General features: G+C 33.6%; 1 long non-coding RNA gene across 2 annotated transcripts; it reads right to left on the minus strand.

Annotated features, from left to right (window-relative positions):
- Nucleotides 1-42020: 42020 nt before the first annotated feature.
- On the minus strand, nucleotides 42021-108915 carry LOC116668681. Of its 2 annotated transcripts, none has more exons than XR_004325915.1 (4): nucleotides 108370-108915; nucleotides 101385-101424; nucleotides 96539-96631; nucleotides 42021-43836 (listed from the first exon to the last, which is right to left on the minus strand). It is a non-coding gene; the product is annotated as an uncharacterized LOC116668681 (long non-coding RNA). The 2 variants fall into 2 exon arrangements; XR_004325914.1 differs by having other exon boundaries at nucleotides 108366-108915.
- Between the last annotated feature and the right edge of the window lie 35264 nt (nucleotides 108916-144179).

Here is a 144179-nt window from a genome sequence, read left to right on the forward strand (position 1 = left end):
GTAGAAATTAGCATGCATGTAAGTCATGTAGTCTTTTTGCCATTTTCCTTCTCTTATGCCTTCCTTTATGAGCTATAACCTAATTTGATGTTAAGAGGCAGTACAGGATGAAACTGAACACTTCTGTTGGGGTGTGTGTGTGTGTGTGTGTGTGTGTGTATCAAATTCATTTAATATTGTAATTCTTGTCTCTACCACTTTAGCTTTTGAACCTTGAGTAATTTAGTTATGTCTTAATTTTCTTGCCTCTAAAATTGTAGAAACAGGACTTACCTGTGACTTGAGAATATTAACTGATACATGTATAGTATGTAGAGTGCCTTTAATATTGACATTAAGTAAATGCTTAAAATTATTAATTCTAATGTATAGCAGTATTTATAATGGCAAGTGTTATACTGGCCTGTTTTCTTCAACTTTCACCAACTTTACGTCATATATTGACTTATACTTTATTATTAGTTCTACAAAATGATGTGGACTCAAACTGAAATGATGCTTCTTTATGTATAGGTTATTCATCACTCACATGTACATAACTCAGTTGACTTCCTGTCTTTTTACAACCCCTCTTTCAGGATACCAGTTTCTAGCTGTAAACCCATAGGGAGGTTTTTTTTTTTTTTAAGAAACAAAAAGGTAAATAGCATAGTCACTAGCAAAATGAAGTATGCAATCAATTTTTTCCGATTCCTTTAAAATTTGGTTTAAAGCATTACAAAGTGACACGTACAGTAAGCAAAATGCTGCCAGTATATGATTTTATTAGTAATATTAAATTTTCACAATTGCTCTACGTTCCCTAAACCCAAGGATTATACAATTTATTAAATTATGAATAAAGTTAGTAAAATTGAAACCGAAAATAAGAAATAGGACAAATCATTGTATAATTGTCAATGAAGTGTTTTGGGGAAAAAAAAACCAACAGTAGTTCATAACTAGGAGAGGTTACCCTAATAAAGACAACTGATTCTCAGAAAGTTGGGTAAGGTCATATTATAGGTCATCTTGAATGTTCTGTAACAATTTGAATTTTAACCTCAAGGTAATTTGACATCACTGAAGGAGTATGAATTTGGAAGTGACATTAATAAATTGCCTTTATGATGCACCACCATCAAATGTCAAGAGCACAATGTCTCTTATTCTCTAAGTTCCCCATTCTTGTTTTATTTTGGGGTGAAAAACTATTTCTGTTTCTCTGGAACTGATATACAACTTATTAATTCTTAAAGCATTTACTATCCTCTAGAGACAGCACACCTTGGTTTGAAACCTGATGAAACCATTAACTTGTTGTATAACTTTGGGTAAGTTGTCTAGCTTCTCATCTTTAAAAAGTGGATAGTACTTATTTGTATTGTATACATATGTACGTATGTATGTATTGTATATAATGTGCTGACAACATGACTTAACATATACTCATGTTATTTTGTATTATATAGTATAATATTTCTGCCATTTTATCTATGTTACTATATTTAGTGTAATTATCCTGTTACATTTCAAAAAATGATATAAGATACCTAAAAATGGAATAGTAGAAGGAATTCTATTATAGCAAGTAGGAAATTCTAGTAATAGCCATTAAAAATTAGATGCTTACAACAACTTACCTATAGTGTTAAGACTGCAATAATCTGGTACAACTACCATAAAAGTAATGAATTTAATTAATGTTCTTAATGGGAGACACAAATGAATACTATAAAAGCCATTTTCAAATCACTGTTTTTTAGCATTAGCAAGTACCAATATTATACTATTTGTGGTTAGATATCAACCTAAAATTCTTACACCAAAAGTAACATGTTTTTGGTCACATTGTGCAGTAAAGAGAATTTGAGCTAAAGAGTGTCTTAATATAAATATCTCACAATTCATGCATTAGTTACATTTAAAAAATACATGAAATAGTACATGTCATTTCTGATTTTATACAGGACATTTGACAATGATGAGAAGAAATATGTCCAGCATATTTTGGAAGCAGGGGAGTAGGGAGTCCAAATACAAGTGAAGTCAGGGAGGGCTTGTTAGAGATGACTGCCAATGTAACAGTAGAAACGGGATGGAGAGAAAAAGCATAGCAGGATTGGGAGTCAAAGCCTGACATAAAACAAACATGGTTTTGATAGTAACTGAAAAGAAGTTCAGGGTTTTAAGACTATTAATGTGACTGGGCTAAAACACCAGATTCATAATTTTCTCTTTGGTTCACTAGAAACATTAATTACCTTAGATGTGCTTGTTCAAAGTAGTCATATGCAATTGAAGACCTCCATATATGCTTTACATACAAAAAATGTATACAATAGGAAGAATGAAAAAAGACACTGGATGTTGGAGATGTGAAGGAATGAACAGATGAGCAATAAACTGTTCATTTATAAACAGGGCATTCTTAGGATAGATGAGCCAGTGGCCAAACTTTTAGAACCTTTGAGAAGAGGATTTGGGAAACATCATTATTTGCATACCCAACATTCGTTAATCCATAATTGTGAAATAAACTCAACCCCAACTTTGTTCAGGTGGCAATATATTCAGGAGAGGTAGGTTTCTCTAGTGCTCAAGGAAGTGAATCACAGTTAGTCAAAACCCATCAAAGTGCTAGTGTTTAAACTAACTACTTCTGGTAATTAGTTCAGAGTGGGTATATAACCCTGTCCTAGCCAATGAAACTTAAAGGTAATTCTGCTGTGAGGGTAGAGGGTGGGGCTTCCATGAAAGGTTTTCCCCAGGTAAGGAGATACAAAGATAAACCGTATCTTCTTCCTTTGGATGGTGTCATGAAAGGACAGGATGGTAGTGATTCTATAGGCTTTGTATGACCAAGGGCTAAAGAGATCTGACTGTGACTGTGGGTGAAATGCAGCCCCAGGATTCAACAATGCTGGGCTATCCCACTTTCACCGAAGTGGAAAGTTCCTGGCAGGCATACTGAAAGAATCAAACTCATAAAAGACCTTTCATGCCGTATTAAAAGTTTTAACTTTCTAGTGTAATCAAATGGGGATTGTCAATTACTTGAAGTATGTGAAGTAATATGGTCAGGGAACAAGAGGTAACTAGAGGGACTTGAGGGAGACAAGATTTGTGGCAGGGAAAACAGAAAAGTTATTGTGGCCAAGTATCAGGATGTGGTAAGAGATGGGGGGGGGGAATGTTTTATAGAATGTTTTAATGGTCGCATTCAAAAACTATTTGTGTTTCTCTCTTACAACTAGAGATCTTAATTTCAGAGGTAAGAATAACACTTCTCCACTCATATTTAAATACTTTGAAATATTTTCTGGAGGTACTTAGGAAATTGCCATTTCTTAACAAAATAAATCACAAAATTTTACCTGATATACATAAAATTATACACATTGCAAAAATTCAAAAATCATGATTTTAAGATGTATTTTTACCAAGAAATCAAAGAATGCTATATTGAATTCAGAGAGACACAGACCAAATTAAAAGTTTGTGGAATAGATTTTTTATTTTGTTCTTATACCTAGATTGAAGGGAAAGTTGTGTTCTTAAAATTACCTGTATTGGAACAGGATTTTTAAATATTGACTTTCAATTAGTTAAAGCATCTGGATTTATTCTAATATTTAGACTTCATCCCAATGGGATCCCATTAAAATATTTAGTGATAATACTGAGATAATTGTGTTTACTTCAAAGTGTTCTCATTTTTAATATGTGAAAATCATTTTATTTCATACTTTTTATACTTTAGTATGCAGTAAACAGTTCCACTTAGATGATGAGAAGAAAATCACATTTTCAATGCTAAATGAAAAAGTTGGAACTATCTTAGATGTCTAATCCAGTAAAAATTTTAAGATATTAATGTTTAAAGTTAAGTAAATGGAGCTCTTAAGAAAAGCTGTTTTAGATTTAAAATATAGCCTATAGAAGTTTAGTAGGACATACCTGAGTGCAGGTTAACACAGGGGAATTTACAGGAGGTGGAGAGAATAAACCTAATACCGTGAATGAAGAACCAATCTTCAAGCTACAAGACATTGATCACAGTTTGAAAATTCAGAGCAACCTTTATTAAGCTGATTTTCTCATATACTAAAATGTCTCATTGATTCCTAATACCCAGTTAAGGTTTGTCCCCATTTATCTCCTGGTTGAGTGGTTGTTTCACTGGTGAATTCTATCAAACTTCTAAAGAATACCAATTCTTCTCAAACTCTTCCAAGAAAAGAGCAGAAGAAAGAATGTATTTCAACTCATTTGAGGTGGCCACCATTACTGATATCAAAACGAGAATGCCACAAGAAAATTACAGGCCAACATCTGAATAACAAATGCAAAAACCCTCAACAAAATATTAGCAAACAAATTCAGTAATACATTGAAAGGATCATACACCATGATCATTGGGCTGTAGTCCAGTGATCCAAGCATAATTCAACATCCACAAATCAGTGTGATACATGGTATTAACAAAATGAAGGATGAAAAAAATCAAATGCAGAAAAAGTATCTTATAAAATTCACCATCTATTTATGATAAAAACTCTCAAGAAAGTGGGTAGAGAAGGAATGTACCTCAATACAATAAAGACCATACATGACAAGCCCACAGCTAACATACTCAACCATGAGAAGCCGAAAGCTTTTCCTATAAGATTAGGAACAAGAGAAGGATGCCCATTCTCACCACTTTGATCCATCATAGTATTGGAAGTCTTAGACAGAGCAATTAGGTACGAAGAAATACAAGGCATCCAAATTGAAAATGAAGTAAAATTTTCACTATTTTCTGAGGACACTATATGTAGAAAACCCTACAGACTTCACTAAAAAGACTATTGGAATTAATCAACAAATTCAGCGAAGTTGCAGGATACAAAGTCAATATACAAAAATCTTTTGCATTTCCATATACTAATAACAGACTACCGAAATGAGAAAGTTGAAAACACAATTTTATTGACATTTGCATCCAAAATAATAAAAAATACCTAGGAATAAATTTAACCAACGAGATGAAAGACCCGTACACTGAAAATTGTAAGACATTGATTGAAAAAAATTGAAGACATGAAGAAATGGAAAAGTATTCCATGCTTATGGGTTTGAAGGATACTGTTAAAATGTGCATACTACCCAAAGCCCTCTACAAATTCAATGCAATCCTCACCAAATTCTAATAACATATTTCAAAAAATAAAAGAATCCTAAAATTTGTATGGAGCTGTAAAAGACCCCAAACAACCAAAGCAAACTTGAGCAGAACAAAGCTGGAGAAACACATCATGCTTCCTGATTTCAAATTTATAATGAAGTGATAAGTGGTCAAAATAGTCTATCACATCAAAAAAGACACAGATCAATGGAACAGAAAGAGCCTAGAAATAAATCCACACATGTAAGGTCAATTAATTTCAAACAAAGGAGCCAAGAATGTACAATGGGGGAAGAACAATATCTTTAATAAGTGGTTTGGGGACAACCAGACAGCTGCAGGCGGAAGACTGAAAGTGGAGCACTACCAAACACAAAAATTAACTCAAAATGGATTAAAGACTTGAATGTAAGACCTGAATCCATAAAATTCCTAGAAGAAAACAGTAGGCAGTAAGATACCTGACGTTGGGCTTGGTGATGAATTTTTGGATTTGACACCAAAAGCAAAGGCAAAAAAAAAAAAAAAAAAAAAAAAAGGGAAAAAACCAAAAAGCTTTTGCACAGCTAAGGAAACCAACAAAATGAAAAGGCAGCTCTCTGAATGGGAGCAAATATTTGCAAATCACATTTGATGAGGGTTTAATATCTAAAGTATATAGAGAATTAATACAACCCAATAGCAGAAAAACATTTAATGAGGTAAAGGACGTGTGAATAGACATTTTTCCAAAGACAACATGCAGATGGCCAACAAGTACATAAAAAGGTGCTCAACCTCACTAATCAGGAAAATCAAATCAAAACCAGAATAAACTGCCCCTCACACATGTCAGAACGGCTATCATTAAAAAGGCAACAAATAAGTATTGGTGAAAATATGGAGAAAAGGAAACTCTTGTGCTAGTGAGAGTATAAATTGGTATGGCCACTATGGAAAACTGTACAGAGGTTCCTCAAAAAACTGAAAATAGAACTACCATAAAATCCAGTTATTCATTTCTGGGTATTTTTCTGAAGGAAACAAAAGCCCTAACTGGAAAAGATATCTGTGTTCTCCTATTCATTGCATCTTTGTTTACATTAGCCAAGACATGAAAGCAACGTAAGTGTCCATCAATGGCTGAATGAATAAATATGGTGTGTATGTGTATGTACATATGGAATATCACTCAGCTATAAAAAAGAAAATTCTGCCATTTCAACAATATGGATAGACCTTCAGGGCATTGTGCTAACTGAAATAAAAATAGAGAAATAAATACTGTAAGATCTCACTCATGTATGGAATTAAGAAAAAAGCATGTAGATAAAGGGAACAGATGGGTGGTGGCTAGAGTTGGGGGACAGGAGTTAATACGGGGTTAAAACTGGTAAAAGTAAAATCTTACAGTATGTTATAAAAGTCCTGGAAATGTAAAGTAGAGCATGGTACTATAGTTAATAACACTATATTGTGTAATTGAAAGTTGCTAAGTAAATATTAAAATTCTCATCATAAGAAAAGAGTTTAATTATGAGTGGTGATGAATGCTAACTAGACTTACTGTGGTGTTCACTTAGCAATATATACAAATACGGAGTCATGCTGTACACCTGAAACTAATACAATGCTATTATAGGTCAATAACGTATCAACAAAAAAGAATTGCAATGCCCTCCTGTGTGCTAAACCATGCCATAGCCAGGAAAACAAAGCAAAAAACCACCACACAGCTATGTTTAGGTAGTGGTTAGATTATATCAAAAGGACCAGATAGTCTATATTTTGTGGTTTACATTCTGGCCCAGACACTTTGAGTATAGTACATAAAATATAAAACTAATTCAAAACCTAGTACAGAAAGCCTCTTATCAAGAACATGGGACTTCTATACTATTATTGTTGAGATGGCTTTAAAATAAAAAAAAATTGTGATTCTGATGATTGTTTTCAGCCAAAGTGAGCATAAAAGACTAAAGTCCAAACTAGGTAGGGAACTTTTATTTTGTTAATTCAGTATTATTGACAATAGCTATAGATTTTTTTCTCCCCCCAAATCAGACTAGACATTTCTGTGTGGATATTACACTTGTTTACCATTGTCATGTGGTTTTATACTTTACATACTACACTCAAGCTGTACAGGTTGGTAGACTACCTGCCCTACTAACTGTACTACAGGTTGTGTGAATTTCTCCTTGAACATTCACATGCTACTTATATTCTAAAATACTGTGGAGTTTTCTTGGCCATCCAAAAAGGTAATTTTCATTGTTGGCTTACAGCATTATAGACAGAAACAGAACAGAACACTCCCCCTTCTTGAGTCAAAAGAACATTGGACAGAAGCCAAATCACAAAGACCCAAAAGGGTCTTGTCTGGTTCCAAGGGTAGATATTTGACACAAATTTTAGCAGCATTTTCATTACTTACTGCCATTAGTGTACACTCCCCCCAAAGTATTCCGTATAATGACTTAGTAATTTTATAACTTCCTCTTATTTGGCAAGCAGATAATTAGGGTGAATTTGCTTTCACATAAAGGTAAGATCACTGTCCCTCTCAATATTTGGAGGACTCAGTCACTCAAGAACTATTCCCTTTGAGGTTTTTAGCTGTTATTCATACTAGCTGAATTTATTTTAGCTCCTTGGACATTATTCAGACTTACAATATCTGTGCTAACATATATAATGCCTTTCTGAGAATTAGGAAAGATCTCTCTCTATCCCTGGATATTGAACTTGATGAAAGTATTAAAAAGACACATTTATCAACTAATTAGATACATGTATCAATTAATTATCATTGTTAGACAAATCATCCAAAACCTTATGGCTTAAAACCTCACTAATGTATTTTTTACCCTGATTCTTTGGGTTGGCTGGGAAATTCCTCAGCTGGTTTAGGCCTTCCTCCTGAGAAGGCATCTCCTGGCACATCAGCTGGGGTGGAGTCCGAGATGATCGCTCTCTCCCTTGTCTAATAATTAGTGCCGGATGTGGCCTAGGACACCCTGCTTCGTCCTTCACGCAGTCTCTCATTCTCCAACAGCCTCAACTGATTCCTTTACATGGTGTCTTAGAGTAGTGACTCGAGAGGGCAAAGCAAAAGCTGGAAAGCCTCTTGAGGACCAATTTAGTAACTCACAGTATGGCACTTCTGCTACATCCTAAACTAGTCAAAGCAATACACAAGTCCAGCTAAGATTCATGGTTAGCAAGACAGATTTTACCTTTCATTAAGACAACTGCAAAATTACGCTGCCCCATTAAAAAATGTATAACAATGTTCCTCTGGGTTGACACAGCATTGTGGACTATTCATGTCAAAAAAGATGTGCCTTTCTCCAAAGGCACCCAACTGTATAGCAGAACACAAGAATGAAAAGTAGAGTGGGGATGAGCATGAATCCTGACTGTCCTTTTGGTTGTTTCAGTGTACAACTTCAGCAACTCTGATGGCTCAGCGTGTTCCCTTACATTAATTCCAGAAATTCAATGGATAATATTAAGACATTTTTATGAGCAGGATACCTAGAGAACCAGGTAACACTAGGACAAAGCTTCTGGGTGGAAGAGATGGTAAATTAGCTTTGTTTTGTGCTAATCAAATAATATTTGGAATATTGTGTATAAATAAGATGTCAAATATGTCTTTACGTATTCAAAGTAGAGCAATGAAAAGGGTATTCAAACTACTATACGTGATTAACAATGGAAACAACTGAAGGTGTTTAAGTATAAAAACTCAAGTGGCTATGTAACATGTGGCTTCACCTACATGAAATTTGATGATTAGGAAAAGTCGTTAGACAGATTGTTAGGAAATTCAAGATGAATATAGACATAGTACTCACAGTACTTGATGCATAATAGGTGCTAAATTAGTACCTCTGAACTGAATAAATGCAAGAATTAATGAGGCATTCCTTAGGGACACTGATTTTGAATCAGTATTACATGGTTACATTACATTCAGCTTTATGATGACTGATCATCTGACAGTGATTTGGTGAAGATAGCAGTTTCCCAGCACTGTTACATGAATTTTTCAAACAATAAAGTCATTTGTAATAATGGAGAAAAAAGATAACTTGTAGTAATTTTTTAAAACAAGCAATACATTTTTCTAGAAGAATAAACAGGAATCTGTTGTTAAATTTACAGAGGAAACTGGGTGTCTGGGGGACAAGGAAGAAAGGGTTAAATAGTTTTCATGCATATCCTTTAGAAATTTTTGAATTTTATACCATAAGCATGTATTATGTAATACATAAACTTACTGAAGTGGTGCTAAGATTCTATGGCGGGGGGAAAAATTGCCCTGTATTTTGCGAAGTACTTCAGCTCTTACATTTCCTAATTTTTACCTATTCAGCTCACAAGCAGACCACATGACCCCTTCAAATGTTTCTTTTATTAAAAAAAAGATAAAATTAACCAATATGCAAGAGGACATGAACTTGAAATGTCCCATTTCAGCTAACGGTAGAAGGTTTCTGCTGAGTCACTGCATCCTCCAGTTCCATCTTATGAATTTTGGCCTAGGTAGAAACCCAGAGGGAAGTCATGGGAAAATATATTTAAATGTATAAGGCTAATTGGCATGTATGTGGCTCTACTCTGTGACCCTGGCCTCATTAGAATCAATCTCTAATCACCTTAGAGGGTTGGTTACTGCTTATCAAGTAGAGTTCTGCCTTTTAATGCAGAGGGGTAAGGTGAAAGAAAATAAATTCTTGACTTTGATGGGGAAAGTAGCCATAAGAATGGCTTTTCCCAATTTAAAAATATTCCCCTAATTAGCCCAATCAGATATTGAAAGAAGAAAAGTCAAATCTCTAAAACACTACCCAGGATAAAGATAAGAGGAACTTTGTATCCTCTAGTTAGTACTCGCCCCAGGGACAAATTAGGGTCCAGTTGGTGAAGTTTGAACTTCAGCTTGCTTTTCTGAATACCTCATTAATCCAGATTTTTGTTTTTAATCAGCTAGGTGAATATCTGCTTACTGGTTAAATAGATGTTATAAATAAACTACTGACAACAATAGGGATAAAACGTCAAGCTAACAAATTACACACCTCACTGTGAATGTTGATAACCACGTATCACCAGTGTTTCTAAATATACAAAGTATTTCTGTAAAGGCTGAACCAGCTCATACACACATACCACAAGTTATACACAATAAATATCAGTTGCCATGTTTATCATAGCCAATATAGAGAGCTTTGTGAAGATGAGAATTGAGAGAAAAACTGCCTTTTCCATATTTGTACAGAGTTCAAACTCACTATGAAAGAATTGAGAGCTATAATGTAGAACATTTAAAATTGCAGTGATAGTACTTGGAAATATTTTATCTAGTCTTTTTTCCTGGCTCTGTGTGTGTATACATACACACACACACACACACACACATATATAATGGCAGTAGAAGTGAGTGGTAGTGATGGTGGTGATGGGAGTGGCAGCAGCAGTTCCAGTGGTGTATTATTTTGTCAAGACTCATAATTCTACTCAATTGTATTATGTACCTTATTTTTGCTATTCAGAGCTAAGCACATGAGGAAGTAACATGCAGTGGGTAATTTAGCTACAGCATTTGCCCACTGTGGAGCTTACGATGCAGTCACTTATTGTAACAGGACATTCTTAGAAGAGACAGATGGCTATGTTGATCACATTAAACCCTATTTCCAAAGGCAATGAAATAAAGAAGTCAGGACAGGCATCACCCTGGAGCCTCACAGCATAGTGTCAATTCCAATACAGTCCTGGGTTTGAGTCCTATTCCTGCCATTTACCAACTATGGATCTTGAAGCCCTTTCTTTTCTAAACCTTGGTTGTATAATAAAATAATGGTATCCTTCAAAGGATTGTTTGGCTGATTAAATGAGATAAAACATGTAAAATGCTTACATTAGTATCTGGCTCAATAAATATTAGCCTTTCCTATCTTAGCGTATAGTCATGATAAAGCTCATTCTAAAGTTAGAATGGGTGTATCAATGATACTTTATTATAGAATCCTTATCCTCTAAAAGTATGAGGATTGCCCATATCTTTGATAAGATGCTAGATAACTTCCTAAATGCTGCAAAACAAATATATGAAGTTGGTTTTAATTTCCATTTCTCCAGTTACTTATGAAGTTGAGCATCAGTTCATATTTTTCTTAGCCATTTAGGATTTGATTATTGTGAATCAACTTTTTGTACTTACTAGGTTTTTTAATGTTTTTTTCTACCTTTGTCCCATTGATTACAGGGTATCTTGATTTTTAAATATTAAATCCTTACTACTTTTCAGATATCAAATGCTTTCTCAGTCTCATTTTACGTATCATAGCACACTGGGATTGAGAACAAAAATCTCCGTGTAATCAAATCCATTATTTGCCTTGATTATATGTGCTTTTTCATGAATTGTGTTAGAAGATACCTCTCATCTCTTTTGTATATTGTCCTTGGTTCTTCTACTTGTGGTTTCAACTTTCATTTTTAGCTTGAGTCATCTTAGAGCTCTTCATTTGTGTTAGATTTTTCCCTCACAGATGGAGACAATTTTCTCATCACTATCCACTCGTGTACTCAGGGCCCACACTGATTACTGACACTCCTGTCATACAACAGTCCCCACGCATACACTTCCATTCTAGGCTTATTTTTCAGCCCCATTGCCTGTCAATTCCCACCTGGATTTATATAACACCATTTTTATTCCACACCTATGCACATAGCACGTCATATCTGGCAGGACAAGTCCCTCCTATTTGTTCTTTCCTGGTTGTGAATTGGTTAATAATTTAGATGAATTTTGACAAGATTTCTAGAAAAATACTTGCTGAAATTTTGAACAGGACTTGATAGAATTTATGGTTTAAAGTAGACAAAATTAACATCTTAAAATGCCGTGTAATAGCAACATTTCTTTATTCTTTAAGGTCTAAGAGTTTTAAGTGTTAATTAAAGGCCTTGTATGTTTCTTTGGTTAATTCATACTTCATTTAAATTTCTATTTTGAGTGGTATTTTGTTATATTTTCTAATATTAGTGGTATACAAAGACTATCAATTATACTTTATCATAGAATCCTTATCCAATATTAGGATCACTGTCATAGTAATCACATAAAATTAGAATGGCTTAGTTTGGGTTCTCCAAAAAGCAAAGCTTGAGAAAGTGAGTTTAGGTAGGACATTTGGGAAGTGATCTAAGTAGAGGGAGAGATAGGGAAAAAGGAAAGGCCAGAAAAAGATTTGTTTCAAAGCGACTACTCTGGGAATTGGGGAACAATTCTGCTCTAGGCCCCCTGAGAGATGTACAGAGTGTCTTCCAGAAATATATGTAGGGTGGTCAGGTGGAGTGTCTATCTGCTGGATTCCTTCTGATGGATCAAGGTTTGACTTCAGGAGCATTAAGTCCCATATTTCCAGGCTGCATTTGTGTTTGGATCCAGCAGACATTTAAGGCCTTGGTGAAATTCCCAGGCTAGGAAGCATGAAAATGGTCATCAGAGAAAGTGGCAAGTGGGTCTGAGCTTGAATGAAACTGTACAGTATCTGCTACTGACATGAAAGGTGGGCTGAAGGGATGCGACATGGGGTACCAAAGACCTTAGCTACCCTCTACTCCTTTTCTACTCAGATCCACATGTGTTCACTTGAGTCTAAGTTTGAAGTCAGCCTTAATACGTAAATATAACTGAATCACTTTGCTGTACAACTGAAAACACAATATTGTAGGTCAACTTCAATTAAAAAAACAAAAGTCATTCTTACTCTTGAGGCCAATTCCTAAATACCAAACGTTGCTCCTAGGGGAAGGACTTGTCAACAACTTAGATTGTTCTCAGAACTTTGATTATGGGTCGAGAGTACATTAAATGTACTCAAAGGAACCATGTAACCAAAGTTTAATGTTTATTTTCCACCACAAATTATGTTGTCACGTTGTCTAATATAAATCAAGTGTTTTGCAAGAGATAGGCATTTTATTGTAAGTTCTTGATGTCAAAGTATAGAGAGACCTCCAAAAATCAGAACCATTAACAGAAATGTCCTAAATATATGCTTCTTTCATTGTTATACTCCTAGGAAGAAAGTGCAAACATTAGGTGTCCCTGAAATATGTTCCTAACATCGTGGTACCCTCTCACCTTCTATTAACCTGGTGTATTAAGAGCCCAAAGAAATGAAAGTCCTCGTCTTATTCTTTATCAATCCTCTTTTCTGTCAATCTCAGGTAGATCTATTCTTGGCATTTAGGGTAGATTCCAGGGTTTTTTGTTTTTAATATATATAGATGTTTTCTAGACAGGACTATCTCCTTTAATATCAGAAGCTAAACTAACACCAGGTAGCTTTTTTCGGGGGGCAGTCGAAATGGTCAACAGGCCTCATATTCACCTAATTAAAAGAAGTCGATACCAAGTTCCTAAAGGTGCTATCTCAGGCTAATTTATGTTTCCATAACACTGAGCACACCACCCCAAAGACACAAAAACATTAAGTGGGAAGAGAGAGCTATCTTGTTTTGAAACTCACTAGGATGCCAGCCAGCCTATGCCTGTAGAATTAATTCAAATAGGCGATTCTTAGCAAGGAGGTACTCTGGAATCACTCAATACCATATCTTGGGGGTGAAGAGGTCAGGGTATGGTAATAGTACATCCACACCAAACAATACACCCACACCAACGATCTCCTTTCACTAAATGGCATTTTAAATTGGTCTTCAATGTTTGCAAGTTGGCAGAGGGCTTCCTTAGCCCCGAGGACTTAGCTGAGGGACCTCTTTCTCCACCTAATATAGCTAAAACATCTTATTTATTTTTTATTTATTATTAAGGTTTTGTTTCTGGTGCTCAGGAGATCATTTGTCTAGAAAAACAGTCTTCACAATATCTTAAGATCAGACATTACTAGTTCTATGCAGTAGAGGCTACTGTCACTTCTTGCTATGGAAAGTCCAGGCCAGGGATTCTCCACCTGAATTAAGGCCACTGGGAAGTCACTTAGGCACTTAAAACAAAAAACTAACTCCAGACATTCTTTTAGTTGGATTGGTTTAGTGCCAGGGCAGTTCCCCAGGTGGTTCTAATATGCAGACAAGTTTGAAAACCACAGGTTGAGCCTTTTTAAACCTGCCCCCTAATGGTGATCAACACTTCAAACACCTGGAAAAAATCAACCAGAAAAATTTATTTCAACTGGAAAAAAACACTCTGCATGGATTCCTGAGATGACACTGCTGCTTCTGAAATCTTTCTTAGACCAGTGAGAATCAATACTTCAGATCCCCAAGGCATGCTTCTCCATTTTAAATTCCATACATTTCCAGGCATGTTTGCTCAAGAAACAGGAAATGCCTTTTACACCCACTTAATAAAACCATCATATCGAAACTCACAAAGTTAGTCACCATTTTTCACTCTCAGACCCAATTTCCAGCCATGTGACTCCAGGGTTTATTGCAGACCTCTTTGTTCTCTGGCTCTAGGTCTGAAGTTGAGAGGTAGCTGATCTCATGCTTCTCTTTAGGTCTCAAAACAATGGTTTACAGCTACAGCTCCCTAGTGCTGAGGCCATCTTGGCTGTCTAGCAACAAGTGCAAATCTTTTTTGCTTATCTTTCCTAAAAGGCCTATGGACTGCCATCTTTCTCCTCTAAGTCAGTTTTCAGTTTAGTATGAATATTAGCATTATCTGAAGTACTTTTAAGTTTCTCTTTGTCACACCTCAACTGTTTAAGTCAGAATCTCTGTAAGGCAGAATACTTTTTCGTTTTTTTTTTTTTTTTTTTTTAAAAGATATCCACCCTCTACCGCCCACCCACCCCCCATTCTTGACTCAGCTTTGTTTACTTACCAGCCTCCAAGATGCTCTCATAGCCTCAGGCTGAAGCCCTCCTGCAGCCTGCCGTTTGCTTAGGAGACCGCAAGTAGCCAGTACAGCATGTTATAAAAACAGCCCTGTGGCCAGAAGCAAAACCCCACAAACTTCTGCACACGGCAGGCCTAAAGTCTGTGCACTCGTTCCCAACCATTGCTAGAATGAGTTACCCCCAAATTAGCAGTTTATAACAAAGGAACCTCATTTGCTTACAGTTCTGGAGGTCAAAAGCCCAAAATGGGTCTCACTGGGCTAACATCAAGGTGTTGGCAGAGCTGTATTCCCTCTAGAAGCTTTGTGAGAGAATCTCTTCTCTTACCTTCTCCAGCTTCTGGAAGGCAACTGCATTTCTCGGCTTGTGAGGACCTAGTCAGCTTTAAAACCAGCAAGCACATCGCTCCAACCTCTCTTTCCAGCTTCCACCTTCTTCACTGACTGGTCTCCCTCCCTCTTCAATTTATAGGGACGCTGGTGATTACTTACATTGGGCCCACCTGGCTAATCCAGGCTACTCCCTGCACTGAGATACCACCTCATTGTACCTTTTAGAATAGCTATTATTAAAAAGACAGGAAATAATGAGGGTTGGCAAAGATGTAGGAAAAAGGAAACTCTGGTGCACTGATGGTGGGAATGTAAATTGGTACAGACATTAAGGAAAACAGTATGGAAGTTCCTCAAAAAAATAAAATAGAACTACCAGAGGATCCCGCAATTCCACCTCTGGTATTCATCTGAAGCCAAAGAAACCACTAATTGAAAAAGATATATGTACCCCTATGTTCATAGCACTATTCAAAATAGTCAGGATATGGAAGCCACTCAAGTATCCATTGACAGATGACAGAAAAATGGATAAAAATATATGCTATATATACAATGGACTATTACTCAGCATAAAAAAGAATGAAATCTCACCATTTGCAACAACGTGGATGGACCTGAAGGAATGGGTGAGGGGACGGGTGAAATGGGTGAAGAGGACTAGCAGGTGCAAACTTCCAGCTATAAAATAAATAAGTCACAGGGATGTAATACGTACATAGGGAATATAGCCAATAACGCTGTAACAACTTTGTATGGTGACATGGTAACTAGTCTTATTGCATATCATAATGTATAAAAATCTCTAATCACTATGTTGTATAACTGAAACTAATATCATATTGTATGTTAATTATAATAATGTTAAAAAGTGAGCAAAGTAAATTAATAAATAAGAGTAAGTTGATCAGCCACTTAAATTTCATTTGGCACCCTATTTATTCTTGCCTTAAAACACACAGGTTCTGAGGATCAGGGTGTGAAATCTTTGAGGGTGAGGAATGCTATTTTTTTCTACCATAGTCAGGCTTCAGAATTACAAACAGCTGTGCACCTCTAAAAGGCCTCTAGATAATATCAAGTTCACAAGACCATGCCTGTCAAGCTTCCTAAGAGCCTTAATAACTGGATATATTTTGCTTTCTTAAAGTTTACTCTGTTTCTCTTAGCACTTGGTATTTCTCTGTTCATGCACCAAATATTGATAATATCCACCAACTCTAAGTTCTGCCCTCCTCCTCCAAAAGTCTTAACCTTTCACAGTGGATCTGGGTACACAGTGAAATCCCCTTTCTGTTTATTGCTTTTAAATGAAATGTTTTAAATGGTATGCATGTGTATTTCAGTTTGTGTGTGTGTGTGTAGTGTATATATAAATAATACACATCACAACCCCTTCCTGAATGTATACCTAAAGTTATTTAATAGGATTTATTCATATGTAGATAAAAGGTATACTTTATAAAGCAAAGTATCACTGGTATAGGAAATCCACATAAGATGCAATATCACGTATTGTAAATTTAGCAACAAACTGAGAAAATACAGACAAAATTACCTAATAAATAAATGTAATTGAATAAAAATTAACTTTACTATATCAGCTGATTGAAAAAACCTGCATTTATATCCAATTGACAGACAATAGACTCAATTTCACCATATTAGCCAGAAGCAATTTTAAAAATTGCACTCTCATTGACAGTTTTATTTACAAATGAGATAATTTTTAATAATAAAATCTTTGGTTTAAAATTACTCATGAGTTTTTCTAGACTGCATTAAATATAAAGTTAATACATTTTAAAATATGCAAAAGACAATTACCTACTCAGATTTTGGAGGATTAAATTAATCATTACATATAAATGTTCTAGGGAAAAAAATGCAGGTTTGTAGCAAGTACTCAAATCTTGGTATTATAATTGTTGATATTGTAGCAGTTTTCACAGAGTGATAGCAGGAGAAAACAAGTTGCAGATTGTTAATAGAAGTTCGTAGAAAGAGAAATTCTTGGAACACGTGTAAGTCACCCACTGTCGACAGTCTTAAGGGAGTAGGTCATGGGACCCAGGTCAAAGTTCACAATAACTTGCATGTGTAGGAGGTAAGAAGTAAATATACGCACGCGCTAGTAGCGTGAGTCAGTATTATGAACAATACGCATGTGTGGGCATTATAAAAGGACAAGTGCATACACCGGAGCGTGCCACCCGCTTGTACTGCAATAAAGTGCTGTTTCGCTCCATATTGGCTACCTCCAGTTGGGCAGCTCACCTCCGTGAATCTTTCTTCAGCCTCCCTCGGCTGACACCCACCTTGCCAGGAATTAAACAATGTTACTGAATCTTGCATCGTTATGATACTCCCTGGTACCAACTTATTTCAGGTTTTGATATAAGTAAAGGTATGGTCAACCTCCTTACAAACCCATATTTGGAAAAGAGGATGAGAAATGTCCAAAAGAAGAAGGAACTGAATAGCAACAAAATTAATGTCATTTCTTTAACTTTTAAGGAACATTGAGACCCTGTTTCTCCATTATGTGGTTCTCTCAAATATCTGCAATCACTGCTTTTTAAAAGAAGAAGTAATACATTATGATGACCAAAATCTGGCTGATAAAATTTGAGTGGATAAAATTCAATTATGTTATATTTAATTCAGTTTATGTTAAGTTAGAGACTTTATTGAACTACTACTGTTTACTAGTCATATAGTTACAAGAAAATGCATATTGTCTGCTCTTGAATCCTGCTGTAGAGGAAAGAGATGTATTTATTCATAAATTAGGACTCTATATTTTCATACATGTCACAATAGTGTTATAAAAGGGAATTCTGCCAGGAAATAACAATAGGATAAGTTACCTTTGAGTTAGTCCTTCAAGAGCAAATACATCTGAACAATAGAGAAGAGAAGAAAGTATCTCCAAGGGAGAAAAAACACAAAGACAGATACTAAGGTCAAGTAAGAGTGTAATTAAGTAACAAGACTTCTCTTTATGTCGACTTAGAGCACTAACTTCGGCTCAGTCTAAGAGTGAAACAGTTCATCTCCAGATGTAGTTTATCTCCCAGAACATGTTTATTATTTAATTCCATAAAATAAATGATTATGACCTGACTTGTTGGGGTGACTTTTCTTTCGTCTGTGCATTTATCAATCTTTAAAGTTCAATTCAGGGGATGCTTTTATAGCACTAATCCATCAAATTCTGTTGCTCAAGTGCCTTTGGCCTCCTTCAACCATAATGTTATCTGTTCAATTGATCAGGTTGATTACAAAAAATTTAGCTGTTTTTGTGTCCGAATATAGAGCAGAACCTGCCTACCTCAGGGACTTGTTTAAATCTGATAAATTACTGAAGAGAACTCAAGGTGGGTTCATTTTCAGCTATGCATTTTCATATTTATTTTACACTCATCTGTTGGGTAGCATTTATGTTGTTTTCAGTTACTGTCTATGGTAACACCAAATACCATTGCCATTTTATGCATGCCTTCTTTCTATTTTTTCTTCCTTAAAAAGTTTCCTTAGGAAAGAAGCAGAATTGAGCCTAATTGTGTGGATATTTTTAATATCCATGGTATACAGTGCCAACTTGCTTTCCAAAAAAGCTGTGCTAATTTCCATTCCCAGTACAGAACTAATTATGCCTCTTTCAGTGTTCCCTTGTCTCAATCAGAAGTGCTTTACGTGGTCAATTAACCCTGATCCAGACTCTGAGTTTCACACTATAGTGTCAGAAAACTTTTACGTAAAGCAGTATTTTTAATCTTAATTTATAGATGACTTGAACTACAAAGGACAGATATAACTGTATTATCCAGAGAAAGTAAGAATGAAGTTAGATATAGAGAATCTTTCTCTTTCTCTCTCTCGCTCTCTCTCTCTCTCTCTCTCTGTGTGTGTGTGTGAGATTTTAGCAGCAGCATAGCAGGATGAGTTAATACAAGCCACCTTGCCTATTCCAAACAGCCAGGAATGCTAGATAAAAATGTAACAACAAAAGCAAAATTAAATTAGCCTTGAGCTTGAAAGAGCGATCCCATTTTGCAAAGGCTACTGATCTGCTAACACAGCAGCTTTGGATGGCAAGAAGGAGTAGAAAACTTTTTCTTGGAAATAGGCCTGTGTCCTGGGATCCCTAGAAACAGAGCTGGAATCAGGAATTCAGGTGCAGATATTTATTCAAGAATGCTCTTCAGGAAAAGCCTGTGAAGAGCAATTGAAACAGGTCAGAAAGCCTTGGCATGACCCACGGGGAAGACCCTAGCAAGTAAGACGTAACAGAGAATAATCCATCCCTTGAAACAAGAAGATCGTCATACTAAGTGAGATTAGTTAGAAAGAGAAAGAAAAATACCATGTGATATCTCCTATATTTGGAATCTAAAAAAAAAAAAAAAAAAAAAAAAAAAGCCACAAATGAACTTATTTGCAAAACAGAGACAACATCAGAGACACAGAAAACAAACTTAACGGTTATCAGCAGGGAAAAGGGGTCGGGAGGGATAAATTGGAAGAATAGGAGTTCGGGATTTGTGGATACTAACTACTATATATAGAACAGATAAACAACAAGGTCCTACTGTACAGCACAGGGAACTATATCCAATACATTGTAATGGCCAATATTGAAAAAGAATATGAATATATATATATAAAACTGAATCACTATGCTGTAGATCAGAAATTAACACACATTGTATATTGATTCTTTCAAAAAAAAGGTTTATGCATTTATAGTTTGACTTCAGTGGGGCATTGGCTATGGCCTGGGAGTGGCAGGTAGATACATTTTCAGATTGAATGGCTTCTTCTTAAACAAAGGCAATTTGTTTGGGAAAGAGGCAGGTCACAATCGCCAGCATTCTATACTTACAGCAGCTGGGGGATTGATATCCTGGAGTGGTAAAGAAGATCTGGGCAGGGCACCTGAGTGTCTCCTACAAAAACATAAAGTTGGAGCTGTCATTTTGAGAAGTATTTGGTCTCACAAAATATTCTACTTATTGAATCAAAGAAAATAATGAAGCTTGTCTCTTTCTTTGACTCTGGTTGGAAAATAGAAAAGTCTTCCATGAGAAACACAAATTTCAAGCCTTCTCCATGCATGGATGTGAATTGCAGATTTTAACTTCTCACATGCTAATGTCAAATCCAGAAATTAATATAAAAACTGATCCTGCTTTAGTGGACTAATTCACTTGGGTGTTGATGTATTTTCATTTTTATATATTGTTGGATTGAGTTTGTTAATAATTTGATGAGTTGTGTGTATTTATGAGGGATAGTGTGGTTTTCTTATGTTTTATCTACTCTTGGTATCAGTGTAATGCTGGCCTTATACGGTGAATTGGGAAGCATTCATTATTTTTCTATATTCTTGAACAGTTTGTATAGTATTGGTATTATTTCAGAAATTTTTGGTATAACTTAACCAGTAAAGCCTTCTGTATCTGGAGTTTTCTTTGATTGAATGTTTTTAACTAGGAATGGAATTTCATTAATAGGTATAAGATTGTTCAGGTTATCTCTATTTGAGTAAGACTTAATGGTTTTTAATTCTCAAATATTTGTCCAGTATACCTAAGTTGTCACACTTATGGGTATATAATAGTTTGCATTATTCCACAATCATCTTTTAAATGTAAGTCTGTACTGATAACATCACTTTCATTTCAGATACTTATTATCTGCATCTTCTCACTTTTTTCCTCCATCATACTAGTTGGAAGATATTATATTGAGCTATGTTTTCACCAAGTTCGAAGTGAAATAAAGTCTCTATTTATTCACATCCTTTAACAATAAACTCAGATTGGCAGGTGGTTTTGGAAGCCTTAGGTGGTTGTCTTAGTCGTTAATTATAAATCTGAAGCTTAAAAGTGTTAATGTGCTACAGTGGATAATTACCCCTTAAAAGGGCACTGTTTTTCCATTTCAATGCCTGATGATTTCAGTTTATGAAAGTGTGGAGTAATACTTGAAAATACTAATGGCAGTAGAGAACCTTCATTAATTCCAATGAGATAGTTTATATTCTCCAATCATTTCTGATGAGCCAAGAGGAAATGTGAAATATCTACATTTATTACAAACAATTTAGCTTACTGATTATTGTGATTTGCATTCTATTTACATATTTGCTTTTCAGAGCTAAATTGATACCAACATAAACTGTACAAGAATTTCTGGTAATTAAGTTAAAATAATTAGTCCATCTCCTATTATTCAATGTGTTAGTATGTATTCTCCCCTTCAGGCTGGCAAGACAGCATATTTTCAGCTTACAATACTGTATCATCATCAGGATTCTCATGAAGCTGACATGGTGAGAAAAAAAGTAACTGTGTCCTTGGTTCTCAGCAGAGAGCAAATACATCTGGTTAGAAAATGGCTTCGTATACAATGACAGTTTCTCTCTATTGTACTTTGTATTTTATAGTCAAACTTACTTTGTTTATTTCATTTAAGTTAAAATTCAATAACACATTAGACCTGTCTTTGAAGGTTTAGTAGCATATCACAGCCACAATCCTAGAAAGAGAGGACTCTTCAGGAAACCAGGTCCAGCCCAGTCCACTTACTCATCCAAGCAAAACTTCCATCCTCAGGTTTGGTGTTGGTCACATCCCCAGACACTGTCACACATCCTGTGCTTATTAAATGGTTTTTTGAATCTAATGGAAAGGATTAGCTACCTCTGAAGACTCCTTCTAATAAGATTACTGTCACATGTATTTGATTTTGAACTTTCATATCATAAAACGCATCATTCTTTACACTGAACTGAAATTCGTCTCCTCATGCCCTTGACCCTTCTGTGCTACTTCTGCCTCCTTAAGGTGAGCAAAGTCATTCTAATCCCTTTCCAAATCACACACACACAATCTACCCGAAGACAGTTACCAAATGACTTTTCTTTTTAATTCCCTGATTCCTCAGATTTTTCTCCAGATACAGTGATTTTTAAGAGGCCTCATTATTTGACTTTTCTTTTTCAGGTATACTAGGATTTTTCATTATTATTCTTTAATTGTATATAGTATACATATAAATACAGTAGCCCTTCCCAAAATATAAGGGTCAGTTCCTGAAAACTACTCTGAAAGCATATTATGAGCATATACAACTATGTTACAAAATGAAAAGGATAGATAGGACTTAAATAATAAAAAATGACCTTTTATCCAAACCAGAACTCTGTTCAAGTATTGTATTTTGTAACCTATCATCCAGAATCATTTATCTCTAAAGACTACAAAGAATGTTTCCCTTAAACTGCTTTTCCAGAAATGGAGTCTGTTATGGTTATGGATCGAATCCCGTCCCTTGAAAAATAGACGTGCTGAAGTCTGAACCCAGGTATCTGTAAAGCTGACCTTTTCTGGAAACAGGGTCTTTGCAGATGTAATTGAATTAATATGAAGTCATTGTGGGGAGTAGTGAGGCTAATTCAGTGTGACTGAAATTGTTATAAGTAGAAAGAAATCTGGACACAGACACACAAGGAGAACATCATGTGAAGACAGAGGCAGAACCAATACATGCCTGAGGCTACCACAAACTGGAAGAAGTGAGGTAAAAATCTACTCAGAGTCCCTACAGAAATTGTTCTTTAGAGTTCTAGAAAGAAAATAAAAACACTGTGTTTTTAATGAAATAAGACTTTGTTGTAATAATATTCTCATATGAAACCATCCAAACTTTAATCAATACATGAAGAATAATAGCAAAGTTAAATTGTAATTCTTTTCTGGACTTCCTGTATATGGTATCAAAATTTTATATTCATTTTCATTAATTAGGCATAACCTATAAAGCTATCTAAGAAAAATGATTAATCAGAAACTGAAGTTGTGTGTTAATTATAATCCATTGAAACATTTTATATCACAGCATAAGCTTTATATTATCTTCAGCTTGCAAAGCTAATGTTAATTACTGTATGGATTAATAGCTGTCAAGTGTGTCCTACTTTCAGTATAAATGAATATAAATTAGCTTCATATTTTGGCAATAAATAGAGTACATCACATTTGGAATTCTTTTAACTCTTGTATGCACATAACCTCATAAAATTTAGACTAGTAGTTATACATTTCTCTGAAGATAAATTTGTTCTCCTTTCTGAAACCAAGAGAAATAACCTTGGTTCTGTTTCTCCCTCTAATTGAGACTGCTGAATGAGCAGACATCAGGGTATCGGGCCACCTATGAGTACACACTGTGGAGCATGAAGCAGACCTAAGGCAATGACCCTGAGCTGCCACCGTCAAAAACCTTTATGTAATTTTCCCCTAACACACCGTTTTGCTCATTAAAAACAAGTAGGCATTAACTTTTTTTTTCATTTTTCCCATTAGTTATTCAAGGTCTAAAAAATAAGTTCATTTCATTTAAGACAAAATCAAATAAACCTGAAAATTTTAAAACAGTATACAAACATAAAGCATCTCTTTTTTTAATACATCAGAAATAGTTCATGGATTCTCTAGTATTAAGTTCTATAGAAATTAAGTAGCCTACAGCTTCTTTTTTATAGTTTATGGTTCTCACTTTACACTATTAGAGTCTTGCAGTGACAATCCTAGAGTCCATTTCCTTGATTTCAGAATCTCTTCACTCTCATCTCTCCCATGGTTCATTGTCAAAGCAGTATTTCCATATTAACAACAACAACAATAAATCATTGTTTCATGCAATGTCCTTCTTTTCCCTACCTTGTCAGCATTACTAGTAAACAAACAAATACAACCTAGAAAACCTGAAAGAGTCAGTTAACCCCAAATAATGGAAGGTCACCATCAACCGTGGTCATTTCCTAGTACATCAGTCCGAAGAGATGGAGGACTAGAAAGACACTGCCTCTTAGGTATCAGCTCTGTCTTCTATCATCCAGCTTTCTTCTCTGAAGGCTTGTTTTGACCTCAGTAATTGACACAGCTATTTTTGGCCAATTTTAGGAAATATGAAAGCCCCTAGTTGGAATATATCCCTAGTCAATAACCTCAAGAAGATGCTAGAATAAAAATATAGCATCATAAATCTAATTTTCAAGATAGGAGACCAACTTACTGTAGCTACTGAGTTGTTTGGCTATTTCCTTTGACCCTATATTAGTTTCCCAGGGTTGCCATTATAAACCAGGTGGCTTGAAACAGAAATTTGTTCTCTCACAGTTCTGGAGACTAGATGTTCAAGATCAAGGTGTCATCAGGCCTTGCTTCCTCCTAAGACTCCAGGTTGATTTTTACCTTACTTCTTCCAGTTTGTGGTAGCCTCAGGCATGTATTGGTTTATAGGTGCTTCCCTCCACTTTCTGCCTCTCTCTTCACATGATGTTCTCCTTGTGTGTCTGTGTCCAGATTTCCTTCTGCTTAATTGGTTCTTTTCTAAATAAGATATATTTGGTAATTTACCATTATTAAAATTGCTACTATTATTCTTGTACCCAAAATGCTCCTTTATAAAGCCAAATGTGACCTAATTATTTTTATTTGCAGTATTATTAATGCCAACCAAATTTCTTTTGAATGTTAACATGCTGTCTTAAAATGATTGAAATAGTGATGATATTGTCTATGAAGTTGGCTCCAGTCTCTTTATTTTTGGCTCCACAGATGATAATAAGCCAAGGTCTGGATTCTTTTCCTACCTGGGACAGATAATATTGTCCTATTTCATGAAGACAGATTACATTCCTGATCTATTTAATCACATAAACAAATACCACTCTTTCAAAGAAGAATAGATAGATAGATAGATAGATAGATAGATAGATAGATAGATAGATAAAGTCATAAATTATTACTGCAAAATAACTCAAAACCCCACAAAACCCAACTGATTAGTAATGAATTTTAGATTTTCCTCTTTTTATTCAAATTAATTTTCAAAGTTCTCAGTTGTCTATTCATAGTTCTCTGTCATCCAGCCTGGATACTCAATTGTACCTGGCATTAATAAATTCCTTAAGGACTCACAAGAACTTCTGAGGTCAAGAGGTCATTAAATGCATTTTAGTTTGGAGTCAAGGACTCCACTGAAAAAACATAGTGCCTTCTTTGGATTTAATTTATATCTGGATTTTAAACAACCATAAATGTCTATTTCTCTCAAAAATACTCTTGCTTGAGTAAAAAAATCATCTGTATATCAACTTATTGGTAAAATGTTTCTGATGTCGTTATTCATACTATTTCAACGAGTGCCAGGACTTACTGACCATTTCAGCATGAAACGGAAATCATAAACATACAAAGGACTACAGCATTCCTTCACTATCAGGGAGGATTATATTCCTGAAAAGCACAAGAGAACCTATCATAGAAACATTAGAATAACTCACTCCAGTGAACTATACAAATATGGAGCCTTTCTGTCCAGAATTTGGAGACATCAAACCAAGACATGTCCTCAGGCAGCAGTGTGTCCCCTCAAGAAAAATTCCTTTCTTGCATTACAACCTCAGGGCACTTTATTTGGTTTTCTGATTTAAAAGAACTTCTCTGCCTAACTTGAAATCTCTGCCTCTTTTCCATTTCTTCCATGTCTTAGATCTCCATAATCTTCGGTTACATAGTGGGAGATAAGCTAAATCTGTTCCTCCTCCCATAGTGGGAGATAAGCTAAATCTGTTCCTTGTTACTGAAGGTGGCTTTAACCTTCACCCACTTTGCCCACTCCCACCCCTTGTCTCTGGCAGCCACCCCTTGGTTTGTTTTTTGTAAGATTACACATATAAGTGCCATCATACGGTATTTGTCTCCCTCTATCTGACTTATTTCAGTCTTGACCACAAAAGAACAGGGGAGATTTTTCTCTCTGTTCTCTCTTCCCCTCCCTCCCTTTCCATTTGTGAATAGGATTCAGCGTAAAGAATGCATATAGAGCCTACACCTTTCTATATTTACTGTTTCTTCTTACAATTCAATGCAAGTTGATTAGCCATTTATTAGTCTGGATTCTTTAAAATTATACTAACAAAATTAAAATGTACAGTAGAGAGTTATTTCCTGGGGTTCTACTCTATTATGAAAATGTAGGCTTTGTGTGGGGTTTGTTTAAATTTATAAATTTAATTTATGATGTTGGATTCTGTTCTTAGGCATTTTCATAGTGCTTTAGAAGAAAATTTTAACGTTAAAATAAAGGCATAAAGGCAGTAATTATTTGTCCTAAAAGCATATTTGTACCTGTACCTTTGTACTTTATTAGAAGAGACTAGCTTGCCAAGGAGACAATTTGTATGATTATTACATTTTGAATATGCCATCCTAACCTGGGTTACTATATGCAAACTATATGCAAAGGAGGTGTTTGTAATGAAGCAATAGATAGTACCCTTCATATGTATAATTATTGCTTATTATGCAAATTTTGAGCTAATTTAAGAGCCATATTAGGATAATTCATCATAATAGAACCACTTAATAAGTACATCTTAATTGCCCATTGGCCTGGTTTATAATTAAGATTTAAACTTTAAATTCTGTATGATGGTTTTTACCTTGATGTTCTTCTGTTTGATGTACAGGTAGAAATTTAATGTTTTAATTTTTGTCATAATTTTAAAACATATTTACGTTTTCATTTAGAAGTCAAAATAATTAAAAGTAAGAGTAGTTAAAAATTTTGCAAATAATTATTCTTAACCTATTAGAACAGTCATTTGGAAGCTATTTTATTTTGTGTTTTCATATTATCAGTTGATTTTATTCAGTGGAAAAAGCAAACAAAAAATCAAATGGGTAGTATAGAATACTTTAGATTTCCTCTGCTCCAAAGGTAGAAAAAACACATACATGAACTCAATCTTTTCATTGTTACACTACACAGTGGTTTTCCTCTTATTCTCAGAGGTTCTTGCAAATACTAATGGTATAATTATTAATAATAATGTTTGCCGACTGTATGATTAAGCACTTTATAGACATTTTTGTCTTTTAATCCAGACGACACTCCATGAGTATGATTCTCTCATACCAAGTTTCAGTAAATTGTTCAGCATTACACCACATGTAAAAGGCATGTCCAAGACATAAACAAATGTCTGAATGCTCTGGAGAGTACCTTCTCAGTTTCCATTATAATGAACAATTTGAGTTTCCAAAGTCAGATTTTCAGGTCATTTATTCATAAATCCAACAATCTGAAAATGGACTCTTTGTAATCTCCTGACATAGTTCAACAAAAACTAATAGAATTTAGATATTCAGGGTTGCAAAACAGACAACCCTCTATCTCTTGCTGTATTATATTCTATAGAGTACTTTAAAAATTACAGATGGGTTAAATATATAGAAAATTCCTTAATAAAACTGGTAATTGTTCTCTTACCACTCACTTTTTGTTTGGCAAACAGCCTTAAACTTTCTTTCCTTTCAGACCAGAGAGAGTTTTCACTAAAGAAGCACTTTTATAGCTACTCTACAGTTTATGTACAGAAATGGATTCAACTCAAGTCAATCTAATTTAATTTAACTAATATAATATAATAGGACTACCAGACAATATTTTTTCTTATAATCACAATATGATAAAAAAATGTAATCACTATGAGGAAATATCATCCAGAGGTTTCATGTTGCCTTTTTTTCCTTCAGATGCACTGATGAACAGAACTCAAATATAACCTGTATTGCGTTCTGCCCAATGGCCACTAGGCGAAGTCCCTGTGGCACTGAACTAGGATTGTTACTTAATGACTGAGGGCAGTTGACAAATTGTTACTGTAGTCTACTGAGGTTAACGTGCCAGGAAGTGTAAGAGTGTTAATTCTACTTAATTACATTTTGTAGGGCAGAATCTGGGCCTAGGTTGAAATCCAATTACAAGTTTCTTTCTATTTTTGGAAAACAAAAGACATATTTTTCTCCTTTTTGGTAGTAGAATGCAAATGAACAAGTTTCTTAAACAAAAGGAGGCTTATCCAGGGGATTAACAGACTTTATTAACTTGCCTTTGACACAGGGTAACAGAGAGTGATCTAAAGATACTGGCCAAATCCACTTAATAAAAATAATCTTAAGTGATCTTTTCAAAAGGAAAACATAATAATTAATTTGAGGATTGAGTTCATTTTCTCATCATGCCAAGCTACCAACTCACAATCTATTGAAGATTTGGGGAAGTTTCATTTTTTATTTTATTTTATTATTCATTCATTTGTTCAGTTATTGTTATTCAATTTCATTGTTATTATTATTATTCTTTTGTGTGCTTATTATGAATAGGAGATCATATAGAATCTTAAGTACTATTGGTAATTACCTAGTGAAGATGGAGAGAGAAAAACTGAGATGATGATTCAAGAGATAAGACAGGAGAAAGAAAAATAGTATAAAATCCTTGAGAAGGACAGAGTGGGTGGAACCTAGCAGTGAAAAAAATGACTGGACTATTGGTAGACCTAGGAGGTGAAGAAGATTTAAGGGTTGGGATGATATTTGAACTTGGTCTTGTAAAATCATATCATTCATCAGATCATATTCTAAATCAATAATACAATATTATAGTTAAAAAATGGTTAATTGTTCAACGAAAGTACCTGCTTTTTAAAATATAAGTTTGGAAGGTTTTCTGGTTAGGATTCTTCATAATATTGAAAAATAGTAACAGAAAAGATATTCATCATCACTGTTAATACAAAGGAATATATGTTTTACTAGATGAATTTTCATTTACATTAAAGGCTAAATTACTCAAATTTACAATCTATATTATAGGTTTTCATACATTATTTTAAAATATTAAGTTGTTAGTTTTAATTAAAATGCATATTATTTTACATATTTGAATGTTATTAGTATATTCAGAGACCACAAATCTGAAACTCTACATATCCCTCAAATATATTAACCTGATCATCAGTATTTCTCTTTTTTGCCTTTTTTAATATATATTTAAATTTATTTCTTCTATTTTGCTAAAAGGTTTGATATCTTTTAATAGTGCTACTAACCCCTGCATTTCTCTTTGTGGCTTTTTGGGTTTTTTTTATGAACACTCCTGACAGTAGTTATCCCACAGGTAGTAACATTCAAGCCATACCCAAAATTTGCCATCAATACACCCAGCCATTTTACATATACTGGCAGAGTTGTTATGGCCCTGAGCATTAAAGTTTCCAGTCATTCTCATCAGTTCTATTTACGTTGTCTCATTGTCCCATTGCAAAGACTAATTATACTTACTTGACTGCTAATTTAAATGATTAGCTGTTTTTTATAGCTGCTAAAAGGAGGACATTAAACTAGTTATAATACAAAACTTTCCATCAGACTGATTTTGTAAAAATTCTTAGAGAAGAATAAATAAATGAATGAATGAATGAATAGAACCAAGATGCCTTCATTCATAAGATTTGCTAAATGTCTGAGGGCTTTTATTCTCATAACTTTTTGTTCCAGTTAGTACTAGAACATCTGTGATTCAGCCCACTTCCCCCAGTACGAAAACCTGAACAGAGCTTTGCTAAGTTGTAATAGTCTTCATAGCCATAAACAATGTAATTTAAATGCTGAACTGTCTTCCTCAGTTTGCTCAGCACTGGGGAGCTTCATGGGACCATAACTGCCAGTGCTAAAGCTGGATAGTCTTGGGCCAACTGAGATGGATGGTTAACAAATGCAATAATTACAATAATCTGTGTTTTAAAGGTGTCTTAGTGATAATAATCTCAACAATTACTGTATTTGAACTTTATTGGTATATTAAAGTGTATTTACAATATGGAAAAGCTATCCCTCCCTCTGTACTGCAGGAGGCAATATCTGATAAGGTTTGGGGTTTGGTTAATCCATAAAAAAAAACGCCATCCAACTGAAGAGAACTAGCCCCTACTACATGGAGCAGTCAAAATCCTACCGGCCTCTTTTCCTTGCACTGTGTCTCTCTTTCCAGTGAAACTCTGCTTTCTTAACCAAAATTTCTGATTAACTTTTAGAGTTATTTTCTTGCTTTTCTTCATAATCTATTACCTATGATTGTATCCCTTACAATTTAGTTTGTTTGTTTTTGAACACTGAAGAAATGGAATATAGTTATTATTTTTATGTTTTTGGACATCTTGCATATTTTGTATTTCTGTCTTCACTAAATTAATGTATCCATTTATTCACCATATATAGACATTTGCTTTGTTTCTGGTTTGGGGCTATTATGAATGTTGTGGATGTTCCTGTACATGTATTCTAGCACTATATGCACATGGTTTTCACCCAGACTATACACCTAGGAATGAAAATATTGAGTCATCATGCTTATACACGCTTAAATTTACTAAGTAATGTCTGTTTTCCAAAATCTCTTTACCATTCACACTCTGATCATCAGTTAATGTAAAATCTCTTTGTTCTACATCTCTGCAAGCACTTTGTTTTCTCAGGCTTTACAATTTTTGCCAGCCAGTAGTATCTCATTGTGGTTTAAATTTTTCCTTTCTCTGATTGTGAATGAAGTTAAGCACAAGGAAACTTGCCATATCAACTCATTGTTTACCCTTCATTACCTCTAAATCAGTGACCAAAGTCAGGTCTCAGAGTAGCCCTAACAGAAAAACAAAATGAATAAACTTTGCTTAGGGAGGAAATACTTAATTCACCAAATGAATTGTAGGATCTGGCTAACATGTATTGGATGGATACAGGGAACGCATGAAGGGATGAATTTTGAGGGCACTGTACTGGAAGCGTGAGGATTAAAAAAAGTAACAATGACATGGGAGCGATCTTCAATGACTTGGGACTTAAGTCCTGGCAACAAATCTGAGATGGTCTTGATACTCTCCTGAGATACCTCCTCCTTGAACGAAGTCCAGATGTTAAACCTACTTGGCAGGGAGTCAGAAGCTGAGAGACGGTAGAAATGCAATGAAACCGTAAGATACAAGATACATTAGCTGAATATATTCCACACCAGGTTCCAGAGAAAACTCTCTTATCTATGCCTTACCTAATAGGCAAAACAGTGATGGGGCACTTTGTTTTTCTTCTCTGTTTACACTGTATCTTTAGGTGGTTTCAGTATGAAGCTATAAGGCCCTAGATCCTATACATGTGCTGATGAGCTCGTGCTTTTAACCTGGATTTATATACTGAGCTCTAGATTCCTATATCCCACTGCCTGTTTGGAATGTCTACAAGGAGGTCCAGCCATCAATCTCCATTAAATACGACTAAAACAAAGCAGTTGAGTTATCTCCTACAGTCTGTCCCTATCTCATTAAGTGAAACCACTATGTACCAATCAATCCAGTCCAAACATAGGAGATACACTGGATTCTCTCCCTCCAACTCTACATCCAGTTCTTCAGTAGCACAATTTCCAAAACAATATATAAAAAAATCAATATTTCATGACAATCCACTTCTTATAGCCTTGATGCAAGGTCACACATTTTTCTTGCCTAGATTACAAAAATGGCCACCTAAATAATCTCTTCGCTTCAACTTTTTCTATTTCCTCCTATAGCTCTATGTAATATTTCTAAAAAATTTATTGGGTCACATCACAACTCTGCTTTAAAATACAAAGAACTTGTCTTTAATCTTAGAATAAAAAGCACATTCTGACTGTCATCTACGACTTATTTATTTATTCATCCTGCCTATCTCTTATTTATTCATCCTGCCTATCTCTTTATTTATTTATTCATCCTGCCTATCTCTTCGACTTATTTCCCTTCCTGAAGCTCTTGTCTTCAGTACACTCAAAGCATCTCATCCTCCTGGTCTCCAAGCACAAGGAGCTGGTTTGCAACTTAGGCCTCTGACTCTTGCTGTTCCTTCAACTGGGGGCAACATTTTGCAGATCTTTGCATGGTTGCCTCCTTCTCAGGCAGATGCAAAGTCTGATATCAATTTCCTAAAGCTCTTTCCTGAGAATTCTAGCATGCGCATATCGTATGCTTCTTTAGTACCAGCAGCTTTTCATCATACTACATTATTTTTACTTTCTACATATTTATTTTCAATGCCTAAAGTTGCTTTAATCATGCATTTCTTGAAGTGATTATTGCCGGCATGCTGCAATGAGAAGGTAAGGTTCTGATGGAAGGAACTCTGCCTTACACACTGCTGTACTAGGCTCAGTAGCAGTGCTTGTTACAGATCGGGTAGCTCGGTGGTGACTGAACTCTCTAACAAGAGCTGCCCAGCGGAGTGTACAATGGAATTAGTGTTCCTCTAGTTGTGCGGACTGTACTTTTCCATGTACACTATTACTGCCTTGTGCGAACGTGAGAGCACATGTGTTCTGAAAAAGATTTTATGATGCTCGGCAGGTCTGTCATTCCTCAGCCTCTTTTAATGAAATTTCCACATGAATGACTCCTTTCCAGAGAGATGCATTTGGTAATTCTTTAAACTTGTGTGGAATCCAATCTTGGCCTCAGGTGATGTGGCTAAGGTGGACGACTTCTCCAGTGGAAGATAATCTATAGTCTGATGTGTGCCATATGATGTGACCCGGCTTGAAAATTCAAAAGTATGTGGACATTCATTCTAGGCAATGCCTGGGAGTAATGACCCTGTCCTTTCTCTTTGGAGCTTAAAGGCGAGAAATATCAAGGAAATGACCAGTTACTAAGGGGACCAATAGAAAGTAAATAAAAACTTTCAGAGTTAAACCTACAAAATTGTGTGAACTTTCTTGCCTCAGACAGACATAAAACAGGAAGATTATAAAATGCTAAACTTTTAATATAAAATAGGAAATAGTACTTTTATGTAGAAAAAATTGTTGGACAAATTGTAAAAGTTGATTTTCCAGAAGGAATTTGCATTACATTGTGAATTTGTGTATATGATCATTTTAGAAAAAAAGTCAACTATCATAGAAACATGAATGAAGCATTAACATATCAAACCAATGCATTATCAAATCTAGTTAGTGTCTTTTTCTTGCTTATGGTAGGTAGATCTCACCCGTAAAATAATTTGCAAGGAAAAGGGTTTCATTAAACTCTATGAGTCATCAAACTACACTTTACAGGATGAGATTTGATTATCTATTACTGGCCGTATATTTTCTCACCTTTATACCGATATGTTTTGATATTTTCCAGAGGAATGGTTAATTGATTTAATCGCTGAAGTAAATTAACCTTACCTGCCAAAAGCTACATCCCCAAATACACTTCAGAGCTTCAAAATATACATTCTGGGAGGACACATTCAGTCCCTAACAATTTCTCTCCTGGATGCCACCACAAGCAGCCTGTCCAAATCTACAAGGATCCCTCCTCTCTATTCCTGATGTGCCAGCAGAGTACGTGTTACACCACAAAAATAATATGCCACTTCTTAATATAAAATTTAGTTGGAATTCTATTATTTTATGTTAAAATGAGACTTTAACATAGTCAACAAATTTCTGTGACAGAAATTAGAAGCAAAGACTTAGAATTAGTTTTAGGATACCTTTATAAAACCCTTTATCATATGCCAAAATTCATCACAGAAAAGGAGGACGAGAGTTCTCACACTTTGGAGGCTGGAATCACATGCCAGTTCCTTTCCACAACAGAAGTTCATCTTTATCTCCTTCTGACACTCAGGGTAATCTAAAAAGAGTACTGATGAAATACATTTGGAAAGGCTCACAATATTTGACCAGATGGAAACTTCTTCTAACTATTAACACGTTTTACCATCTTACAAGGGAGAAATTGATTTATTCCTCATTTTCTTCCCTTTGTAGTTATAACCTCACAAGTTTACATATTATTATATTAAAGTGCTTTCCAGAAATATTTGTCACTGTGGCAACCACTCATAAGACACGAAAAAGAATGCCCTATGTTACAGGGGAGTAAGCATAGTGTTTTCCAGGTTTCTACTAGTCCTGAGTTTAGTTGGTGCACACATTCCCACAGTCCCTGGAGATCTCTTCTTGGTCTTCAGTGTGCTGTACATTATATAGGGTAATCACTTTCCTCTCTGGGCTAAATCTTCCACAAGATGATAACTTTTACCTGAAGTTTGCAAGTCTGATCTTCCTATTCATTTCATACAAAATTTGTAAGTTTACCTACATGTATCTTTCAAATTAAAGTTATAATACTATCATTCTAAAAAGCCAAAATCTTTTATGTATCACAAGCATATGAACTAGCAAATATGCAAAATTTTCTTCTTAACACAAAAATACTAATACTATGAGTTTGATTCTCATAAGCATTTCTCTGCTTAGCCTTAAATCTCTTAAGGTTTAAAAAATGCTTACCCATTAAGGAAGACATTTATTACCATCCCAATTAATTGAAGGTACTTACTAAGAGATTTAGGCTAGATGTAGTAACTGTATTGGTCACTTTAAACCATAGTTCTAGTGGTTATATGAATGATTTCATTACTTTAGGAGGTAGACAATCACTTAGCATATGTTGTTGGATTTAAGTTACATCCATTATTTAATCATTTGTCTATAGAAATTTGCAGCTCCCATTCTGCTTGAAAAATTAAGTTATATAAATGCCTTTCCCTTAATTCTGAACACTTACGAACTTAATAGAATCCTCAGCTACATAGATTTAATTTAAAGACTTTTAGCTTTGATGAGTTCCTAATGAAAGTGGCATATTTACGTATTTGCTTTGTGTGAGAAGGAAATAGAAGACAACAGTTCAATATTAATGTGAGTAATGACACCACTGAGTTAAGCTCAATATCCAAACTGCATTTCCTTTGCTTCTTTGATGCATCTGACTGTATGCATAGCCAATTTATTCTTTTTAAGATGTTTCACTGTCATTTTGTGTGACTCTGTAATTACTTATCTAGCGGACCATTTAGTCAATCACTTTTGTTTTCTTTCCATTTGATAGCATTGTTATTACAATATTTGACAGTTCTAAGATCTAACTTGGAGGAGGATCTAAGACAAATGGTTTTTCTTGGTGATCACGTACAGCAACTGGAGGAGAAACAAGGGCTCAGCTTCTAAGTCTACTCTGAGACAGTGAAAAAATTCCAACATACTAATTCCCAAAGTTCTATACAAGAATTTCATTTTGCAGCCATCTGGTTTATCTACATTATGGTTTTGTTACCGAGATATAAATAATTATATATAAGTTCTAATTAGATGAAGTTATGTTTATGTTCTAATTAGGCAAAGTATTTCTGTGCATTACTATTTAATATTTAGTAATGTCTGACATTTGTGTTTTGACATTTTCAAATAAATGTTAGTTTGATCAAATTCTATTCTCAATTGAAGCTTTTTTTTTAACATTTTTTATTGATTTATAATCATTTTACAATGTGTCAAATTCCAGTGTAGAGCACAATGTTTCAATTATACATGAACATATATATATTCATGGTCACATTCCTTTCTCTGTGAGCTACCATAAGATCTTGTATATATTTCCCTGTGCTATACAGTATAATCTTGTTTATCTATTCTACAATTTTGAAATCCCAGTCTATCTCTTCCCACCCCCCACCCCCTTGGCAACCACAAGTCTGTATTCTATGTCCATGAGTCTATTTCTGTTCTGTATTTATGCTTTTTTTTTTTTTTTTTTAGATTCCACATATGAGTGATCTCATATGGTATTTTTCTTTCTCTTTCTGGCTTACTTCACTTAGAATGACATTCTCCAGGAACATCCATGTTGCTGCAAATAGCGTAATGTTATCGGTTTTTGTGGCTGAGTAGTATTTCATTGTATAAATATACCACCTCTTCTTTATCCAGTCATCTGTTTATGGACATTTAGGCTGTTTCCATGTCTTGGCTATTGTAAATAATGCTGCTATGAACATTGGGGTGCAGGTGTCATTTTGAAGTAGGGTTCCTTCTGTTTATATGCCCAGGAGCAGGATTCCTGGGTCATATGGTAAGTCTGTTCCTAGTATTTTGAGGAATCTCCATACTGTTTTCCACAGTGGCTGTCCTAAACTGCATTTCCCACTAGGAGTGTAGGAGGGTTGCCTTTTCTCCACAGCCTCTCCAGCATTTGTCATTTGTGGATTTTTGAATGATGGCCATTCTGACTGGTGTAAGGTGATACCTCATTGTAGTTTTGATTTGCATTTCTCTGATAATTAGTGATATTGAGCATTTTTTCATGTGTCTATTGATCATTTATATGTCTTTCTTGGTGAATTGCTTGTTTAGGTCTCATGCCCATTTTTGGATTGGGTTGTTTATTTTCTTCTTATTGAGTCGTATGAGCTGCTTATATATTCTGGAGATCAAGCATTTGTTGGCTTCATTTGCAAAAATTTTTTCCCATTCCGTAGGTTGTCTTTTTGTTTTACTTATGGTTTCCTTTGCTGTGCAGAAGCTTGTAAGTTTCATTAGGTCCCATTTGTTTATTCTTGCTTTTATTTCTTCTAGGAGAAAATTTTTGAGATGTATGTCAGATAATGTTTTGCCTATGTTTTCCTCTAGGAGGTTTATTGTATCTTGTCTTATGTTTAAGTCTTTGATCCATTTTGAGTTGATTTTTGTGTATGGTGTAAGGGAGTGTTCTAGCTTCATTGTTTTACATGCTGCTGTCCAGTTTTCCCAACACCATTTGCTGAAGAGACTGTCTTTATTCCATTGTATATTCTTGCCTCCTTTGTCAAAGATGAGTTGACCAAAAGTTTGTGGGTTCATTTCTGGGCTCTCTATTCTGTTCCATTGGTCTATATATCTGTTTTTGTACCAATACCATGTTGTCTTGATGACTGTGGCTGTATAGTATTGTCTGAAGTCGGGGAGAGTTATTCCTCCAGCCTCTTTCTTTCTCTTCAGTAATGCTTTGGCACTTCTAGGTCTTTGATGGTTCCATATAAATTTTATTATGATCTGTTCTAGTTCTGTGAAATATGTCCTGGGTAATTTGATAGGGATTGCATTAAATCTGTAGATTGCCTTGGGCAGTGTGACCATTTTAACAATACTGATTCTTCCAATCCAAGAGCATGGAATATCTTTCCATTTTTTAAAGTCTCCTTTAATTTCCTTCATCAATGATTTATAGTTTTCTGTGTATAATTCTTTCACCTCCTTGGTTAGATTTATTCCCAGATATTTTATTACTTTGGGTGCTATTTTAAAGGGGATTGTTTCTTTACTTTCTTTTTCTGTTGATTCATCGTTAGTGTAAAGAAATGCAACCGATTTTTGAACATTAATCTTGTAACCTGCTACCTTGCTGAATTCTTCAATCAGCTGTAGTAGTTTTTGTGTGGATCTTTTAGGGTTTTCTATATATAGTAACATGTCGTCGGCATATAGTGACACTTTTACCTCTTCTTTTCCAATTTGGATCCCTTTTATTTCTCTCTCTTGCCTGATTGCTGTGGCTAGGACTTCCAGGACTATGTTGAATAGGAGTGGTGACAGTGGGCATCCTTGTCTTGTCCCAGATTTTAGTGGGAAGCTTTTGAGTTTTTCACCGTTGAGTACTATGCTGGCTGTATCAATTAAAGCTTTTTAATATGTCTTGATCCTTTTTCTGATCTTCCAGTTTTTCTTCCTTTTTATAATATACTATATCCCTTATCAGTGTAATATATTATGCAGTGTTGTTATAATAACAAAATTTGTTTTACATTAGTACAATTGATTCTTCTAATCATATTTAGCTTATTCCAGTATCAATTTAAGTCTTAATTTTACAGTGTAAATAAGATCAAGTAGTTTTCTAGTATTTTGCTATCCTATATTGTTATCTGAGAAAAGCATGTAAATACAGGTTTTAGTATTAAATCCTTTTTTGACTTATTGGTAAAAATTATACTTTATTTTATACGATTGTTTGTAGTATTTTCATTTTGTACATACAGACAATCTTAGTGTAGGACTCTCAATTTCTAAGAAGTGTTTGAATAATACAAATCCATTCCTTCATTCCTATAGTATTTAAAACTTCCAAAATCCAACTGAGGATAGGATGTTTAAAATAATCAGAGTGTATGAAAAGAAACTACTATTTTAATTGTCAATAACTTTTAGAAAAATCAGTAATTCCAAGTTTATTTTATCTAGAAAGTTTAAGTCAAAACTTTTTGTTTTTATTAATATGTTTTTCTGGTTTTCGAGGTGTTCACAAAAGCAAATTTATATATAACAGTTTTACCAATGTTAGCATATTTCATTTTAAGACTTTTGTTTGAAATCCAATGGTTTACCATACATTCTCATTAAGTTGTAACTATTTAGTTTTGGTGTAGAATTTCAAAGTCTTTTACGGACTTAAATATATGGTTGCTCAAGTAATAACCTCACATAGCTCCATGTAAAACTTCAGCATCATTATATAATTTAAAATTAAAGTAAAACATTAAATTTCCAAATTTTATTCTATGATCATATTTTTATTGACCTTTTAAGATATAATGGGTACCTGTTAAGAAATTCCCCATTTTACAGTAAATACTTCAGAAGAACAGCAAAATTCATGTATGAGTCTTCTAGCAAGAAGACTGGAAATCATTTGTGCAAATCCAACCACCTAGAACCAGTACTTTAAGACCCTAATCTTAAGGATACATGGTTTTTCTATCCCACGGCCAGCAGCTTGTTTTTATCTGTGCATATTTACGTTTCCCTCTATATAGTTAATTCACAAAGTATTTTTCAGCTTTGTAAACCCTGTCCTTCCACTAAAAAAACCTCCAATGTAGTCAAACTATTTTTGAATAAAACATTCTAACTAAATTTTTCATGTTTTGCTCAAATGTTATGCTTTGTTAATATCTTTTGCTGACAGTGGGGGAGGATACTAGTGGCCTTTGGGTTGTTTTAGATCTCTCCCAGAGTATTTTCTTAGAGAAACTTAGATTTTACAACACCTCCCATATTTCTTTGAAAAAGGCAATTATGAGTTTGGTCTTTCTTTTATAAACTTCATCTTCCCACAGATATCTTGATTCCATCTGGAATTCTGTTTCTAACAGATATTCTAGGATGTCATGGTCTGAGGATTCATCAACGAAAATCATCAGTTTTGGGTTTGTCCATGGTATGAAAGATGTTCTATTTCATTTGAAAGTAGAGAAAAGTAAACTAAGACCATGATGAGACATTGATTTACAATTGAGAAATCAGACTATAACAAGGATCTGAGAAGTGGTTCAAAGGAAACTCTGCTTACATACAGCTATTAGGATTTTAAAAATGGATGCCTCTGCTGTGGGAAATATGTTTGTATTTTCTTATAAATTAGATCATTTTCATACCTCATTGCATAGCAGTTCAACCCCGAGATGCATAGCTACATGAAAAATGACCAGATATACGTGTGGCTGGAAGTTAGTGAGGGAGGAAAGTTTGAACTCTGCCAGCCACACAGAAAATTCCTTTCATTAACACCAACAAATAAGGCTGCTTTAGAAGCAGCAGCGTGTTTTGAGTTGACACTAAACATGAATCAAATGTTATGTACCTGCAAGTTTCCTAGTAAGTATAATTAATGAACTGGAGCAGAGTATAAGTATGAGGCAATGAGAACTGGAGGGCCAGCAAGGAAGGCAAAGACCCAGAGAGTTAATCACCCTTAGGTTTGGAAATGATGATTCGAAGGGTCAGAAATTCATTCAAAATGAATTTTGAACTGGGAGGAAAGATGACATTCATTTTTCTTGAAACTTTTGAAGATGTAAAATTAGATCTTCATAAATGCATAGGATGTAAGAAACACGAATGGAGAAGGAATACCAAGAGACACTCTATTCATGTATGGAGGGAAAGGAACATGAGCGAGCACCAAGGCTGCTTTTGACATTCCTGATGTATAATGGAAAGCTGCTTTGACCGAGCACTGTCAGTTTCCTTTGTTACTTATATAAAGAGGCAAACCACTGCTTGCAATGTATTTAAAAATTGTTTATTTACAGAGGGCAAAATTAAGTTGTAATCTAGAAGTCAGACAAGGTTGAGGATGAAGAGCTTTACTAGGCAATCTGTTTGACTATTAAACTGTAGTAATCTGCAACCTAGAGATTGATGCCATATAATCACCGATGAATGACTGAACATTAAACTCCCTGGTATCATAAATCAGTTTTTAGGCCACAGGTCTCATTCAGATGGGGTTTTAATCTGAATTTAGAGACTGAGCTTAATAGTGTGTGAAGAAAAGTGAAGACAAACCCTTTTTCACAGGAGCATATTATATTTCCTCGGTACAATATGAAAATGATGCTTCTCCTTTATACCTAAAGAATGTGGTTTCTCTCAAAGAAAATTAAAGGTAATATTAACAAGCAAATGTATTATCTTCATTCAAATAACAACCAGAGGAATAATATGTGTGGGAATTTTAGGAAAAGAGAACAGCTTAAACTCCTTAATTTACCACTTAACATTTCTTTGTATTCTGAGAATTGAATTAGCAGTTTCAACCCTCATTCAAGACTTTAAAAAAATCACCAAAATAATAAGCTTTCAAGACTTTTAGCAGTAATACTAGATGCCAGAGTTAATGGAACAATATCAAAGTTTTGCGGGAATATAAATTAGAAGCCTAGCATTCTATTCATACTTAGTCAAACAAGTGGAATCAAAATTTCATAAATTTTTTAGCAAAGCAAAAATCCTTAAGTTTTCCAAAATACATATATATATGACATATATTATTTATATTATATATACATATATATGCATACAAAAACTTTTCTAATATACTTAAGAAAGGCTTGAGAAAGAACAACCAACCAGAAGAGAGAGAGAAATTAGAAAACAGACGAAATAAAATGGGAACACTGAATATGAAACAGAAAAACTGAAACAAACTAGATAAAAGTAGGAGTCACCATGTAAAAGTAAAAAAAAACCACACACAGAAGTCCAGTTGTTTATAAGCACGGCTACTCATTAGCATTGAACATGGAGCTTTGGAGGAAAAAAGTAATACCTGGGCAATTGTATTTTTCAAAAACTTCCAAGATAATGCTCATGTTTCAAAAACCTTGAGGAGCTGGATTAATGTGAATGTTACAACAGATAAGGTAGAACCTTAAGTCAAGTAAAATGAGGTGGGTTTTTCTGGGGGTTAGTCATGTTACTGGCATATATTTCATATTCTCTGTCATCTTTTCACCTCTTCTGCTTATTTAACATGGAAGACAATCAACATTAGTAGACGTTTTGAGAAAAAAAAATGCAACTTTGTTTTATCCTTTTATCTTCTCATGTCAGCCTTCGTTTCTCAAACTGAGTTGGTTTCCACTTTTGTGGAAACGTTTTCACAAAGTTCTTTTGCCTTTTTTCCAAGAAGAGAATCCTGTTTAGACTTCTTTAGAGACTCTCTTTATGCACAAGCCTCACACCCTGGTATCACCTCTATAATACAAATCCATTTCTAGTGACAGTTCTATGACTAAGCTGCCAGCCTGCCTTACTGCATCTATTTACAAGGATAATACACAACTTAAGATCTGTTCATTAACAGACAAACTTCGCATTTTCTCTAAGATAGAGTCATTTTCTAAGTTTAACAAGTTACTAGCTTGTGGGAAAAAAAAAAAAGAGCTTCAATTTTTTCATGTTTTAAATAGCCAATTAAAATTTTTTCTGTACTTTTGACCATACAGATAATAATCGTACATAGAGCAGTGACTTTTTTTAACATGTAATGGACACACACATCATCTGCAGACATTGCTAAACTGAAGATTTTGATTCTGTAGGTCTGGGTGGGCATTATATTCTACATTTCTACCAAGCTCCCAAGTGATATCAGTGGAGCTGGCTTGCAGATGGTACTTTAAGTAGCAAGGGGCTAGACAGTAGCAGAAAAATGAGATAAGTAACCTGGGTCCCAAAAGAGTGAAATTATTTCACTCTCATGGACCACTCATCTAAAAATTGTTAAGTGAAACAGAAATTAATTTATATATATTTAAACCACCACTTCTATTTTTCATTCTCCTTGCCATAGCTATTAGAATCCACCTTAACTAACACACGTGGCTTCAATCCCCAAGTTTCTTCATGATCCAAGATCGCAGCTGAAATGCTAGTCATCATATCTATATTCTATATTGGCAGCAGGAGACAATGAAGCCAAAGCGGGTGCCTTTTTTGTTTCCAAGGTGACTTCCTAGAAGTCACACACAATACTCTGTATATTATTGTCCAGAGCATTTACTTATTTGAAAGAGAGGCTGAGAAATTTAGTTTTGATTCTGATCAACTATGGTTTTATTGTAAATAGAGTAAAAACAAAGTTTATTCTAGAACCAGCATATATTGATAGTGAAACTATGAAGAATTATCCTGGGACAACAGATTTAATGCAACTCTGCTTAGGCAGACTGGAATACATGCACATTCTTCTTACAAAGTAGAAAAGAAAGAATGTTAGAACAGAAAACTAGTAATTACTATCATATAGTATTCCCCAAGAATCACTTGGAAAGAAAATGTGAAAAGAATGTAACATGACATACAAACCACACACCTTAATGTAGCTTTCTTTAAAATGCTGGCTTAACTCCTAGAGGGATTCGTTATACATTTTACTTAAGTTCCTTTTTGAGTGCAAAGCCTCTTTTGAATGATCAAAGATTAAGTATATAGTAGGGCAGACCCTTAGAGGAACCATACTTTTTATAACTGAGAAATGATGTTACGGAAAACTGGGGCTAATTCCAGGAAGCGCTACTTATTCGTGGTTAGGGAGCATTCCTGAGATGCTGCCAGAATGGCAAGCACTGGAGTCTGAAATGTGACAGAGGCTGGTGATGTGCTAAAAGCCTAGCCTGTGAGATTGTCTGAGTCCTTTAAAAGCATAGCCCTATAATGATTGAGTCAAAATGTCCAAATATTCATGGGCAGGGAGGATCCAGGAGGCTATAAAGCAGTAAAGCATGGATATCTACCAAAATCCCTGAAAACTTATGTCTAACTATATCATGTTGCTGGAGACTGAAGAGCAGGCGTCTCTGACCAAAGAGCTTTGGACACACAAATAGGCTGGGCTTATATTTAAGTGAAGTCTTCACTCTGAACTTAAGCTGACACAATATGACTATTCTCCAATTTTTTTCCTAGTTATTTAAGCTACTTGGGCACATGGAAGAGACAGACTAGCTCTCACATTTTAGAGGAGACTACATGTAAATTGGAAGAAGGCACACAGGTAGTTATGATACCGACACTGACAAGCAGTAAAGGAGAGGAGAAAGTTTAAGAGCTAGCGCTTTAAAGGCATGCCAGCTGGGTTTGGGGAACTTGAGTTACGGATGCTTTCCTATGCTGGCTGAAAAAGTAAGAGAAACTGAGTAAACCAAAAAGCGAGCACCACATTAACCTCTTAACATTATGATTTCCCTAAAGCAAAGTCAGGAAAATACAAGGAATCGTCTCTGGTATCTTAGACGGCTGAAGGCATTGAAAATAGGTTGCAAACTGCAAATGTTCTGAAAATGGGGGGGAATTTTCCTCTGTCTTCCTGGAATAGTTTCACTTCAGATCACTCCTCTGATGGTTTTTCATTCTCTTCAGAACAGGCAGGGTCCTGGGTGGAGGTGGAGATAGGGGCAAATAAAGAAGGATTTTGAAGAACAGTCAATCCAGATAGTGCATTATACATTCCAATAATTCTAGACAAACACATAGACTATATCATATTGTAAAAGGGCTGTTCTTTGTGGCTTGTTTGTCTAAAACTACTCATAAATGGTTTATGTGAATCATTGGACAAGCATTTCTGAAAGGGGAAGGAGCGAGAACTGGGTTCAGCTGAAAGTAAGTACCACATCTGTATTCTGACCACATTCAAGAGACCCGCAGGGAGGCACAGCACAGAACAGGTTCTAACTTCTTCAGTCAGCATGCCTACACCAGACACTTTACATGCTTTTCCTTTTCATGTTATATACGCAGTCTTTAGATTAAGACAAAGACCAAGCAGAAGCTGAAGGTATTTGTCCCTGGTTCTACCCTGAGGTTGTATGCACTAGATCCTGCCTTTAACACTTCCTAAATGAAAACCTGAGAGCTTTCATTTTTGCAAAGAAAAAATGAGAAGAAAGTCTAAGCCAAGAATACTATTTATTTCCTCCATGAAAGGGATGTGGCCTGAGTTTAGAATATATACAATAAGATTTACAATTGAATGATGCCCTGCATTTTTTGATAAGTCAAATATGACTGCGTGGTCTGAAACCGTGAACTTATAAGAACATATTGAATATTTGATAATTAATGGTGTAATCTCTGTATCCCACTCCTATCCCTATGGTAGTTATTAATAAATCACACAAAATGAAAAGAGGTAATTGAGTGGCTATATGAAATAGATTTGGATTGTTACACTGATTTTAGATTGTCCTATGCAATTTACCAGGGAATCAGTGATTTATGTACATCTGTGATGAAGGAATGTTATGAAAGACTTGTCACTGCTCTAGCACATTCTGAATTGCTTTCTTTTGGATCCCAAGTTATTTCCTGGTGCTTGCTACATTTTAGGATTTCTTACACAAACCTACCTGGAGATATAATTTATCAAGATCTATTTGTTTATTTTAAATACATAAATATCTGTAAATAAACTATACTTTAATAAAATATAAAATTAAAAATTTAATAAAATACATAAATTTGCTAGGAAAGACTCTGGAAGAACATGGGGAAAGAACATGGTAAAATAATACCAGGTCAAGCAGGCCTGACATTACTATTTGATGTTGGGACTACACAAAATACTCTGGCCACTTAACATCTTCAGACAAGGTAAGAACTGAAAAAGAAAATCAGCTATAATTAATTAATTAATTGATATCCTCATGGCAAGAACAGAAAATTACAAAACTTCTTGGGGTTAGACGTTTCCACAGGATATTTGCACAGGATTATCCTCTGGTGGATAAACTACTAAAACACCTTCCTCGAAGGCAGTACGTTTGTTACCCTTAAAATGTAACAGGATTACAGGAACAGCCCAGTCCTCACAATCTTTTGAGAAGTACTAGAAAGGAGACCTAGAAGAATGAGTAGTACCCCTGACTTATTTGTCTTATTTGTCTCTAATGAACTCTTTTGTATCCATATACTCGTAATGGCCTAGGGTTGTAGTAACCATATCATGACAAGGAGGCTACTAGCTCTGTTGAACAGTGAGTTTAAAAAATAACTTGAATCTCAAATTAGAATTCCCAGGATCTGTTGATAGGATGTGGGGAAAGATGTTTAGAGGTTGTTCGAAGTAAAGCCTAAGAATAATCCAATGACAAAGGTGTTATAAATCAATTTAGTTACTCTCCACTGCTGGGCAAGTGTTGTTTCAGGTTTATTATAGCGCAGCTCTCAGCAATGAGGATATTAATTCTCTTTTATAAATGGACCCATTTGCATGCCATGCAAATGATTCCATATTAGGGGGAAAGAATAATTTGGTACTGGAAAGGTGAGGAGTAAAATATGATGCCAAGAGAGTTTTGCTTAATCACTGACTCTTTGTCCTCACTCCAGGCTAGCAGTAAAGTCAGTTACCTCAGTTGGATGGAAAAAGAAAAAGTAGATAGACGCATAATGTAGAAATTTTGAGGTGGGGGGTGAAATTAAAAGAAAAAAATAAAACAAAAGAATATTTGGGCCAAAGAGTTAGAACATTCTCCAAAGACAATTAAATTTTGCCAAATTACAAAGCAAATAGAGCTCACTAATGGGGTGATATGCTAATTAGTCACCTACAGTTCATCTCACTAATGGAGTGCTATATTAATTTGTAACTGCAAAAACAGAGGAAATAATTGAAGTTTCCCAGTGAATACCAATGCCTGGTTTTGAGAGCATCACATAATCAATTCAATCTTATTAGAGAAGAAATGGTTCTAAAACTGATATGGATCCAATTTATCTGATCCCAGACGGCATAAGGAGTCATACTTAAATGTGAGACTCTTTTCTGCAGTAATGGCTCCGCTAGATGCTATTTACAAGTTCCTGGAATTAGAATATATGGAAAACTTGTCCTTAGCACACCATAGTTAGAATGTAGGAAATATTGTGTTGATATTCAATCATTTCCCCTTGTACTCAGGCTTAACTAATCAGGAGCAAAATGCCGTTGCAGGTGCCTACTTGAGAAACAGAGAATGCACATCACATTTTTACACAATCTCTAATGTCACCAGAAATGAAGTCACTGATGTTTTAACTTGTTCCTTGTATTTTGAAAAGGAAAGAGAAGAGAAACTTAATCTTATCTGCCCATTGATCTCCTCTTGCAGACAGATGTGTACAGGAAGTGAGCTGAAACAATGAGGAAATTTTAGGGAAAAATTCTAGGAATTCAATAAGTGAAAGTTGCTGAATTAAACAAGTTCTAGAACACTTAGCTAGGAGAATGCTTAGTGATGCCTCATTGCTTAGAACTTTGAGATTTTACTAAATGTTTTAAAGTAATTCTAGAGAACAGATTATCCAACAAAAAGCATTATCTATAAATTCTGTTTTTGTTGTTGTTACTTAATATTTTCATCATTTTTATTCAAAATTTATCAGGAATTCTTCACGTGCAGATATTGATGCATTATTTTTTTCAATATTTAATTCATTTCCCTATGTAAAAGAATCTGCAGAGAAAGAAAATTATATATGTGTTTGTACATGTATGAATAGTTATATAAATATATATGCATATATATATATATACACACTAAATTCTAATATCTAGTTCTGAAAAACATAATATTTTAACTCTTTTAAAAGGGTATACTTGTGGATCCTCCAAAATATAAATTTTATTTCAAGGGCATGTTATTTTTTGCATGATTTACTATTTTAATGTTGCAATAAAACAAAATTTGTTACTCCAAATCGTGTCTCTTTACCATGATGATTAATTTAGGCTAATCATTTTTAAGGCCCAAAAAACTCTGATCTTCTCCCTAAATGCCTAGAAGAATGTACATAGAGGAGCTATTCCAGGTAGGGAACTATCACTAGGGATAACGAGTTCATATATAGTAGGAACTAGGTGTGGTAGACAGGGACGAACCTAGCAAAGACTGTCTTTTTTAAAATGCCTCTCTGTGTCTCTTGTCTTTGCACGGCCCAGCAAATACTTGTTCACTAAACACTTGCCTTTCCAGCTCCATGTGAATTGTCTTCCTCCTCTTTAGAGTCCCCATAACACTACCTCCAATATCCTCTTTTGTTTTTAGCTGAAGATGATATTTAAGGTGAGGGCTTCAGCTATTTTGGGAAGTTACTCATTCTTCTTGGGTCTCTCCCATATACATGTTATTAAACTTTGGTTAGATATTCTCTCCTGTTAATCTGTCTCATGTCAATTTAATTCTTAGATCAGCCAGAAGAATAGAAGGGTAGAGGCAAATTTCTTTCTCCCTGACAAAAGCAAGTAAAATCTGACAAGTTCAAAGTCTCTGAACTAGATTACTAATAATTAGATTCTAAAATAAAAGAAGGAACAGGGACAATAATAAATTAAGAATAATCCAGGTGCATACTGTCTTTAAATAGAGTGTGAACCAACATCTTCAGGAAATACCGTTCAGGCAGAATGGAATGTACGTTAGTACATGGCTGCCAAAAAAACGTGCCTACCTGCTCAAAATTGTCTAAAAATCTGGTTTCAATCATTTCTTATTTATCTTCTAGAAACCAATGTGGAAAGGTGTTTTTGAGCAGTTTTCTACAGCTGCTAAGTTTCTGCATTAAAAACTAAACAACCAGCTTTCTTGTCAGAAAGAGAACAAAACTGTGACCTCTATATGACACAGCTTATTATAGAGATCTCTGGAATAAACTTGCAGAGATTTTTGGCTTCCATGGGTGAAAAACCTGTTGATTTGCTCTACTTCATTTCCATCCAAAAATGATTAAAAATTAAAGTACAAAGGTGAAGCGCCATACTAGAGGTAGGCAGAGTGAGTAAGGTGGAGTGGCAGGTAACTCTGTACGTGATCACCGTGGAAGTCTTGCAGAGGTGACACAAAATATTTTAATAGAATTTCCTTCCAATTTGAATTATTTCACACATGTATAAATGGTAACTTTAGGAAAATGATGAGTCAATGAAAACTCAATGCATGGCAAACAACAACAACAAAAACAAAAGATACATGTAATTATTAGGTAACTACATAACTAACATTTTGTCATGCCTGTAGCCAGTGAAATAGAATAAAAAACAATATAGATATTGAAAGAAACCCCTTGGAGCGTCTGCTAAAGGATGAAGTATAGTTGTCTATAGTCTCCTAAACCTCTGGCTAAAAATATAGTGTGTAGACGTTTCATCAGCCTAATTCCTAACATGTAGAAATGTAGTAGCATGCTGATCTTAAATAAAATAATTTTGTTGGCATTTTTTTGCACAGGTTTGGGAGGAAGAAATTTTCCTCTATTCTTCTATGTTCTTCTGGATGGTCTAAGAATTAAATTCACCTGGGACAGATTAACAGGAGAAAATCACCAAAGTTTAATAACATGTGTACATGGGAGAGACTCAGGAAAACTAACTCCACAAAATGGTTGAAGCCTTCACCTTAAATACCATCTCCAGCTACAGACAAAAAAGAATGTTGGAAGTAGTGGTTTGAGACTTCCAAGGGGAGGAAGGCAATTTACAAGGAGCAAGTTTGGTAAACATTTGCTGGGCCATGCAGAGACAACAGGACACAGAGAAGACCTTGATCCCTAGGCCCTGCATGTGTTACCTACCCCCATACCTAGCCCTTGTTTTTTTGCGGATATCTCCTGTGACAACTGTCTTTTTGGAACAGGTCCTATATCTACATTCTTTTAGACAGTTAGGGGGTAAGGTCAAAGGTTCTTCCTGAGTCTTTTGAGCCTTGACTGTTTTTAGCTAGAAATAATCCTCATGCCAAAGAGATATTTTTGGGGTGGCAATTTTGCTCTTCTATAAATATATCAATAGGTTATTTTTATTTATTATTATTAGAACTGTTAAAGTTGTCATTTCAGTCACATAGATCAGCACCAGTTGTAATGTGCATGTAGGGAGGGCTTAAAATAATAAAAATGCTCAATTAGTGCATCTGCTAGTAAGCAATTTAATAATTTGCAGTTTTAGGATGATGAAAACACACAGCCCCATTACTTGTGAACATAAAAGTGTTTTGACTTTCTCAGGTCATTTGAAATTAGATTATGAAAAGGAAATACCAATCTTGATTTTCTGAATCTAGCAATACATGTCCAACAAAGCTGGCTGTACCAGCCACCACATTATGTAAACAAACCCCACAATTTCACTCTATTTTTCTCTCTTGTACATTGTGGTGATTTTTTGAAATTTTTGATTACCAATTCATGGTTAATTTTCTCCAGAAAAAAGGGATAGTTATCAATATATAAAGCTGTGTTACATAACAGTGACAAAATAATCATGTAGGAGCCACAGCAACTGCCTATTCTATAACTAAGTTACAAGTTTCTTAATGAAAATAAGAAAAAAAGAAAAGCCATTTAATTTCTTAAGTCATTTTAGAAAGACAAATTGATTTAAGGAGATTATGTGCTGGCTTCCTTAAACTACTAAAGTACACCAGGGTCATGGAACTAAAGACCATATTATTGGTAATATTATAAGTAATATTTAATGATAAACACATTCTTTGCTGTATCTGCTTATATCCTATTAAGTAGGATCTCTCTGTTTTGTTTAATTTTCTTTAATATTTTCCAATTATGTCTTACAATTTTCTCCATAAAATTTATGCAAGTCTTTTGTTATATTTTAGCCCAGAGGCTTTTTAAGTACTATTTTAAAAATAATCATTTAATATTTATATGCTATTGGCAGATGTTATACAGATACAGGATTAAGTTTTATATACCATTTTCAAAAAAGTGAAACAATCTTGCTAAACAACCTTATTAATTAGATCCTTTGGGATTTTCCATGTTGACAAGAATCACCTGTATATGAAATTTTTGTGTCTTTCTTTCTAATTTATGTCTTTGATTTCCTTATTTTGCTTTACTCAGGTGCCTTTCCTGGAAAAAGTGTAGGAGTCTTTGTCTTGTGCTTGACTTTGAGGGGATACTTTCAAATTCTAATCATTAATAATATTTGCAGCATTTTTCATAGGTATAACTTAAAAGAAATCTTACCTTCTATTTCTATTATGCTGGCAGAGTCTTAGAAATTCTAAATTAGTATGTCATTTTATCAACTGCTTTTTCTATAGTAATTAAAATTACTGAATGCCATTTTTCTTTTTTTTTTAACTGAGTAAAGTCAGTTTAAGATGTGTCAATTTCTGGTGTACAGTATAATGTTTCAGTCATTTAAATGTCATTTTTCTAATTACTCTCTTAATATGTTCAATTATATTAATTGAACTTCTTATATGAAATCAAATTTTTATTTTTTGAATAAATATGATTTTCTCAACACAAAACAGTACCATTCACAATAGCCCCCAAAACATGAAATACTACTGAGGTATGAATTTAACAAAATATGTGCAGGATTTATATGCTCCAAACACTGTCAGTAGAAATCAGAAGGTTCATGAATTGAAAGACTCAGTAAAGTTGAGATGTTAATTCTCCCTCAATTGATCTGCAGATTGAACACAAATCCAATTAAAGTACAAGCAGTAAACTGTATATACAGACAAGCTGATTTTAAAATTTACATGGAAAGGTAAGAGAATTAAAGTACCAAAGAATCTTGAAAAAGAAAAAGTTGAAAGAATCAGACTAACAAATTTTGAGATTTGCTAGAAAGATACATTAATCAAGACAATATGGTATTAGAGAGTCCAGAAATAGACCCACACAGATACGGTCAATTCATTTCTAAAAGTTGCAAATACAATGCAATGGAGACAGTCATTTGTCCAAACAGTGCTGGAACAATTAAATATCCATATGCAAAAAAAAAAAAAAAAAACAAAGAGAAAAAAAAAGAAAAGAAAAGAAAGAAAAAGGAAAGATTCCAAAGCTATATATCTCACAAAGTTATATCAAAATTAACTCAAAATGAATCAAATAAATAAATATAAAATGTAAACAATAAAATTCCGAAGACAAGAGAGAATCTTCATGACCTTGGGTCAGATGAAAGAGTTTTTGATGTGATACCAAATACATAATTCATAAAAGAAAAAAAATGTATAGATAGGATTTCATCTTAATTAAACACTGTTACTATGTGAAAAACACTGTTAAGAGAATGAAGACAAGACACAAACTCGATGAAGACAGTTTCTGTTTAAACATCCAGAAAAGATCTTGTTTCTAGTGTCGACTGAAATAAGTGCACAGCCTAAAGTTGAGAGTTGTTTCATTTGGCAGACATCTCTGGGGACTCGAACCCTTTCAAGCCTGAGATGACAGCCTCAGATCGCTCTGAAGGACTGCTCCGAAGAGGTAGGGGAGGAGACAGAATACATAGGAGTTTTACAACAAAGACCAGGTACTCAGAACATTAAAGATTAATGTTAAAGAAACCAGACACCTTAAGTTAAAGAATTTAGTGCTTTTCTACATATGAGAAGGAGCAAACATCTGGGCTCATTGAAATCATTCCTTTGACAAGCACCTAGCTATCCAGGGCCAGTACCCTGTTCTTTCACATTCCGAGTCCCCTCAGAGGGCACCACTGTGGGTGGCTGCAGAGGCTGGGCTGTCTGCTTGTCTGCACCCTAAGCTCACTGTGGAGGGTAGCAGCGTGGCTGATGACTTAATGGCTTCAACATTTTTTGTTTACTGATATGGCTTGCAGTGTTTTTTGTTCATACTAGATATATAAAGAACTATCTAAACTTGATAAGAAAACAACACATTTTAAAATGGGCAAAATACTTGAAAATAAATTTCACAAAATAAAATACTCACATGAAAAGATGTGGAACAATCAATAATACTAATAAATTAATAAACTCTCTTTCTTCCTTCCTGTCATTCCCTTTTCTCTCTCTCATTTGTTCATCCTTTCTGTGTAATTTTCATGCCTGCCTTGATCACTTTTGACAGAAAAGTGATTTAATATATTTGAATTAACTGAAATCCTCTTGATAGAAATATCTATACAAGGAGTGAATTTGTAACAGTGATACAAATAAAAGAACTACAACTCTTTCAAAACAAAGTCCACATTTTTCTAAAAACTGACAAGAGACTTAATATGTTACAGATTTTCTTTCTCCTTTGACATTTGCTCTAAATATTCCTTGTCTCTCATTTCATCTCATGCTATGAAAAGTCATCTCATCTAATTTATCTCTGCTTATCTTCCATTTCTCCTCAACCAGATCCTTTTCTTTAGGTCCTCTTCTCCCAAAGGTCCTAAAATTTTTAGTTCCTTATGCAAAAATCAAAAACAAAACAAAACAAATTCCATTCTGATCCTTCTTACACTATAGTATTCTCACTCCTTGCCACGAATTTTCTCACTAACGTTTTCAAAGAAATTTTAATTATTTTAATTACTTCTTGATCACTCATGCAAGCCTCAATTCTTTTGCTTTCAACCTTCTCCCTCCCCTACTCCCACACCTATACTAGAGGCAGTTTTACAATCACACAGACTTGGTTTTTCTTACAGGCTCCTCCTTTTCTGGCTGTCTGGTCTTCAGATAATTACTTTAATGTCTGAAGTCTTGATTTTCTCTTCTATAAATTATCATAATAACACTTTCTCAAAATGGAGTTCACTGAGCTCTAAAGCATAAACATATTTAGTTACAGGGTACAAGTTTGCCAAAGGTTAAGTGCTCAATCCAAGTTATTATTTTAACAATGATAAATATTAATGCTATTATTTTAACAATGATTATTATTAATGTTAAGTAACATTCAATTAGACAAAATTCTAAGTGATTCTGAAAGTTTCTTTGTCCCTGTTTCTCTTAATTCTCCAAGGCTTCTCTTGATGCTACCATGAAACAAAAATATCTTTTGCTCTGAAGTTCATTTCAATTGATTATACCCACTGGATTTGTTAATGTGACCTATTAATGTTTAGATCATTTCTCTTTGTTTTTTAAGGTGTTTTCTATGAGAATTTATCTGTGTTCCCCAAACTCGTTCTGGAGTTCCTAACATCTGCAAATGCACAAGGCTACTAACCCATCCTCAGCCATAATTTCCTCTTTAAACGGTGTGGCAACTGATCTTTCCCAGTCAACCTCAGCCACTTATCAGCAAGGCCTTACATCAAATTAGATCTTCCCATTCTATAATGGCATGTCCCAGTGGCCAACTCTCTCATCCTTCTCTGCGTGGAATAACCCCTTTGCCTCCTGACTCTAACCATTTTTCTAGCAGCACACTTAATTTACTCTTTTTTTCCCCCCATTTCTTTTGTCTATATGTATCTTTTTCATTGCCCATGAATTTTATTATATTAAGACATTTTTCAGTTAAAAAAATCATCATGTATGAATTTCTTTAAATGAGCGTTTCTTAAATGTTTCTCAAACATTTTGACAATCCTCAAATATTTTTCAAGCCAACTTCACAATGGATTTTTGGTCTTGCTTGGCATGTTTGTTTGCTTTTAAACAACACTATTAGTCTTTTCAGTTTGAGTTTCTGACACTGTCTGAAAATCTATCTCCGGTCAGCTTCATTTTTTTAAAAATTCCTTACAGGAGTCAATTAAGCTTTGCACTACACTTCTCCCCATTTCAAACATTCTTTGACCAGAAACCCCTAACTTCTATGGAGAAGTAACTGAGGTTATCTGTCATGAATTCTCTTAACTACCTACTTCTTCCACTGACACATTTCATCTATCTTCTTTCCCTTCAGTTTAAGTAGAATTGATGTTTCTCTTCTAATCTACACTTAATTAATTGTTTTACCTCTGTTCATCCTTTCCTATGATTACTGACCAAGCTTACCTTCATCAGATTTCTATAGTGGCATCAACTTTCTTTTTTCCCCACTGAATCTTCATAAATACATAGTAATATTTAAGTCTCTTTCAAATCAAAAACTAAACAAATGAAAAAACAATCAAACTCTTCATTGAAAGTTAAATTCTAGACAATATACCTCTTTTCTAATTTTACAAGTAAAGTTTCTAGAAATAATGTTTTATGCTCATCAACTTTACTTTCTCACTCTTTGTATCATCCATCTGGCTTTAACATTTATTTCACTATGAAACTGCTCTTATATAGGCCAACAGGCCAGATGGTCCTAAAAAAACATATACTGTGTGCTGGTAATTCTGAGAAAAAATGTAACTGAGAAATTTTACATTTTTAAGTGAGGCGTGAAGACTATTAAAATCAGAAATGCTATATAAGATCACTTTCTATTTCACAGACAAGACTGGCAAAAATCACATTCTCCAATGTGTGTCAATATCATATATCCAATGGTCATTCCATACTGTTTTTTTTGTTTGTTTGTTTATTTTTTGTACATCTGGTTACATGGTTGAAAACTCCCTTACTTTATTTTACTTCAATGAAAGACAGGAAGAGACAGAACTAACATACAGCATCAGTTAATATACTCATCAAAGTTATAAATGGCCATAATTTCCTCATCTAAAGCCTGAAGAGTTTTTTGACAAATGATCTTACAACACAAGGAGATATGGTGATTCTAGGGAAGCCATACTGATATGACTCCAAAAAGTACTTAGGTGCAGGTCTGATTTCAATGGTGGGATATAAATGTATGTTTCTAGGTACTTCTTCTCACATGTAAATTTGGAAAGTGTTTTAAAGCTAATTGTAAAATATATAGAAATAGTACATTTATAAATTTCTAAAGGGAAAATAGTACATTTATTTAAAGGAACTTTGTCAATAAGTATCAACCTTTTTTACAATTTAGCTTTGGTTTTAATAGAATAATGCTATTTTTGGAAGGTACTTAATTGTTTATAATGGTGAAAATTGAAAACAATCTAAAAATCCATCAGTAGTGTGTAAGTAAATGTATATACAAAAAATGGCATAATTGGCTGCCATTACAGATTCTACAGTACCAAAATTTACATTACTTAGAAAATATGTCACTGAGAGAAGATTTAAATGACATGTTGGTCAAAAAACAGTATACATCAAGGATTCCAATTTTGTATATTGAATATAGCATCTGAATCTATATAATTAGAGTCTGGAGAATTTGCAATTATTGATCTTGTTTAATTTTTGGTGGCGAGATTATGAATAATTTTTGCTTCTTGTGTAAGCTATATATTTCAATTCTAAAATAAAATACAATATACTAAGGCAATTATATGAGCAAACACTAGAATTGTTACTTCTGCTCAATCTCCTACACATTCCTAAGCAAATGATTAAAGACATTGGCTTAATAAAGGATGGATTTTACATGTGACCATATCCTGCAAGAAAAATTTATCAAATTATATATCACATTTCACAGATGGTAACACATAAATTGTGCTATAGGCTGTAAGAAAATTTAAGTCCAGATACAACTAAAACATTATGATTAGCCCTTGGCTTTAAAGTTATTGGGTCAAGAATTTCAGGTATTAGACCTAGGGTCTGTGTCTATCCCACCCAGAGTTACTCAAGGAATGGAGATAAAAGGTCAAAGGGGGCATTTCCAAGATCTTAAAACTCCTCTGTATATACTCTTTGTATATATAAAGACCCAAGAGCTCAACCTTTAGCCTTAAACAAAAGGAATGCTATTGGATCCTGTGTCATGAATCTCAATTTTATCCACTCATATTTTAATCAAATTAAAACTCAATCATTGGCTATTTTCCAACTTCATCTCATGTAGTGAAGTTTAAAACCACAGTGTATGCATAAGATTTCAAATATATGGTTAATAAATGTCTTAACTGTACCTTAATCCTGATGAAACCCAACATTTTAGTTTTTCAACTCACTAGTGAATGTGACAGAAGAATTTTTAGTAGAGAAATCCTTACTGAATTTTTAATTCAAGTTTCTTATTTTTAAACCTTAATTCATAATGAATTACATTTTAGGACTGTTAAAAATAAGATAGATAGGCCCAAGATGGAGTTGCTTATGTGACTCCCCAAGTCACCAAACCACAACTTAATTACACTTTTGGCTCTCCTAAACATGGGATCTTAAAGCAGTCAATCACAAATCACCTACCCAACACTAGTTAAGTAATCTGCCCTGACAGACCCCTATCATCTCCTAAAGGAAAGTAACTTTGCCATAACCAACCTGATTTCCTCCCTAGTATCATGTCCTTGTTCCTGCTCTCCTTTGTCTTTAAAAGTCTTTCATTTTGTACTGCTCCTTGGAGCACAGTTCTAAAAACTGCCCTCAAGAGAATGGGATTAACACTCTTGCTCATAATAATCTGTATCTTTGTAGGCATCAAGATAATTGTAGCTTGCTCTGCCAGTGTATGCAAGAGAACAACTAAAATTGTCAGCAAAGAGATGCTATAGACCCACGTCAACATCTTCCACTCTAAAAATATGGTACCCTATGTCAGCATGAAGAAGTTACAGAAGATGGACCTCACCCATAATCCCATAGAAATGAAATGATGTCTGACAGTGGGGATTTGTGAGCAGCTCTTTGCAGAAAACAGCTCTCTGCAAGGGGGACTTTTGTCTTGTCACTTTAGCAAGCTATATTTTAACTAACCTCAGCCCAAGCACACCTTTCAAATCTTTTGATTACAAAATGCCTGGCTTACCTATTGATTCTTTTCTTAGGTTACAGAAGTTGTACCTCTTGTCCCCAGCTTCCCCTTCAGTAACACGTGAGTAAACTGTGTGAATGAGATAGCACCTAAATGAAAGATCATGAGGAGTTGACAAGTGTGCATGCAGTAGGAGATGGTGAAGAACCTGACCCCCTACCTCTATGATTAGCTGAGATTACTTCCACTTTTTTCCATTAAAAACTTTTTATGGCCAAGCAGAATCTTCAGAATTGTTTTTGGGACACACGTCTGCCCTTTAACCCAGGTTGCTGGCCTCCCGAATAAAGCAACTTTTCCATTTGTACTAGCACTAGTCTGTCAAGTTTCAGCTTTTGAGTAGTGAGCAGCCTCACCTGAGTTTGAAAAGAGAATTAATTTTTGCTCAAACTCTTAAAATTTTTAATATGCTTTAGTTTACCTTTTAACAGTACATAATTCCATTAAAATAATTTAGGTATTTGAACTGTTTATTCTCATAATCTGGGTATATTTTGTACTCCTATGTAAGGATCTGAAGTATTCATTACTGCTGCTGACATATTATATAAATTTTCATAACTTTTATCATCTTGATATACTTTAAGCAATATATAATTGTCATATTAAAATATCATCTCTGTTTCCAGGGTTCATGTAAGATTAGCAAACTCCATTTTATCAAAATTAAATGACCCTCCTTGGAAATTAATGTTAGTTTTAGGAAAAATAAAAGGACACTATTGTGTGAGGATTCATTACTCAAAAAACATTATATATTTTTCAAGATATCCATGATTTGTTTAGGAAAAAAATTGTGGTAGGAATACATTGTATTCTGTTTACTTATAGACAGTTTTTACAATTTCCCATAAACTTTCCACTATTACATGGTAGAACCAGAATACCATTTTAAACAGGACAGATACAAAAATGCACTTCTTTTAGTTCTTCCACTACAATTTATTTTTAGCTTTTTTTCAGAAATTTCCATCTATTTTGTCTTTATATAATGCCTACAGAAGTCGCTTCTCTTTACATAGTTGCTTTCTTTTCCATTAACATCCTGTAATATTTATTGTTTTAATTTTGTCAGGATGAAAACAAAGAAAGCCTAATTTTAAGTGTGCAATTCGCCTAAAATAACCAGTCCCTTAAAATCTATTAATCCGTGACCTGTATAGACACAATTTCTTGCATATTTATCTCTAATGCCCCACATAAAGTAACTCAGTGAAGCTACTGCTGGTATCTGTTGTTACAATATAAATATCTCCCTAGTGTAGAATTAGGAAGATAAGCTTTAGATAGATTTAGAGTAAGGGAAATTCATTAGGGACACATCCAATTTAGTAAATTTCATAAAGACAGAATTATTCTAGCATTTGGAAAATGTATATATCCAACTGCTTTGCACTTAACCATTTCAACTTATTAGTTGTGTTGATACTTAACTTGATGTGACAGTCAACTGTGAATGCTCAGGTCAGCATTCAGAATCATCCTCAAATTTGAACTAATATTTTGATGCTGATATTTATAATCTCAGTAGAATAACGAAGTGCCAGGAATAAAAGTGTACATAATTCTGATGTTTCTAAAACTTTTTTGTAGCTATGGTTCTGGTAGATACATTGCATCTATTTTGTTTATTCTTTGTTGTATAATTCCTTGGAATAGCACCCATAAAAATACCAGGTTATCACAAATTTTAGCAATCAAATTTTGTTCCAAGAATTCAGTTTTGCAGATTATAATTGAAAGAATAATGGGGTTCGAATGAAAGTCAGAGAAGGTTGGATAATATGTCTTGTTTTAAGTCATGTTTTCTTTGGGATGTGTCTCATGAGGAGAGACATTTGGTTCCACAGAAATTATATACTTTTAAGTGTGAAAGAAATATTAACCTATTCAAGTTAAATAGATTTTTTTTCTAATTTAAACTGCATACAATTGAATGGTACAATCAATATTATCAATTTTATTTTGCCATTTTAATAAGTTCTTTGCTATACCATTAACAATGTATCTAAAATAATGGCAGAAATCCTAATCCTGGGTATATGAAGAAATAATCAATCTTTAAGCAAAAAATACACAGGGAAGAGTTAAGAGAAACCAATCATTTTTATCTAAAATACTTAGCCTACTCAAGAGTCTAATGATCAAATACTAAAATAAAGTGAGCAATGCAATGCTATCAAGCTGCCAAATAATTTAAGAGCCTCATTATTTTACATTTGACCCTCTAGTTTAAACTCCAGGATGACACTCAATTTTGAATGATCAGAGAGCAGATAGGCTCATGACATAGAGAAAGTCCATTTAAATACTCCGCTAATTTAGAATTAAAAGAAAATTAATTGAAATGATTCAACACTTTACAATAAAGTGCAGTATCTTCAATGGGAAGACTTGCAAACTGTTCTGTGTTAACAACTTGTCTTGTTTCTAAAATTAATTGCTTTCAGCTGTATTAACAATAGAGCATGATCAAGTAACATGAAAGCTTTGCACAGATCAATAATAAAGGCATCCTAATTTATCGTTTGTTCACCACCATCACCACAAGATTAATAAATTTCAAAAGGGCCAGCTGAATGAAATCTTTAGCCTAAAATTGCTACCAAAACATCATCCAACTACAGAGCACAAAACAGCTCCTCAGAGTTGCTAAACCAGTCAGGCAAAACTAACATAGAAATACCAGTAAATACTGATATAAATAAATTTGGATATACTGATATATTTCTATATACCTGCTAAAAAATGCTACAATCCATAAGAGGCAGAGCTATCTTTTGCATATGCAAGACACAAGGGAGAAAAAAACAGGGAAATGAATGACTTGATGACCAAAAGGTTTCGTTGCACAAAGAGCTGTACTGGTTTACCTTCGTTTTTGTAACCTTTCTTATGTAGTCTTTTGTAGCCTGTGCTAATAAGGGTCAGAGCTATATAAAAGATTTGATTATGCAAATGCTACATTAGGGAAACAATTCAATTAAGTATGTTTTGGGCCTACTCTCCCAAGCTCTCAACATACATGTGCAGACAAATATATGTAAGTTTATGAAAAGCTGTGTAAATAAAACACTTCTGATAAACTGTGGCTTAGGTATGTCTGCTTTAAAAAAAAAAATCACTGCACTTAGGGGTTAGGAGAGCTTTTTTCTAGTCCTATCTTCTCCTAAAATATGTAAAGAATTTGTGCAATATATTTTTTACGGTTATTTACAAGTCTTTAGTTATGATTCTACATATAATCTGGTCATAGAACAGAAAGGAAAGAATGTCAGTAACAGGTGGATCATTGTTTTGGCATATTCAAAAAGGGCCCAAGATCAGAACAACTGTTTATTTCTCTCTGCAAATATTTCGGTAGTTTAAAGACTATATATATTATGTATGCTTATATATAATATATATGTGCATGTATGTATACATATATATATACACACACAGAGATGCATTTACTTTTTATTTTAATATGAACATAGTTTATTCTATATAACGTACATCTTTCAAATTATTCTATATTTTCAGACTAAAAGAAACCACATATATGATAAGGAAGGACATTGTTTCTGAACATTTTAGAATATACTATTAAACTTAGCTTTGCTTTGTTATTGGAATATTTTCAATACCATTTAAATATAGTCATTCATATTTTAAATCACTCTAAAAACCGAATTTCCTTATATATAAAATGACCCTTTTTAATTTAATATTCTGAATACTAAATTGGGTTTAGAATGCAAAGATTCTAAAGGTGATATATGCTCAAGAAGTAATTATATATAAAAAAGTAGAATTTGAAACCCTTTGTTTCAAAAAAATAACTGGCACTTATCATTTATTTATAATATTGCTTAGCTCCCTTACATTTATTATGATTATTTTTATATAATTTAGCAGGTTAAATCCCAAGTTTATGTAAGTGGCTGAATTAACTCTAAATAGAATTTCCCTATACAATTACTAATATATTATTAAGCAAGTGAACTTGAATGAAATTAATAAAGAAAATTGAATTTATAATTCTGAGTCAAATTATTCACTAGAGACATTGAAAGAAAGATAAATATATTTATATATTGTTTCCAACTTAAAGAGCTCCAACTTGAAAAAAGAACTTTCACAAAGGTTTAGAGAAAACTGGTAATTAGTAGTATCAAGATGTTTTAAAAGGTATTACTATAAGCATCATCTTAAGAGCATCACCTAGAAACAAATTCATATTAAAATATGTAGAGGTTCTTCTATAATCCAACTGATCATGTAGTAGACTAGCCACTCTCTTGTGGATACTTTAAAACTGCCATCATTATTCTTTTAAATGACTTTTCATAAACATCAATGCTGGGCAAAATGATCAAATGAGGAAAGATTGACTTTGACACCCTTGTACTTCTCACAACATCACATAATGCTAGATAAATGGGAACAGACATACAGAGGAGGTCGCTGGTAAGCAAAGCAATGTCTGTCTTTGTGACTGAATTGACAATTCTGTCAACCAAAAATTCAGTTGAGTCATTTGAAGCAATTCACTCCTTTCCCTTCCATATGGTCATACATTATAACGACTTTCATCACCTACAGTCCAAACAGGGGTCGTTTCTTCCTTCCTATGTACTACTCTCCGCCCCCCATTGCTTTCTTTCTGTTCCTTGAAACATTTACCAGGAATACCATCCCCCTGATAGGCTGTGCTGATGCTGAGATTTTTAGTCCCAAGAAAGCAACAGCACACACATCACTTCTTCAAATCATTTTTTGAAAGGCTTTCTACCTATATATAGGCCCTATATTTCATTATTTCACAATGTGAAATGTAGTCTCCAAACAGAAAATATAAAACCAACTCAGTCTCAGTTACTCAATAAGTTCCACTTATAAAAACAGTATCAATTTCCTACTTTTATAGAAAATAATTCTTTTGAGCTACTAAATGTAAGTGATGTAAACAGAGTAATATTGCTACAAAAACAGTTTGAAATTCAATGCTGGTAAGTATTATTTAAAAAATCACTATAAAATAGAGCATCATTGTATATATTTGTTTTATATATATATACACACATTCACAACTTTGATCTTAACTAGCTATACTGTAAAGTAATGATGGATAGACTATGATGTAAGGAATGAATTCAATGAACTCATCATATATTTCAGAGTGTCTAATAAAATTATTTTACCATAAAAACTTGAATTATTTTAAAAATTACACATGAAGATTAATTTCATAAATCATTTATTATACAGTTCTCAATGTAAGGCTAATGCCCAGTAGAGAAGTCTCAATCTATAGTGTCCCTTACGTTAACAGTATCTAAATATCTACTGGTGCTAAAACAAGGTGACACTGCAGATTATTTAAAGTCTAATTTAACTAATTTGGGCAGGTCGGGAAAGTCTTCATCAAGAGGAGGATTGAATGTGGTACAGCATCAAGCACGCAGGCATTTGTTATAACCAGCTCTTCTTGAAAAGATAACAGCAGCTTTTCCTCATGAAAAATATCTTCTGTAAAAGTAATTTAACTACATGGCTAAGTAGAAATGATTATGATGAAAATGAGATGAAACACCAGGGAGAAAAAGGAAAATGAAATGAAAGAAATTCCTTCTCCTTCAGTCTGTTGGCCAGTTTGACCACCTTGATTAGTCCCTACATTAAGACACTGGTCCTTGCCTCATCTGGGGGCATTTTGAGCATTTCAGTTTCTCCTCCTGGATGTCAGGCTGTCCCTTAACCTGTCTCCCTCTCTGTAGCCATTATTTAAAGAGTCATAGTATATCCTTTCAGCTTCAAATCACATTTCTATATAAATATAGCTTTTATGTTTGTGACTATATTGTGTATTGCTTCTCTACAACACTCTTGTCTTTTTCATTTATTTTAAATTTAAGATCTGGGCAATTCAATGCTTTTAACCTGGTTCCCTGCCCCCAATAAAAATGGCCCATAAGTGTTGTTAGCCAGCAAAGTCTTTTTAAAAGAAATTTTGATTTTGCAAAGAGATTTAAATATCAAATATTTTTTCATAAAAAGTCTATACAATCAGTTTCTCTTTAAATTTCCACAGGCTAGTAACTCAGGGTCAGTTTTCATGCAGCATCTGCTGCTTCTTTGTTAGAACATGAGCTTGCTTGTTGCCTCAGTCTTCATCACTCCCTATTATTTACATCCTTGGCTGCTCTATTCATTCTCTTTATTAGCTGCTGCCTGGAGGCATTTGATATTGTATTCTTGCTATATGCACTAAAGCACTGTTTAAATAAACTGTAAATAGACTAATAAGTTCTTTCACTGTCACTCTTGGGTTACAGTGATAAAAATCGGCCAACTGTTCACCAATATCTGTGATTCCTCTTTTTTGACACATTTCTAGCCTATGTTTCCAAGCCCCTTTGCAATTAGTTAGAGCCATGCTCCTGAGTCCTTATGAGCGCTGTACAACAGGAAATGACTGAGCCCTTCCTAGGCTTGGCCTCTAATGCCTTCCTGAGCTCTTTCAAACTCTCTGTCTGAATGCAAACAATTAAGTGGAGGATTCTGAGACCCTAAACATGGCAGCATGGCAAAGCTTTGAGACAGAAGAGGCTTGGATCTTCGATTGACAGCATGGAACTGCTTACCTGCATTGTAACATGACATGAGAGGCACAAGTATTTACTGTATTAAGTCATGGACATTTATAAGATATTTGTAAGAGAAGTTACATTATCCTGATTAGCACAACCATACTACATGGAAATTCTTATTTATAACAATTACTATTATATTACATAACCGATTTTTGTCTTATAATTACGTTTATCACAAATAAATGGCATGAGTATTTTTATGAGGTTTTTTTTAGGGCCTCTTGGAAACCTTATTCTCCTTGATTTCTCTTGTTTATGTATCTTCAAATCAAAGAATGGTATTTTGATTTGTTGATATGACATTTGTTAAACTAAAGTTAAAGAGATCTATGTATATTATTAAGTCGATATGGTACTTTATTGTCCAAACAAGGACGCTTTTGAAAGTAAAAAGTTTTGCTAAAAGTAACTGAAATTATATAATCTTTGAAATATTTTGACTAAAAACTTGTTTTACTAAATTGATATTTTAAAAACCTCTCAAAATAAATTATTACAGCCCAAATGCACAGCTACTGTCTTCTGCCTATGAATTTCAGAGTGCCTTTCTTTGATAAGTATTTATATACTTATAGAAAAAGCTATCCTATTAGCCCTTTATTTTAAAATTTGCTTTAAAAGCTGCAGTACTATACTAAAAGAGTAAAAGAATTAATTTTTAATTCTCCATTCACTGAATATTTTGAATAAAGTTTCTCATTTCAAATAAATTCAATAAAATACAAAGTATTATTTTAAAAATACCCAATAACACATTGTATTCTTTAGGGTTAAAATACTTTTTCTAAGGGTCAGGCATTTCTAAAATACAACTCATTACGGGCATTTGAAGAAAAGACATAACGTCATGCAGAAATTATTTTTGTTTTGTTCAAAAGCTACGTAACTAAAATTTTTTAATCCAGTTACTCTGTTGAGTGTGTGTGTGTGTATACACATGTACATATGTGTGTGTTTGTATGTATATGTAAATTTTGATAGTTACAGCTTTCATTTCAATTTCTGGAATATGACAATTTATTCAAATGTAATTGTAAATTATGTCCATGCCTTGAAATCACTTTCAAGTATACTTATTTTCATATATTTTAAATTTTACTGAAGCCCGTTTTTATGATACTGTGGCTCCACCAAAATTTATCTTCCATATTGTTTTTACAGCAGCATTCAGAGGAACATTTGATGTTTGATCTTTAACAGAACAGTTTCAGTGTGATTTCATAAACCTAATAAAAAAGTCTAACCTGTAAAGGTAATTAATGAACTTCTTATTTGAAGTATCTGATGGTATTGACATAAAGCTGGAATAATTTAAATATCTATGGAGGTATAAAATAGCATATTGATCATTGCTTCATTTTTCATAGTGCATAGGAAAATTGGAGTTAAAATAGAACAAAAATAAAGTGATCATTGATTGAGTAAACATTTGTTTTTCACAGTGAGGTATAAACATACTTTCTGCAGCTTCAATTGCTAAATTGTTATGTTTTTATATACACTTCATCACACATCAACTAGCTAAAATTAATTTTTCTTCCACAGACTTGAGACTTGATCTCTTAGACTTCTTGTATTCAATCTTGTCACCATGGAGGATAGTAAATGTAGACCAAAATTCTACGTAATTACATTATCAACATCAACTTTCTTAAGTAATAGAAATTCAGAACTTAATTTTCTACATATATATATTCAGTTGATTGCAAATAAATTTTTTTGCAATCCAAAGCAACCACAACAAAGGCATGAACTAAGAATGAACATAGAGCTGAAGCTTTGAACCAAAAGGACAAAAATAATCCCTATGACAAAAGCATTCATCCAATGTGCTCTACTGCAAGGCTACTCGGTCTCTATATAATACATATAAATAATCTATGATTTCCAGCATTTCCCATTAGCTCTGTAGTTTTTGGTATCTTCTAAACTTCAGCAAGGGCCAAGGCACATCTAGCTATTTATCTAGTGGTCAGCAAGGAAAACCATGTAGAAGAAAGTACTTTACTTTTTCAGTTAGAATGCTATCCTCAAAGATGTCAGTTCCCTTGGTTCTGGGAAAGATCAGGAAACAAGAATTGGGTACTAATAAAACAGTATGGTACTAAGACAAAAACAGAAACATAGATCAATGGAACAAGACAGAGAGCCCAGAAATAAATCCAGTCACTTATGGTCTATTAATCTATGACAAAGGAGGCAAGAATATATAATGGAGAAAAGACCGTCTCTTCAGTAAATGATGCTGGGAAAACTGGAAAGCTACATGTAAAAGAATAAAATTAGAACATCTCTAATACCGTATACAAAAATAAACTCAAAATGGATTAAAAACCTAAAAGTAAGACTGGATACTACAAAACTCCTAGAGGAAAGCATAGGCAGAACACTCTGACATAAACTGCAGCAATATTTTTTTGTCTCCAAAAGTAAAGAAAATAAGTGCAAAAATAAACAAATGGAACCCAATTAAACTTAAAAGCTTTTGCACAGCAAAGGAAACTATTGGCAAAACCAAAAGACAACCTCCTGAATGGGAGAAGATATTTGCAAATGATATGACCAATGAGAGATTAATATCCAACATATATAAACAACTCATATAACCCAACATCAAAAAATCAAATGACCTGATTAAAAAGTGGGCAGAAGAACCGAACAGACATTTTTCCAAAGAGGAAATACAAATGACCAACAGGCACATGAAAAGATGCTTAACATCACTAATCATCAGGGAAATGCAAATCAGAATCACACTGAGATATCACCTCACACCTGTGAGAATGGCTATCATCAAATAGAACACAAATAACAAATGTTGGCAAGGATATGGAGAAAAGGAAACCCCTATACACTATTGGTGGGAATGTAAATTGGTGCAGCCACTATGGAAAACAGTATGGAGGGTTCTCAAAAAACTAAAAATAGAACTACCATATGACCCAACAACTTCACTCCTGGGTATGCATCTGAAAAAAAACAAAAACACAAATTTAAAAAGATACATGCACCCCAATGCTCACAGCAGCATTATTTACAATTGCCAAGATATGGAAGCAACTTAAGTGTCCATCAACAGATGAATGAATAGAGAACGTGTGTGTGGGTATGTGTGTATATATACATATATGCATGTGTATGTATATGTATATATATATAAAATGTATGTATATGTGTGTGTGGGTATGTGTATATATATATATATATGCATGTGTATGTATATGTATATATATAAAATGGAATACTACTAAGCCATAAAAAGAAGGAAGTTTACCATTTGCAGCAACATGGATAAACTTGGAGGGCATTATGCTAAGTAAAGTAAGTTAGATAGAGAAAGACAAATACTGTATGATACCATTTACATGTGGAGTCTAAAAAAAAATATATATATATATATACACATATATATAAAACAAACTAGTGAAAATAACAAAAAGAAGTAGACTCACAGACATAGAGAACAAACTAGGGTTTACCAGTGGGGAGGGATATGGAGTGGACAATATAGAGTTGGGGGAGTGCAAGGTACAAACTACTGGGTGTAACACAGGCTATAAAGATGTATTGTACAACACAGGGAATATAACTGATATTTTGTAATAACTGTACATGGAGTGTAACCTTCAAAAATTTGTATGAAAAAAAGATGATATGAAGATTAAAATTCTAGGAAGGAGAAAAGTTCAGTACCTAATAGCTACAAACATTGAGTGTAAGTTTCTGGATGCATTGCCAACCAGAATAAAAATTTAAATAATCTCATTTTTAATCCAGTTACATTTATGCACACTGAGTCTGTTTAATAATCTGAAATTACAGTCACACAATGAAAAGGTTAAAAAAAGTTTAATGTATTTTAAAGAAAGAAAACACATTGGGTTAAAGAATACTTGAGTATTCAATTGCTTGCTTAGTGAGGGAGGTGTGCAAATGGAAACTATAAATAGAAACAGAAAGGTCTCTTTGCCATTAACATCTGTTTCAGCTACGGTTATTAATATTAAAACCATTTCTCACAGCAGGAATGGCTTCAACTTCCATTTTAAAGTACAACAAATAATTTGGGAAATGATTAATGAGATTTTTAATTATAGATTGAGTTTATCTTAAAACAATCTGTGCCACCACAGCTGGAAAGGATCAGACTTTAATTACATCCAGGAAAAATTCCACAGTGAAGCAAAGCAAGTCCATTTTGGGTTCTTCTCCATTCCTGGTTCACCTTCACACTTGGTTGCTTAGCTCCATTTTTTAGCACATGGTGCTAATGAGGCCACGGTCATGTTTTCACTCCCCATATGTGCCAGCTAGCTTCACTCTGCTCCAGTGCTACAGATTGTTTTCTGAAACTTGGGCTGCCAACTCAAAGGTTTCTCCACTCATTCACCAGGGAGATCTGGCAAAAAAAATTGTGGCCAACTCAACATAAAATTAAAACTACTGCTGATAGCTTGGGGATGGGGTAAGAAGGTTTACTTGGAAAAATCACTCATTATATTCTTCACAATGGCAACTTAATTCAGAAGCTTCCTCTGGCTTGATTACTTTCAGTTTTACTTAAAAAAAATTAATTGCAAGTGTGGTTCATTTCCTACAATTCTCAGTGTCCCATTAGATTCCCAGTCTCCAAAGCATTACATCCTGGGTTTGTTCACCAGGGTTACTGACCTGTGGAAAGCACTAAATAGCATATGCCAACAGAGCAAGGTTGGGATGACGACAGAACAGTCAGTAGTGGAGAAACTGTTTGCATATTACCTTAATATTGCAGGCACTGCTCGTGCCACCACCTTGAACCTTACCTAGGACTTCATATTTCAGAACACAGTACTTCTTTCAACAAATTTTACTGAGTATTAACTAGCTGCGTGGGACACAAAGAAATATGAGGCAAGCATTCAAGGAATTTACAATGAGTTCATTTTTAAAATAAAGTCTCATAATTTGACCACATGGGATAATTTCCACTTGCATTACAAATAAAAGGAACCAAGAGACAGTAGGCAACCTAGCCATCCATAGCTCTGTCCTGGTTAAAAATTTTTGAATGAATTCAGTAAAGTTATAAAGGACATGCTTATTGAGTGGACCTCGCAAGGGGCTGGGAGGAATAATAAATACAGGACGTTGAAGGAAGTAATGGAGAACTAAAAAGATTTTGACAATTTGGAAGGTTGGACAGACTCTATCAGGAATCAAAAAAGACTGCTTGAGAGAGGCAGCATATTAAAAAAAGCTACTAGACTAGGATTCTGATGCCTAGATTTTATTCTAATCACTTTACTGAAGTAGCTGTAAGACCTTGAACTGTTACTTAATTAACCTGTGCTCTTTATCCTTATTGTGAAAGTCCTGAGTATTGCCTCAGGTAATTGCCCAGCAGGCGAGCTCTAGGATTTATAATTCTATGACTAAAGATGTCAGGCACTGAAAGTATTACTGGGTGTGAGCCCGGAAGCTGGGAAGGGGAACCTGATGCATCTTAAAAACTCAAACCATGTCTCGGGCAGATGGTTGTTAGTTGCTAGTTGTCAGGATCTCTTGTTGAGCAAGAATGTACTCCCATTGATTTACAGGTGCTTCTTTTTGTAGCACTGGTTTTACAGTTTTGCTGCTTGTAGGAATCATACAACATCAGCCATCAGACCAGAGGGAGAAATACATAATATTGGTCTTGATGAATTTGCTCATTAACTATCTTTCTTCCGTTTATCTCAGAAGACTTCTGCCTTGGGGTTGGAATGAATACATTCTTCCCCGCAGAGTCCTGGGAATTGTTTTTCACCATAAGCACAGCGCCCTTTTCAGCTATACGTAACTGTCAGAAGACAAGTGTCATGACGAGAAATGTCCCACCTTAAAATGGTTTATTTATTTCTACCCAAAGATACCTTGTTGAAGGAAGAGGCTGACATGAAGTATTTACGCTTCATATAAAAATAACAACCACAAAAAACAAGAAATGTTCTTGCTTACTGATCTAAAGAAGAATAAAACTGTATTTTACGTGTGTCTATCGTAAGGATTTAGGGTTTGTTTTAACAAATAAGAATTATAACTAAAGCACCTCTTGTTGAGGAACATATATTATTATACCTAATAAGAAACAGTGCCCATTTTTACTTGATGCATAGTAACTATGATGGGAGATAGATTGGGAATATTTTTATTTATGGGTGACTGAGTTTTCAATGGCTTGGTGTTTGTGGGACATGACTTTTAGTGTGTTAACAGTGTATGTACATAATACAAATCCGTTTGCTTTCATTCACACACACAGGCACAGCATGGGGCATTAATGGTCATTTACTCCAACCTTTTATTTCATTCCATTTATTCTTACTTCTGGTATACATAAGGGAGTGAGCAACAAGAGGCTTCACGCCAGGTTTCTGTTTCTAAAAGCTCTGTAATTCTTTGTATTTCAACTTGGTTTTCTTTGTGGAAGGGAAATAATTATAGTCTGTTGCCAGAACTTTTACAAAGGTCCAGCATATTTGTTTTGTATAAATTTTTGGAGAATGTGGTAAAGTAATTAAAGGAGAAAAAATTATCCTTGATGAGCAAATGTTCATGCCTAATGGAGGAAACGTACGACAAGACCACCCCAGTATACTTCCTGCCATTGAAATTAACTATATATGATGTTGAGCTAGGAAATCAATTTCATATTTATAGGAAACAGAAAACTGCATTAATTATTACCAATTGAGGATAATTCTTTTTTACATTTGTATGTTGATATGGTGACTAGAGGTTATTAAATATCTACTTAGATTCTTTGCACAGAATTTAACTGAGTAGGAGAAAAAGAGCTGAAACTTTTTGCAGTAGTAGCTAGTAAATGTAAATTAGAAATACTACTATGCCTAGATTTTGGAACAAAATAGGTTTTGGAGACTGTAAATTCTAAGTTACCAGGACAATACCTTAAAAGGAATGTTAAGTTTTCCCCACCTGCCACCACAACTTCACCTCAGTTCCTACTTCATAGTGTTCCAAACTTTTGAGAATAATTATGAGAAATACCTCAAGTCAGAATTAAAAATTTCCTATTAAAACACTGAAAGCACTCTAGGTAGGACTAGGAGGCAGACAAGAATGCTTAAAATCACCTTATTATTGCCATTGTTCTGGTACTAAGGAAAAATGCTATTGGAGCCAAGGTATAAGCAAGAGATGTAAATATGAAAAAATGCAGAGGTGAATTTATTAGTTTCAGCTGATGTGATTATGAACACAGAAAATCTAAAAGAATCAAAACATTGTAGTCAATAAACAAATAGGTTATAAATTAATAATCAAGACATTCTAATATAGAAACTATCATAAAATAAATAATATTTTAGAAGAAAATATCCTATTTTGATAGCAAATAAAGATAACTATAAATGTAGCAATTCTTACTTACTCTATCTGTTCAAAAGAGTAAGTCAATGGAAGTATTCTTTTAGAAAGTGGCAAAACATGCTAACTTTTCTGTGAAGAATGAATTAATCTGCCATGAAAATCTGAAAAATAAGAATGATAAAGGAACTAGAATCTCAGGTAACTATAATACATAATTTTATATATTTTTGAAGCAATAATATATAAAATAAATTTTAAGTAATTTATAGACTTTTATTTTTGTGTTTCTTTTAAAAATAACAGTCTGGTTGATAATAAAACATGTTTAGATCAAAAGATATTTTATGTTTTGGGTATTAAACATCTGAATATTGAATAAGAAAATTGTTATTTTAACTCTTTATGTTACCAGGATAGTAAAACCATTGCATGTACAGCATAAAGTTGCTTGTGATCATGGTTAGAGACTGTTTGCATGCCTTTTCTTTGGCCTCTAACCAGTCATGTCATGAAATTAAGAACTAGATTTAAGTAATTACAAAATACTAGTCTAAAGTTGTATCATTATGCTATACCTTGGAAGTTGAACACATATTTCTCCGCACAGTTAGTGGAAATTTATTTGCCACATTTCTGAAAGCAGATGCTTGCTAATTGCTTTACATTTTGTTTTCTTTTTCTGTTAAATAGTAATTGTGCAGAAGAATTGAGAAAACATATTTGAAAATCTGTGCTGACATGAGTCACTCCTCTCCTGTTACCTAGGCCTCCTTAGTCACTGTAAGGCAGGTGGCACCAATAGCAGAAGATAAATAAATAAGGGGGAATTCACCATCCTAATACCCAACAGTTCACCTTGTCCTTGATATTTGGAGTAATAAGTCAAAATTGATCCTAAATATCAGTGTAAACGATCATATGCACTCCCCCAAAAGTGTGCTAGATGTAATGCACTTTAAAATTAATTCAGTTAACAAGCAATTTGATGGGTTTAAAACCAAAATTAGAGAAATGGAAGAAAGAGTAAAACTATTGGAAAAACACAGTAGGGAATGTAAATAGAGTGTGAAAGCCGCTGTGGAACAGATTGCTGTTATAATTAGAGACAGCATTTCACTCTCCTTTTAAATACGAGTCCCTAGAAATTGCTCTGAGTGGAAGAGGGGAAGGCACAGCTGCTTCAGTGTACAGCTGGTGGGAATCACAAAGACTACAGTCAGTTAGACATAAGCTAGCTAACTAAATAAACTAGTTAACTAAGTAACAGAAACACCTGGCTTGAACCTTAGATGCAAATATATACTGCAACCAACAAAATAAAATATAGTAAGCCCACCTGACAGTTTTGATGGAGAATAAAAAAATGCCCACTGGTACAAGATACAGTGAGTGCATGCATGTCATGATTTCTCCAAGTCTTTAGTACATAAAGAAGTGAAAAGCCTAAATCTAAAAAGAATGAGGTATTTGAAGATTATAAGATTAATATGGTTAATTGTAGCTTTCAGTGTCACATTAAATTGTGTCCTTTGTTTTATATAAATCTAGAAGAGAATTAACAGAATACTTGATAAGTGATTAAGATTCCCTGTACAGCAAAAAGAACACAGTGGATGTCCAGGAAGGACACTTCACACACCCAAAATGCCAGCTCACCAAGCCATTGTGTGTTTTCTGGAGAATTGCATAGCCTCAACCAGTCTCTTATTTCATCTTGCTAAATAAAAAAATTTAAAAAATTAAAAAGCTCTAAACAGATAAAAAATAAAGAATACAAACTCTTTTGACTTAGAGTTGACCCAAAGCTCAGATAGAGCAGGACTGAACATTTTGTTCTGTCATCTTTTAATGTGATCAAATATTGACATATATATTAGGTATCAGATATTGACACACACATATATATATATACTTATATATATATAAAATTTTTTTTTCACAGCATACAGAGAACAGGTCTTACTAGCACATTAGATGCATGACTGTACAAACAGACCTATCCTTTAGATTTTCTTAAAGAGGTTGTTATCATGTTTGTTAAAAATGGATTATCCTACGAGTGAGAGGATTGCTGGAGAGGACATAAGTGAGTCTGTGAACTGGACTACAAGAATTCACAGGCTGTATGTGTCTGACCTCCCGATCACATTCAGTGCAACCCAGGAAGCCTGGTGGTACTTGCCTTTATAATACAGACAAATTCACTTTTCCATCCTTTGCTTCCTTCCTCCAGGGAAGAAAAGGATGTAAAGAGAGGCAAATTCTCTGATGGGCATTCAAATACTTCACCAGCATCTCTTTTGTGTGTACTTTCTCCTCTCTGATTGCTGTTCCATGGAATCTTTGTACTTTAGCATCATGAGGAAAGGAACAAAACCTGTTCTTGTATTTTAGGAAAACTTTTAGTCATGTTTTATATTATGTTTCACTGAATTTGGTTTAATTTACAGTTGTGGATAAATTTATTGTAGAGAAGTAAGACATAGTAATCCTAATCTCAACTCCCTTTCACTTTCATATAAAGCAAATATTTACCACATCTAAATTTCATATTTTAATAATATTTGTATGTCTTAGTCTCTTCAGCAAATGGTGTTGGGAAAACTGGACAGCAGCATGTAAAACATAGAAGCTAGAACACTCCCTCACACCATACACAAAAATCAACTCAAAACAAAGACTTAAACATAAGACAAGATACAATAAACCTCTTAGAGGAAAATATAGGCAAAACATTATCTGACATACATCTCAAAAATTTTCTCCTAGAAGAAATAAAAGCAAGAATAAACAAATGGGACCTAATGAAACTTACAAGCTTCTGCACAGCAAAGGAAACCATAAGTAAAACAAAAAGACAACCTACGGAATGGGAAAAAAATTTTTGCAAATGAAACCAACAAAGGCTTGATCTCCAGAATATATAAGCAGCTCATACGACTCAATAAGAAGAAAATAAACAACCCAATCCAAAAATGGGCATGAGACCTAAACAAGCAATTCACCAAGAAAGACATATAAATGATCAATAGACACATGAAAAAATGCTCAGTATCACTAATTATCAGAGAAATGCAAATCAAAACTACAATGAGGTATCACCTCACACCAGTCAGAATGGCCATCATTCAAAAATCCACAAATGACAAATGCTGGAGAGGCTGTGGGGAAAAGGGAACCCTCCTACACTGCCAGTGGGAATGCAGTTTAGGACAGCCACTATGGAAAACAGTATGGAGATTCCTCAAAAGACTAGGAATAGACTTACCATATGACCCAGGAATCCTGCTCCTGGGCATATAAACAGAAGGAACCCTACTTCAGGATGACACCTGCACCCCAATGTTCATAGCAGCATTATTTACAATAGCCAAGACATGGAAACAGCCTAAATGTCCATCAACAGATGACTGGATAAAGAAGAGGTGGTATATTTATACAATGGAATACTACTCAGCCATAAAAACTGACAACATAATGCCATTTGCAGCAACATGGAAGTTCCTGGAGAATGTCATTCCAAGTGAAGTAAGCCAGAAACAGAAAGAAAAATACCATATGAGATATCGCTCATATGTAGAATCTAAAAAAAAAGAACATAAATACAAAACAGAAACAGACTCACAGATGTAGAATACAAACTTGTGGTTGCCAAGGGGGCGTAGGGTGGGAAGAGTTAGACTGGGATTTCAAAATTGTAGAACAAATTGTAGATAAACAAGATTATACTGTATAGCCCAGGGAAATATACATGAGATCTTATGGTAGCTCACAGAGAAAAAAATGTGACAGTGAATATATATATGTTCATGTATGACCCAAAAATTGTGCTCTACACTGGAATTTGACACAACATTGTAAAATGATTATAAATCAATAAAAATTTAAAAAAAATATTTGTGTGTCTTGACTACCTCTCCCAACCCATAAACTGATTTCACTTCTGTGTTGAAGAACATGAGGCGCAAAACATGAGGCCAAGTTCCTGATAAAAAAAAGATGTGGAATATGGTGTGAAAACTATATATTAGGTCAACAAGGTGACTCAAACAATTTTTAAAAACAAAAACCTCTGCTTAAACTTCTTAAGAACTCTTACTCACTCATCAGAATATAACTTTAGCTCTTAATTCCTTGGTTGAACTTCTCTGATATCCCAGATGATGTAATATTATACTCTTTAATAATCCCCTGTAATACTTCATATTAATTGATCACGTTAGATTAATAATAATTAATCTAACAGGTATATATCCCATTGGAAGGATTCCTGCATGAAGGCAGAGAAAATATCTACCTCCAGTATCTACCTCTGAATAGGACTTGGCATGTACTAAATACTAATTAAGTATTTAGTGATTTATTAATTATTCATTCATTTAATCATTAACTCCAAAAATATTTATTAAGCATCTGCCCTTGTGGAACTTAACATTCTGCAAGAAGAGATCAGACATTAAAGAATGTAAATAGTCATCCATTGTGTCAGAAAGAAAAACATCGCAAGAAAAAGGGGGAAATAGAACAGGTTAAGAAGGACTCAGGGTGCTAACGTAGAGAGGAGGGTGAAATGGGCCTCATGAAGAGAATGTGATTAGAACAAATCTGAAGGCGGTTTTAGGCTTCTACTGGAATTTTGAATGGAAAACTGCTCCAGGCAGAGAAAAAAGCAGGAAAACACCCAGCATGTTCAAGAAAAGAAATTATCTTTGTTCAAATATTATCAAGAATCCACATGTGTTTTTACGTTATCTCCCCTTCCTAAGAGTCTCAGTATTTTTTCAGGATGGCTCTACAGATTATCCATGATTTTCACAGTTATGATGATCAGAATCCAAATACTGTCTTTTGACACCACAGATCTGTTTTCTTACAGAGACACTCATTCCTTCCACCTCAAACAACCATGGAGAAAATAGAGTTGAGGTGTAATAGAGCTTAAAATCAACTTTATTAAATTGAATTTCTCTGAAATTGAGAAGACATCTCATTTTTTCTATAGCCTTCAGGTAAACACTTCCAAAGAGGTATTTTAATAACCATTTAAGTACACAAGGACAGCTGTTCAGGTGGTCTCAGAAAGGATGAAAAATTGCATATGTCATCTGCCAGAGCAGATGCTAAATTACCTGGGCCTACAGAAAGTTTTTATTTGCCTAGAAGGTATTTATTTTCCCACTTGAGGTGCTGGAAGAACAATGGCCTAAACTTCCTATGATGGAAAATATATCAATGAAAACTCAGCATCACTTTAATCTTTTAATACATACTTTGTTACTAGTGGCCTAAACTTCTCTGACAGAACATTGGTGGAAACTCAGCATCACTTTCGTCTTTTACTGTATTCTCTGTTACCATAGGTCTGTGCTTATTACAAATAATTGCATCTGAGAAGGATTTGATCATCTTCCTAATATGCACTTCTTTAATGTTTCACACACTATGTTAAATCAAAAGAACACATAAATTCAAATCATTTTCTTTCTGAGGTTTGTTTAATTTGTTCATTGCATACTACCTTTCTAAGTATTCTTTCTGGGGACATTTCAGTATAATCAATCTATGGATCTTTGTTACGTACTTAAAAATTATCAAATAAACAACAAGGTCCTCCTGTATAGCTCAGGGAACTATGTTCAATAACTTGTAATAACCTATAATGAAAAAGAATATGAAAATTAATACATATGTATAACTAAATCACTACGCTACTCACCAGAAATTAACACATTATACTTCAATAAAATAAACCGATTATACTTCAATAAAAAATTAATCAAAGTATTAGTTCACTACTGCATCTGACATTGAATATCTATATGTATTTAACTTGAGAAATTTGTGATAATTTATATAACATGGGAAAAAGAATGAATACACCAATATAATTATTTTGTTAGTTATTAAAATCCTTTTCAGGGCTAATTTTTATGTGTTGTTCTCTATATAAGTCAAATTTTCATTTTAAATAAAAGTGTTAACTCATATAGTGACTTTTGAATTAAGAATGAGGACAAAACATCTCATACCCATTTGGATGGCAACTATCAAAATAAGAAGTTTTGGTAAGGCTGTGGAGAAATCAGAGCACTTGTGCACAGTTGATGGGAATGTAAAGAGGTATAGCCACTGTGGAAAATAGTATGACAGTTTCTTTAAAAATTAAAAAGAGAATTACCATAATATCCAACAATTTCATGTCTAGGTATATTACTAAAATAATTGAAAACAGGGTCTCAAAGAGATATTTATAAACCTATGTTCATAACAGCATTATTCACAATAGCTAAAACGTAGAAGCAACCCAAATGTTCATCAATAGATGAATGGATAAGCAAAATGTATATATACAAAATACATGTGTGTGTGTACACATTCAATGGATTATTATTGAAATATAAAAAGGAAGGAAATTCTGACAAATGCTACAACGTGGATGAAACTTAAAGATACTACGTTAAGTGAATTAAGCCAGTCATAAAAAGAAAAATTTGGCACGGTACCACTTAAATGAGGTACATAGAGTAGTCAAAATCAGAGAGAGAGAAACTAGAATGCTGGTTGCCAGGACCAAGGAGAAAGGGAGAATGGAGAGGTATTGCCTAATTTTAATGTAGTTTCAGTTTTACAGGATGAAAAGATTTCTGGAGATGGATGTTGGTAATGGTAGCACAACATTACGAATGCATTCAATACTACTAAAGTGTGCACTGAAATATGGCTAAGATGGTAAATTTAATGTTATGTGTATTTTACCACAATAAAAACAACTACAAAGAATGAATCAGGACAAAAGATTTAACATACTTCTAAGATATAAATTTGATTGAATTGTAAATACATTGAACAAAATTTACCATCTCAATGTTGGGAAATAACAAGAAAAAGGTATTATCTTTGTCCTCAAATATCTTACCATTATGTTGACAAGTAAGGATCCAGATGAGAATATTTATAGTGTGAATCCGTGTATGTGTGTGTGTGAGTTTAACTTTGACCAAATTTCATTGTGGAATCATAAATTGTTATTAAATTTGATAAGCAATCTGATAAAAAGAAAAAATACTGTAGTCATAAACACCTGGACATTTTCAAATATTATGCTGTTTTAGTGGCTAAAAAAGAGGTGTTGTATAAAATGTATGTTCCTAAATTATCTCAGATAAACCAAAATCCTCTGGAGAGGAAAAAGCAGATATGGCCAAGGTATCACTTAGGATTTATATGTGTCCAGGGTTATGGAATTTTTTCCTGTGATGACTTCTACATGGTGATTATGTCAAAATCTCTGCACATGTAATTTTTAACTGGAAGAACTTTAACAGTCCAATTGATTAAGCTGTTTTAAAATAGGTTATCATGTTTGTACACTTATAAAACCCAAGACTGAACAAATTGTATAATTTAACCATACAAATCCTATTTGATATCTTTCTTCAGCAGAAAGTATGTGACTATTTTATGTTTCTCTCTACCTATAGCCTTTCAAGAATTAGAGAGGCCTTGAGCTGATTTGATCCAAACATCACACATAGATTCTTTTCTTCCACAATACTCACACTTAAATTTTAAAATTTCCAGAATAATCAAGTAATATTTATAGAACTAATGCTGTCCAAAAGTCTATATAAATATTTGTGATATAAAATGTTTAATTCCTTTTTCTCCCCAAAAAGGATGAATAAACAAACTGAATCGAGACCAATAATCAGTCTTGATAATCGAGGTGAGCTGCTTAACACTGAATATAGCCTAAATGAACATGGCAAAGTAATCTTCCATATTCTAGATTCATTACAGAAGTTACTTAATTTCATCTTGGAAAATATGTTTATATGTTCATATATTTTAATTAATGTAATTAATATAATATTTAATTAATATAATTGAAAAGTTAATCATTTTATAATATGCTTATAATGTTTTATTAAATAAAATACTACTTTTCTAATATATCTAACATTGAATATCTATAGGGTCTTATTAAATTTACTACAAAAAAGGAAATTTATGGTGAAAATTCATTGCAACACAGGAAAAAGTAGAATAAGTATAGAGTTATACCTCATTTCACATATCTCTTTCTTCATCTCAATTTCTAACTTCTGTCATAAGTCAATAAATATAGGCTGTGGCCATATCAATCAGAATTACATTAGGCTGCATGAACCAGTAATTTGATTTCATCAAATAGAGGTTTATTTCTTTTACATAAATAGCACAAAGGAGGGCTGTCCAGACAAGGTACAGCAGCTCCATCATGTCCTCAGTAATTCTCTTTTTAGCCTTCCATTATACCTTCCTAGCATCCTTGCAAAACAGTTTTTGCATCTCTTGCCATCATACCTGTGTCCCAAAGTGGAAGATGGAGGAAAATGAAAGGCAATAGTCAAAAGGTGCAAATGTATTTTATAGGTTTGTCAACTCTAACAAGATAAAAGAAAGAGACAAAACAGATTTTATTATGTGAAAAAAAATATAATAAATATTTTAAACGTATTGTCATTAGGCATAAGAGACTGGAATTAGGAGTCAGATGTGTAATGGACAGCAATTGGAAAAGCTAAAAAGAAAAACATTTTAAGTATGAACAGAGCTAAAACACAAAAGAGAAAAATGTGGGCAAGGCACTTCTTATTATCCAGGATCAGAAATGAGGCAAAGAATTAGAAGCAAAGATTAAACCAAGAGAAATTGAGGTCAGAGGTTAAAATACAAAGGAATGTAGACTTTGGGAAATCAAATGCATCAAGACTCTGCTGGTTAGAGTGACTGCAACTAAAGAAAACATGAAATAAGAAGACATTCTTTACACTCCATCTGCATTTTAATTTCCTTTTCAGATTCGAAACTGGAGGCTAAATATGAGTAATTCACAACAGTTAAGAAGTCAGAGCAATTTGTTGCCAATGAGAGGATTACTGTAAAACTTTATTTTCATCTTGGCTGAAGTAAGTGTGGGCGTTTTAGAATTACAATATCTACACCAGATACTACACAGCATTCGAGAACACTTTTTATGCACAGGCTTGCTGACAGGGTCCTGTGATGAAGATATTTCACCTGTGTAAATTTGGTAGGGGGATAGGATATTGGTCCCACAAGTCTATTGAGCTTTCTGCAGTTTCAACCCAATTGTAGGACAGCTTTTATGGATTAGTATAGACCACAGGTTTGGCTGAATGAAAATTAACTGGCAAAACCAAAACATCCAAAGAAGTTCTAAACATGAATCTGAACTTTGAAATACATATATACACATACATACATACATACATACAAACACACACACACACAATATTTAAAAGGAATTAAACTCTTGTTGAAGAGCTTACAGGAAGTGCTAGCAAAGCATCTGTTCCATTGTAAGCTCTTGATAATAAGTAGCTCACATAAAAAAAAAAAAGGATAACATTCCTGAGACAACAAAATGCATTTATACAAAAAATTGTTTTTTAAAAGCTTAGTTAAAAAGTGCCATTTCATCCACCACTGATTTTTCAAATCTGAAGCCTCAAAACCGGTTTATAAAAACAGTTTTATGAAGACCTCCCACGTTAAAAATGTGAAAAGAACTGCTCTAATTAAAACAGAAGTCTCAGGAACTTTGCTCCCTCTGCCTCCCAATCCAACGTTTTTTGAGATTCCTGAGACAGCTACAAGTCGTCCTAGGCTAGCAGTCTTCAAACATACTCAGTTCAGTAGATGACTGTATTTCTAGTTTACAATAATGTTTCAAATTTGGAATGTTCTCATCTATGTGTAGTGTTGATTTTCCAAAGATAAAAAATTATGGACAACAGCTACTTCTTATTCTTAAAAAAAAAGAGAAGTTTTATTGAAGTCTCTTCTTGTAATATGCTCAGAAACTTGTGAGAACCAAGCTATTGAATTAGCCAACTGGGTCTATATTCCTCTATGTTCTCATCTATTATGCCATTCCCAGTACATCCTTTCTTTTGAACAGTTTTCTCTGTTCTCCTCATATACAAATCTGGGGATTGAAATGTCATTCTTCAATTATTTTATTCTTTATTATTATTTCATTTTCAACATTTTAAATCCAGAGCAAGTGACACACATATAAAACTGGATTATTTGGGATTTACGGCCATGGCAATGTCAGGTACTGCAGTGCCAAAGTAGTAGTAGTGGCCTTTTTAAGAGTATAATTCCTCTGGGATTTGACCTTAGTGTTTATAAATTTTCCAACCTTGGCTTAGTGTTCTTCCTATTGATTTTATATGCTAAATAATAACTTTCATATATTCCATTTTTTTTGAATAATATCAAGAGTTAGACCTAGTTTCTAAAAACTTGATTTGTTCCTTAACTTTTACGTGTATATACGTATATACACATAAACACATACACACACACTTATATAATCACACAACCATTTAAGTATTCCCTTTTTATAGGGATTACTTACTATGATACTATTCTCTTCTTTAACTATTTTATTTCACTGATTTTATCATATGCTCAATACCTGATTTTAGTTATTAATATTAACTTTAATAGAAAGGTAGATTACATAAATTTCTAGTTTTGGTAATTGATAATCCTGTTAAATACTGATGCTTCTAATATATACATTTAGTTTCTACCTCATACTATTAAATGTATAAATGCTCCAAAATTTTAGCCTAAGCAGCATATATTTTCAAATAGTTTTGAAAGTAATGCTTCTGAAGTGTATTCTCATAAAACTTAAAATCTGAAACATGTGTTCTTTGTAAAATTGAGTGGAAAAGACAGAAAGTTTCAATATATCACCTGTCTAAACACACTCACCAGGGAAGTACATTTGTTACAAGTGATATACCAGTATTGATACATCTTTACTACCCGAAGTCCATTGTTTACATTAGGATTTACTCTTCGTGTTGCATGTTCCATAGTTTTTGACAAATGTATTTGACACGTATCCACTGTTAATAGTGTCACATAGGATAGTTTCACTGCCTTAAAAATACACTATTGCTCTACCTATTCATTCCTCCCTCCACACAAACCCGTGGTAACCACTAATATTTTCCCCGTCTCCACAGTTTTATCTTTTCCAGAATGTCAGAAAGTTGGAATCATAAAGTATGCAGGCTTTTGTCATTGCATTCTTTTATTTAATCATATTCACTTAAATCTCCTCCATATCTTTTCATGGCTTGATAGCTCATTTCTTTTTACCACTGAATAACAGTACATTGTACAAATGTAGCATAGTTGACATATTCATTCACCTACTGAAGGACATCTAGTTTCTTCCAAGTTCTAGCAACTATGAATTAAACTGCTATATAAATACATGTTCAGGTTTTTATATAGACAAGTTTTCAACTCATTTGGATAATACCAAAAAGCATAATTTCTGGATTGTATGGTAAGACTATGAGAGATGTTGCTGCTCCACATCTTCACCAGCATTTGCTGTTATTACTGTTTTGGATTTTAGCCATTCTAACATTGTTGTCTATTTTAAATTATGTTCCTTTTCACATGTCTTGCTATTGTGTTCCTGTTATTTTGGTTTGTTCTTCATAAAAATATGGAGGGATAACTTGGGAGTTTGGAATCTGCAGATATTAACTATTATATATAAAATAGATAAACAACAAGGTCCTACTGTCTAGGACAGGGAACTATATTCAATACCTTGTAATAACCTACGATAAAAAAATATAACTGAATCACTATGCTGTACACCAAAAATTAACAGAACAGTGGAAACCAATGATACTTCAATTAAAAAGACAATTATTAAATAAAAAAGAATATCTAATCATAAAAACATATGACAAAAGGCCCATTTTTATAAACATATCAAAATATTATAGTGATCTTCCCAAGAAATTTACCACTGATTATTTTGTTTGGATGGTCTTAATATCCTTATTGCTTTTTTCTCTGAAGAGAGCAATAATTGTGGTTTCCTTCCTTTACACTGTGTTCAATTAGATGACCATTTTTATTGAAAATACTCTTCTAATTCTTCTTTGGGGGCTCAGATTTTATTTTCTTGTAGTTAATAATTTCATTTTTAGCATACATCTATTTCTTTACTGTGGCAGACACTGTTGGTTACTTTTCTGTCATCCCCTCTTCACCAACTGATTTCTGATTTTATTAACGGCCAAAGTGACAGCCCCAGGGCAGGATTTCAGCAAGTGACAGCAATCTGTTTCCATTCTGTCTCTGATTGGAGCATTGAATCTTATGCTACTCATTTCTACTTAACCAGAGAGGTAAATTCAATCCGAGATGTCTTATGAAAAGTATTTTGTTTCTTGATAAAAACTGATAGGTGGATAGAAATCCCTTTGGCTGTCTTCTTAATGGGTCTGTGAAGGTATAATCACTGGAGTTATGGCAGCTACCTTTTGACTATGAAGAAAGAAGTAACATGTTGAAAATGCAGATGGAAAGATGGTTTCTTTATATTTTTGACTGTGGAATCACTCACAGTACTATCTATTTCCAGACTCTTTGTTTAGTGAGATAATTATCTCAGTATTGAAGACAGAATGATGTGGTATTCTGTTACTTGCAGCCAAATGGATCCTACCTGAAACTGTTATGTAAATGGAAGACTTAATGTAAATGGCTATGCCCACATCCTTGAAACATTACCAACATTATTTACATCATCAAAATGTCAGCTGGCTTTATTTCAGTCCAACTTAATTGTACAAGGTATTGTTTAATTACACATTTTGTTTCCTCAAAAAACTTTGAACAGAAAAAAAGCAAGATATTCATTGTATTACATGTCATCTGTTAAACTGTATCCCCCAAGTCTAGAAAATACAAACACAAAAGTTCATAAGAGTTTTGAGTAGAATTTCAATTACCTGTTAGTTTTTTGTTTTTCTTCTTCATCTTACAATAGTTATTTTACTTTGGTCTTAGGGTAGAACCAAATGGGTTACACAGTCCCTTCTTGATGATAAGAGAAATCTCTCCCCTCAAAATACCTCTCACACCAAACAAGCATTTTATTAATAAAATTTTTTGAGATTTGTGATCAGAGAAGATGGATTCATCTTGACAAACACTCATTTTCTTCCATTTGCATTTAGGAAAAAATCCAAAGTTATTGTCAGTGGGGACAATGCTGCTAACTATCTCTCTAGCTATATCTTTATAAAGCTTCCCATGGAGACAGTTGCTGAAATTTTCCAAAATGTTTTGAAACACAGATCCCCCAGGACTTTGCAAACACAGGACCTAGAACTGTCTTCTCCTAGAGGGAGTCACTTCTCACCATTTACTTTCACTGTAAATATTAACAACTCAGAAAGGCTGTTCCTGTTCACCCTGTTGAAGGTTCTGCTTTCCTTATTCTCAAAACAACATGACTTTAGTTGATTATTTCATATCACTTTTCTCAACCTGAGTATATATTGTAATCTATATTTCTACTTAATTATTGCCAACTCTTTTCTCCCTCCACCAACACAAAATATGACACGAGAGTATCTTTTAAATTTCACTCTTGTTCATCATAATGTCTGACAACTTATTTTGAAAATACTTTTATAAATAAACAGATTAATAATGATTCATAATCATAGTAAATAAATGAAAATGATTTTTAGACACTCTTTCCTTTTTCATTCACTTTCAGTTACTTAAGCTTCAACCCATTCAATAAGCTGGTTCAACTTGCACTTCTCTCTCAGAACTACACCTTCTCTAAATTCCTTTGTATTTCTTCTTGTTATTCTGCTAAGGCATTTAATTATGACTCGAGTATTTTCTTCCATCTGTGGTCTTGACATTGTAACTTTTATCCTCCAAAAGGCTTATTTCCTGATTTTCATAAAGAAAAACAATCTCTTCCTTAGAAGCTTTCTGGTATCAGTTGTTAAATTAATATTTTTCTGCCATATCAGATTAGATAGATAACCAATGTCCTTCTGGTAATGTTTATCCAGAAATAAAGAGCTTATTTTTCATTAATTTTATTGAATTATCATTGAATTATTGTGTAATGTTCTAAATTTTTTAAAGTTCAGTATCCTAAACTTTAGCATTATCATATTCCTAATATTTCTAATAAATATTGTATAATACTGATTAACTTTTCCTGGAAAAATCTGTTCATTCATCTTTAATAGCTATTAAATTAAGAAACAAAATCAGTTTATCAGTTTCTACTTCTCTGATAGTTCATAAAAATTATTGAGCATAATTAAATTAAAGAAATATGACAAATACAAAAAAAATTATAAAAACTTCAGATTATCTTTATCACCTAGAAAAAAAGTATGGTGAACTTTTTTTCATAGTCATATATCTTCTTGTCTGTATAAATCTACCATGTATATGGATACACACAATCACAACATGATACATACATTTAACCTAATTTTATATTACTCCTTTTCCCTAATATTATGTTCCAAGTATTCAGACTAATTTGGGAACTTATTTGAAATGCCTGTATGATTAATTGCCTGATATTGCTATTAAACCAATTTACATTCAGCTATCATTTCCATTGAAATATTTAAATATGATTTTTTAAAAAGTTATACATTTCTTAGAGCTACAAATTTCTCATTTGTGAAACAGATAAAATGTCTAAATTCAGGAACACTATAGAGATAAAATGAGATACATATAATATATGTATGTTATATATTACATATATAATATATAGATACTGTATCAGTATATGTTAGCTATAACTTTCAAATTTTCCTATTGTTGGTCACACAGTAGCTAGCCAACATATTTCAGAATAAATTTTATTCCATTACTGGTATGAATTTTAAACTTATTAAATCACTTATATATCTTGAGATATTTACCTTTTTCTGATTATAACATATATAGAAAGTTTAGAAACTATTTCTATTAATACACAGTAAAATAGATCCATATATACATGCAGAATGGGACAGAAGTCTTTTTCTTATTCTCCAATACAGTATCAGTCTTATTTATAATAAAGCACATTTACATAATGCTCTCCTTTTAGTGAAAGGAGAATATCCAAAGAAAATACGTTTAGAATTCATGTACTTGAAAGCTTTTCTTGGAGCCACTTGCAATTTCTTGAGAAATAAGATAAATACTACATATTGAACAAAAGATTAATATTGTAGAGCTATGCTTCTTTCAGATAAGTGTTTATCAATGCAGCAAGCTATCTTGCCTCCTGCCCTCTCCCTTCCCATCATATTCTGCACAGGTTTGGAAATATGCAAGGATTTCTTGAAAGTCCCAGTTATTGAGGTTGGAGTGGGCATTTCGCTTTAAGCAGGCAGAATTGGTAAACATTCTGAAGCACACATGACATTCTACATAAGAGGAGTTATCCTTTCTAAACTGTCAAAACTAACCCCATGTGAAACACCAGTAGGCTGATACACAATATGCAAGTGGAATTAAAATTAAGATTTCTGAATTTGAAATATCAAATGACACCAAACCCTGAAAAAACAACTGTATCAGAATCCTCTCCCTTTAGTTAAAACAAAATTTCTCTAAAAATACATTAAATTTGTTGTCTTGGATTTTCTTTTTATGTCGTTTTGTCTAATGTTACCACATAGCATTCTCAAGACATGAAAAATTTATTTAATCCTTTCCAGTATTTTTTACTTCTTTTTTATGTTTCACATGTTTTTGTTTTAGCCAGAAACTCCAAATAAAAATGCTAAATAAAACAGGTTATAGTGGTCATCATTTTTTGTTACTTCTGATAATAGTTGGGAAAACTGGAAACTATAAACAAAATTTTTACATTTTTTGCCATTCTAATTGTTTGAGACTTTATCTTTCAGTCTTTTAAAATTGTTAGCAGTCATTCTGACATCTTGTTTCATAGTTTTTAAATTGTTTTGTCTGTAATCATTAAAATAGTATATCACCGATGTTAAATCCCTGTTTTGTAAAAATTCAAATGATAGGTATGACTATAGAGATACTACGTTACAGGCGTTTAAGAATGAATCATGTGTCTCTTTAAGATTTAACAGGGCATATAAGCTTATTCCTTCAATTATGACCAAGTACCATGATAAATATTACTATTTTATTTCTTTTATTTTTCATTTTAAAAATCTTTATTCAGTAGAATTTTGGCTGGCAGATTTGTTAGTCATCTAATCCCTTAATTAAAAAAAAATCACTGCTGTTCTTCATAGATCTTTTCCCTCTTTTGTTGTGTTACAGCTGCTTTTTTATGTTCTCTGGTGATTTGTTGGTCTGTGTACTCAAATCCATATAGCCTTTCTCAAACTATTTCAAGTTTGTCATCCAATTCCATCTGGTCAATCTAATCAAGTTGACCATTTGCCATCTGCTTGATCTGCCCATGCTTTGTTTAACACAACTGAAAAAAGACAAGGACTCCCACCAGGGATCCCTCTGACCTCAGCTACCATACAAGCTGTACTAGGCAGTCCAAATGGGCACATTCGAGGAGCACTTTCTTTCACTGGCCTCAAGACTGCTTTCAACTTCAGGGTAATGATATTTCTCCATAAACCTCAATTTTTCATCCTTGTATTTATCATTGTTGTTTAAACTTGGATGGTTTAAACAACCCATACAGCTTTATTACCTAACCTCTCTAAACATCAGGCCAAAGGGGGAAAAAACTACAGATGCTTCCTAATGTAATTTGGGGGAATATTAAATAAAGTGCTGTGCCTGGTAAGTCAAGAGTGCTCAGTAAATGTTAGCAATTATTATTATGTAATTATCATAACCACCAAACCTTCCTGAAATGATTTTACTCTTATTAAATGACTATTAGTATTGGAAAATCCTTCACTATCAAAATATTATTAAAACATTAATATTAGAAATTATAAGTAAATGTATTATAGACTACATTCTAGTCACTTAAAGTTAAACTTGTAAATTAAATATTCCATTTATTACACATGAAAATCAAAACCAAAGAAGTTAAGTGATGAAAAGGATTTAAGATTTTCTTCCTTTTAACACCCTCGTTTATCGATGAAGCTAGAAAGAGTGTGATTTGTCCAAGGACCTTCCATTAAAGCCTCATTGAAACAGTTAATATTAAAGGAAAATAAACCTAGTATGTTAAAATAAATTTCTATGTTTAATCATTTATTATGAGAGTATCAAAAACTATAGAATATCAAATAGTTCCTTATTTCAATTATCATTTCTAATATTATTTTAGTGTACATTTAAAAATTGTGATTTCAACTCAGGTTTCAACATTATTGGCTTATTACTTTTATCTATATCTTTAAAAGAGTGCCTAATATGAGCTATGATTATGCTAAGTATTTTATAAGTAACATAAACTTAAGCCTCGTATAACCCTAGCAAATAGGGATGACTGTTACTCCCATTTTATAGGAGGGAATTGACAAGATTAATTCGCTCTTTCAAACATGAATCCCACTTTCTTGTATGTTGAATTTGCTCATATCTTACAATTTCCTAATCGGACTATATTTATCTGGTTGATCAAGCTTCCTACTTTCAAGAGTGATTTGGTACAATGAGATAAAATCAGGTACATGAGTTAAAACAAATTTACTATCATTTATCTTATAGGTCTTCCAAAATGACCAAATAAATATATATGTGCAAGGTTTTTCATTAAATGATTCTTTGCCAAGTTCCACATGTCTTTTATTATCAGGCAACATAGTAAAAGAAACCCCATACACATTTAACACGCAAATAAATTCAAGAATTAGTGGGCTAAAGTACATTAAATAGTCATTTGGTGATGCTCTGATTTCTTGACATAATATGGGTATTACAGTGTGTGCAAACATATTATAAACCTTTCATCCAATTTCCTGCTAAACTTTGAAGTATTTAAAACTGCCTAATAGCATAGTTGTGGTATGGCTCACATATGTTTCTCAATCAAACTTTGATTTCTCTTTCTCAAAATTTTTAGTATTCTTTTCTATTGATTTCCTTTACCAGAAAATGTTTGCTCAGCTTTTGGAAGAAAGAAGAGATTAAGATTGCTGATTCACTGATTACCATTTTATTGCCGGATTCTTGAAATATGTTCCTTCTTGTCATATACATCCCGTATCATAGCTTCTGTGAAATACCTAAAATTTAGTTTTTTCAATTCAAAAAAAGAATTGTAAGCTTTCTGTGAAAGTAAAGTTATCTATTTGATGCTTTCATGGAAAATAATGTTTAAATTCTATTTAATCTGCAAGGTCAACTCTAGATCCAACATTTTTATTACAGAATGTTAGGATTCAGAGTGTCTATATCTAGAGGCTTTTATTTAACTATTGATTTTATGTTTATCTCCTTCTATCTTATTTAGACTGATGATGCAGAAGTAATAGGAGTAGCTACAAAAAGAAAATTCAGTAAAATTTTTGGAAATAGGTGCAATGGAAAAGCACTGTTACCATCTGATAAATGAGTCACATTAGAGTAAATGCAGAACTAAGACACTCAGGCAGGGGTGAAAGCAGCCAGAAACCATTTCCTTCCTGGGAAGGGCTTACCATTTTCCTTAATGAATTTAGCTTATTTAGATCTTTTTGTGTCTTCAGCTATATGATAAAACCTGATTTGCTAAATTATCCAAGTTTTTCTCATTTTAGAATGGAACAATGGTATTTCCAAATTCATTCTTTACTAATACAAACACCTGCAAACCTCAAGGCCCTGTGCTAGATGTTTAAACTATAAATATAAAGATGTGTTTCTTGGTCCTCTTTAGAAGGTTTGTAGGCTACACACATATTTGTATTCAATATAAGGACCATAGCAGAGATTCTCACATAACAGATACATAGCAGGTGAGAGGGAATTCAGTTGTAACCCAGAAAAAGAAGAAATAGCTTTTCAGAGGAAATAATGAGCAAGGTGAGCATTGAACAGGATTTTTACAGTTCCTCACTGAGGGCTGATGCTGGTAAAGAAGGTTTTCCATTCTATAAATATACAACACTGTGTTTATCTATTCACTCACTGATGGATACTTGAATTACTTCTAGTTTTTGGCAATAATAAATAAAGTTCTTACGACCATATATGTATAAGTCATTGTATAAACACATGCTTTCATTTCTCTTGGATAAGTGCACAGAAGTGCACCTAATCAAATAGGCCATGTATGTTTAACTTTATAAGAAACTGCTAAACCGTGGTACAAAATTGTTGGACCATTTTATGTTTCCACTAAACATAAAGTGTTAAGAGTTCCAGTTAATGTATAAGAATTCCAGTTGCTCCATATGCTTGTCGATGCTTGATATGGTCAGTCTTTTTGCTTTTAGTTCTTCTAATTGATATACAGTAGTATGTTGTGGTTTTAATTTGCATTTCTCTAATGATTAATGATACTGGGTACCTTTTCACACGTTTATTTCATATTTTTATTTATTATCTGTATATATTCTTTGATGAAACATCTATTTAAATAGTTTACCTTTTTTTGAATTGGATTATTGATTTTCCTATTATTGAATATTTTTGTATATTCTGGATGCAAGTATTTTACTAGATATATTACTTGCAAATATTTTTATACAGGCCATATCTTAAATTTTTTCTTAGTAGTGTATTTAGAAGAATAGACATTTTTAATTTTTATGAGGTAAATTTAACATTTGTTTTCTTTGATAGATTGTAGTTATGTGTGGCATCTAAGAAATTGTTGCCTAACTTGAGGTCACAAAGATTTTCTCCTAGCTTTTCTTCTAAAAGTTCTATAATTTCAGATTTTATATTTGTGTCTATGATTCATTTTGGCTTAACACTTTAAAATGACGTGAAGTATGGGAACAAGATTTTAAATATATATCTAATTTTCTAACACAATTTATGAAAATTCTATATTTTCTCCCTTGAGAGGCCTTTACTCCTTGGTCAAAAGCAGTTGTTCATGTAGGTCAGGGTGCTTTTCCCAAGCCTTCATTCTGCTCATTTGATTCATTTGTCTATCTTCAACTGAAACTTAAAATCAAGTTTGTTAGTTCTCCAGCTTCATCTTTTCTTTTTAAGATTGTTTTGGCTCTTCTAGATCCTTTGGATTTCCATATGAGTTTTAAAATCAGCTTATCAATTTCTGAAAAATATTAGTTGGAACATTGATATGGATTGTGTTCCAACTGTGAATAAATGTGAGGAGTATTGACATTTTAACAATACTGATTTTTTTGAGCCATTGACTTTGGGTGTTTTCCATTTACTTAGAACTCCTTAAATTTCTCTCATCAATATTTTGTGCTTTTCGTACCTTTTGTCAAATTTATCCTTAACTATTAAGTATTGTTGTATTTTAATGCTATGGTAAATATTATTTTTATCTCAATTTTCAATTTTTCACTGATAGTGTATAAAATGCAATTGATTTTTGTATATTACTCTCTTATTCTGCAATCTTGCTGAAGTCATTTATTAGTTCTAGGAGTTCTTTTTATAGATAATAGATTTTCTATATAGATGATTGTTCTATCTGTAAATAAAGACAATTATCTTTTTTTCCATTCTGGATGCCTCCTTCAACTCTATCTTTTAGTTTGTTAATTTAGTGAATTGTATTGCATTCCTTCTCAAATGTTAAACTAAATTGGCCTCTGTGGGATAAACCACACTAGATCATGGAGAGTATTTAGAAAGATAGATAGGTAGGTAGGTAGGTAGGTAGATAGACAGATAGATAGATAGATAGAGATATATGCAATTTGCTAAAACTTTGTTTAGAATTTTTGCATGTGGATTCCTTAGAGATATTTGTACTGTTCCTTTTTGTAGTATATTTGTCTTGTTTTGATATTAGAGTAATGCCATCCTAATAAAATGAGGTGAGAACTATTCACTCTGTTCCAATTTTTAAAGAGTTTTATTGAATATTAGTATTATTTATTGCTTGAATATTTTGTTCACCCTACCTATCATCTGAATCAGGAGTATTCCTTAGGATAAGTATTTTAATTTCTTTAGTATTCTCTTTCATTCCTGATACATGTAACTTTGTCTTTCTTTTTTTCCCTGATTTATCTGGCTAGAGGTTTGTCAATTTCATTGATTTTTTTTTCTCAAGGAATCAGCTCTTGGTTTCATTAATTTCTCTGTTTTCTTACTTATTGATTTCTACTCAGATCTTTATACTTTTCTTTCTTCTCCTCTGAATTTTGTATTTCCTCCTTTTCTAGATTCTTATGGTGGTTCTTGAGGTGAATGATTTGACAAAATGTTTCTGCTTTTCCAATACAGGCATTTAGCACTATAAATTAATTATCCCCTAAGTGTTTTTTCAACAGCATCCTATGTATTTTGAAACATTGTGTTTTCATTTTCACTCAGTTAAAATACTTCAGAATTTATTTTTATTTATCCTTTGAACTATGGGTTATTTCAAAGTACATTATTTGACTGCCTAATATTTTATGATTTTTATAGAGATATATAATTATTTTAACTCAATTCCATTGTGATCAGAGAAGATATTGTTAAATTAATTGATGTTTGTTTTATGATGTATGTTTTATGTTTAAGATCTATTTCAATAAATATCCCACACACACCTGAAAAGTATGTGAATTTTAATTTTGTTAGGTATATAGCACTATACATATTACTGCAGTAAAGTTAATCAATATTCTCTTATTGATTAATGTGTACTTGTCCTATCAATTATTATTAGAATTTTATCAAAATCTCAAATTGTAATTGTGTTGTTGTCTATTTCTGAATGAAGTTCTTCTAGTTGCAGCTTCATGTGTTTTGGAGCTCAGTTAATAAATGCGTAAACATTTATGATAGCTATGTCCTCTTGATAAATTGACTGCTTCACTATTATGATAATACACTTTTTATTCTGAAATATACCTTGTCTGACATTACTATACCTAATCTAGCTCTCCTTTGATTAGTGCTAGCATGATAAAATTTTTTACTGTTTACTTTTTAACTAATTTGTATCTTCATTCAAGGAACATTTCTTTTAGATAGCAAATAGTTGGCTCTTGCTTTTTTATATTCAATCTGGTAAGTTTTGCCTCTAGTTGGGTTTTACCAGACTGGAAAATAACTTGGCAGTATTAGTTAACTTATGTTTGAAATGTACAACTCAGAAATCACAGAGGAATTCTCACTAATTTCACAGACGGGCCAAGAGTGAGATTTTTACTGCAACACTGCCTGGTAGTAAGGAGTAAGGGCAATCTAGGGGCCCATTATTGGGTAATGCATTAGTATGGGAGGACACAACCTATGAAATACTCTGAACTGTTCAGAAGCCAAAAAAGCTATCGTATGATAAGAAATATGGCTGAATCTTTAAGCAATGCTGAGTAAAAAGTATCACAGAAGAATATCTGTATCAGAATTCCAGTTATGTGTGTATTCGAAATGCACAACAACCCACATATTTTAAAAGAATTCATAAAAACTCAAGGATACATATTAAACACTTAAGATAGAGGGGAATATAAGTGAGAGAAAATAAACAGATGCATAAAGAATGTGCTACTTAAAGTGAAATTAAATGGCCCTTTACTCCTAGGATCCAGAAATTTTTAAAAAATGAATTAAAATTTAGAGTGAAAACCAAAATTGAATGGATTCAAGTATGACAAATAAACCTTCTTTGAACCAGGTATTTATAAGACAGGAGGGGTACTTGTGACGTTATTGATTGTTTATTGCCCTCTAGAGTATGCTTATATTTATTTGCATGGAAATCAACTCAGTAACAATAAAGAAATATATTTAAGTGTCATATGTTTCTGTTAATTCATGCATGCCACTGCAATTATCAGGAAATGCTAAGCAGAGATCAGACAATTACTGATCCTAATCAAAATAACAGAGTCAGACTTGACAATAAACTGGAGTTAGATTATGAGCTTGGATTTTAGTCATGTCTAGACTGTTCCTAAAATAGCCTTTCTTAATCATCCATACGCTATACCTCTGAAAAGAAATAAAAGGATGGTAGTAAAACTAAGACTCAAATGCAGCATGTTCCCTGAATTTGAATCAGTCTTCTATTCGCCATGTATTTGATGGATCTAAACTTTAAAAACCAACCATTTACACAATGTTTAATGTCAAATATATTTCAATTAAAACAACCACCACCAAGGCCTTGTCTAAATTGCAGGACACCTTGGGCTGCTGCTTAAATGGTACAGCTTGTAGGGGGCACTGTTCAGCTCTCTGTTTCATAGATGTGAATACTTACCATGACAGCTTTTGGTAAATGGTAGCAAATTATCCAGAGAATGAGGGGACTTACTCTAATTCTTGCATATGTGACATTTAGGTCAGCTGACTTCCTGAAAGCAGTACCACCCATTTAAATGAGGTATTGAGATTATTTTCCCCCATACGTACTGTCTTCCTCAATTCACCTTACCTTCCTCTATTACTTTCATCTTGAAAAGCAGAAAGACTTTTTACTGTCTCTCTTGGACAATCTGGCACCTAGCTGAGTAGATGTATCCATTTCTATTCTTTAAAGTCAGGCTCTACTCCATCACAGTTGGTCTTCACACAGCAGAATATCAAGTGTGGAAGTCTCACATATAACCAAATGTAAACAACTGAAACTATCAAATTTACCCATACCCTAAACCAAAGAAATAAACAGATAAATAAACTATCTAAGTGTTAGTATGTTTAGTATGTAGTTTATGTTGAATTTTATGAATTTTATATGTACTTGCCCCAAGACTGCCAACACAGTGTCCTGGTGTGAGTGGATATGTGTGAGTGTGTGTATAATATATTATTATATCCAAAATGCTCTGAGTCGTCCCACTGGTTTTGCCAAAACACTCATTATCCACTTTTCTTTTATTCTAGAGGAGCATTTAGGTTTAATTTGAAAGTAATTGTGTCTGGGATCCCAAAGACCACTGTCAGGTTGAATGATTCTCTAGAAGAACTCATAGAACTCAGAAAAGCTATTACATTTACGGTTATGGTTTATTGCAGTGAAAGGATATGGATTAAAATCAGGAAAGGAAAAAGATGCTTATGGCGGGTCCAGAAGTCATGTGGCACGGGCTTCCAGTCATGCCTTCTCAATGGAGTTGCAGGGATAGGACTCAATTCTCCCAGCAACGATGTGTCACAACATGTGATATGTTGTCAACCAGGGAAAACCACTTGTGCCTTGACTTCAGGGTTTTTATTGGAAGTCAGCTATTTACGTATGTGGCTCTCAGATGACTAACCTCATCCACTCAGAAGCAAAAGTGATACACCGATATAGCATGATCCAAAGACCCAGGAATGAATACAAACAAAACAAAACTTAAAACTACTAATGTTTACTAAAATTGAACATATACTTAGGAGGATAAGAAGAGCTGCAATTAATCTCACCCTATCCAAACTGACTCTTGGTACTTCTATTGCCTTAATAACTTTGGAAGAAAATTTCCAGCAGGAAACTTTCAGAAGAATGGACACTTGAAAGTGTAATTTTTGTTTTTTCACCAACACACTTAGTCTTACAACTTACTCTATTCAATGATCTACACAGCATCCTCTTCTCACTGAGTGCACACTCTGGGAGCTGCAACTGTGTTTTCTGGATCCACTCTCATTCCCTGGCACTCCTCCATCAGCAATTTGGATGCAATGGTGTAGTGTACTTGGCTTATTTTGCTGATTATTGCACCACAGGTCAACAACTCTGGGTGATAGTGCACAAAAACATAACCCTTCCATTATGCCCATGGAATTTAGTGAGCCACATAAAAGTGCAGGTAGACCATTAACAGAAAGAAGCCATTATCATTCATAGTTGATCTTGAGCACTTAGATGCCAAGTTGTGGTGCATAACACTGCCTTCCTCTGCTCTTGCTTCCTTTCAGTCTATACACACTCTCCTTTAAGGGGGTTCCTAGAATCTCCAGATTTCTTATACTCTTCCTCGTTTCTTTCACCTCTCTGGCTTCTGCACAGAATCCCAGCTTCATCCTGCTTATGACTAGTTTAGTTGATGGCCTTGAACTAGGTTTGCCCCTTATTCTTAAACCAAAGATATCAGGTGATTCCTTATGGCCTAGATTAGAGACACATTTAACTTTTTTTCCCCTATGATCACTGTAAAGGGCCTTAACATTCAAGAAACACCAAGGAAAGAAAATTCTCTGCAGCTAATATTGAATTCTGCTTTGCACTCATGTCATATCTTTTATGTATTTTTATGCTAAAAACAATTCCAGAGTCTATAAGAAGAAGGAACAAATGAAGGAGAGATTATTGTTCTGTTCTGTATATTTGTTATGTTTCTGCCCTCTTATGTGTAAACAGACTTCATGCCTGTGTTTACACGTACACTTGTGTATGGTATATATTGCACATACAAATGCACATACATGGAAAGAGAAAGTATATAGTGTGAATTGTACATTTATTTTCTCCTTCACAGTTCAGAATCTTTTTCCTGTAATTTCAAACCTGCAGGCTTAAACATATTGCTCTTTTTGAGATTAGGGATGTAACTATCTTCTTTATAATATATAACACAACACGAGTGTGATATTCTCAGCAGTCTATTTGTTTTTATCTATGAAACCATTGGTATTAACTGGAAACTTATTAGACATGCAGATTCTTAAATCTGCATAGAGACTTACTGAATTAGAAACCCTGGAGATAGTTCTCAGCAATTTTGCTTTATCAAGTCCTTCAGGTGCTTCAAAAGCATATTCAAATTTGAAAAGTGCTACCTTAGAGAAACAGAAAAAAGGAGAGCAAGTGTCAGTTTAGGAATTTGAAATTGTGGATTAATGTTATTACGGTATTTTATACTTGAGAAAAAGAAACACAAATCATAATCTATGGTTCTAAGAGTGAATATATCTAGAAAAACAACAGATGATAGATACAGATAATATTGGTTATTAGACATTTTGTCTAACCAGAGAAATGTTTACTGCTTTTACCAAAATTTGTTCTTTGTATTAAATAAAGCAGCTGATCCATGAAAAGTAATTTTTGATTTAGGCAGGTAACATTTGCCTTCAGTGGATCTGGCAATTGAGCAACTCCTCCCTGTCATTTTTCTGAATGCAAATTATATGTAAATATGCCCAAAGAAATATATCCCTAATTCATATGTAATGGATTAGACTGCTTAGATGGGTGGGAAGTAGAGAAAGCCAAGCTTGTTTCTGACATAAAGAAGTTGTGTGAAGATGCAGAGGGAGGATAAATAGCATATGTTACTCAGTTTTGTCTTGGAGGACCATCTAGGTTGCTTACGATATCTCCGATAAAAGGAAATAAAGCAAATGGTGGTGTGGATCAAGCAGCAGCCAGTTGTTCTTATAGGAGGGTCAGTGTCTATTTGTAAGAGATTTACCAATCTAGAGGACATAGACTTTTATCATAAAATTGCTTAAACTTGGCCCAGGAGATTAAGATTATGCAGATGGAGATAAGTACGGCTTCTACATTTTGTTTAGTTCCTGAGTCTAAGAGAAATGTATTTGTTGGAAACTTACAGGTATGCAAAAAAACTAAAGAGGACTCAACTCAGTTTTATAGTCATTCTAAAATATGTGTATATTGTTCCTCCCTGTTCTAATTACAAGAAACAACTCTGCACTCAAAACTGAGAAACCACGTAGAGGCATGGCAGAATATTTTTCAGTAAGTATGTTCCTAATTTTAAAAAGTAATCAGGTAACAAGCTAAAGCTGCTGTTTTACGTATTATATACAAACCTACACATGTCCAGCATATCAGCTTGGTTAACTTGTCGCTTTATGAGGCTTCCAGAAAAATATTTACCCAAAGTTCAGGTCTTTATCCTTGGAGTTTGTGAATATGTTACTGTATGTGGAAAGCAGGTCATTGCAAATGTGATTAAGATTGTGGACCTTGAGGTACAGAAATAATTCTGGATTATCTGTGTGAGTTCAGTCTAATACATGAATTCTTTAAAGCAGAGAAATGTTGGGGGCTATAGTCAGAGAGAGATGTAACTAAGGAAGAAGGTCAGAGAGGTGTGATATAAGAACCACATAGACTCACTGGTGTTGGTTCTGAGATGTGGGGGCTATATCCAAGGACTGGAGACAGTTTTTAGGAGCTACGAGTGGTCCATAGCTAATAGCCAGCCAAGAAATGGGGACCTCAGTCCTTAGACTGCAAGAAACTAACTTCTGCCAACAGATGAATGAGCAATAGAAACAGTCTCCCTAGAGTTTACAAAAAGAAACAGCCTTGCTGACACATAGATTTTTTTTCTTAGAATTTCTTTTTAATATACATTTTGATATTAACTTGTTTGCTCACATCAAAGCAGTTAAAATGTGATAGGGGATTTTAAAAATGCATTGCCTTTATAGATCGATATAAGTATAATTGACTTTATCGTATTGCATTTTCCAACAACAACATGTTCCGACAAACATGAGCTATATCTATTCCTTTATTTAGTTTAGGTCTTCCTAATCTTTTCAATCACCTGTACACTTTTCTTCATGCATTTCTTAAACATTATTTTTATTGGATAATTAGCTTACTATTGTTCAGTTTATCTCACAAAAATAAGTAAAGTGAAGTGAAGTAAAATCTCCTGAGTACGGCTGTGCTGCATTGTAATGACGTATTTTGATATTTGTTATTTCTATACCTCTATTTATAAATTTTGTCTATTTACATTTCTTACTACCTCTTGGACCTATGAATTCCTTAGAAGTATATTTTACTTAGAATATATTTAGAAGTATATTTTTCATTTTTGCTTCCAAAAATAGAGTTTGTGTTTATTTAAGAATTATTCAACTCTAACTTTCTTTTAGAGTAAATCACAGTTGAAGGAATTGAGGAAAGAAAGGTTTCTTGCCTCAAGTCAAAGCAAATAGGTGGTAGAGCTGAATCATACACTGATTATCTAAATTCAATGTCTGTACTTTTCCAACTATCCATGCTACTTTCCACAGTTGAACATTATCAAAACATTTTTTAATAATTTTAAAAAATCTGTTTTACATTAACTACATGAAATTTTAATGATTTTGCTTTTTATCTTCACTTCTTTTGTTCATGTGTTTGTGAATTTTGAGTGCATGAGATCATTTATTATCTATACCAATGTAGCATATTTACATATTCAGTTACAAAGTGACTTATATAGCATAACTGGAAAAATAGCCAGCTTAACTTATAATTGGTGTTTAAGAAACATGAGAGATCTGAATGTAATAAAAATTGTCAAAGATATATACTATTGCCTACCAACAGAACAATTAGTGAATCTATATCATTCAATAGGTAATAACATTGGCCAGATGCCTGCATATTATTTTGAGTCCATTCAGAAAGTTTCAAGGAGATATTAGGCAAACAATTTGCAATTCTAAGGTCAAATTTTCATTTCAAGTACAAGAAAAACTAAAATGCTCCATAGAATCATTCTACTATAGTAAATCAGATAATCTGAATTGATTGAAATGGATAATTATTGACTGAAAGTATTTCAGGAAAAACCAGCTGTTGAAGTCAGCTGTTCTGATATAAATAAAACAAGTTAAACCATAACAGAAAAATCTTAGAAATTTGGAAACTTAATCATGCCATCTGGAGATAAATAGATTAATAAGAGAATGCAGATTTAGAGAAAATAAAATTATAAATAACTTATAAAGCTATAACAAAAATGTATTATCTTTACTCTTAATTTGATTTGCTTACCAATTACAAGATTACCGTATCTCTATCTCTGTTGTACTATAGCTACTGTATCTCTATTGGTATTGATACTTAAAAAAAATTTACAAATAGACTGGTGGCAATTTTCTAAGCTATATTTTCCAACTAAGTTACCTTTCATTGTGTGATGAAGGTTTATAATCTATAAATCATTTCACAGAAATAAAAGATGCTTAGAAATGTTTAATATGGAGATTAGAATGATGGTGTGTGTGTGTGTGTGTGTGTGTGTGTGTGTGTGTGTAAGAGAGACACAGACAGAGACAGAGAGATAGAGACAGTGACTGAGGAATAGAGACAGAGAGAGACAGAAAGCACAATGTACATTCCTCTATGGATATTTGAAAAGCTCTTAAAACTTTAAGATCAACATTACTACATGGGAGAACATCCAAGAGATGAAGAAGACAATTTTTCTTACTGCAACAAACAAACATATCAAATAAAAATGAGACCGGGATTTTAAACTATTGATACCTCTGTATGTATATATAGTATAAAACCTGCTCAGAACTGACTGCCCTGGTTACCTTATTCATAGCAGCTGGTGCTACACTGTCCAAGCTCTCCAACCCCTAACACACTATACCTGGGCAGAGTTGCATTTTGTGAAATAAGTCATCACAGAATCATATTAGAAGTTATATTTATAAATCTATTTTGTAAACTTAGTTTGGCACACCATTCAAATTTCAGTAATCTATTCTTTTCCATTAGAGAAGAGTATTCCCCTGGTAAAAACACAGGAAACGTATGAATGAGTCTTCTAAACTTCCCTGTAAAGTCCACTTCTTTTCATCAATAATTAACAATTTCCAAATATGAATAATGTCAAAATTAAACACAAAATACTATATAACATATGGCAAGAGTAAGCGTGATTTCAGTCAGTCTAAGAGAATTAAGAATGCATTCATTTTTGACAGTCTTATGAATACTGATTACATATATATATAACTGGAAATATACATGATTTTCTAATCATATAAAGTTGAAATTTTAAGTTACATTCTGTTAATATGTGATGAAGTTTTCCATTTTCAAGATAAAGACAGACCAAGAAAGAAGAAAGAAACAAGAGAGTGTTTCAAATCATTAATTTATAAGGAGAAATAGGACTGCCATAAACATTTAGAGAGATTTTTGACTCTGAATTAAACCAATAATGACAGTTCTCTCTAACGATCGGCTCCCAATAAATCTTTTCTACAAGAGTTCTCACAATTCAGTTTTGGTAATATTAAAATACAGAGCTAATATTTTTTTGCAAAGAATATTACCACTATTTCATTATAGCATTTCCATGCAAGGAAGAAAATGCCATTATTTCCATTTGAGAAATGTGGACAATGAGGCTGATATGTGTAAGGTCCTGCAGAGAGACAACAGATCTCCTGATGCACAGTCTAATATTATCAATATTGCTGCATATTTAACTATAATATTTTAATCATCTCTAAAAGCAATAGGTATAAACTACATTTTTTTCCTCAGAAAGGAGCTATACATGAAAAATTTACATGTGGTAACACTGAGATACTTTGCTAAATCTAATTCAAGTAAATGTTGTTTTACTAGGCACCAAACTGATTTATTTTTACCTTGCAGTCTAGATAGATTACATATATTTAAGCAAAATCATCCAAAATTAGTTGAGTAAGAAACATCCTTGATCAAGATGATCAAAGTACTGTTTGTTCTCTAGGAAAGTCATCCAAGGTTAGCCTACAATTTTATAAGGTATGAATGCTATTCTCTCACCTTTTTTGTCGCTGCTGATGAAACTTAATCCACAGTCAATCTACGAAAGAAGTGGAAATTTTATTTGAGCCAAATTTGAGGATTATAACCCAGGAAAAGAAACTCAGAAAGTTCTGAGAACTGTTCCACTCGTTAGAAGTTAAGACACAGTTATATAAGCTTTCTGAGACAGAGGGCCGTACATCAAATGATGCATTACCGAGAGTTGACATAATCCAGATCTAAGTGCTGTGTGGTCCCTTACAAGATCAAGAAAGAATCTTATCTTTAAGGGGTCGTCTTATTGATGCTAAGAGAATATTGCTTTTTATGGGTGAGCAGGTATTTCTGCTGATGGGGAAGGTTTGGCTGATGCATAATGCAGATACATAATGCTCACAGTGGGGTGGGAGAGGTGAGGAGGTCAAAGGGCAGAGGATAATTTTATATGTTTAAATTTTTCTTGTCTTTCCATAAAATACGAACTTCATTTCACATTGTTATCATTCTGGGATGGTTTAGTTTCAATGGTTGGTCTGAATTACTGGAAGCATTTTCTCTCAACAATCATGGTTTGATATCATATACACTATATTGTCTAGTTTCTTTCTTATTATGTAGTTCAGAAAAGGTATAAGATTACAGCAAAAATAGCAAGATAATGATATAACAACATAGGCACTTAAGTTACTCTATGACATGAAGGTAAAGCTGAGAAAATAAAAGAAGCCAGGTATGCTTACTAGTGAAAAGTGGTAGGATTTTGTTTACAAGTGACCCACACGGGAAATTTATATTCTAGTTATTTATTGAACATTTACTAGGTATTATGCATTTGCCCAGGGATTTGTGTACCTACTTGAGTTTCATCCTTACAGTGATCCTCAGATTGTGACTGGAACATCATAGAAGAGGAAACCGAGGTTTGGCAGGAATTAGCCTGTTAAAGGTTCCTGACTGGACTTTGGCTCAGGTGCTCCAGGCACCAAACCCAAGATGTTAACCAAAACCTAGAATGGTTGCCAGGAAAGCAGTATTGCTTCATTCTGAAGGGTCGATATTCCCTTTTCTTCTTTTTAAGAAAATAGTACTTGTTTTAGGAGAGTAGTCGGTCCTTTGTATCAACAACAAATGCTAGTGGAATAACATATCAATTACTTCCCAAGAGGCACTGGAGAATTCACCTTTAGAACAGTGGAGTTCAGATCAAAGAACTGCCTCGGGCCACAACAATTATTTCCCCCTAGGAGTTCACATTAAGCTCTTCTGCCCTGAAGGAGGGCTTTGAGGAGAAAGGAGCCTCATGCTGGTACTTTTGGTACAGTGACTATTTGTGATTTTACTCCTGATTCTGCTGAACTTCTTATGAAATACTTATCCAGACAGATGATTCAGGATAAAAAAAAGCCTATATCTATCACTTCAAAGATTGTAAGGAAAACTATTTTGGAAGAAAGTGACCACATGTGATAATTCAGTATTGTTTCTTAGATTAACATCAAAAAAAATGCTTTAATTTAAAATGATTTAGAAGATGAAAACAGTCAGTTCAGAAGTCTAAACTCTTTGTCGATCAGAAAGTGGGATTTAAAATCAGGATTTAGTTTTTGGTTATTTTATACTATATATTCACAGACCTACAATGGGCAGGAAAAGTATTTCAGGAAGTAATTTTCTAATAAATTAGAACATAATGATGACTTGCATGCTTGTGTAATTTTGTTACATGCAGTCCCCACCTTGCTGAAGCTACAGACTGAAAGGAACATTTACTTTGTAATGCATGCTTTCTTCAAAGAACTCCCAAAATAATGTAGCAAAAAAGCATGAAATTAAAGTTACTTCCAAATAAGGGCACACAGTTTGCATTTGTTTCAGATTCTTTTAGTGTTTTAATTTTGAAGCTATACATATACAATAGTTAATTGGAAAAACCCAATCAATCAGTCAGCTATTTTGATTATACTTGCCAGGTAGCTACTTTCACTGATTTGTGCCTCACTTATTTTAAAGGACTTACCTCAACAGATTGAAATGTGATTTTTGTGAGTGCTCGTGTGTGTGTGTGTGTGTGTGTGTGTGTGTGTGTGTGTGTATCTGGACAGGTGACTAAATGTATCATCACAGTATGAGACTACATAATATGTTTCAAAAATGAAAACTTCAAACGTATTTCTTAAGTTGTATGTTTAAAAATAGTCACTCTGACTTATGATTCTCCTAGTATTATTAATTAGTTGACTTAATAATTATTTGGTAATATTGTTAGACACAGTTCAGGTGACTAACCTGGGAGTTACACTGCTTATATAATTTCAGAAAAGGAAGAGGACAATTTATTTATTCATATCCCACCTCATTTCACAAAGTGAAAAATGTGAAGTACTATACATTAAGCAAACCTTAACTAAGGCAGCAAAATATTATAGCTATGTATATAAACTATCCATATCTATGTTAGTATAAATATATATATAATACATTTTATAAAACATATTATAGAAAATAATAAATCAAGACAAAAAAAGAGATAAAGGTGGTTATAGAGTTGTAAGAAGGGGTTAATACATAATCATATCAATACTATTGTAGTCAAAGCATTTCACTGCTGTATTTTTTTTTAAGTATGGCTATGCTTTTATGTGCACCTTAGGAGAAATTTTTTTTGGCTTTAAATACTGAAATGGATTTCTCACATGGGGCTTTATGCAGAGAAGTGTGAGCAGCTGACTTCATGGGGCTTCTTTTAGATGCAAGACCTGACAGAACCTGATTGAAGAATGATGTAATCTGTGAATTTAATTTTCCTGGTAGTCTTCAAAATAACGAGTAAAGCGAACACTTGAGGGAAGTAGCTGGACTCGATACTTGTACGGTGGTTTTCTTGAAAACTTCATACCACGTAAAAGATGGGTAACAAACAGAACCCAGATATTGAAATCCCAAATTCTGTACTTTTCCACTATTTCATGTGTGAGACAATTTAGAATCTCTGAACAAATACAAGAGGCCTAGTTGGACAGACAGACTAGGAATGAAACCACAGTCTGACCACTTGATTATGTGTAACACTGGCTTGTTTTTTGAATCTCAGATCCTCTTAAAAGAGATTTAGTAACTTCTATCTCATAGAGGTTTGTGTAATGGTTAAATGAGATTATTTTGCACTAAAGGCCTAGCATGTGCTTGATAAGAGGAGCTGTTATTATAAAACAAAGAACTCAAATATTTAATAGATTGAAAGCGATGAGTAAAGTCAGGTAGAGTAAGATATAAAATAATTATCTAATACTTAATATATGTTTGAAACTCAGTGCTATATGTGGATGTTGTAGATAGAGTTCATCCTAACATTATGATTATGTCACCAGAAATTATTACTTCAATCATGTTTGACTTTTGTGTTCATTCAGTCAGAAGTGTCCCATTTTTGTCAGACATAAAATGGAGGTCTGCTCTCAAAGATGAAATAGGAGTCATTTTCATTATAGGGTGGTTCTACTTCTTGAAAGAAGGAAGGAAGGAAGGAAGAAAGGGAGGGGGAGAAGGTTGGTTCCCCAGACTGTGCGCTCAGTATTCTGTCCTCCTTTCCAGATAGTTTAGTGGGCTAGGCTAGGTTCATGATGGTTTATTAATGTAATTAAAATTGTTTTACCCTGGCATGGATCATTAAGGCTCCTGTACATCTATGCAAAAGATCATGTAAAGTGATCAGTTAAAAAAACAAAAAGCAAAACAAAACAAAACAAAAATCCCCCCAAAAAAAGAAAAACAAAAAAGAAAAACAAACAAATAAAACTTGGAATAATGCATTTGTATTGACAGCAATCATGTAAAACCATATCTTCAAAGCATTTGGAAGGAGTTACATGTTTCCTTCTCGCTTTCTTTTGTTATCTAAACATTTCTTTTTAACTCTGGTTGCATAATTGAATACATACAAGGGGAAAAAAAAAACTAGAGCAAATTATTCACCTGACCTGGAACGACTCCTATGAATATTGTCCTGCTTAAAATTTGATTAGCCATCAGTGTCCAACTAATTCAAACAGCCCTTTAAAAGTCCAAAAGCCTCTCCAAATTGCCTAGACTAAAATCAGGTAAATACATTCCTGGCTTAACGGGAAAATGAAGAATACTTGATTGTTGTCCTTGAATACATTTCTTCTTCCTTCACATAGATCTGTGGAAATTATATAAATATGAATGTATATTCAGTATTAGTTTTAATCTAATTGTATTTTGGAATAAGCTACCTTGTAACTTGGATAATTTATCTGCATAACAAATTACCTCAAATCAGTGGCTTATAAAAGCAAATGTTTATTATCTTACAGTTTCTGTGAATCAGAAGTCCAAGAGAAGCTTAGTTGGAATGTTCTAGCTTGTGGTTTTTCACGGGTTTGCCCTCAGGCAGGTGACCACAGCTGCAGTCTTTTCATGGCCTGACTAGGGAAGCATTTACTTCCGATGTTGTGTGAATCCTGACAACTGTAGTTCCTTGCTATGTACACATCTTCATAACCTCCCAGATTACCCTCACATTACGGCAACAAGCTTCCCCCAGAGCATCTGAAGGGGTGTGAGGGAGAGAGGGAGAGAAAGCGTTCAAAATGGAAAGCTGCAGTCATTCTAGAATCTAATTCAGAAGTGACATCATATAGTTTCTTTCATATTTTATTTTTCAGAGTCATTAAAACCAGCCTACGCTCGCGTAAAGAGGAATTAAGTTCCACCTCTTGAGGGGATAAGTGTTTAAGAGTTTGTGGATATAGCTTTAAAAATATAGTAGTGTATTTATCTAAAAAAAAAATCCACCTGTATATTCTAGATCATTATGAAAAACAAATAAACATTATGCAGCTACTGCTATTGAAATCTACAAATTTTGTAAGTACATTGGTTTCACCTATAGTACTGCAAGGAATTAAATTAACTTCAGTTGAACAATGTCCTGATTATGAAATGATCTTTGTGCTGATCCATTTAATTGTACTGTTCTTCCAGATAGCTAAGATTAGGCAATCTAAGTCACATCGAGAATTCAGGTCGTTATGTTTGTTATCTTTGTATGTGCAGTGTGTCCAAAGTGTCTGACCTAGGACTTCTCCTTTCCCAGCTCAGCTTCTGAGACCATTGGTTGGTTGTTTGTTTATTGTTTTATTTTATGTATTTATTTTTTTAACTGAGGTATATAGTCAGTTATAATGTGTCAATTTCTGATGTACAGCATGTTTCCATCATACATATACATACATATATTAGTTTTCATATTCTTTTTCATTAAAGGTTACAGTAAGATATTCCTTGTGCTAAGCATTGTTTTTTAAAGCAGTAGATCACTTCCCCTGGTTTTGTCATACCAAAATTTCCATAAATTGTCTGTCTAATTGGACAATCATTTAACATCCAATCCTGCCTTAAGTACCTATGAAGTGCAAATAGGAGACGTGTAAAAGACCATTTCTTTTCTTCCCATTTTGGAGTCAATATTCAGGACTAATAGTGATACAGACATTTCTAGTAGCCAAATGTACCCGTGGCCCTTCTGCTTTTTGTTAAAACTTTTTTTTTCAATCTTTGTGAAGCAGCCTGACGTTTACATTTTTGTGCTATATTATGATGCTTATGGAAAAGAAAAGGCTTTCATATCCTTGGATCTGTTCTATTTGCAACTTCTGAGACTTCTTTTCTGTGAGTCGCTGTGCTCTGTTTGACACAAAAGCCGAGCTAATGCTCTTTTTAATGGTTGAGTAAGGCTGAAAGTATTCACATCAATTTCCTATTGCCACAAAATGATCTGGGTCATGACAATCTACAAGCCAAGTTACTAGACCATTACTAAACTACCATTGCAGAAGGATAAGTTAGCAAGTTTGACCTTTTAAACCAAACTGCAAAATGTTCTTTTGATTAAAGTCTACAACAGTCCCCTGAGAACTGCAGTGCTGAATGTTAGGGATTTAACACAACACTGAGATCTTGGCAGATAAATGTACCTTTACTCATAAGCTTTTCAACTCACACACAGCTTTAAATTCCCTTGCACTATAGAATTACCATTCTGTGCTTAGTTTTATTTTGAAGGCAGTTGCGTTCGTTTCCAAGGTGAGGACTCATGACCAGGAAGCCAATTTAACCCAAGCAAGTAAAAGCTTTATTCTTTCTGAGAAAATTAGCTATTTAAGGATAAATACTCTAATTTGTCCTTTCAACCTACGTTTATGGGTAATTTCTGGCCACTGCTGAATACTTTTTTGATTTCTCCCTTGAATATTCTTCCTGCCTTTTCAGTATTTTTTTCACTCTTAATTCCTAATTCACCTATACAGAAAAATGGCTCAGTAACCTTTTATCATTCTAGTTTTTGCACACTGCTGTACCCAATATTTATTTCTAATCTGGCCCACATAGTTCCATATACATTTTCTACAATGCTGGCTTTATCATAAATCTAAACTACATACTGTAAATAGCAGCTTTATTGTTCATGCACCTGAATATTTTTGTTTTCACAATTTTATGTCTTGGCCTAGAAAATATATCAGAGCTAGAAAATACACATGGGTAGACTTTTAATTAATTAGTCTTTCACAAAACAACATCAAAGTGTGAATAAATGTCATTTCCTCTTTTTAACTTGGAAACCCAGTTGTCTAAAATTTTCTTCAGACTTGAATAACATTAGCTCTTCAGAGTTACAGAAAAAAATTTCAGGGGCTTTGGCTAATATCTAGGTAAAATTACAGTAAGGTTTATTCTACTATGTTGTGTTCTTTTCCCATTCTATATTTGCTTAAATGTACTTATATCAAAGAACATTGTTTTAATGTAAGGAAATTTTATTAATATATTGAGCATTAGTTAGGAGATGTTTGTTGGATTTGCATTTCATTTTTACTAACATAGATCTTCTGCAACCTACAATGGAGCTACATTTCAATAAATCCATCATAAGTTGAAACTACCTTAAGTCAAAAGGCTTTTAAAAGATATACTTACCTACCGAACGTCACAGCTCAGTCTAGCCTATCTTAAACATGCCCAGAACACTTACATTAGCCTACAGCTGGGCAAAATCATCTAACAGAAAGCCTATTTTATATAAAGTGCTGAAGATCTCATATGATTACTGAATACTGTACTGAAAGTGAAAAACAGAATGGCTGTGTGGGTACAATGGTTCTGAGTGTGTTGGTTGTTGACCCTCGTGATCCTGGGGCTGCTGGGCAGCTGTGGCTCACTGGCTCTGCCTAGCATCACAAGAGAGGATGAGAGGGCATACTGCCAGCCCAGGAAAAGATCATTTTCAAAATTTTAAGTATAGTTTCTACTGAATGCCTATGTATTGCTTTCGTAACATTGTAAAGTTGAAAAATGATTAAATTGAACTACAGTTAAGTTGGAGACTGTTAATACTTTTCTTTCAAATTCTTGTAGTCTTTTGTGATTTATGCTTCTCCCAAAATTGCCTCTATTATTTTTATTACTAAGTTCATTTTATCTCAGGAGTCTTCCTGCTTCACTGAACTTCACAAATCTTTCAAACTCTGCTGTTTGAAGTGTCAGGAGACCCTCACAATTTCTTCATGAGCTACTTCCATGAATAAGAGACGAAGAGGGCAGATACATACACAAATTGTAGGATCATATCCTAACATCAGTCTTAGTATCCCCTTCAATCTGTTTCAGCTGTGGAATTCTGGTATAGGTGTTCATTTGCTTTGGGGGTGATGGTAAATATATGTGGTAACCATTGCTCTAAGGCATCATTTGGTTTTTGAGTATTATTTTTCTACTTCAGATTATGCTTCCCCTGTACATGAACTATTTGGTCATTCTCCTCCTCACTGCCAACTTCAGATCCTCTCCAAAATCAACAATGCTTATTTTTGCCCTCTGTCTCCTCACATTTCACAAAATATTCTAACTTTGCAATTTTAAAAATACATGCACAACTCTATCTACACAATCGTCTATCTATCTATCTGGGACAGGACAAAAAGGAACAACCTGTCCTGGGTTAGGTTAAAAAAAATGGTCCTTAATTCTCTCCAGTAAATTAAAATACAGAATGGAGAGGCTGAATGAATTGATGCTGTGTATTGACAAAATGGAAGGAACAGGGGAGGTGATTTTATTCAGGAAAAAAAAAAAAACCAATACTTTGGCTATTGCCTGACTGTAAAATTGATTCTATTTTTATACAGCTTATGTTAATACTGGGGGCAGGAATTTTTCTGTTTACCTTTTTGAGAGTATAAAAAAGGCACAAACAATAGCCCATTTGAGTATATCTCACAGTTAAGGGAATGATGGCAAAAGAAAATAAGTTTTTACACTTGTAAGTTTTCATCACCTGCTCCTACTGATGACCTTTTATCTATGATTATGATGCCCATTTTTAGGCAGTACTTGTTTCATTTATTTAGTTCCTCATGAGTCATAAACTTTAACAGCATTGACCATTTTTTATGACACCTTCAGAACATAAAATTTTCAGTACTTCAATTTTCTGTGTTTTCCAAGTGAGAATAGAAACTACATATACATAATTATCACGCACACACACAACTTTGTGTAATAAAGTAAATATTACTTTAATAAATTTTAAGATTTTAATGAGACTGGAATTTCCAGAGGGGGTTTTATTTTAAAATGCCCTATAGAGCTACCAAAAGCAAAACTCTGTAGTTACAATTCCAATTAAAGGAAATAAGTGATTTTTATAATTCTGAATCTATTTGTGGGAAGAAAACACTATGCTGAATATCTAATTTGATAACAACAATTCCTTACACACACACACACATATACTATTTAAAATGTTTTAACTTGCATAGTCTTATATAAATCTCACTAAAGTCTTTGAAGTTAGGAGAAACAGCTAATATAAATCCAACTTGGTCATTATTTCATCCTGGCTCATTTTGACCAGAAAAAAAAAAAAAAAAAATCAAGACCAGATCTATGTATTTCCTTGCATCCATTTAGTAACAGTGCTTCTACCTCAATTCAATTCCTTTTCTTCTGTGATGATTTCCACAGGATGAATCACAATGTGTTCAGGATATATTACTCTGTCATAACACACCCGATATTCCAGTTTTATTTTTTTAAAGAGTTATGTGACTTGAATAGTGATTCACAAGCTCTAAAAGCTGATGAAAAACAAACTGCATTCAGTTTTTTACCTTACATAATTCTAATGTGCTTCTCTTTCATCTCTTTAAGGAGAAAGCTATGCTGGAATAAAGCAAGAACCATTAATCACAGAAGCACAGTTAAGGCACAGACTTTTTCTCAGAGAACTTATTTGGATCATCCCAACTGATCTCTTCTTATTATTAGAAATAGTGATTTTGCCTGTGATAATGAATGGAATATTTCTTCTGCACTGTATTCTAAGCAGTGCCCCAGTTCTGCACTATCCTTAGCAATTCAGTCTTCCTGAAAGGCACAGTGCTAGCTTGAACACAAACATCCTTGCCTGATAAACTAGACCTACAACATTATTTATCTTATTCTGTCCCCAAAATGTTTAGATCAGTAACATTTCTCCATGATGAGTTTATTTTCCTTCAATCTAAATACAGCTAGAACTTTTCTTCTAAAACGCATATTGGTAGTAAAGTGCAAAAACAGAAGACAAAGCAAAACAAACACCTTTATGACAGATTTTCCTTAACTGTGTAATTAATTCAATCTGCATATGCACTACCATTGTGTCACAGCCACCAGTCACTGAATGAAACATCACTGAAGGGCACTAGGCAAGCGACAGGCTTTACAATAAGACAGAACTGGGTCCTAGTCCTGTATCATCCATCATCTCTGGGGCTATATGTCCAAACTTAGTGAATGTCAGTTTTCTCAAATGAGGAAGCGAAGAGCAAAAATATAAATATACCTACAAGGTTGTTGTAAGGATTAAATGTATTGAATGTATTCAGAATGGTCTTATTTGTGGAATGAAATATTAGCATAAATTTCAAAACATTACTTCACAGATATATATATATATATATATTACATATATAACTACTTCACCCTTGTAATAATTTTCTGTGCTGTGCAACAAATCAACAAACTTAGTGGTTTAAACAAAGCTCATTTATTATCTCACACTTTCTATAAGTGAGAAGTCCTGGCTGGCTACTCTGAGTTCTCTGCTCAAGATCTCATCAAGCAGTTGGCTGGGCTGCAGTCTAACCTGGAGGCTTGTCCAGGGAAGGACTTGCTTCTAAGCCCCCTTAGTTCCTGGCATAATTCATTTCCTTGTGGCTATAAAAAATCATGCAGCTAGCTTCTTTAAAGACAATAATGAAGAGAGAATGTTTCTGTTATTTTGACTCTCTAACTAGTGGCAAAGCTTGGGCTCTCTTTTTAAAAAATTATCTGACTGGGTCAGGCACATTCCCCCATCCCTGGGCAATCTCTATTTTGATTAACTCAAACACCAGTGATTAGTGGCTTTAATTATAACTGAAATCTTTTCATTTTTGTCTTATTACATCCACTAGAAACCATTAATAGGTTCTGCCCCTATTCAAGGAGAGGCAATTATAGAAAGTTGTAACTTATTGGGGATCACCTTAGGGTTTGTTCACCACAATCCTTTTTAGTAAAAATATGTATATTGTAAGTAGAAGAAGCAAAGACCAGGACCCCCTCCTCCCAAAAAAAAGGAAGAATGGAAGGAAGGAGAGAAATGAAAGGGAAATTTTCAATTCCTTTCCCTCCCCTAAGCTTTAATACTTTCCTTTTCCTTCTTACACATCACAGGAAGTGGAGAGTACTCTGCTTGTGCCTCAAGATACAGAGGCAGCGAAGTCAAAGCTTAAAATACTCTCTTAAATTATTTTTTCAGATATAGGTTTGAAGAATTTTATGGAGGGTCCTATGCTATTTCTGGCAAGTGATTTCAAATCATTTGGACTCATATACTATATACAGCAGCCTGAGTAAAAAACTTGGAAGAAGAAAAAAAATTTCCAAGAAATTTATATCTGATCTCAAAGTTTGAAGGCATCTAAAAATGTATCATTCCCTCCTTTGTACTGATGAAAATTTAAGCCTTGTACAAATTCGCCTGAAAATGGCAAAATTGTGGCACTGGTTAGATATCTCCTAGCATATAGTAACAATTTGCTTTATGTTATAGTTTCATGATAAATAGTACTTCTGTTCATTTTAGAATTCTTTAGGAATAATAAAATAAATAGAAAGAAACAAAATCCAAGCACATTCTAATAACCCAATGACAAAAATCATGCGTTGGTTTATTTATTTCGAGTTTTTTTTACTGTGGTGAGCTTGTTTACTTGTTTTACACATATATGATCCTATTAAATATACAATTAAATTTTGTAAAGGCACTATATTTGCCTCAATGATATAAACATTTTTATGACATCAAAATGCATTTATTAAATTTTAATTATACTTAAGTGTACTACTAGGAGATCGAGACCAATCATCAGAAATGAATTTTCTAGAAGCACTAAAATATGCTTGAGATTACAATACAGTGTAAAAAAATCAGAGCTATGAAATGTAACACATAAATAAATTATGTATGATAAAGAAGAGTTGGAAAAAGTGCAATGGGAACACAAAGGAATAAAAGCAAAGTCATGAATGTCTGAAAAAAGAAAGGATTTTGCTGATTCTTCATTGCAGCATTTCAAGATCCCACCAAAAGACCTAAAACCTAAAATATTAATCAATTTAAACTTTCCTAGCAGTCTAGGAAAGGGCCTATGAGAGTCTAAATTAAGCATGTAGCAATGAGAGCGAGAAGGGAATGAGTAGATTTAAGAGGTATTTAAGATGTAGAATTAAAATAAAATAATAAATAAGTCTGTAAAAAGGGCAAATATAGAGAACAATATAACCATTACCATTTGCTGCAGTTTTCCATGACACTGTTAATGAGCAAACAAGAGAAGACATCAAAGAGGCCAGTTGGAAAGTAGCAGCGGCTATTTCAAAACTTAAGAGTAGATAAGACCCTCGGAATGAGGGAAGAGTCTACAACTGTGCTGTCCCATACAGTACACCACCTATGTCCCATACAGTACACTACCCATGTAGTTATAGGATAAAATTTTAAACAGATCCTCAGTTGCACTAATTGTAATTCAGGTGCTTAGTAGCCACCTGTGGCTGGTGGCTACCATATTCATCACAGAAAGTTCTATCGACAGCACTGTTCTAGAAAACTACATTATTATCCACATTAAAGAGCAGCCTGGTCAGAGAGATGGCAGGATAAAATCAGCAGAGTATGGCACTATAAAATAAAAGAGAAGAAATACATATTTTAAATGATAATCATCCATCTACCTCAAACGTGGAAAACAGTAATTGCTTAGCATATTTACAGAAGCCCAACTATCTTTTGGGCATATTTAAAAAGGTTTGAGGTTTGTGAATTGTTTGGATTTGCTAGCATATTTTGGAAGTATAATAACGTTGAGAAGTTCTTTGAGGAAATAACTCTTTAAGGTGGAGGATACAATCAATAAAGTGGAGACCGTAATTTGACAAAGTTTAGTTCTACTTCATATGTGAAAATTATGCAGGTACTGGTTTTTCAGTAGAGAGGGATATAGATTCAAAACAAATTATGACCTCACCTGGAGGCTCCATATTAGCTATTTTAGAAACAAACAGTGTGTGGAAGTTTCAGCAGATATTATAGACAGTTTAGTGACTATCATGCTTAGATTACCATGCCTCTCACAGGTTTGACTCATCAGAATTGTGGCATATTTAGAGATACTTCAGCCCAGGGTTATTTCATGACAAAGATACACACACACACACACACACACACACACACACACACACACACACACACACTGGGATAGCACCTAAGAAGTCTTGTACATCCTAACCAATGAAAAGACATTGTCAGTTTCCCAAGTTAGAATCTGCTAAGTATCTTCAATTGTTTTGTTTAATGGAAGGTGCCTTGTTGAGTACTTACTATGTGAGGGGCACTGCTCTAAATACTTTGCATGAATTAGCCATTCATGCAAAATCTCAAAGAGACATTAGACCAGATGCCCAAGCCTCACAACTATTAAAGGGCAGGATCAGTATTGAACAAAGGCATCTAGACTCCTGAATACTTAACTTTTATTCACTTTTTGATATGTTTCTTTCCCAATGTACCTGGGTGATAGAGCACCTTTTGTACATGTTGACATATTCTTCTTGAGCTCATAGAGTTTCCACTGTGGCACAAATTTTGTGGGAAAGTTCTGATTTACTGGGTCAATTTCCTGAGTCACTCTAAACAAGAAAAAGTTTATAAGAACCTATTATTTTTGGTTATGTTTCCACTGACAGGGGACCAAAATAAAGCCTCAGACAAAGCTGTATCATCTTCTAAGGAAATCAATGATTTAAGATATTCTAATGAAATTTATTAAAGATGCTAGTATCTCTACCCACCAAACAAGAGAAAATGAAGCCTATGTACTGATTTTTATTCCAGGAAGACCATGGTACTGCAGACATGAGTCAGAACAGCCTCATGAGATATATTTATGAACAATTCTTGCCAACCAGTGTATCAAATTTCTCCAGCCACAGTGATTATTTCACAAATGACACATGACTCAAGTGTGTCCAATCAGAATGAATCTCAGGAATTTGGCAGAACATATAAAGAAGAAATATTCTTTACTTGTACTTGAACTTGGGAGAAAGTAGAGCCAGACCTGTTGAGGTGGCAGGCACGTGTAGTTAAAATGAAGCAAATGTCAAAATTAAAGGACTTCCCATTTGAGTGAAATATCTGAGTCTATAAATATAGCTAGGCCTTAATCTAGCTAGATTCTTGGGCTTTTGAGTTGTGTGTTAAAATATTCTTCTCTGTTTCAAACTTTTGAGTATTTTTTTCCCACTAATAAGCAAAGTTTAGAACCAACACACATGTATCTCTAAATTCCTTAAGTCTTTGCTAGCATTACAGTTACTGATCTTGCTTTTCTTGCTATATGCAAGGTACACCGCACCTTTAATAGCTTCCAGTCTGGGAAGAGAGTGGCTGTGTTCATTGATCCTAAGCCTGTAAAACAGTCCCTGAGATTGCTGTAGAACTGGAATATGGACCCTCATCCTCTATAGATGAAATATTAGTTAGAATAAGCACTTGAACTTTGATGAACTGTGAGCTTGAATGTTTAGGTTTCAATTTAAAGTCTAAGTTATTCATGCAATATTGGACAAAGCCTCAGAGGGCCAGGTGCCTAACTCCTTATTCCCTCAGTCCTACCCTTATCACTTATTGATGAAAGTATCTCAAGTCCGTGTGATTCTGAACATTATCAGTTATATATGAGGAGGTGGTCGTACATTGAACACTTAGGATGTGAATTCAGTAGTAACAAGGGACAGAGATAGAAAAAAATATATTGAAACTTTTATAGTCTAGAAGTTGCAGATTTTTACGTAGTGCTTTGGGCAAGGGGTAAGCTGCACACTGCTTTAAATTAGAAGCCCTCAATCACCCTTTACACCAAGAAGCAGCATTAGAATAATAGTCCTTTTACCTCTTGCTGAATCATGTAAATAGGTACTGCTGGATACCACAGAAAGTTAACTCGGGTCTGTTGATATTAATTTGCCTTCCATCGTAAGACCTAAAAGAAAGATCCAAGAAGAAAATGGGCGATCAGAGAGGAGGAAGAAGTAGATTTTCAGGGCTTAGATTTCAACACTGGCTCTGGATATAGTATTCCTTGCTCAAAATAATTAGAGAATAATTATGAATCTTGCAATAAGATTGCTCCCCAGTTCATTTCAAATTAAGAGGACATTAGTGTTCTGGAAGAATGACACAGAAACATTATTTCAAAGCATCTTCTTTTTGTTCTCAAAAATTTAGAGAAACATGAAACAGGAGATAAGCATGTCATGAAAAATCTACTGATGAAAATGGAACTGGATAAGACAGAATACAACGGTATAAAAATAAAGATATGATAGGAATTAAAAAATGCATTTTATGTAGATAAGAACAGAAATGACAATAAAGAAAATGTGATAATCTTAAAATGCTTTTCTAGAATGCAGAAGAAGAAAAAGAGATTAAAAATTAGACTTAAGATAATTGCTATGTAATGAAAAATCTTGAAAAAAGTCATAACCAAAAGAGATGCTTAAAAAGTACCTGCAACATAAATGGAATGTGCTTTTCTCAACAAATTAGGTGGGGCTAGGGGACATAACTTTTTTTGAGATTAAACATAACAGAAAAAAAAAAAAACCCTGAAGGCCCAGACTTCTATAAAATATTAACTAAAAGAAAAGAACTGTCATATCATCACTGAGTATTGAAGAAAATGTCTGTGATCTAATAATATCCCAGCAACTTGTTAATTTCCAAAGACAGTTGGAAACAATAATCAGATATTTAAGACTCTGAAATTATAACCAAATTATTGTGTTTCCTGAAAAATTATTCAAAGACATTTTCAAGTCATCTGATATAAGCCATCAAATAAAATCAAGAACTCATGATGGTGACTTTATACCCAGTCATCCTATGTAAAAAAAATAAGCATAAATACTTTAAAAAATTTTAAACATAGTGCTATGCCTTAATGTAATCTTAAAATACTACTCTAATGAAATATATATACAATTTGTATTTTAATTATTCCTTGATCTTTTATAACAGTGAGCTTTAATATCCCAATTTCACTCCCACATGATGCCTTTCTTTATGACTTAAGATGTACCTTTTGATTCCCTTAGGAAATTAAAAATAAATTTTCTAAATTTATGGTTATGTAATTATAATAACAACACTGGAATCATGTAAGGCAAATACTTATTATTGAAATACAATCAATTGTTAACTGGACTTGGAATTGCCTAATGAAATTGAAATTTAACATAGAGGTCATTAGTAACTGGATAGATGGTTGCAAAAATTACATTGTTAAAATTTGTTAAAGATTTAATGAAAATAAGTAACTGATTTAAGGGTTCTGTTCATTGGTAAAATTGAGGTCAGTAATTTTAGATTACTTAATTAATCCGTCAATCTATTTTATCTTCCATAGTGCATGCTCTATAGTTAACTCTCCTTGTTCATATTACTAGGGTGTTTACCAGGTGACCCAACTGTTATGATTTATTCATTAACTGCAATGGAACACTGCTAATTGCATTATATTCATTATCTTTTGGCTTCAGTATTATATGCATAACTAGTTTATGATTATTTTTCTTGCATAATTAAATACATGAACTAAGAGTTCAGATTAATTTGAAGAGGGATCATGAATCCATGTAAAAAGGATATTGTAGGAAAAGCCCTCATAATTATAAGACTGATAACTCTGGGCCAATCACTTAACCTCTTGAAACTAATTTCCTTTCCACCTATAAAATAGGTTTATGAATATAGCTCTGTTCAATTCATGGATTTTGTCAGTATTATATATTATAATATGTATGAAATTGCTTTATGAACTTAATATAGTGTTAATGTTATTATTGCACTGAGATAAAATTTCTTGCTATGCTATCATAAATTTCAGAATGAGATTGCAGATCAGAGGCTGGTTCTGTGATTGTTGAAAAAATTAGATGTAAAATTCTCCTGTTATCATTTGAGAAAGAAGAGACTGAATTTACATATGCTGATATCCTTAAATACTAGGTTAATAATACATACAGCATATATAGTAGAAATATGTACAGTATTTGTAAAAAGTAAGATAACAATATTAAAGACCTTCCAGGCCAAGAGGCAAATTTAGGATATTATGTGGGTACTTATTAACCGTTTAAAATATTTTAAAATGCATTTTTAACTGGTAGATGCCCAAACCAAGTGAGATTAGAGGTGGAGTGGGAACAGATTTGGCCTATGGACCACAGTTTGCCAATCCTGGCTTAGAGCAAAGTTTTCTACATTTTTAAAAGTTAGACCTTCCAAACCTTGTTTTGAAAACCATACCATTAAATCTTATATTTTCCTACAAATAATTCTTCTGCATTTACTTGATTGGCATGTGGGGGAAAATATCAGTAGTTTTGCAGAATGAATACATGTGGAAATAAGGGAGATTATAATTTTTACTCCCTTTGTAATCCAAAATTTTAATAGAGAAGAAATGTGTATTGCAGAACCTGAATTTCCCTTTGTGGAGACATTCCAATTTAGAAGATTCTAATTGAACAGTTGTATATGAGAAGGATTTTCACCTCTGTAACTCCTTCCACAAGTTATTATCTAAAAGAGGTAATGAGCTTTTAATTCAACTGGAAAATAAATCTCAATCTGATAAGAAGCTATATGCTCATAACTAGAAATATTTTATCTTTCTTCAATGTGACAAGCAAGTCTGTCACTATACCTTTAATAGCCAAGTATTGTTGTCACCCCTACATTCACTGTGTTGTGACCCATGCAGTGGGATAATTAAGTCCATCAGATGCAATAATTGCTGCTGATATTCTCAAAAGGAAACTTAGATTGTAGTTCTTTGGTGAACTTAAACTTTGAGTAGATGATTTTTAAGAGAGATTTTGAACATGTCTTAAAATTTGAGTTTTATCTTGACAGGTACTTTTAAGATTGACCGAAACAATCTTGTCTGGTATGGAAATATCTCCCATGCAAACACACTGGGGTTTAAATACTTCTTGCATTATTACCATGATGTGGGCAATATCGCTATTGGCTCTTACCATGCTCCGCTTCCCTCTCAGCATAAATCTCCTAACTCAGAGCACTGTACATAGGAAAGTAGTATGGGACTGTTCCACTCTCTAAGGACTATACTGCTTGGGATGAGGAAACTGACTCAAGGCATTACTCCTATTGTTCAGAGAATGATGTGGCCTGAATTGAAATGCTTTGAAACTTTAGGGCAGTGGTAGCTACCTAAATCTGTTTTTAAGTCCTTTGGACTATGAAATATGAAAGGCGTTGATCTGTGGTCTAGGTACCTCGTGAGACTGTTAATTGCAAAGGTTGGGTATAACTTATAATTAATTAATTAAAGAAATGGTTATTATGAAACATGCCTACTATGTTTCAGATATTGTGCTGGATATATAAGGTATTTCTGAGAATCAAACAGACACATATCCCTGAGGAGAAGCTGACATTCCAAGTGTGGCTACACATGTCTTAGCACATGTAGTCTTATCACAGGGAGATTAAGAGAACTTGGTATGCTTTTTCCTGTCTTTGGCTACTTCAGTCTCTGTTTTCTGATTGACTTGTGACTATGATTCTCCTTCCTATCTTTAGTCTTTTCTTGTGTTTTCCTTGACTGCTAATGTCCCTACTATATAAAGACCTTAAAGCACAATTTGCCCTTTCCATTCTAATTTTACTAGTTATCATAGTTTCCTGGTACTGGTTGAAGAAATATTAACTTCATGGTACAAATGAAATTTTCTAAACAGTATTGCTGTTATTATCTTCCTTTTGGAACTGAGCAAAGGAAAACAGATGGAAAATGTAGCTTTGAATGGCAAGTTTTATACAGCACAAACATAACAGTCAGAATAACTGATCAGTGAGATGTAAATTCATAGAAAATTTATAATTTTTATTACTAAAGATATCATCTCAAGAAAGGAAAAAAAGTTGAGCAAAAATAATGAGCTTCCACATTACTCATGAATTGGATTGAAGAGCAAGTCAGTCAGAGAGATTACCCCTTCCTATTAACAACACTGATCCTGATGAAGCAGTGAGAAGGAGACATTTCTGATAAGAGTCAGACTAGAGCCCATATGATGAGGTGTTGTTGATGTGTAACTTGCTTATTCAGATAAAGTGTGAAGAACAAATTTTCCCCATGAGATATTTAATATGTAGTTCAGAAGAATGCATATTATGATCCAAGATGGTACATCTTTTCATATTTTTGCCAGCCACATATATACCAATGGAGAAAACTTACATTGTGAATATTTTCTCATCCATGAGTAGGTATAGTAGGGTAATAATGCTTAAAAATTAAAATGAAAAAGACCACTTTTTTCTTCAGATTATAGGGGAAAGATCCAGGTTGTTGGATGACTGAAGGTGGGATACACTGCTCAGAAAAAATCTGGGCTTTTACGTTGCATTTTCAGCCTTGGAGAAAATAGGAAACTGAATTTGGTTTTAAAAAAAAGCATAAGCAATACTGGTAAACAATTTCTTATACAAGAAATTTGTATTTTTAATGTAAACAATCCAGAACTAAGATGAAAACCATAAGTGTAAATGGTTTGTGCCGTAACAGTCATTAAGGCTTTTAACTCGAGTCTTGGAAGGTTTTTGTTTCTTTATTTTGTTTCTTTTTTTTTGTTTTGTTTAGATCTAGAAAGTCCCCAACATTGCAGTCAGATTGGCCTTGGTGAATTAGAATTGACACAAGTCTTTCCCACTCCTCCCACTGAAAGATGATATCTACTTCCTCTCCACTTGAATCTGAAATTACCCTGAAATTTGTTCAACAAGTAAATATGACAGAATTCATTCTTTAACTTTAGAGACTGAGTCTTAAGAGATTTACAGCTTAAGTTTTCATTGCATGAATAACTAGTCTTGAAAACTAGCCACCATGTTGTGATGAAGTTCAAGAAGCCACATGGAGAGGACCACACTGAGAAGAACTAAGACACCCTCCCAAGAGTCCCAGTTGAGCTCCAAACTTTCAGTCTTCTTAGACAGGCCAGTTTGGACCTTCCAGCCATCTTGCACCTCACCCAATACCAAATGAAGCAGAAAAAAACACATACGCTTCCCATAGAATTATAAAGAAATAATAATAAGTATTTGCTTCTGAGCAGGAGTTGTTGTAATTGCTAGTAGACCAGAAATTGGCACCTGGGCATAAGATCATAGGACCATAATAAAAACAAAAACAAAAACACTGACTTTGTGTGCAGATCACAGTTGGAGGCTTGAAAAGCAAGAAGAAAGCTGAAAAGGTAGTAAGGAAATTGCTATTAAAGGTTTCATAAAGTAGGAATTGAGTTATGTACTGGAAGAAAAGAAAATAAGAGTTAAAAATTACCTAGTGGACTTTTGGATCTAAGTGCATTTCTAGACCCAAAGTTGAAAGCTGTCATTTGGCTTATGTTAGCTGCCTATTGTAAAGCATATCTAAAGAAGAATGACCTAAAGAAGGAAATGTTAGGTTTCAGGAAGAATCTGTAGAAACATTTTCCATCTCAAGACTTATATAGTTGGAAAATAAAACTTTTATTCTCAGGCTTTCCATCTTGTGAAAGATACTCAAAGTAAGAAATTCCCTCAGGGAAAATATAAAACACAGAGTGCTGCCAATTAAAGAAATACTCAAGGTCAAGATGAAGTCAAGGATGTGGCTATATGACCCTTCATGAGAAATATGGTGTTAGTGCATTCTAGAACTGCTATAGTACACTGATAAGCTTCCAAAGTTTTTAAGGGTATGTTTGTTTCATACACTCATTCAGATAGACAAAAACTAAATATCATTGTCTCAGCAGCTCCTAAATCTCAGGCTAAAGGGGAGAAATGCTTACTTCACAGAGATTTGTGCATGTGAAATTTCTCTAATTAAGCGGGTTTAAAATTTGATACATAGGAAACCCACACAGTTTTTAGAGGAGCTGTAACATCTTCAGTTGAAAAGGATAGCAGTTAAAAGTGAAAACAGTCCTTTTGATTTTAAATTTTCATGGACAAGAAACAGATTGACAACCACAAGACATTTCCTATCAGAAAGAACAATGAGGCAGAAGGTAGAACCGAGAGCCCAGAGGGTGGAGCCAAGAGTCATGGATAGTAACTGCCAGGGATATGAATTAATACCTAAACTGGAAACATTTTCTGTCTGTGGCTAATTGATAGAAAAATTACTATGCACCAGTGACATCTTTGTAGCTCTTACTCTTCCTCAATTTCAAATAGGAGTTTATATTTTGGTTACCTTGTGCCTGTTTCACTATTGTGTTACTGTGTGAAAAGACAAATGACTTTTTAAATTCGCAAGTTGCCAGATCCATGGAAACACACAAAAAGCCTCATTTGCACCTGGACATGATTTAGATGACAAGATCCATGAACTCAAGCCTCATCCTGTGCTTTAATAGATTAATATTAATAGAAGGATCTTGGAAAGGAATAGATGTATTTTGCATGTGAATGAAACATAAATAATTAGCCACTGAGAGTAGACTTTGGTAAATAAAAATAGTGAAAAGTTCTTTGCCATTCTTTGCACAGAGTTGTGGTATCCATTTTCCCTTCCTTTGAATTTGGGCTGCTCCTGTGATTTGTTTTGATTCACAGAATGCAGGAGAAATGATGCTGTTTAACTTCCAAGGCTAGATATTAAGAGGTCCACAAATCTACATTCAGCACTCAGAATAATGTTTTGAAACCAGCCAGGGTGCCCTAAGGAACTACACACAACCACATGGAGAGACCCACATGAAGAAACCCTGGAGAAACTGGGTGACAGCCCCAGCTGAGTTCTTGGGCAGCAGACTGCACCACACTGCCAGGCATGAAATTCATGGCCTCCATCTCGGTGTCTAAGACAACACCAAGCAAAGCAGAAGAGCCATTAGGTCAGCTCAACAGGTCATAAAAAAATTATTTTGAACTTCTCCATTTTGAAGTGGTTTGTTACAAAGTAACAGATAACTGAAACTAAGGACTGAGATAATCTGCATTAAAACACAATAAAATTTAAAATAGTTTTCTTTAAAAATTTACACTTCTATAATGACCCCTGAAATATGCTTCATCCTCTTGCTCTCAGGAACTACAATTATTTCTGATAATTTTAACTAAAGGAAAGCAGTAAACTAATATAACCTTACAGGGTTGTATTTGTGTGTGTGTGTGTGTGTGTGTGTGTGTGTGTGTGAGTGCACACACACATGCATTCACAAGTGCATGTCTTCCCTTTCTGCTGATTTATAGGCTTTACTGCAGATTTATTAAACATCCACATTAATATGTTCTCATATGATTGTTGGAAATTATTAGGACAAATTACAAGTGATTCCCCAAGGATATTTTTCCTCTAAGATCTTATATCTTTTTTCTAACTATCTCTTCTTGGGAAAATACATATTTTTTTGTCCTTTCTTCCCAATCATGGCTCTCTCAACTTGTCCCAAAATACTTCAGAAAATGTCTCCTCTTCTATCTTTTTCTTTAATCTAAGTAATACTTGATATTACTTTCCATGTATTTAAACTTTATAAAGTATATTGTATTAAATAAATTCTTTGACAATTGATTTTTTGCTCAGTATTATATTTTGGGGATCCATCTACAAATATCCATAACTGTTTAATTCACTTTCAAAGTGGTGATATGGTATGCATTATTAATCAGTTCTCTACTTGAAAGAACAGTGATTATTTCCAAATGGTTCTATTATAAATAATGCTGTGAGTATTCTTATAGTTCATTCCTCTTAGTGCTCATGTGGGAAAGTTTTCCTAGGGTCTATTCACAGAACTAGAATCATGGGCTTTAATTTAGGCACATTTTCAATTAATAGCTAATGCCAAATTGTTCTCTGAAGTATTTGTACCTATTTACACTTGCAACAGAAGCACATGAGTGTTCTTGTTTCTGCATATCTTCATCAATCACTGGTATTGTCAGATTTTATAGTTTTTGCCCATCTGGTGTCTAGGAAATGGACCTTACTTCATTAGTAGATTTCCTTGATATACACACATGCATTTTAATATTAATATACATATATATATATACATATATATATATATAGGATACATCATATACATGTGTGTACGTATGTGTTTGTATGTGCAGTGTACACAGTAAAACTGAGAACAAATTGGTTGGAATAATAAGCACCAAATTCAAATGAGTGTTTACCTGTGATAGAGCTGGAGGAGTGTGACTCTGGAAATAGTGTTTGGAAGATATAAATATAGATACTGATAGATAGATACTGCATTACATTATGAATGTAAAGTGTTAACATTAATTTTACAGTTTTTAATAGCCTGAGTTATTTTATATTTTAATTTTATAAAAACAATATATGCACGACCATTGAAGCAGACAGACTTAGCCACCCTTGCCTAGGTTTCACCAGGGAAATTGTCAAGTCAGATCATTTCTTTTCTAGTCTCTCTTGCCACCACAGAGGGTCACATAGCCATGATGTGGCAGTATAGGCATAAAAAGTCTGCTGGGAGATTCTGGAAGACAGTTCCTTTGCTAATGAAAGGAATGAGCCATGGAGACAGAATTTTTGTCATCTTGGCTGTCATCTTTCCTACTTCCTGGCTGTGAAGATAGCTGTGATTGTTAAAGATATAATTGCCATATTGCTATCAAAGGAAAAAAGTCAACACTGTGAGAATGTAGAGATGAAGAAGAGTTTGGAATAATACACTGAACAACCCTGGATCACCAATCTCTAATCTTTTGTTATATATATCATCACACATTTCCTATTGATTAAAGTCATAATTATTTTCGGTTTCTGTACTTACAGTGGATTTTTAAAAATTTATGAACATTTAAAATTTTTGGAATAATCAGAATATTATAAAGAAAATAAATATTAAATATAACCTTACACTAACATAGCTCTATATACACCTTGCCAATATAGGTTATTCCTCTTAGGTTTACCTTAGTTGCTCTGACCTCTGTCCCACATTTCTTTTCTTGGGAGAACTTACATGGATTTCTCTTTCTACAAGGAATTCAAACCACACACATCAGAAGCAGCATCATATATTAATTATGCAGTCAAATGCTCTGCCACTAAGCTATACCCCCAGAAGTGCCATCATACATTATAATGTTTATGTGAAAACTGGCTCAGACTTGCCTAAGAAGCTCAAGAGATTTATTAACAACCTTCTACATGTGGGCACACACAGTTACACATAAATGACACAGCCCATTAACTAATACTGAGCATTAGTTAACTTAGGTTGGATTGCATTTCTAAACAGCTTTTCTCCATAAACATACGTTGCTATTCTGTGTCAGTAGATCCCCTCACTGGCTGACATGCAACCCCTCCTTCTATAGCAGTCTCTTTACTCTTTCAGCCAAATACACCTGCATCTATTAATCCCCCAACTTTTCTTATCTGAGGTCTACCTAGTTACCATATTTTTGGTATCAGCCTCAATTTTTAATAAATATGAAGAATACTCTTAAAAATTTGTTTTATAAGTTCTTTTGGTCATCAACCATAACACACAGTCTAAGAGCTTAAGGGAAGTGTCAACATACTATCATCACGATGTATTAAAACCTAGTCATTGGTATATTGTTGGTCAGTCAGCTCTACTGACCACCTCATGACCAGTCATGATCTAAATGAGCTATAATTCATGCAGGAGCACTTCCATGACACCTTCCAGTATACTAACGATCAGCAGAGATTTCTGCTGATGGGCAGCATTCTGATGGAAGACATGGTGTACACCCCTCCCTGCTACAGGCAGGGGTTGGATCATTTGAACAAAAACTATTTTCCTTCAAGCAATAGCAGTTATCAGCCCAGTGGATTTCCATTCTTCTTGATCTCTCCTGCATTAACCTCCTTTTATTCTACTTGTATCCTGAGGTTTTGTTTTGTTTTGTTTTTTTTAAGTACTATTGCCAATTCTAGGTTTTGTGCTACAGGATTATTTATCAATTGATTGCTCTTATTTTAATGCTTTTGAACATGTAAATGTTTCCTGTCTGTCAAACTCAGGAAAACATTCTACCTCTTTCATCAGAGGAAAATTTTAAATATGAGTTGATGTTTGTTTGGCCTTAGAGATGATCTGTAGACTTGGTTGTGTATGTTCCATAAAATGCACCTTCTCCTTAAATCTTACTACTTCAGGATAATTCATTCTAGATCCAACTCCCTAAATCCATTTATTTTATTACTTTTCACCCAAAATACAGGCTTTACATTCCATATTTTAACCATTATTATCATTGTTTGTTTTGATGAAGCTGATGGTTGTTCTTTGCACAACAACTTAGAAAGGTATCATATAGTTCCCAATTTCAGGAATGTCATTTTCTAGACTTTCTTATACCCAAGTGTCAGGAATTAGCATTGACACTGCCCCATGCATTTTCCAGTTTCTAAATTCCTAACTGATTTTCTTAATCACTCAATTAGATGTGATATAATTTTTTAAGCCACTCATAGTTTGATCATTTTCACATTTTCATTATTTGATTAGTAGAAACCACTCTAGCTACTTCAACAGAGGGATGCAGGTACTGAAAGAATAATTCAAAGGACAGAAGATTTGGTTCTAATCTGGACCTCTTCCGAGTGATTGCTTCACGACTAATCCTCTAGGGGAACAATTTCTAGGCTGTAGTGGAACTACATCAACATCAAGAAGCCATAGTGCAACAGCCTCTCAAACTCAGACGGTGAGAGAATGGACATCCAAAGTCACTGGCCAGAGATTAGACAGTCTCATTAAAATGCTGGAACAGGTACAACTGTCTGTTGACACAAGAAACTACAGAATGGACATGACACTGAATGCTCTCTAAGGAAACTTTCATCTCTCTAAGAATCAACAGTCTGCAATAGAGGAAGATGATAAAATTCCACTTCCATCTTCCAAATATCTCAAGAGTGCATCTAACTGGCAGGACTTAACTCATATTTAAAATTCTAGTTAGAGACAAAAATATAGTGTCCAATAATCACTCAAAGTTTCAGGATGGATGAATTGCATTTGAGACACCCAATCAAAAGCATTTACCACAGATACTTACACTCTTAGTGTCTTTTTTTTAAATAATAAATAGTATATAGCAGCTCTAAAAGTATCATCTTTCATGAGATTATCACCAGACACTTTTGATTGTCATTTATATCATACTTCCCTGAATCTATGCTTTTGTTTCAAAAAGGAGTGTGCTGGCTGCCAGAGTCACCAAAGAGCTCAAATTGAGAAGGAATAAGTTTAAGTAACAACTGTGTATGTACAGTGTTGAAATGTACTGAATAAAATAAAATTAAAATGAATAGTGAAATTTGAAGATATTAGCCAATTTTTTATAATACTGCCATCATTATCTTATTTTTCTTAAACTGTCAGCAGAATTACTCATCTCAGGAGACGTCTGTTAACCAAATGATAGAGAGACACAATTTTTTGTTTGTTTGTTTATGACATGCAATATACAATTGAGTTTCTAAATAGATGTTGAATCTCATAGAAGAGATTACATTGAATTTCAATGTATTATTGATTTGCAAGATAGTACTCATTTCATTACAAAAGTTTTATGTCTTATTTCCAGAAATATTTAAGTAGTTCTCTGGTAGTAAATGGTAGTAAAATGACTTGTACACAATTTCAAACCTAACTTACCTTCAGGGAGTTTTTAAGTCATTGAGTAAAATGATTGTCTTTCTAATTGCAAAGTTACAGTTAAAGGCAAGTGATCAAAATAATAAAAGTATCTTCAAGCACGTTTTATTCATTCTTAATCAAAATGCATTGTTTAAAATATTAGGTCTGTGTGTTATCTGTAAAATAAACAAATTACCTAATTTGGATTTAATTATATATTGCTTTCATATATATTGCCTCATTTCTTATCTTGCTATGGGTAGTAAATTTACATACACATTCCAAGAATTACAACCAATGCAAAAAATAAGAAAATAAAAAGAAAAAATGCTGGTGACTACAGATTTGCACAAGTGATTGAAAATGTAATGATTCATAATGACTTGGAAAATTCATGAGCAGTAATTTAATCAAAAGTTACTGCTGACGTAACTGTAAGCTCAGTTAATTTCCATAATATGCATAAAATCTGTTTGCTTTGGACATTCCTGATTTGTTATCATAACCAACGCATGATTCTGGCTCACTTTTTCTGTAATAAGGGGGAAAAAAATCATAGTTTCACCAATGATCAATTTAGAATAAATGCAATTACTTTTATATAATGTTCAACAATATCGATGTAACTTCTAAAACCTAAGTGTAGTTACCTTTGTCTTTCAGGTTTATTGTATATTCATTTTAGATATTGCTCATAGTTTTAAAAAATTAGAGATTTTAAATGTCAATTTAATACATTCCATAGGTCCAGTATATACATTGTTCCTATAAATAATGATTAAATAAATTTGGTTCTCTTTTGTACACTTGGTAGTGGACATGTGTTATTAGCTGCTTGTTCATCTACAGTTCTGAGGTTATAAGTAGAAGAGTACACTTATATAACAGTTATATAAGTTTCGGTTTTAAGGTTATGACAAATAACACTAGATTTCTATTATTACATTTCTTAAGAACCAGTTCAATTCATAACTGTATAACAATTCTCTCTAAGCATATCAGTAGTGCCAGGGTGGCTAGTTCAGAGGACAAGCATCAGTCACATTTTGTGCCCAGAATCACTTTCTCCAGCCTACCAACTTACTGGTGTGAATTCAGAAAACAGATTACACCTCTGGCCTCTTATAAGGTAATTTGTTTATGATGAGATTTTCTTCAGAATTCATGTGCCCTTTACCATGTTTTTACTTCATTTTTCCCTCTTGAAAATGTTCAAAATTTTGATTCTAAAAAGAAAAGGTTATTTATATTTGGTATATTGTATTAGTTTCCTGTTGCTGCTGTAAAAAATTGCCAAACTTGATGGCTAAAAACAATACAGATTTACCATTTGGTAGTTCTGGGTGCTAGAAATCCTAAACCAGTCTCACTGGGCTCAAATCAAAGTGTTGGCAGAGTTGGGATCCTTCCAGAAGTCTTAGGGGAGAATCTATTTTCATGTTTTTCCAGTTTCTAGAAGCTGTACACATTCTTTGGCTCATGACCCCTTCCATATTCAAAGAAAGAAATAGCTAGTCTGATCTTTTTCATGTAGTATCTCTGGGACACTGACACTACTGCCTCCCTCTTTGATTTATAAGAACTCTTGTGATTACACTGGGTCCGCTAGGATGATTGAGGGTAATCTTATTTTAAGGTCTGCTGATCGGTAACCTCAATTTCATTTCCAGCGTTAATAATCTTAATTCCTTGTGCCATGTAACATAACATATTCACAGATTCTAGGATTAAGATATGAATATCTTTGAAGCTATTAGACTGCCTAAAAGAGACCTGTTGCATATAAAGTTACTATATTAAACATATCATTAGTTAAAAAGAGTCTCATGGTGAAATGACAGCTAGATTGGGGAGAGATAAAACTAGTATGGCTAGGGAATGAGGGATAAAAGTGGCAAGTGTTAGAGCACCCACACTTCTCTAATAAGCTCTGATGTTTTATATGGAAAAAAAAAGAAAGCATCAATTGACTATTTCAAGGATAGATACATTCAGTAATTTTCATACAAGTAGAATGTGAAATTTTGTAGACTTCAAAAAAGTTAAACAAGAAACATTACAGACTCATTTCTAAAAATATACCTAAGGCATATCAATTACACCAATAAATTGAATACCTATAATTGAAAAATAAGGCATTTCAAATTTATCAGTTCCGTAAAACTTTGAAAACTTTTTTCAAAATGATTCTATAGAATAAGTTCAAATAATTTCATACTTTATAATAACAGGCACTTAATTTTAGGATGCTTTATGGAAATATGTTAGAATGTTAAAAAATCTCTATATTCATTAATCATTATTTATCTGTTTTAATTTCTAGCTCTACAAAGAGCATAATTTCAAATACCAAGGCTTAGAATTCTGGGATGAGAAATGTATATGTTTACTTTTTGTACTATGTGTTTTAAAGGCATCATTTAAACTCTAATTATGCATGAAATTATATTGGACTTCTCACTAAATGCAAAGGAAGAAATGTTTTCATGATTCATTCTTTCTTTGGTAAACATTTCTAAAACTGTATTGCTGATACAGCTCATCAAACCTTATGAGGAATGGAATGTATGGGAGGAAAACATTAATTAGGGAGATTTTTCTTTCCCAAATACACATGTGAAACTCCCATTAATGTCAATCATGAGGAGATGTCTTTCCACCGAATACCCCTAAGTAACAACACACATCTTCCCTTGCCTTTCCAATTAGAAAAGCAATAGTGTTTTGTTTTCTTTTTTAATTGTTAACAAGCTGCATTACATTCTTGGTCTAAAACTTTGGTTTCCATAAAAAGAGTATATTATTTAAGCTGTTCAGGCGATATTTATATTATAAAATTCAGTTTTAAAAAATTATTTTGAAGTAATTTGCTTAAAATTGGTTTTATATTCACTAAAATGTATTGTCTCTGTAGCCATATTTTCCATTGACTATTAGCCAAGACTTACCATTAGTTTCATGTAAAAGTAGCTTTCTTGATTCTTTGTTATTTTTAAATGATTATGTTAGAACTGAGTACTACAATGTAAGTTACACAGGTGTTCTCTATAATCTATAAAAACAGCAGTGTATTAATTTAATATATAATTTACTAAATATTTAGGGATTTTACCATGCTGTGGTAATGTGTAAAATCATTCTTACTACAAAATATATCAATGCATACTGTTATTCTTGCTCAAGAACAAAAGACCAAAAAAATAAGCAGCGCATTCTACCAAAAAATACACATAACTCTGCTTATCAGCTAACCTTTAAAACATGTGTTAAAAAATACAAAAAAATTATCAACAAAGATTAATTTTTCTACAGATAGTAAAAATTCCTTTCAGTAATTCATATAGACTTCTTTGTGCATTGCACAGTGTACTAGTGAGGGTGGATCTTCTTTACTCAGTCTACTAATTCAAATGCCAAAATATTCTGGAAACATCCTTACAGACACACCCCAAATATGTTTTATCAGCTATCTGGGCTCACAGCCCAGTCAAGTTGACTCATAAAATTACCCATCCCACATGGTGACTCTAACATATTTCAGGCTTATAAATTCCAGAGCATTTGCCATAACCATGATATTATTCATGGTTTATATTGATTTTGGGATGATGGCTTAAAATTTATTTGGAAGACAGAGCAAAGTCACCATTGTAGGAAATGGGATCCAGAGTCAAAATTTTGGGAGTTAGTATTTATTTCCAAATATGTCTCAAGCAAAAGCAATGTTACACCATTTTATCTGGTTTTAGGTAAACTTCACTTACCACTGAGTTAAGCTACTCAACATAGTACATGAGAGCATTGTGAAGATATGTTATTCTAATTCTTTTTAACACAACAACATGTGCTTAACATTTTGGGTATCTTTATAGTAGACTTTTCAAAAAAGGAGACGTGGTTTAAAAAGTGATTGGATGGACTTCTGGTTTAAGTTCCAATGCATAAAGAACTTGGAAGCTATCATTTTCATCTTCCCAACAAGAAAACACTGGGAAAACTGAAAATCAACAAATTTTCTTTGATCTGTCAGAGAACTAAATTTTCAGGGAAAAATACTGGTCTAGAGACAGGAAAATCCAGAGTCACAACCAAGATCTGCTTCCCTGAAACACAAGCTGATGGAAGGTTAAACTTATAAAAACCATGTAAATGAAAATTTTAAGTTGCTGGAGGCCAAATGTAGATCAGCCTGAAAATGAGGAACTCCAGGGGGCTACACTCTTGGGGGGCACCCACACTTCCATGTGTTTAATCCCTAGGGATCCCACCAGAATCTCATGGTTAAGAGAGTTAAGAAAGATCCCCTCATGTCTCTGGCAAGAGGATGGAAGGAGATAGCTTTGTAAAACAGAAGCACAATCTACTACTCCACAACAAAGGCCTGCTTTCCAGGACAAAAGACATGACCAGAATTTTGTCCCAGAGATGTGGGGAGACGGCATTTCTCTTACTTAGTTAAAAGTAAAGGGATGAGAAAGATTAACATGTTAACAATAGTTAAAATAAAGCTGGAGTAGCTACAGTAAGTTCAGAAAAAGCAGACTTTAGTTAGAACAAAGAAAATTATCAGAGATAAGAAGAGGTAGCACATAACAATAAGACTGTCGATTCACCAAGAAGTTATACCAACAACAGAGCGTCATACTACATGAGGCAAAAACATAAAACTACAAGAATAGATAGATACACTAGGTGGGTAACATTATTATCCAATTAATACACTTTTATTCAACATCTCTTGTAATTGGTAGATCAAGCAGGCACAAAATCAGTAAGAATATAGTTGACCTGAACAGCATTATTAATAAACTTTATCTAATTGAAATTTATCAAACATACTATCTAATAACAGTAGAATACAAATTATTTTCAAACATGCAGGGAACATACACCAAGATAAAACTCATTTTGGCCAAAAAATCTTAACAAATGTGAAAGAGTAGAAATTGTACAAAATTATGTTCTCAGACACTAATAAAATTATCTATAACACAACAGAAAGATTGCTGAAAAATCCCCAAATATTTGGCAATTAAACAACGTATTTCAAAAACACATGGGCCAAAGAAAATTTCTGAAGAGAAATTTAAAATATTTTGACTAAATTAAAATGCAGTGACAATGTACAAACACTGTTATGATGCAGTGAAGGCAGAAAGGCAGTGCTTAGTGGAAAATTTATAATGTTAAACGCATATATTAGAAATAAGAAAGATTTAAACTTAATAGCCTAAGCTTCCATGCCAGGAAATTAGAGAAGGAAGATAAATTTAAGCCAAAAACATGCAGAAGAAAATAAATAATAAAACTTAAGAGAAAAAAATCAGTAAAATTGAAAACAGGAAAACAATAAGGAAAATCAACAAAACCAAAAGCTCTTTGTTTGAAAAGATCAATAAAATTGGCCATCCACTAGCCAAGCTATCTAACAAAAATGAGTGAAGACACAACTATCAATACCAGAAAAGAATGAACAATTATCACTACTGATCCCATGAATAGTAAAAAGAATAAAACATGCTATAATTCTATGCCTAAAATTAAATAATTTAGATAAAATGGAATAACTCCTTGAAGGATACAAACTACCAACACTCATACAAGAATAAGTAACTTCAATAGCTCTATACTTAAAGAAATTTTATCAATAATTAGCTTATCATAAAATCAATAACTAACCTTCCAAATAAATAATCAACTGGCCCATGTAATTTCACTGGTTTTATTTTTTTTATTTAAGAAAGATATACTACCAATTTTCCACAAAATAGAAGCAGAGGGAACTCTTCCTAATTCATTTCATGAGGTCAGCATTATCCTAACACCAAAACCAGATAAAGACAACACACTCACACAAACCGCTATAGAGCAGTATCTTTCATGAACGTTGTCTGAAAGATCCTCAACTAAATATTAGCGTGCTCAGTTAAAAATGTATAAAGAGCATTATACACAAAGAACATGAATTTTATTCTAGGTATGCAATGCTGGTTCAACATTCAAAAATCAATCAATGCAATAAACCACATGTACATACTGAAGAGGAATCTACTGATCATATCAATAGACAAAAAGTATTTGACAAAAACAGCAACTATTCTTAATTAAAATTCTCAACAAATTAGGAAAAGAAGAAAATCTCCCCAATTTGGTAAAGTCAGCTAAAAACAAGACAAAACAATACTATAGCTAACTTTATAGGTAATTGTAAGTAGATGCTTTCCCCTTAGATCAGGAAAAATTCAAGGATGTCTAATCTCATCAGTCCTACTAAATTGCCTACTGGAATTATTTGCTAGTACAAGGACAAAAAAAATAAATAAAAAGTGTAAGATTGGAAACGAAGAAATAAAACCATCCTTATTTCCGGGCAACATGATTGTCTTTGCAGAAATTCCAAAAGAATATACAACAAAAGCTCGTGGAAAAGATAATGAGGTTGTAGAATACAAAGTTAACATACAAAATCAGTTGTTTTCCTATATACCAGCAAGAAACAACTGGAATTTGGAAAAAAAATACAATAAAGTAGCAGCCTGAAAAATGAAATACTTAGGTATTAATATCACAAAATGTTTAGGATCTGTATATAAAAAGCTGTAGAACATGATTAAAAAATACAAAGAAGAGTTAAATAAACTAAGAGATATTCTCTGTTCATCAACTGGAATATTCAGTATTGGTTAAGATACCAACTTTTCCCAAGTGGAACTAGAACAAATGGACTTCTTCCTTTTTTCTTTATGGAAAAAAAAAGGAAATCTGACATAGACCTTACATCTTTCACAAATATTAACTCAAGATGGCTCATAGGCCTAAATGTAAAATGCATAAATATGAAAATTCTTTAAAAACTAGGAAAAGTCTACATTATCTTGAGTTTGGTCATAAGCTCATAAATACAATATCAATAGTTCAATCCATGAAGGAAAAATTGATAGGCTGGATTTTATTAAAATTTAAACTTCTGCTCTGTAAAAGACACTATTAAGAGAATGGAAAAATAAGTCACAAACTGGGAGAAAATATTATAAATTACATGTCTAATAATGGACATGTATCCACAATATTCAGATATATACAAAACACCCAAACAATACTAAAAAAAAAAACCTAATTAAATGTACCACCCTAATACCATTGTAATGTAAAGACGTTAATAATATAGGATGCTGAATATATGGTATAGAGAGACTCTATTTTCTTCACAATAATTCTGTAAATCTATAACTGTTCTAAAATTTTAAACATTTATTACAAAAAAATGTAATTCAAGATGCTGAAGGACAAATTAAGACCAACCATCCACTCTTCTTAACCTCTCACACATTATGGCCACGTTGGGGCTTGCCACATGCCATAGATGGAGATACTTGAGGATGGCATGACCCAGGCAATCAAAGGAAGGTGGAGCAACCAGCTTTGTCATAACAGAACCATAGTTGCACTTCAAATACTTACATGAATCTATGCAGTAACAAGCAGCCATAAAAACACCCACAGCAGATTCACATACAGATTGGTGAAGATTCTGGGTCTCTGAGATAAAGATTCTGAAGCTCAGAGTGGAGTAATCAAGAATAGATCAAATTCAAATCTTACCTCTGAATAAAACATCTATTAACTGTAATATGTAAACACAACAATAAACCATGGATTAAATTTATGCAGAAAATTAGACAGGGAGGGGATTTAATAAATATCTATTGGATGACTAAATAAATATTTTGATTTGTGAATGCAGTTTGATAATACTATCCATAAATTATTGAGGAAACACTAATGAGAAGACGTTAAAGTCAGATCAGGGGAAGAGTATAAGAAGAAAAACTAGGACTCTTTTGCAACTCAAGAGAAATAAGGGTATTAGTGATGATATTAAAAGTAGGTTCAGGGAAGATGGGAAAGGAGAAAATAATGGGCAGCATTTGGTAACCTAGTAAATAAGGAGTGGAGAGTGAGGGAAATAGTGAAATAAAGGAATCAATTTCCTGACTTAGCTGTTTCCTGACAGGCCTTCTATGTAGAAAGCAATGCTGCTGGATCATAACTCAGACATTTGAATTATGTTATGCTCTAGACTTAATGAGACTGGTCCGAGGGAAATTCAGGTGATCTTTAAGTTGAGACAAAGTGTTCATTAGCCATGGTAATAGCTGATGTTTTAGAGATCATTTATTTACTGTGAAAAGGAAAAAAATATACAACGTGTTTTAAGTGGTTGTGCTGATGTTCTGCTTTGACAATAATTACTACACAATTTTGAAGGGAAATTGGTCATTTGCAAACTGTAATGACAAATCTTAATCCAGTAATAACTGCAAATGTATTCCATTACACGTGTAATGGGCAGTAATCTGTATCCAAGCACTAGACCAGAAAGACAACACTTGAGGACAAATTCTCATTTCCTACTTCTATACTGTTCCTTGAAATAAATAGCCTAGTAACTCTAGTTATTGAACTATACATTATTTCATAACAATATTAATATGCATTTCTTTACTAGGTTCACATTTGTATTCAACAATCTGAAAAGACTAGGCAGTTGATCTAATGAAATTCTTGTCATTTATATTGAGGTAAACGTATGCACTACTTTATATCTAAGTTTAATTCAACACTATATTTTATTGGCAGTGGTGTGCTTTTAAATCAGTGCAATGTAATGAAGGGCTTCATGAATATTAAACTCATTACCCACAAAAATGGATCTAAATACAGACAAACTTATTGGTCAGTGTTATGACCAGCTTCATGAACACATTAAAAAATTCTGATAAATAATCTCAGGTACAGGAAAATCTGGTGGCCACTATTTAATCATGAATTGGTCAGTTCTCTGTCTCTCAAAGTTGGCAAATCTAATATACCCCAGATGAACATAGCACCAGAAATTTTGTTGTAAATAGTTTTTGTTTTCCTTTAAGATTACAGATGCTTAAAGACACAGTTTTATATCTTACTGTCTGTTTTAAAAGTATTTTCATAAAGAACAGATTTGTACATAGGCCTATGTACAAATGTAAATTTGTATGAAATTTAGGAATGTAAATATACATTAGACAAGGCTAAAATTTCTTTGATCACCATCCCTAATATCCCTTGATCACCTCCACAGAGATCATCAGATTCGTTATTTTGGTGTGTATATTTTCAGTCTTCTGTCTTAATTTTAAACACACACACACACACACACACACACACACACACACACACACACACAAACACACAGACATGCACGCAAACTTTCTAAACACTTTCTAAACTTCAAATATTTGTGTATGTACTTAAAAATTTAGAAAGTGTTTAGAAAGTGTATGTGTGACATAACCTGGTAAGTCCCTTATAATATACATTCTGGAAAAGAAATATCCTTGTGCAAAAGAGAACTATATAAGAATTTCATTGCTATATAATTTGCAGTGGTTATAATAGAAAAATTTTGAAAATAACCAAAAAGCCTATAATTAAGGGAATGGCTGAAATATTCAACTTTTTAAATAGAACTTTTAATCAAGGGAGAGGTATGGTCATATATAGTTTTTTAAAGATAAATTTGGTATACATGATGAAGATGGATCACATAACAGAGAGACTGTAACTTGGGAAACAAGTAGACTATCTTTACAATAATATATGTGAGAGATGATGAGGGCCCAGTCTAGGTCCTTTCATAGTTAACATTAAAAAAGTATAGGTTGATTTAGTGAATTTCAAAATTTTGCTGCCTATAATATGCATATGAGTAAAAACAGAAGTTCATATATAATTGCAGGGTGCCTGGCAGTTTACAAATCAATTTCAAATATATAATATAAATTGAGTATCTTAGATGTGCTTTGAGTTTGGAATGGCATGTAACTGATAAGTTATTAATATCTATATGTATTTATATTATCTTGAAATGTAACATGTGATTTCTGGACCAAGACAGATTATTATCATTTCAGCAATAAACTTGTCAGCTCCCTGTATGACAAAATATTCACAGTTTGGCAAATATGATAGGGGATTTAGTACTGAAGGCAGGGTATTTCTTATGATAGTTCAAATAATAAAGTAAAATATGATTAATTAGAAATTTCACAGAAGGTTTTAGACCAAATAAAGAATTCAGTGATTTATTTTGAAAAGGAAGGATAAATCTTTATTTGTGGATGACATGATATGGTTGTTAGAAAATTGTAAAGGAATATACACACACACATACGTACAAAAAACAATCCTACTAAAACTAATAAGTGAGTAAAGCAATGTTATGAAGAAATTATCTTCATGGATTGGAAAACTCATTATTGCCAAAATGACAATTTCGAAATTTATTGACAGATTCAATACATCCTATATGAAAATTCCAGCATAAATTTTGTAGAAATTGTCAAGCTCATCCTAAAATGTATATGGTAGTTCAAGTGACTTATAAAAACCAAAATTATTTTGAAAAATAAGAACATATATTACCCAATTTCAAAGCTTACTATGAAGCCACAGTAAGAAGATATAGTATTGCTACAAGGACAGGCATGTAGCTCAGTGGAACAGAACTAGCAATTCAAAAATAATTCCATACATTTATTTTTGACAATAGTACCAAGATAATCTGATGAGGAAAGGATAGACTTTTTTTCTACAATTAATGTTGAGACAATTGGATATCCACACACAAAGTAAACTTAGACCTTCACTTCACACCATACATAAAATGTAACTCAGAATATATCATAGGTGTAAATATAAGACCCCAAAACTATAAAACTTCTAGAAGAAAACATAGGATAAAATCTGTTTGACCCCCAAACAAAGAGCAAAGAGTTCTTGAATTCAACACCAACGTCCAATCCTGAAAAAAAAAGGGGGGTAAATTGCATTACCTTAATATTAAAACTTCTATACTTCAAAGATACCATTAAGAAAATGAAATGACAAGCAACTGCTTAGGAGAAAATGCTTGCAGATCATATATTTGATAAAGACTTATATCAATGATGAATATAGAACTCTTACAACTGAAGAATAAAAAAGACAAACATCCCAATTAAAGATCTGGGAAAACATCTGTGCAGACATATATCACTAAGGAATTATTTAAATGGCCAATATGCACATGAAGATGCTCAATATCATTAATCATTAGGAAAATGAAAATTAAAACCATAATGAGATTCCATTTCACACCCAGTAAAATGGCTATAATCAAAAAGATAGACAGTAACAAGTGTTTATAATGATGTGGAGAAATGGAAGCACTCATATATTGCTGGTGGGAATGTAAAATGATACTGAACTTTGGAAGAGTTCATCAGTTTCTTAAACAATTAAATGTGAATTTAACATATGATTTGGTAATGCCTCTCTTTGTGATCTTTCCAAGATGATGAAAACATGTTCTCATAAAGATGTGTACATGAATGTTCATAGCAGCATTAATCATACTAGCCCCAAACTGGAAAAAATCCAAATGTCCATCAACTGGTTAAAAGATAAGCAACACATGCGGTACATCCTTACGATAGATTACTACTCAGCAGTAGAAAGGAACATACACTGAAACATGTTACAACATGGACGAATCTCAAAGAATATGCAAAATCACAGGGAAATGACTCCCGAATTAATGACAAAAATAGTCTATGAGAGTGTCATCTATAAATACCTACTAAACCCAGGAATATCTGATGTGAATTCAAAGTATCAGAAAGAACTTTTCTGCTCTTTAAATTTCCTGCACCATTTTCATATTTCATCTTTGTATTAGCAACCATCATTCAAAAAAGTACGTCTTGCCAGAATTGTATTAATACATAGTTACACTACATGTACTGGTAGTTTTAAGAAATGAGTTTATATTTACACAATTTTCTTTAGTTTTCTACTCAGTAACACACCAAAGACATCCTTCCACAGCAGAATATATGTTTAATTGATCTTTTTTCATTATTTATTATTTTGCTGTTTTAAATTAATTAACAACTATTTTATAAAAATAATATGGCAAATGTTATAAATGTCCTTAATACAGAGAGCTACCCTCCTTACATTCCTTCCTGCGATTATTATTACTCAGAATGGATTTTTGCTTTCTATCACTGAGATAATTCTGAGTAATCCTTTTTTACATTTATTCATTGATTTTTCCAATTGGAGATAAGAGTTACCTTTCTTACTTATCTTCCTTGTGTCCCCATATTCAATTCGCCATCCATGCACTTATTTTCTACCTTGTTTTTAATTCTTCATTATATAAGTAGTCATATTCTAATCCCTTCTTCCACCTCTCCTACTGTTTTGTGCCTCCTGACTTTGGCCTGTACATTTACTTTTGTGTTATCAAAATGCATTATGTTGATATTCATATTGGTATTTCTAGTTACACTTTCATTTTTTGGCCTCTGCTTAATTCTAAAAAATTGGAAATCTTTAAGCAGAATTTGAGATGATGCACTTTTATTTTTGTTTTTTGCTGTGGAATCCAGTAATGTTTTACAATTACATTTCTTTCTCTGCTTTATCTGGGTATTAAAATCAAGATATCTGTACCTCTCAGTGGAGATTTATCCTTACTAGCAAAGTCACACAGATTCATGTGATCATCAGCTGCGCAAACGGTGTTCCAAAATTATTTGCTTCATATTTGAAACCTGAAACTCTTGTAAAGAAGTTTTTATTTGGATTGACGTATTTTTCCCTTTTCCCTGGTCGATGTAAGAAGAATGAATTTTAGCATTGTTTGTACTATTTAGGTTTCCAATAATAGCAATCAGCAATGCCTCTCCCCAGGGATTTTCTCCTAGAATTACCTGGACTACTGCTCCAAATGAACTACTTGTTCTCCAAGCTTCTTTCCCCACTGCTATCCTGGGATGTTCTCTGAGTTTAGAATCTGTTTCCTGAGCCCTGTGGCTTCCTTATTCTTAGACTTCTCCATTTATTGCAGGTTTTTCTCAAGCAAATTTCATAGCAAATTGTACAGCTTGAAAAATAGCTTAGTAATTGAGTATTTGAAAGTGTATTTATTTGCTTTCACTGATTAAAAATGTTTTTGAACATGCAATTCTAGGTTCTAAAAATGTCCCCTCAGATATTTGAAGCACTTGTGTAAGAGCTTTTAGTTTCATAATGCTCATTAGAAGGGTACAGGCGTTCTATCCAGTTATCTTTGTAGGTGAGCACTTTTATTTTTCTCCTTCCATGTTTTTATGATTTTATCTTATTCTTAAAGCAGAGAAATTTCACAAGCATGTGTATAGAGGGATGATTTTTTAAAAAATTACTTTGTTTATAATTCAGCAGACCTTTCAGTATGAAAATCCATACGTTTCTTAAGCTCAGTTAAATTTCTTTCTTAGAACGTTTTTATTGTTTTCTTCCTCATCCCACAAACATCAACTCAATATTTCTAATCCTCAGTTTTTAGAAATTCTATTAGCATAATACTAGATTTTCAAGATGAAGCTAGTATTCCTCTTACATTTCCTTGCTATTATTCTCCCTTAAACTCCAAATCCAACTCACTACCCTACTCTCAGCTGATGACCTTGTTTACTATTTTATTGACTACATTGAAGAAACTGGAAAAATTAAAATTCTTCCACAAACTTTCACCTCCAGCTATACTCATTTACTAGCATATATCATTAGCTTCTCTCCTATTACAATGATCAACTCAAGTACTCCTGTTCAAGGTCATGACCTTGTGCATTATACCCCTGCCATGTTCTTCTCCTCAAGCCCGGTGGTGGATTCTTGCTCTGACCCCCCTCCAAGGCTAAAGCACTATTTCCTCAGTTGCTGGTAGTCTTGATGGCTGACTTCCCTCATCTGTGTCTCTCTCGGGAGTTTGCCCTCTGCTGAAGAGAGCTGTCTTACCCAAGACTGTGCCCCCTATCCAGTGCAGTCAGCTTTCATTGAGGTCAATAGAAGGTATGAGAGTCTGGCTCCCTCATCCCAACTTACCACAAATTTAGAGGTCCCTGTTGGATTGGCTCTGCCCAATCCTGCACCTTTTGCTCTGCCTAATCCTGCACCTTTTGCTCTCTATGTACAGGACCAACTATGTAATTTGCAGGGTCCAGTGCAAATTAAAATTGCGGAGCCCTTTGTTCAATGGTGACAGCAGAGCATAAAACCAAGGGTGGGAGCCCTTCTAAGCATGAGACTATGCACAATTTATACACAGGTCACATACCTTGGAAGTCCACTCTAACCACAGGCCTCAATCCTGAGAGCATTCCTCAATAAACACTTGAATACATTAAAAAAATACGCATAAAAACACATATGTCAGTATCTGTTTCTCTGAGAAAACAGTCTGCAACAAGGACATATCTCCAATATTTCTCTTTACTATCTCTTGCATATCAGAATTTCCCTTTCTTCTTTACTGCATTATTCTCATGAGCAAATGTTTCCTTTTAGCTTGTTCTAAAAACAAAGTTATCAAAGCAGTTACTATATGTATGTCTATAATTCTTTTATTTCTCATAATTAGTTCAATTAGATTTTTTCTCCCACCGTTAACCAAATGGCACTTATCAAGGTCACCAATAACATAAGAGGACATCCAATGTTAACTCTCAGTCTCCATTTTCTTTGACTTTGATAAAACATACGATATAATTGATCAGTACTTAAGGGTCAGTCTTCCACTTCTTCTATATTTATATCATTCCCTTGGTGAACATCCAATTCTATGATGAATTAACTTTCACAAGCAAAGAACTCCCTAATTTAAATCTCCAGCAAGACCTCTCCTCTGAATTCTTTGTATTGCTATTTATTAACCTATAGATTCTGTTGTTTTTCCTAATTAGGTGATCATAATTTCTATAAATAATGATATATTTTTTTCTTTCCTTTCAAAATTTGCAAGCCATCTCTTTCCTCAGAGCATTGATCCAAACCACAAACCATATGTTGAATGGCTGTGGTGGTAGCTGATATCCTTCTCTTGTCCTCGATTTTAAAGGAAATGTATCTGAAATTTTGCCATTAGATATAAAGAATTATCTTTTGTTTAGTATAGATGGTAATGATTTAAAGAAAGAACAAAAATGAAATAAAATAAGTTATTAGGATAAAATGTATCGGGGAGTATTGGGAGTATGGTATTAGATTCCATATGTTTGAGATATTAAATATTTAGCCTTGTGAAAATAATCAGTAAGAAGTTGGATATATGAGGCTGGCATCCATCCCATCTATTCCTTGGACTGGTTTGAAGCACCTGCAAAGTGAGGGGCTAGAGGTAGAATCTGAAAGAAGTGTTTTTCATGAGAGAATTCAACCATAGAAAAGAGAAGAAAAGAAAATAAACTAACATTATTGGAAGGCAAAACAAAGCCATAGAAAAGAATGTGTGGTATTGGCACAAGAAAAGATAAATAACTCAATGGAACAAAACAGTGTTCAGGGACAGACAAGGTAACAAGCATATGAAGAGACACACACTCATCAGTAATTACTGACATGCTAATTATCACTTTATACCTGTTAAACTGATAATAATTAGAAATTTAGACAATGCTGGGTATTGGCAGGAGTGTAGCAGAGATATAAAACTTATACACTGATGCTGAGCATGCAAACTGCTACAGCCATTCTGCAGAACAATTTGATTCAACTCAGTCAAATTAAGTCTATACATCTTCAGTTTTTCCCGGGGAGAGTCTCACACATTCCTGAGCAGGGATGTGAGGAGTTGCATGCAAGCTGGGATCTATCTGTGGGATGGTGTAGGGGAGGAGCACTGCATGTCATCCCTTGAACTTGTATGTCTCCACACAGGCAGCATTTACAAGCTGAACCATAGTCTGACCCAAGCCTTAGCAGAATGCATTTTGGTCTTTACCAGAACATAGAGAGATAGGCAATATTGTGAGCAGTTGCCACGAGGCCCTTGTGTTTACCCTATTTTGCAAAAGACTCAGTTTCTTTAGCATCTCTCTGGTTCTAGTGAGGCAAAGGGTATGTACTTTGCTATTTCCCTTAAGAGTATCTGCAGGGTATAAAATCACTTAACTATAGTCTAGAATTTGATCCTCCATGACCAAGTGACCCACTGCTTGTGTCATTTATCATCTTGCCTCTCCACCTCAGTGACATCTGTGGGCCATAAGTAACTGATTCTCTTCGTACCTTTGTGTGTATTTGGTCTTACTGTGTCCTCTCCTTACTGGACAAATCTATGGCAGTTTTGTGGGCCTTCCAAATAACTGCAGTTCTCACTTGGGGAATGTTTGGTTCTTTGACAGGTGGTAGATAGGTCAAAAGTGGTGGATGCACAACAAAAAAGTAATGCAAACCAGTTAGAATTAACATGGTAGATATACACAGAATAACATGGATGGATCTTAAAATGCACGGTCTCAAGTGAAAATTAGAAAAAAAAATAGAATGAAATCAAAGAAAGTAACATTTCCTTGAATTAATAATCACACACACAAATGGGAA

The sequence above is a fragment of the Camelus ferus genome, chromosome 14, assembly GCF_009834535.1.
Source record: "Camelus ferus isolate YT-003-E chromosome 14, BCGSAC_Cfer_1.0, whole genome shotgun sequence".
Lineage (NCBI taxonomy): Eukaryota > Metazoa > Chordata > Mammalia > Artiodactyla > Camelidae > Camelus > Camelus ferus.